Source organism: Rhinolophus sinicus, chromosome 12, assembly GCF_057876585.1.
Source record: "Rhinolophus sinicus isolate RSI-liver-muscle chromosome 12, RSI-T2T, whole genome shotgun sequence".
NCBI lineage: Eukaryota > Metazoa > Chordata > Mammalia > Chiroptera > Rhinolophidae > Rhinolophus > Rhinolophus sinicus.
This window is the reverse complement of record NC_142512.1, coordinates 54,297,531-54,413,032: the sequence shown is the minus strand read 5'-3', so window position 1 is coordinate 54,413,032 and position 115,502 is coordinate 54,297,531. Positions and strand designations below refer to the sequence as shown.

The window sequence follows — 115,502 nt, the reverse complement described above, 5'->3', positions numbered from 1 at the left end:
GAGAGAGAGTGTCTGTGTGCACGTGTCCCTGGTACGTTATTTCACACATATGTCTTTTGCCAGGTGGCTTTATTGCACCCCTCACTAGGGTAGGTGAAAAATTTCCCCGTACCCCACTGGGTGTGGCTATACATGGAATGTCTGTGGATGTGACACAGGCAGAGCCTTTAAATGTGCTTGCATGGTTAGCTCTGGCATTTCCACCATTTACCATGAGCAGAACGGGCCCCCTGTGGCTGCTGGTCCTAAAAGGAGACACCTGATCCTGCCATTAGGCCTGCTGACCTTACCCATGAATAAGAAAAAAGTCAATGTTTATTATTGTAAGTCATCGAGATTTGGGGGGGTTGCCTGTTACACAGCATTATTGTAGCGACAGCTGACTAGTTTGCTGGTCACTCACTCTACAGACGTCAAGTGGCTGCTATGGGTTAGGAATGTGGCTAGAAGCGGGAGATGGAAAGATGCTGTTCCTAGATAGCCCTTGGCCTCAAGGGGCCTCCTGTATAACAGAGCCATGGCTTTCAGGCTGTGGGGAGACAAGAGAAAGTCTGTCCCTCGTAGTCTGGGGTTCTGCAGAGTTTGGCGTGGACAGGATGAGAATGGGTACCTGTGCAGGCAGGAAGCTCCACTGCTCACCTGAAACTACACTCCTTATACTCTGTGTTATGTATTGGGGTCCAGATGATTCTCCTGCCCTTGAAACTCAGGCCTCACAGGGAAGGAGGGGTGAGCAGCAAGGTTTTCTCCTTTTCTTCAAACACCAGATCTGGACAACATCTTAAGACCCATCTAGTCCAACCGCCTCTTCATTTTTTCACTGTTGAAGAGAGAGAGGTGAGGGGACTGGCCCAGGACCCCTCGGCCACAGGGTGAGGCCTCAATGGACCCTGTCTCCCCTCGGTTGCATAGCCCTCCTCTGTCCTGGGAGACAAAGGCTGGATACGTGCTTTGCTGATGTGAAGACCAGTGTGTCAGCTGAGTCTCCCCCGGGTCACACACTGATGGAAACTAGGATTGTCGCTTTCCTTTGTAACTTCTCTTTGCCGGTAGGGTCTGCAAGTGCCTTGAGAGGAGTTAAAATGAAAACTTGCCAGATTGTCCACTGTTTAGGACATAAGCCAATTGCAAATGCCGCCTGTCAGTCCTGCTGAAAATCGACGTTTTCTCATCGTCAAACAGATGGGGCAGCGTCACATGAAATGATTAAAAAGACGCTGAGCTCCAAGGCCCAGACTGCCCTGGTGAACCTGCTCATGTTGCCTTTCACATGCCTGCATTACAGGCACGTCTCAGCTGCTCGTGCCTCAGTGTCCTGCTCTGTGAAATGGGGTGATCAGATCCTGCGCAGGACTCACGGTGGGATAAATAAGGCGCTTAGAAAATGCTCAGGTCTTCTAGAGTTTAGGGCATGGTTTACTTTTATTATCCTCGCCAAAAAATTACAGGGAGTCATTTCTCTAAATTTCTCTAAATTTTCTTTCACTTTTTGTTCAGTGTTTTTCAGAGCAATGACGTATAAGAAAGACTCTTTAATTCTCTCTCTATCTCCTTTTAAAGGCACTTCTTGGCATTTTTGACGTTTGTTCATGGGAGACCCATCTGGGGCGATCCCTTGGCAACCTTCCTCACTTGGTCTGTCCCGATTGCTCTGGCAACGAGGGTAGCACACCACCCTGCGTCTCTTCTGACAGATACTGGGTAATAAGTGGGGTCATGGTGAGGGCTGGTTCCTTCCTGGGGTTGAGGGTTATGGTCCTGCCTTTTGGGATGTGGACAGTTCCAGGGGAAGGGGAACAGACAGCGGAGCTGCGGGTGCCCTCCTTCTCTGTCTCTACCCCCAGAATGCCCCACCATAGAAGTGTTCAGAGAACTAGGCTCTAGAATCCAGTGGCTCTGTGATTCTGGTTCCCAGGGCCCCCAAACTCTCACCCCAGCTGGGGAGTGAGGAGAAGAAGGGAGTTTGAAAGATGGTCCCACGGTCTCTGTAGGCCTTTGCTCCAAGAAGAGCTCATTTGTTCTCTCCTTTCCTCCCTTCTTCCTAGGCATGCATGCATGCATGCATGCATGCATGCATGCATGCATGCATCCATCCATCCATCCATCCATCCATCCTTTAATGAAAGGGAACACTTCCTGTTTCCTACTATTGGAACATAGCCAAGCTTGTTCCCACTAGTAACCAAGGCCAGAACCTGGGCTGGGCTGACGTGTGGGGGAGGGAAGGTGGGTGGGCAGGAGTATTTTGCATCAGGGACCAGACCTGTCTGAGATGCAGTGCCCTGCCCAGCTCCAGGCCGGCCGTAGAGAGCTTACTTCCTTGGTGCCAGGGGCCGGATCAGTATCTCGGCATGTCCCTGCCCCCAGGTACTCAGCAGGGATGGGGACGTTTTGCTGTCCCCAGAAACAGGCACCATTTAAAGCAATAAGGAGATGGGGTGATGCCACCCACCCCACGCCAGTGAGAGGCTGTCAGGCCAGTACGATGCCACCTTAAGTCCTTTGCAAGCAGAGGCCACTGCCCTTGGCGGGTTTGCTCAGCAAGTGGCCAGTGTGGCGCACTTTGGTGGCCTCAGGCCAGACCACGTTAGTTGCCCAGTGGGCTTCCTCTTTGTCTTCAAGTGTCACAGGAAATATTTTCCTGCTAGATGGTACTGGATTCTGTCCTTCCTCCAGCCCCACCTAAACTTGGGAGGATTAAACATAAAGGGACAAAAACTCAGGAAATAGCCCCCAGAGTGCGGACCTTGAGGCCTGCACACCAAAATGACTCGGTGACGGCCCTTGCCTTCCATGGTTCATTTCATCCCTCAAAACCTGTGTGTCTCTGGAAGGTGAAGTGACTCACCCCAGGTCACACCACTGTGGGGAGGAGAGAGGCAGCTGTGCGCCAGACTTGTCTGAGTCCAGAGCCAGGCGCTTGCTTTGGCGGTTCTGTCTGTGCACAGCTGGCTGCCACCTTTGCTCTGCCCGCCTTGTGCAGCAGGAGGGTGCCGGCTGATTGCAGGCTGGTCTCCATGGCAACAGCTGATGAGTCTGCATCAGCAGGTTGCAGGGCTGCCATCCTGAGGCTGCCTTGGAGTGGGAGCTGGGCTTCGATAGACGGCAGGAAGGCAGGGACTTCCGGGGAGAGGGGTAGAGGCGTCGGGGGTGGGGGCGCGAGATGCGCTGCCCTCCCAGCAGCCACTCAGTAGATGCAAGTCCCATCTGAGCTGCATCATTGGTTCCGGATGGGTTTCTGCTCTGCAGGCTGGGAGAGCTCGTCCATGCCACACGTATTTTGTGGACATCCACTGTGTACTGGCACTGGGCATACAACTGGCTGCGGGACCCAGTCTTGTTCTCGAGGAGATTATATGCCGGGGGCAGGTGATTGGGCAATTCCAGGTCACTGTGCCTGAAGCTGACAGTGGGAGTTTGGGGCACAATGTAAGCCCCCCAGGAGAGGCAGCCCACCCAGACTTGGGGGAGGAAAAGATGCAGGAGAGAAGACTGTTTAGGTGGTGTTGTGAAGGATGAAAGAGTCAGCCGGTGAAGAGAAATCCACAGATCCACACAGAGGAGGCGGCCGGGCTGGGGCTCTGGGGTCTCAGCCTCTGCAGGCTCCGTTCCAGGCGCATGTCACAGATGGAAACACCATCCGCCCAGGGGCTGGGGGTGCAGGGGTGTGGGGGAGTGGGGGCAGGGTCTGAGGAAGCATCTCGCCTCCTTAGTCCTTTGCAGGGCCCTGTGTCTTATGTCCCAGTGATGAGAAGGCAGCACTAGTCTGCACTGATCCAGGATGCTGGGTGGGAAAAAGCCAGCTAAGTTCGTTCCCCAAGGCCCCCGCAATTAGATGAATGAAGGCCTGGAAAATTCTTTGGCTGAACACTAGAAAAACAGCTTACATCACCCCGCCTGAAGACACGGTCAGGAAATCCCCTTGTTCCTGGGTAAGGAGAATGGGCCCATATGGAGTGAAGACACTGAGCAGATACGCCCCTGGGTTCCCTCAGGGGTCAGGGCGTGGGACTGCTGGCCTGGCTGGTGGCCAGAGGCAGGGGCTGGCTGGTGAAGGTGACAGGGAGAAGTGATGTTAGGAGGGAGTGTGGGGACTGCGTCCTGCACAGCGCAGGCATCTGTGACCTGTGTGGTCTGTCGGGCAGGCAACAACTAATCACCGCGCACCCATCATGCACCTGGATCTGAGATGGGGACCAGCAGTGACAACAGTGAGTGTGACGTGTGTGCTGCCAGGGCTTTCTGTCTGCGTGGCTGCTGCGCAGTACTGACATTCACTGTGGGTCTTTCTGCTCTGCTCTGCTCTCCCTTCCTCTCTCCCCAGGACCTACACATACATGTACACGTCCATTTGTGCACACTCACATACACTTACACAGGCACACACGTGCACATTTGCACACACCTCACACATGTCCATTCGTGCGCACACTCACACAGTGTGCATTTGCACACACATGCACATTTGCACACACATTTGTGCATTTTGCACACTCAAACACTTGTGTGCACCCTTGCACACATGCTCATGTGCACACAGTCTTACACACGAGCACTTGCACACACCCCTGTATCAGCTCCCCAGCTGCTGTTCTCTCCTGTGATCCCGTACCTGCGGCCCCTCCATTGGAAGGGGCCTGGCCGTGGCCCCACCTGCCTGCCTGTCTGTGGCCACGGGCGCTGCCTGAGGTGGCCTTGGCAGAAGGAGTGTGGAAGCTGTTTCTCCCAGTTCCTTTTAAGTCTCAGGGACAACTAGGCCACGGGCTCCAGAAGGAGCTCCCTGTCCCCCCAGGCTGGGCCGGTGGCGCAGGGGTCTCCCCGGCAGTCCTCCCCCCGCACCTGCCCTCTCCCTTCTGGGCTCATCCTCCAGGCCCTTAAACAGCCGTAGTGGGGCAAACGGCCCTCAGGAGCATCCTGGGCTGCAGGGGCCACTGCATAATGGTGTCCCTGGAGCTGTGCAGATGGGGTGACCCCCAAGGAGCAGCTCCACCCCTAGTCCCGCAGTCCACTTTGGTTCCTCCGCCCAGCTCTGCCTCTGTCACAGTCTGCGGCTCCAGGGCCAGGGAGGGTCTGGGAGGGTCTGCTCCCTGAGTCTGGTTATGGAGGGAAATACACATTCTCCATCCTCGTGTCCTGCCAGTGAGGGCACCTTGCCTGGAAGGGAGGGGACAGAGCCTTAGGGCCTGGCTGACTGATAGTGCTGAGCTCAGGACATGCTGTGTGCCTCTGTCCCCATGTCTTTGCTGTGTACCGACTGTGTGTCAGGCACTGTTCTAGTATTTTCAAGTGGTAACTCATGCAACGATTCAGAGATGATGCTGTTACTGGCCCCAGGTTACGGGCAGGATGCTGGAGACCCAGTTCTGGTCACAGAGCTAATAAGTGGGAAGCTGACGCGATTTGATTTGAACCCAGGCAGGCTGGTGCCAGAGCCCACGCTCTAATCACTGGCCCATCCAAACCCTGTCCAGGCTCGAGGCTCACCTGCATCCCACCCTCCCTTGTTTCCCAGGGAAATAAGCTTCAGTAAACCCTCACCCTGTGGGCACTTTGGCTCAGACCCCAGCCTTGCACGATGGGCAGCCAGCCTCCTCTCTAGAAAGCAGAGCAGCAGGTAGGGGTTTTCTCCACCTGCTGCTTTATAGACATGGTCCTGGTGTTTTCATGTGGGTAGGGGAGAGGGCAGGAGGGTCAGTCCAGGAAGGAGTGCCCAGCTGGGGTCCTGGGGGAGCTCATGGCAGGTGTCTGACTGGCTTTTCCAGGGGGCAATGGGACACATGGCCAGGTGCCAGGCTGGAAGGAGGGGGCAGTGGTGGCCTGAGTCCTTGGAATGACCTGGTCAGTTTGGAACTCCGACACTGCTCCACAGGGATGCTATGCCCTGCATCAAGGGCCCCCTCCCCTTCCCGACCATCCCCTGATACCAGGCTCTTGGCCTTGGACAGAGAAGGACAATGCTGACTCTTCCGGGCCCCAGTGTGGCTGCAACAGATGTCAGCAGGGACCTGGCAACAGGCCCTGGCCGTCTCTGGTCCTGACCACTGCCTCCCTTGACAGGTCTCCTGCCTCTGCTCTGAGGAGGGGGGAAGGAGGCCGGTCCCCCTGCCGCTTCCCCCTTTGGCTGCAGGCAGCGCTGGACCCTCCAGCATCACGGCTTGGAGAGGAAGACTTCTCGCAGGTTAAAAACTCAGTGCACATCAGACACATTCTTTCTGAGCCTCATTTTCTCTCCTTTCATGTGAACTTTCCCACTGTTAAAGAGCATTTTTAAAAAGGAGACAAAAAAGGGAGCGAGAAAAGAAGGATAAAAGGAGAGCGCAGCACCTGGAAATCCCTTTCACTTGCCTGCTGCTGCCCTGGGTTGATCTGAATAGCAGGAAATTGGAGGACGCACAGGGGAGAGATTTCGTTTCAAACCTACCTGTCAGCTGAGCCCTGGAACCTAGGGAGAGGTGATGGGACGTCTGTCTGGACGGGAACTCTGCCCGCAAACCCGTCCCATGCCCGGCCCACGCAGGTGCTCAATAATTGTGGAATGAATAAAAGAGAAAAATATCAATGGATGGAGGTGGTTAGGCTCCTCTGGGGGACCTCCCACACCTCCTTTTCTGAGGGGGTCTAAGGTTGAGAAAGGCTCAGGGTCTGTGCAGAAATGTGACCTGTGTGTAAGACCTGACCATCCACGGCAAGGGGCCTGATCACCTTCCCCTCCAAACCCTGTGAGTATTTGGGTCCACGGGCTTTTCTAGGTCAGTTTGGTCAGGCTCAGCCCCAGAAATGCTTTCAGAGCCCCCAGGCAGGGACCCAGGTCACTGATTCTGGAGGAAAACCCTGGCACTCTCTATCTCTCTCATTCTATCATTCTCTCTCTCTCTCTCTCTCTCTCTCTCTCACACTAATGACTTTCTCCATGTCAGCATCTTTGTCACATCTGCTCCCTTTCTCCTCTGGCTTGGTGACACAAGGTGAGCAGAAGGGGAGCTGTTTGGGTGAAGATTATGAAGGGACGGGTGTCATGGAAACCACCTGGAAAGCCCCGAAAGCTACAGCCATCAGGAGAGGCTGCTCTGCCGCCATTGGTCGGCCATTTGGACCTTCTCCCGAGAACGTGATGTGTGACTTTTATTTATTTCCCTGCTTTGGTGTCTCATCCCCTCTCCCATTCTCTCCCAGGTGACGCACAGCCTCAGTGCCGAGAGCTGCCTGCAGGTCAGTAGGGTAAAGGTGCTGATGATTTGTGTTAACTTTATGTTGTTTTCAGCCTCATTTCCTGCTGCTCACTCCTCCACCCCAGGAGGCAGCATTGATTTTTAAGCTACAGATGTTGGAGGCAGAAAATGGGATTATGATAAACAGAGGTTGCCAGCTCCCCCGGCCGATACTCTAGAAACGGCTGTCATTTTTGGCTGCAGAAGCAGCTCTCAATTCACCTGCAAATCTGAGAAGCCGTCACGTGGGCCAAGGGCTAGGCAGGCTCTCAATATACAGTTTGAGCCCAGTGGGGGACTGTCTTCAGGCTGGTGGTGAGATTCAAAGCCCCGTGGGCACCCTTGACCTTCCTCAGCCTCGGCACATAGACGTGCTGTGTAGACTGACGTAGGTTGTGAGCACTTGGATGAACCCAACCTCCTCCTTCCTTGAATAGTATTAGTAATAGTATTAGTAATAGCAATAATAATTCCTTACATTGGCCTCTGCACGGAGAGCTTATATATCTTTCATTTTATTTCTTTCCAGCAGTAGCCCTGAAAACTGGGCAGGCCCAGTATCATTAACCCCACTGGAGAGGAAAGGAAACAGACCCACGAGTTTAGGTGGCAGGGCTGGGACTGGGGCTCGAGCCCCCACCCCTGTCTGCAAGGACTGTTTGATCACACAGGTCGGTATGTCTGGTTGATCCAAATGCTGGAGCTGTGGGTTGCTTTTCTCGGTGGGCTCATGGCCTGAGACCTGGTGAAGAAGAGACCTTTTAAGTAGTCAGGACAATAGACAGATCCCGTCCCTCTCTTCCTTCCATGGTCAAGTTCCTCTGTGAAGAGCTTCTAAACACTGTCTCTACTTCTGGTACACACACACACACACACACACACACACACACACACACACACACATCCCTGTTCATGCTTAATTCCTCTTGGTTAGGGGTCCATTAAACTTATTCTGGTAAAGTCTCTGATGATATATTTTTAAAGTCTCCTGATTGTGTGAATTGACTGGGCTCAGCAGGGAGGCTCTTCAGCTGGGCCGCGGTCATGTGTAAACGTAACTATATCAGAGCCCCCCAGATGTCTCACTCATGTGACTGGCATTTGATGCCGCCTCTGGGCCAATTACTCAGCCCAGGGGCTATTGATTGGAGAGGCCACACGCATCCTGGGCTGGGCTTCTCACAGCATGGTGGCTGGGTTCTTTGAGGGAGTGTCCCAAGAGAGGTCATTTCAAGAAGGAGGCAGTGGAAGCTGTCAGTCTTCTTAAAGACTAGACCAGAACTGACACAGCACCTTTGGGGGTGTCCAGTGACATCCTCAGTAACAAATCCAATGAACCATTGAGGCCTCCTCTAAACGGACTCCTGTGGCCGCGTGACTTGGCTGGCCCACCCCCCTGAGTCTCTCCCCTGAGCTCCATGGCACACACCTCTCCTGGGTCTCTTCCTCTCCATTCCCTTCTAGGCCTTTCTGATGATTTCTCTTCTTCAGGTTCCTGCGTTCTTGTTTCACACTTGGCTCTTTTCTCACCCGACCTTCCACGTTGTTCCGGAACTCATCCAGTCCTGGAGGCCGACCGAGGGCCTGAGAGCCAGCCCCGGGTAGCAAACCCTCACGCAGAAGTCCCTGCCTGGAGGTAGAATGGAGAATTTCAACGTGCGTCTTGCTCATCCCACCCAGAGAGGAACTCGTCATGCTTCCTCCAAGCTCATCTCTCCTTGAATGGCCCCCAGCTCATTGCCCAGACTGCCCACCCTCGCTGGGCCCCTGCGACATTCCTGGAGGTAGAACAGACATGACTTGGGGAATCAGAAAAAAATAGCCAGAAGTCATCTTAAAAAATAAGAGCAAGGAGGGTCCATGGCTGGAGGATTTTTTTGTTTCTTGAGAAGAAAAGCAGATCGATGGCTGTTTAAAGTCGAGCTGTGGGAGCAGCCCCAGCTTAATTGGAAAACCGCAATCCTACAGGCCACAGGAATGGCAAACAGCTTCTCCCCGCTCGAAGGAATTTTCTGGAAACCATAATGGCTTCTCCTCCTAACCACAGGCTGGTCTTTCTGGCAGAATTAGCGTGAGCGTGTGGTCAGGGTGGCCAGGCTGGAGCCAGCCCGGATGCTTCCGCAGTCTGAGCTCCCTCAGCGCCAAGGGGGGCTGGGATTCGGGGGAGCACGTGGCACCCAGGAGCTGAGGGTCACCCCGGAAGCTGCACAGTGAGATGACCAGCGGGCTGCAGTTTGGCCTGAACGAGGTATAGGGCCCTGGACCAGTCAGCAGCTGCCCGCTTCCCCAGGAGCCGAGGGGCGGAGGAAAGTGCAGGGGGAGAGAGAAAGGAGCAGGGGGATGGCCGAGTGCCAGCTCTCTGTGGGGTGTTTCCCACAGTGTGTTCCTTTTGGTTCTCGTCTTCATTCTTCGTGAGAGGAGACAGGCTCAGGGAGGTTAAAAGCACGCCCCCGATGTCACAGAGGAAGGGCAGGGAGTCTGCCAGTTTTGCTGGGGTGTGCGTGTGCCCCTCGACACCGCTTACCTGGCACAGTGGTTCCTGCCCTCTGGTGGGGAGAGGCAAGGCGGCCCAGAAGATGCCTGGGGTCTAAAATGGGACGGACTCAAAGCCAAAAGGACAGGGATGACCTCAGCCAGCATGGCTGAGCTGGGGTTCCCCATAACGTGGTGTGCCCCCTCTTCCTTACCAGTTCTCAGCGCAGTTGGAGATGTGTGTACCTGTCTACCCTTTTCCCCTCTCCCCCAGCGCCAGGCTGGCAGGAACTCAGCACTGGCTTGTGGAAGCACCTTGGGTTTTACAACCTGGTCCCTCCCAAATATCTGCCCTAGACTGCTTTTTCAAGAGTGTGTGACTTCCCCTCTCCCTCTAATAATTTAAAGATGCATTTGAACAGGGGCCCCATGTTATGACATGAACGAAGGGTTTCTGAGGGGTGTGCTCCGTGGGACCCGTGGCTGGCTGCAGGGACGAGGGGCACAGAATTCTCCAGAGGGGCTCCAGTTCCTGGTTTGAACAGAGTGGAGGAGCCACTCCCGAGAAGGGCTGCTTGGGGGCGGGGAGCCGACCGGCTGATCAGGAGAAAACGAGCTTTTCCAGGGGATCCTCTTTTCAGGGGGTCCTTAAGAAAGACTGGAACGCAGTGGGCACAGCCTTTGAGGTATTTGGCCAGGAGACAGGGCCCCTGTAAGGCGGGGTGTGGGGAGGGGGAGCTGGTCTCCTTTGCATAGTTTTTGGCTCCAACAGCCTCAGCTTCAGTTGCAGGAAGAGAACCAGTACGCATGGCAGTTCCGTGGGCATCGTCTTTCCCCTCCCTCCGCCCCTCCACTATCTGCCATCTCTTTCATCCACTTGCAAAATGATTAAGGCTTGGGGCCGTTCAAGCCAGAGCCGCCAAATCAGGTACAGACTCTCAGGGACTAAATCCTGTTTTGAAGTCTGTTTACTCCATCAAATTAATCTCTTTGCTGCCTGGAGAAGAAAGATGCCTATTAAACAAAGACCCAACTCTGAATTCTGAGTGCTTGCCTGTGGTTATCAATCTCTCCAGGTATAATGCGGGGCTCCCGGCATGCGCCCTCTGCACGGCACCTTCCCACCAGGTTTGTGGACATGCAATCGTCCCAGACACTAGTCAGATCCTTCCGGAAGTCCTGCCTGGTTGTTGGACAGAGAGGGGAATTCCTTGGGGATCTATGATGGTGAGGGGAGCTGGGGCCAACGTGACTGTTGAGACAAGATCTGTGTGTGGTGACTTCACTCCCAGGTTCAGGGACGTCAGTGGTGCCATGTGTGGTCATCCACACCACTTGATGTGGCGGGCATAGGGGGCTCACCACCTGGGTTCTTGGCATGCTCGGCTCCCCCCACCACCCACCCCCAGAGCTCTGTGACTTGAGCTGATTTCTCCTCAGTTAACTGGGACACTGCTATGGGTTGAATTGTGTCCCATAAAGCCTGTATGTCGAAGCCCTAATCCCCAATACCTTAGAATGTGACCGCATTTGGAGATAGGGACTTTCAAGAGGCGATGAAGCTAAAATCAGGCCCTCACAACAGGCCGTAATCCAATCTGAATGGTGTCCTTACAAGAAGAAGACATTTGGACCCACCAAGAGGCACCAGGGATGGGGGTGCACAGATGAAGGGATGTGTGAGGACACAGCAGGAAGCGGCCCCCTGCAAGCCAAGGGGAGAGGCCTCCGGAGATGCCAAACTTGCCGACACCCGACACCCGGATCTCAGACTTCCAGACTCCAGAGCTGTGAGAAAATAAATATCTGTTGTTTAAGCCGCCCAGTCTGTGGTGCTTTGTTATGGCAGCAGACCCCATCACCTTGCTGTCTATTGCCCAAGGTCATGGTGAGGACCCAATGAGATACTGCAGGCAAAAGAGCATGGAGATTAGTGGGCAAAATGCAATCTCTTTCCTTTTTTTTCCGTTAAGGAGAAAATCTCATTTGGCGAAGATATGGCTTTCCTGCCTTGTTAACACTTGGAAATCTCCCTTTAAAAAAAAAAAGGGGGTAAAAGTTCCATAATGTAATATTAACCATGAACTGTTTTGGTGTATGTTTCCGTGGCATGTAGTACCTCCATCGTGATGTACCATACCACCTCTGTCCAGGTCTAAGACACTTTTATCTCCCCCAAAGGAAAGTCTGTGCTCCCATCGCCCCTCCCCAACTGCCCCTGTCCCCCATCCCTGGAACCACTAGTTTGCTTTCTGTCTCTGTGGACTTACCATTTCTGGATATTTCCTAGAAAAGCAATTATATTGTAATTGACTTTTTGTGCGTGGCTTCTTTCATCGAGCGTGAGGTTTTCAAAGTCCACCTGTGTTGTGGCATGCAGTACCTCATTCCTTTTTGTGGCTGAAAATATCCCATTGCAGGGACAGGCCACATGTTTAGCCATTCTTCTGTTGATGGACATTTGGGCTGTTGTCACGACTGCCGTTATCAACATTTGTGTGCAAGTATTTGTCTGGAAATCTGTTTTCAGTTCTTTTGGGGCATATACCTAGGAGTGGAATTCCTGGGTCATATTCATTCTATGTTTACCTTTTTGAAGACCAGAAATCATCCTGTTCAAGCCAACAAAAGAAGGATCCAAACCTTCAGCTGGTGAGAGCACTCAGCTAACCTCTGACGACCTTGATTGGTACGGTTTTTATGTTTACGGGATCAGAAAATCCAAGACTGGGTTTTGCATCTACAGTAGCGACATAAACTTTTCTTCCAAAACCAACTTTTCTTTGAAAAGTGGTTAAAAACCACTAAGGATATAGATACCAGATTAGAAGGTAAACCCAACACAGGTAAGTATTTTTGTCTGTTTTGTTCATGCTCTGTCTCTGGTGCCTGGCATATATTAGGTCCTCAATAAAAATGTGCCAAATGAATGACTGTACATAATCTACTTACGTGAACGATCATATATAACAGTACAGGAGGGACATACATCTGGCAAAACTCAGGAAGGTGGAGGGCAAATGCCCATGAAACCTGGCACAGCAGCCACCAGACAGATCTGAGGTAGAGACTCACCCTCACCGACTTTGGACGATTTCTTATCTTCTCTAAGCCTCAGTTTCCTTATCTGAAAAATGGGCTTGCTGGAGAGCGAAACGTTCTGGTGCAGGCAACGTGCTCAAGGAAGGTCAGCTACTGTCATTATTACCATGATTGGCTGCTGCGACAAGGACCACAGAGCTGGATAAATGCAAGCAAGAGGCTGGGGATACTCGAGCAATGCAGACTTGGGAGGCAGGCTGGGAAGCCCGGCACTGCGGGTGGGCAGGGCTGGCCAGAGGCTGACACGGGTGTGGCCGTGTGTTCACAGCACAGGGGAAGTGACATAATAACAATAGCATCTTGTATTTGTTCAGTGCTGGATGGTTTATAGAAGTGCTTTCACATCCCATTTTCTCACCTGATCTGCCTACAGCCCGGCAGGCTGGCAGAGCCGAAACTGTGATTCCCGTGTTATATGGGGGGGAAGGGGACCTGAGACGGAACAGTTAAGGGGCTCACCCAAGTTCACATAGCAGGTCAATGTCAGAGCAGGGATTAGTGAGTTGGGAGTTCTGCTGGCTTTGTGGTCCCAATGCAAACATTTCCTCTGCCTCTTTTGTGGTTTCTGAACCTGCTTGCCCAGTAGCCTTGCCTGGGCAGGGCCTGGGAAATCTGTATTTTAGGTGCCATTGTGGCAGGTCATGCTGCTTAATTCTGGATTTCTTGCTCCAAATTCTGAAACATCTGCAAAGTAGACACATCCATCTGGATCTTGAGAAGGTGGAATTGACCACCCCAAGTTGGGAACCAGTCAGGGGAAAGGTCCCGGGGGCACATGATGCCCACCAGGGCATATGGAGGCTGGACTAGAGTTTGCATATGCCCCCCACACCCAACATACACACAGAGTTTCCCCTGTTATCAACATCTTACATTAATGTGGCACATTTGTTACAATTGAATCAATGTGGATACATTATTATCACCCAGGGTCCACAGTTTACATGAGGGTTCATTTTGGTATTGTACTTTCTATGGGTTTGGACAAATGTATCATGACATGTATCCACAGTTAGAGTGTCATACAGAGTAGTTTCATTGCTCTAAAAATCCAATGTGTTCCGGCTATTCATCCCACCCTCCCTTCTCCCTCAACCCCTGGCAGCCCCCGATCCTTTCATTGTCTCCTTGGTTCTGCCTTTTCCAGAATGTCAGATACTTGGAATCACACAGTTGCAGCCTTTTCACATTGGCGTCTTTCACTTAAGAATATGCATTTAAAGTTCCTCCCTGTCTTTTCCTTGCTTGACAGCTCTTTTCTTTTTGGCGCTGAATAATATTCCCTTGTCTGTATGGACCACAATTTAAATATGATGTTTATGCATTGTTACCATTCTTTAAAGAAAAGCAGTGGTCTTCGCTGGAAGGCTTGCAGGTGTGTTGACAGCCCCAGGTGGGGGCCCAGTGAGCCAATGATCTCGGTGCTCTGGGCTGAGGGCTGGCGATGGAGGCACGAGGGCACTTCTGGGCTCGCACCACTTGGTGATTGTTTTCGTTCTGCTCTTCAGGGGACTCGCACAGAGAGCTAGCTGCCTGACTCTGGCTCTTTCTCAGGGAAGCCTTCTATGTGGTGGTGTCACCCTCCTCCATGGGGCAAGTGGGTTTCTAGGTTGACCAGCCCAGCCGCTTTGAGATTCAACACAGTCTGAGGACCTGGTAAACAGTAAACAGCTCTGAGAAGCTAAACATGCAAGAGAAAGACGCTGCTGGGCCAGGAGGAAGCTCCCGGTCTCCCCAAGGCCCTCTCCATGGAACATAGCCTCCCTGGCAGCTGGGGCCAGGACCGCTGAGCTTCTGGCCCATATGATGAGCTGTGGGCTGTGGGAGCTGCTGTGGGAGCTGCCGTGGGCCCCCTGCCCTGCGGCCACTGCCTTCTCCTGCCCTCCTGGAATCCCTTTTCTTTGCAGGCCTAAATGAGGTCCACCCAGCGTCTGGAATAGCGTTTGCGGAGCTCATGCAGGCTCCTGGCCGATTGACTCCTAGACAGGGTGTCTGCCCTCCCCTTTCTCCTCAGCCAAGGCACTGTGCTGGCAGGCCAGTCGCACCCAGTGTGTGTGTGTGTGTGTGTGTGTGTGTGTGTGTGTGTGTGTGTGTGTAAAGGCTAGTGGTGCTGTGTACAGCCTCTGCTCCGCAGAACGATGGGTCTGATCCAGAGGTCCATGGGAAAATCCACACTCCTGGCAAGGACTAACAGAGGGGGGTGCCCAGCCTGGGACACCCCTGATTTCCTGCCATGTCCAGCTTACAGCAGGCAGGGGGGCTGCTCCACCTACTTATAGCCTCTGATGTGTCCCCAGCTCCTGGAGTCTCAAAACTACTCAGGGCAACAGGAAGGTGTGGGGGCGGAGCCCCAGAGAGTAGTTTCCAGGCTCTCGGCCTCACATAGACAGGTGCTGGCTCAGGTAGTAAATGGCCAACTGTGATTGCATGGCCATCAGCTGTGGCTAGTTGGCCGTCAGCTGTAACCAGTGAGCCATTGGCCACAATATAACTGCTGTGGCTACGGAGAGAAGGAAGAGAAGAGGAAGAGAAGGAGAAAAAAGAATGGGGCTAGCAAGAAGACGGCGGCTGGGCTGGCAAGCGTGGATGGCGGTTTGCGGACAGTGTGTATCCAGCCTCCAGTGAGAGTATAGTGCCGCCAGAGAGAATAAAGTGGTATGACTCCCCTACCTATGGCTCCGTGGGTGTTCCTTTTTGGCCTCACCATATCCTGCGTTCTTGTATGGGGAGCGGGAGCAGAGACCCTGCAGGCCTCCCAGCACGACAAATGGCGCAGCGAGCAGGGTCCCCCGCATGACACATGGCGTAGTCGGCAGGGTATGGTGCCGGCCAAAGCTCCCCGAAGGACGGTGGAGCAGTTTGTGTGTATGAACACTCAGTCTCAGGAAGACCAGGAGGAGCAGCTGCCGGAGAGCTGGACCCCCGTGGAGGGGTGGGAGGACGTGGACGGTTCTCCCACCAGCACAGGAAAAGCCATGCAGCTGCTGGAGAGATGGAGCCCCGTGGAGAGGTGGAAAGATGTGGACGGTTCCCCAACCAGCACAGGCCGGAGAAAGCAAAGGTCGTTGCAGCCCTGTGGGCCGGGGAAGTTCCTGCTCAGGCAGCTCGGATGCAGGACTTATAGTCCCAGGAGGTAACGCTTGCTGAGTCCTCTGTGGGAGATGAGGGTGAGGTCAAGGTCGTCCCTCACCCCCAGGACAGCCCTGGCGAATGACTATGGACTATGGGGAATTGCCTTCCATCCCTAATTTAATGGACCGCTTGACTGTTTGTTTGGGAACTGTTGTTAGTGGAACTGGGGGATATTTGCTTTTGTCTCTTGACTGGCCGCCATTGAGAATATGTAAGCACCTTGATTGTGAGTCGCTGTTGTTCCAGCAGGGTACCCTGAGAGGCACAGAGAGAGTGGCAGTGCGCTGAGAGGTCTGGCTGAGCCCTGAAGATACCCTGGCTGTGCCCAGGAAGTCGGGCTGTTCCCAGAGAGAGTAGTAGAGCCCTGAAGGTACCCTGGCTGTGCCCAGGAAGTCGGGCTGTTCCCAGAGAGAGTAGTAGAGCCCTGAAGGTACCCTGGCTGTGCCCAGGAAGTCGGGCTGTTCCCAGAGAGAGTAGTAGAGCCCTGAAGGTACCCTGGCTGTGCCCAGGAAGTCGGGCTGTTCCCAGAGAGAGTAGTAGAGCCCTGAAGGTACCCTGGCTGTGCCCAGGAAGTCGGGCTGTTCCCAGAGAGAGTAGTAGAGCCCTGAAGGTACCCTGGCTGTGCCCAGGAAGTCGGGCTGTTCCCAGAGAGAGTGGCAGTGCCCTGAGAGCCCTGGCTGTGTCCAGGAAGTGTGGCTGTGCCCACAGAGAGTGGTGGTGCCCTGAGAAGCCCTGGCTGTGTCCAGGAAGTGTGGCTGTGCCCACAGAGAGTGGTGGTGCCCTGAGAAGCCCTGGCTGTGTCCAGGAAGTGTGGCTGTTCCCAGAGAAAGTGGCAGTGCCCTGAGAAATCCTAGCTGTGCCCGGGGAAACTAGTGGTACCCTAAGAAGTCCAGGAAGTCTGGCAGTGCCCAGGAGTACTGGTGGTGCCCTGAGAAACCCTGGCTGTGTCCGGGAAGACAGGTGGTACCCTAAGAAGTCCAGGAAGTCTGGCTGTGCCCAGGAGTACTGGTGGTGCCCTGAGAAACCCTGGCTGTGTCTGGGAAGACAGGTGGTACCCTAAGAAGTCCAGGAAGTCTGGCAGTGCCCAGGAGTACTGGTGGTGCCCTGAGAAACCCTGGCTGTGTCCGGGAAGACAGGTGGTACCCTAAGAAGTCCAGGAAGTCTGGTAGTGCCCAGGAGTACTGGTGGTGCCCTGAGAAACCCTGGCTGTGTCCGGGAGGACAGGTGGTACCCTAAGAAGTCCAGGAAGTCTGGCCGTGCCCAGAAGCACTGGTGGTGCCCTGAAAAACCCTGGCTGTGCCCAGAGAGCCTGGCTGTGTCCAGGATATTGCATTCACCCCCAGGCTCCTCGCACAGGTCCCCTCGCGGAAGACGCTTGTCGCGTAGATTGTGAGGCGAGAGCCTGTAGGGGTGGAGTGTGGGGGCGGAGCCCCAGAGAGTAGTTTCCAGGCTCTCGGCCTCACATAGACAGGTGCTGGCTCAGGTAGTAAATGGCCAACTGTGATTGCATGGCCATCAGCTGTGGCTAGTTGGCCGTCAGCTGTAACCAGTGAGCCATTGGCCACAATATAACTGCTGTGGCTACGGAGAGAAGGAAGAGAAGAGGAAGAGAAGGAGAAAAAAGAATGGGGCTAGCAAGAAGACGGCGGCTGGGCTGGCAAGCGTGGATGGCGGTTTGCGGACAGTGTGTATCCAGCCTCCAGTGAGAGTATAGTGCCGCCAGAGAGAATAAAGTGGTATGACTCCCCTACCTATGGCTCCGTGGGTGTTCCTTTTTGGCCTCACCATATCCTGCGTTCTTGTATGGGGAGCGGGAGCAGAGACCCTGCAGGCCTCCCCGCACGACAGAAGGTCACAGTGGAAAAGTGGCAATGAGTCAATGAAAAAGACAGCTCATTTCATCTAACCCATGACACTCAGATACACCACAGAAATCAACCAAAGCACAGTTTCTAGCCCCAGCCTGGGCTGCATTTGACATCAACTCTTGCAGGTCACGGCCATGGGAACAACATCCAGAAGGTGGTTGCCCTGCTAACCAAGCACGCGGGCGGGACTGTGGACATGCTTTAACAGGTTAGTCCTAGTGCCTTTCTTCCCAAACCCGGTTCACAGTCCTCCTCTTCCAGGAAGACAGCCCTGATTCCATGCAAACCTGATTCCACGCAAACCTGACACTTTTACCTAACCCTTCAGCTGGTAAGAGGGCCTCTGCCTGTTCCTATATGCTCCCTACCTGTTCTTCCATCACATGCCTGCCCAGGTGCTCTGTTGGCTGACCTTGTCCTCGAGGAAGGAGGGAGAAGAGGGCATCAATGCTGCTGACACTTGCCTCAGCAGGCTGTTTCCTCAGCCCCCGGTGTGTCCAGGACAGGGTGCTGTAAGCAGCACGCAAGTCATCGCTTCATTTGACAGGTGGGATGGGAACGCCCACCCTTGCCTCCCCCATGGGCTATTGTGGGCTGAATGAGAGTAGGCTCCTGAAAGCGCTTCTGGCTAATGAGCTCCTGTTTTCTCACTGGTCGAAAGAGAGAAGAAACCAGGGGACTGGATTAGCCGCATCACCTGAGTTTCTTCTGCGGGTTTGGAACCACAGGGGGTGCCAGGGAAGGGCTGAGTAGAAGTATCCACTCTGTTGTTTTTATTTGCTGAGGCTGTGCAGGCAGGAGGCTGCCTGCTAAGCAGAGAGAAGCTCAGGCCTCGGAAGCTTCTTGAAGCAGTGCAGGTTAGATCTGAGCCCCCACCCGCTGTGGGGGGAGAGGCAGGCTTGCTGAAGACGCTTGCCTGCAGAGGGCCCCAGGCCTGGCTGGGTGCCGCCTGACCTTCACATCCGGGCTACGATGCTTCTTGCTTTCACAGCTGCTCGGGGAGGTTTGCAGCCTCCTGACCTCCCCTCTCCCCGACGTGGTTTAATGTCTTCTCCAGCAGTCGCTTCTCTTCCTGCAAGGTGAAGAGAGATCAGCCTTTGACCACAGTGTGAAGATAGCAGGAAGTGTGTAAGCAGTTCCCAGGAGGCTTCAGGAGGGAGGAGGGGGCCTTTAATATTTACTGACGGCTCATTTTACCCTCTCCAGGTCTTTGGGACATGACACAGTTTAGTTGTAAGCTAGTCTGGTGGAGGAGACTAAAAGGTGGAATGCAGAACCCTGAGAATCTTCTGCCACTGCCTTGCTGTGTGTTTTGGGGCAAGTTGCTTACCCTCTCTGGACTAATCAGTAAATGGAGACAGAAGGACTAGAGGGCTGACAAGTGTTTCCTTTGTTCTTTCCATGGAGAGTGTGGGGACAGAGCCAGTATCCAGGCTCTTGGCCTGGAAAGAGCAGTGTCCAGGCTGTCGGCCTTACGTAGAAAGGTGCTGGCTCGGGTAGTAGATGGCCATCAACTGTGACTAGTTGGTCATCAACTGTAACCAGTTAGCCACTGGCCACTAATATAACTGCCGTGGTTAAGCTAGCAAGTGCGGATTGCAGTTAGCAAGGGAGTTGCTTGGTTGGCAGAGAAGCAGATGGCAGGTTGCAGATCTGCTTCCTGTGTCTCCAACCCAGCTGCCAGCGAGAATATAGTGGTATGAACCCCCTATCTATGGCTCCATGGGTGTTCATTTTTGGCCTCACCATGTCCTGCGTTCTTATGCAGGGAGCAGGAGCTGAGACCCCGCATGACATCCTGCATGACAGAGAGACAACCTATTCCAGGGGCATGTGGGCAGACCCAGGGCACTTATCAACTTAAGTTCAGCACATGTCCTGAGGAATACGTGCCTGAGCCCGGGGAACTCCGGGTAGAGGTGGAGCGGGGAGCGTGCCCAGCCTACCGTGGCATGCGGTAGCTGCTGAGGTTGTGGAGGAAGAAGGTGAGGGGCGGACCCGGCCAGAACAGAGGCCTTGCCTCCCCTTAGCCCTACTTCAAGGCAGGCTAACTGCAGCTTAGTGAACGGGGCTGGAAGCTGGCATTGGGCCCACGTCATCTGTTCGTTACAGTTTGCAGTGAATAGAATCATATTGTTTGCTATTTAGTAAACTGTAAATAAAAATGGCAATCACATCTTCACTATTGGGCTGTGTGTTAGTGGCTTTATGTGTGTTCTCCCATTTGTTCTGCACAAGAACCCAAGGAGCTGGCACTGGCAGTATCGTCAGTCTATAGACCAAAGACAGCAGTGCCCAGAGAGGTTAAGTAACTTGCCCAGCATCACACAGCTCACAAGTGGCAGAACAGAATTTGAACCCAGGCCTATCAGAGCCAAAGTCCTGGCTCTTAGCCTTTAAGTGACGCTGTCTTTTAATCAACAGTAAAAGGCCTGGAGGGACTTGCACTGAATAGCTCTCCTTCAGGGCCCCTTGGGAGGAGGCTGAGCTGGGGAGCCCAGCAAGCGGGCTATAGCTGGTTTATCCGTAAAGATTCCACTTCGAGCTTCAATCTGCCCCTGTAGTGCCTCTCCAGGGTCCGGCCTGGGCCCGGCTGTCAGGCTGGCACAGCCCGCCACCAAGAGGGTGGGGAGGGGGCCCCTGGGGACTTAGGTGGGTGGTGGGTGGGGGGCACTCATCTCCAGGTGTTCCGTTGTTTTAGTGGGAGCTCTGGCCAGAGGGGCTAAGCTTGGGTGGTCATTTATCTTGGTATTTTTCTTCTCTTTAGAGGACAAGATGATCAAAAACAGTGTAGAACACACACATACACACACGCATACACGCACACACACGTGCACATACATGCACATACGCACGCACACACGTGCACACGTACAGTGCTCTGGATCGTAATAAGAGAACCTAAGGAAAAATGAGCCTGGTTACCACATAATGGCTTAAATGCTGCCCTGTGGCCACCACTCCCAGGGCCACTGCCCACTGCTGGGTGGCAGATTCCCTTCTTCCTCCTTTTATTTCCCACAAAGGAGTGACAGCTCCGGGCAGGTGGGGACCAGGTCCTGCCCAGGTCCCTGAAGGTGGAGCCTGGCTGGATCAGTTAAATCTCCTCTGAGGGAGAGAAATGGGGACTGGCTCCCAGGTGCCCCAGTGAGCCCAAATACAAACCCCCAAAACTGACCCCTCTGGGCCGGTGGTAAAAACTCAAGGTTCCCAAACTCTTCACTCACAAAACAGTTTCTGTGAGGTGATGACGGAACTCTGATGTCTCCATCATGGGTTCTCTACAGGTTCTGACTCCAGTTCTTTGCTCATAGAAAGGTTGTAACTTTCCCCCAGGACCTGCTCCAAGGCTTCCTTTGCAGAAGGAAAGGGGTTTGATTTCCACAGTCAGGCGTCAAGTGTAGGCATTTCAGAGACAAGTTTTTGTGTAAAGTAAGAGATGTGTCTGTCAGCAGAGGTGAGCGATGTGTTAGGGGCTGCAAATGATGGGGTGGAGGGACAGGAGGCCCCTGACTATTGAGTGTGTGTGTGTGAGTGTGTGTGCATGTTTGTGTGTGTGTGTGTGTGTGTGTGTCTGTATGTGTGGCTTCCTGTAGTCACCACACAGGTGGGGGTCCTCGGCAGTGACAGCTTCCAAGGCTGTGCAGCCATGTTCCTTTCAGCAGAACAAGGCACATGGGATCTTGAGACGCAGCAGCAAAAAAGAAACAAAAACCCACAAGTAAATAAAACAAGCAGCTTGGCTATAAATAGACGCAGGCTTGAGGAGCTCGCAGGCAGCCACCCACTCCCTCCCCAAGTGGGAGCAGCTGCAAAGGGCCAGTTCTGCAGCCCTAGATGGCTGCCCTTGGCCCTGGGCTGGGGGAACGAGGGGTCCACCCCCGACCTTCATGCAGAGCCAGGGCCAGGGCCTGGAGGTCCTTCTCAGAGGAAACCCTTCCTCCCACTGCTGCCTGCTGCCTTCATTCAGCCACTAGTAAAGTCCCCTCCCCCTTCCTCGGCCAAGCAGGCCTGGCCTCTCTGCGTGTGCTTCTGTGCTCAGGAATTAGGACGGAAGGTGATTTGCTCCTCTGGCTGGGTTGAGGTTTTCGGGGTTTTTTCTATTCCCCACTCAGCTCCCAATCCTCATCTCGGCAGGGGTGGCAGAGATGCTAGGATTCTGGGCAGCTGATTGATGTTAAACTCTCTGCAAATGTCATCTAGAGTCTCTATGAAGCATTGCACCTGGTGTCTCCACTATCTTGCTTTTCTCCCATCCCAAGAAATGGTCCATCCATCCATCCATCCACCCACCCACCCACCCTCCCATCCTTCCACCCTTCCACCATCTATCCATCAATCACTGTTAAACGCTGGTGCTAAACAGTGAACTGTTCATCTGACTTGCGATCACACTTTGCTTGCTTTTTGATGCTTTTTGATGTGAGACCCAGACCTTTACCCAGGCAAAGACAATGCAGAAAGAGCCAAGCCGTGGGAGAAAAAGTACTGCTTGTTACGGGAGCTCACAGCATGGGCTCTGAGCTGACGGATGTGTATTTCTTAACTGTCAGTTGTAGGCAGGAATGGAGTAGCACAAAGTGGCTGTGCTATCTGACTATGGTGCCTCCCCAACTCTGATGTGTGTGTATAGCCCCGTAATCCACAGGGCCGGAGTGGCTTAGATGCAAACGGAGAATGCACAAGACCACAGGCTGCAATAGCAATAATGACAATGGTAATCTCTCTATCTTTATCACTTAATGAGTGCCTACTATGTGCCAGGCACTGTGTCTGCCCCAGTGCCTGGATGCTTTCATTGACTCCTCTCAGCAATCCCATTTTACAGAGTGGAATGGAGATTCAAAGCAATGAAAGTTCCCGCCCTGGCCTGAGGTCAGAGACGGGGCTGGTCCAGGCGCCCTGACCAAGCTTTTAATCTCCCCAGAGTGCATGTTCTTCAACTGAAAAGATGGATTTGCCGTGGTATTGAGGCTCCCCATCTTTTCAAGTCTGTGAACCGCATTTTAATGTCAGACTTGCTGAGGATCTCTTCACGTGCTGGTGCTTTTATTTTTAGGATTCATTGGTTGAGAAAGCTCACAATGACAAAAGGCTACTTTGAATTCAGTAGTGGTTTAAAATCAATTTGTATTTGATTATTTGCAACTGCATGTGTCTGCCTCTGCAAAATAACCCCGATCTGGGCATTACTTATTCAGCCTGCACCTGCATGTTCGATGTGTGGCCCTTGGTCTGGGCAGGAAGACTCTGCGGCCCTCCAGGGGTCAGGACACATGGGTCCCTTCCAGTTCTACATTCTATATTCCACAAAGCTATCAACTTCTGCTCCCCCACCTCCCTTGGATGGCAGTAGGAAAAGACAGAACAGACAGGACTGTGAGCAGAAACCCTGGATGGAAGTTGTTGACTGCAAACAAGACAGAAACGGGAGGGGCGAGCGGTCTGTGAGCTCCCCGGGAGGAGACCCACAGGGTGGCCAGTGCCTTCCAGGTCCATCACTCCGTGGGCACAGGAGCAGAGGGGTGGAGGGGTTCCCACCACAGAGCCGGAACCATTTCTCAAGTGCCCAGCTTCCTCGTAGATCCCCAAACAGAAAATGCAAAAGGCTGGAAACAGGTTAGACCTTTCCTTTTCCTCATTGTTCCTCTGGGAGATTAGATTTGGGTTGACTGCGTACAGCAGCGTTCTGGCCTCGCTGGAGAGTGAGAAGCAGAGCGCTGCACTGCCTCCCTCCCTCTGTTCGTCTCCCCCTCCCTGCTGGCTCAGGGGCTCAGCCCATGACGCAGCTGCCGGCAAAGGGGGCCGGGAAGGGCGGCTGTCTGCTCCTCGCCTCCAGCCACCTCTGGCCAGCTGCGTGACCCTTTGCCGGGAGCTAGGCAGGGCCTGCCTGGTGCTTTAATGTGAGATGGAGTTTGACTTGGGGTCTTGTAGACCATGTATGGAATGATTTCAGGATTGTTTTGATAAGGGAGGATTGAAAATACAGGTTTGATTTTGCTGGATGCTGTGTTCATACCAGATGCTCTGAGGAGCCGACGTCCCTCCTACCCAGACTGGATGACTCCCCACGGGGTTTCCCTCGCAGCTCCTGCTTCTTTTCTTTCCAGCACACCTCACAGTTTGCAGTTAGTTGCACCTGAGGTAGGTTCGGTGTGAGGAGGGACAGAACGGTCTCCATGCCTAGCAGGGAGGCTCCCTGGAAGCAGGAGCTTTGGTGAGAAGAGAGAAGGATGCACAGGAGAGAGGCACAGGTACCCAGCCCGGAAAGGGAGAGAATGTGGCTCTGAGGGACACTGGGCGGCGTCTGGAAGGAGGACGCCCCCAAGGAAGCTGGAGTGATAAGCAGGAGCCTGGTCACACACGGCCTGAATGAAGGACACGAGTTTGCCGTGAGGTGGCCCTTAGAGGCTGTGATGGTTGATGGTATGTGTCAACCTGACTGGGTCACAGGATGCCCAGATAGCTGGTTAAATGCTATTTCTGGGTGTCTATGAGGGTATTTCTAGAAAAGACTAGCGTGTGAGTCGGTGGACTGAGTAAAGCAAATTGCTCCCGCACTCCCCGAGTGTGGGGGGGCACCATGCAGTGTGTTGAGGGCCTGGGTAGAAAAACAAGGTGGAGGGAGGGGAACTCTTTGTGTATCTCTTTCTCTCCATGCTTGACCCTGCTGTGCACTGTCCCCGGCAGGTGGGCAGGAGTCCAGCCGGTGTTCTCAGGGATGCAGACTGTCTCCTTGATGAGGCAGCCCTTCTGTGAGTCAGCTCACCTAGTCATTAGAAGGCTCCTGACACCAGGCCACAGCCTGTTTCCTTCAGGGCCACCTCCCCTCTCTGCCCCTCCAAGGGTCCTGGGGCCACAGAACTCATGTCCCCATTTTTGCCCTTCCACTGTCCCCTGCCAGTCTCCCCTTTGCTTCTCGTGCCTGACTCCTACCACACCTCACAGGATTTGATCTGTGGCACAGTTTTGGGGGGAATGGCCCAGCCTGTAATGGGGGGCACCCTTTAACCACTTGCCTATGCCATGTTGATTTTGTACCTTCCCCCCGGCCACAGGCGCCCAGGTGAGGGATGAACTGGACCGAGGTTGAGCCCATCAGCTTTTCTCTCTTGGGCATTTGGCACTGCTGTTAGGAAATTGCCCCTGGGTCGGACTGAGCTTTGGGGAAGAGCTGCTGAGGGCAGCCCTACCTCCTGCCAGGAGGACTGGGTAGGAGGGAGCAAGACACAGCCACCAGGCAGAAGGAGGCAGGGAGGAGAGGTGGAGAGGGCACCCCGGCATGTCTGACACTGGCTAGCCCTGCTTCGTACCCTCCCTGAGGCCCTGTGCTCCTCTGCCCGTGGGTTCTGTGGGGCACCCCAAACCAACCCATGCCCCTGTGTAAGCTGTTTCCTTCCTTGAAACCAACGCTTCACCAGTATCTTCTCTCCCTCCGTGTCCTGACCTCCTTCCCTCTCTCCACCTCCAAATGGGGCAAACTCTAGTCTGTTAGTATCTCTTTTGAAATCAGGTGCCGAAGAAAGAGGCTGGTAAGAGGTGTGCTCTTGGGGGTGCAGGGGATAAACTGGTCTTGGGGATCCGGAGACACATGTTATTTCTATCGATGAGAACATGGGCCAGGGCAGGTCCTGCTTCCTGGGCCCAGACTGGAAGCCTCGGGCAGGAAGTAATCCTGTCTACTGGTGCCCTCACCACAGCCTCCCTGCACAGGTGCCCACCCACAGCCACTGCTTACAGCCCAGGTGGCAAGGTTTGCTTCTTCCCCGTCGCTTCCCCAACGGCCAGGAGGCTGGGGGATTCCTCTAGTTTCTAAGAATATTCCTCTCCTCTGTGGTCATAATTCCCTTCAGGCAGCTACCAGCCCACTGGGCTAGGCTGTGATTAGGGTGATTGCTATTATTCTCGATATGGAGACTACGTAATGGGGACGACGCGTGCAACTTCTGCTGAGAGCCCACAAAGCCCCTGGCTTGGGGGAGGCCCACAGATACCCTTCTCTAGAATGGAAGGGTCCCTAGCGCCCAAGGTCAACATCCCACCATGCCCTGTGTCCCTGGGGGGCTCCAGTGCTGTAAGCCTCATTCACCTCTCCCAGACCCCATGGTGCTGTGGGCTACTGGGGTCGGGAAGGCCGGTCCAGGTCTCCAGGGGCAATTCTGTCCCTTCACAGAAGAAGCCATGGGGTCTAGGAAGGGAAGGGATGGGCCTAAAATCATCACATGAGTTAGCTGCAGTGCCTGGGCTGGCTGAGCTTCCTCCCATGGCCCCCACTCAGGGCAGGGGGCTCCAATCAGGGGCAGGGCACGCTCATCCTCCCCAGCCTCTGCCTGGGGTCTTGCGGAGGCTTCAGGAGCCTCCAGGGCTGTGGGTTCAGCTCCCAGGCAGGGCCAGTGGGAGCAGGGCTGAGGCCCTGAGGCCAGAGCTCGGTTGAAAATGTTTGGCTGGATGAGGATGGAGGGGGAGAGGCAGGAGGACCGTTCCATCAGGCTGTCAGTTGTCAGCACAGCTCACTGAATTCAATATGGAAGGTTCTGGAACGCGTGCCCTTTTCTAGGCTCCTTGTTCCTGGAGGAGTCACCCACCCACTCGCCTCGCCTCCTGCCCTCAGCACATCCTTGAGACAGCAGAGCTGCATTTTTATCAGACACACGCAGGCGTTCGGGAGACTGTACACACCAGCTCGCTAACCTTTACGTGGCATTAAGGAGCAACTCCCTCCACCCCGCCAAGAGGCAGTGGGCTGCCCGGGCAACCCCCATCCAGGACAGCCAGGCAGCTCCTGGCCAGGACTGTGCGTGCTTTAGGTCTTGTGTCTGTGCTAATGGAACACTAGCCTGATTTTCAGCGACTGGGTGCCCCTCCCCCTCCTCTCTTGGTGACAATGTGCTGACTTGGAGGGCACCGCAGTGAGGCACCCCTCCTCTGTGGCCAGGACTGGTGCCAGGCTGCCCATCCCAGCCCCCTGCCCACCACCAGGGCTTGCCCTGCAGCCAGCCTTTACCCAGTCAGCACAGCTTCACATCGGCCCTCATGAATCTTTCATGGCACTCCAGAAGAATGTGCAAGCACACGCCACGGGACCACTGCAGGCTGCTGGCTCCAGCAGCAGAGCCAGCAAATGGCGGAGGCGCAGGCAGCAGCAATGGGGGTGGGGTGGGGGGCGGGAGGGGCACGAAGGAGGCTCAAGCGGGAGTCCAGGCCACAGCAGGTGAGTGACTGTGACCAAGTAGCTTCCAGGATCTCCCAGCAGCGGGCATGCCGCTGGCCACATGCACATGCGGGGACACACACACACGCACACACACACACATGCGTGTGCAGGATTGGGGAGGAGTTTGTGGGCAGTCCTGCCAGGCAGAGAGAGAGAGAGAGAGAGAGAGAGAGAGAGAGAGAGAGAGAGAGAGAGAAGCTGAGAAGGAATAAGGAGGAGAAGAAAGAGCAAAGCCCCAGGAGGGGCCCTGGGTGCAGCTCCTACCTCCTGCTCAAGCCCTTCAGGGGCGTTTGTCAGGTGAGACCCCACGTCCCCCTCCCGCGTGCTCAGAAGGCAGATGAGGCCACACACACAGGACCCCAGACACAGGCCCCAGGCCCAGCAAAGATGAGCTGAGTGGGTCTTTCCTCAGATGAACCCCGAGAGTGCCCTGGAACCAACCTTCCACTAACTCTCACAGGATAGACAGAGAGGGACACTTCCCGGCTCTGCGTCTAATCTTGATGCCCAAACCTCACAGGAATACAGAATCCCAGGAATACAGAATCGGTTTAACAACTCAAATTCTATCAGTGTAACTCATTGAATTAACAGAATAGAGGATAAAAATCACCGGCATAGAGTCAGAGGGACATTTGCAATCGATATTTATCTCTGTCTCTGTCTCTTTCTCTATTCTCACCCATATCTATGTTGAATCCATATCTATATCTATGTTTAGCGCCCAGACTATATGAAGAACATCAGCAAATCAATGTTAAAAAGACATGATGAGCATATACAAAGGTGCTCAATTTCATTAAGCATCATGGGAATACAAATTAAAATCACAAGATGCCATTACATGGGGAACAGAGTGGCTACAACAAGAAAGATTGACCTCCCACGTGTTGGTGAGGCTGGCGGGGGCGGGGGCGCTGCCTGGAGCTTCTCACACTGGTGGTGGGGGTGTAGATTGGCACAACCACTTTGAAAATGGGCAATACCTATTCAAACCGAATGTACGCCTGCCATATGACCCAGCGGTTCCATCCCCAGGTATACGCCTCAAACAAATGTGTACAAATGGTCACCACAGCCCATTCCCATCAGCACTTTTCATAATAGCCCCCCTGACACTGACCCCACCTGCAGCCTCAGAGGACTGGCGGGGGATGGGGTTGGTGGTGAATTGTGATTTGTTCCCAAGAAAGACGAGCAACGAGAGGCAATGAAGTACTCCACGCCCAGATGGCGAGGCCCACAGATAAGGTGCGGGAGGCAGAAGCAGATACAAAGTGTACATGTTGTGGGATTCCATTTATATGAAGGTAAAGAAAGGGGCAAGATGACTGATGTACACGTTAGGATGTGGCTGTCCAGGTGGGGGTTAGTGATGGGAAGAGGCGGGAGGGGACTCTGGGTGTTGGCAATGTCCTCTTCTTGAGCTGGGTTTTGATGACATGGGTGTGCTCATTTGTGAAAATTCCTGAAGTTGGATACATAGTATTAGGCCTTTCTTTATGCATATAATACTTTAATAAAACATTTCTTTGAAAAAGGTGTTGTGTCCAACAGAAGCCTCCCCAGGGCCTGCTGAGAAGGAGGTGTGGGGCCCAGCTGAGGGTTTCCACTCTGGGTTTGCATTTACATGTTGGGAAGCCCACCCCCAAGGGGACAGAGGCCATAGGTGGCCACAGCCACGGAACGTCACAGCCACAAAGGACCTCAGAGGGAGCCATTTCCAAAGCCTCACTCTGTAGAGGAGGAAGTGGAGCCCCATGGGAAATCCACAGGCCTCATCCAGGTCGCTTGAGACCCCTGCCCCGTGCTCGTTTTGGGAGCCCATCATCTGGTGGCTCTCCCTGGGGGTAGTGACTGTCCCCTGCTGGTGCACTTTGACGTCTCCATCCCCGCTGGCTGAGTGATCCTGTGCATGCACTAGGGTCCAACTGACTCGTGCCCCGGCCGGCTACCCTCCGCTGGCCGTTGGTGCTGTCAGTGCATGCAGGGCAGGCAGAGGGCTGGCCCTGAGGAAGGCCACCGGAGCCCTGGGCGGGGGTGGGTTCCTTATGAGCAACGGTGGGCAAGAAGGGTGAGTGAGGAGCAATGTGTGGAGGCCTGGCCACCTCAGAGACCAGCGAGAGAGGGACTCAGCCCTCCGGGCAGCGTCCTGGGCCCATCCCCAGAAGGTCTCCTGTTCAGGTAGGTCAGGGGCCTGCCCGGGACTCTGCATTTTTCCAAACTCCACTGGTGATTCTCGGGCAGGTGGGCTCCATCCACAATCCCAGTCACCTGTGTGTTTTCCTCCCCGTCGCTCCATCCTACTCATCCTTGAAGCCCCACGGGTGTGTGGACAGGACCTATTTCCCCTGCCGGTTTCTGCTCACTGCTTTCTGGACACTCTGGATGGAGGTGAGGAGAGTGAACCAGGGGACCCTGGGTCCCGCAGCCGAAAGGCAGGTTGTGTGTCCCTGGTGGGCCCCCGGGGTCCCCCAGGAAGCAGGCTGCCAGAGGCCCTGTCCTCCACCTGTTCTCCACGTTCTGCCTGAGAGGGACAGCCTCCTTCCCACAGGTTTGTGACTTCTCTCCCACCGCCTATTTCTTGGTGACATATTTACAAACAGAAGGCAGGAGGCTCCCTTGCAAGATCAGCCTCACCATTCTCCTCAGGGCTGGGCTGAGGAGGCCATGGCGTGAAATCCATCAGAATCTCTTCCACAGGCCTTCTGGGGATAGCAACGTTGTTTCCGACCGCAGACTCACGTTGCAGGGCAGAGCACAGGCAGGGAATGACAATGGTTCTCCAGCCCCAGGACGACGGCCCCATGAAACATAAGGGAAGCAAAGGGAAGGAGAGGACAGTGCCAAGCAGGGTCGCGGGGCTGACTGGGGGTAAAGAGAGAGGAACCGGAATATGGACCCGGGTGATGGGCTCAGAGGTTCATGTGAGTGACCTACAGAGGCCGTCTGGGTGGGTTCTGCCCTCCCCGGGGGCAGCCAGCGGGGCTTTACTCAGCAATTTTATGAAAACTTTTATGCAACTATTGTACTAGTTGGAAAAAATGGCAAATACCCCCAAATGGTGTTCATTGGGGACGGCCCAGTGGCAGGCCACGGGAGAACCACGCAGCGCGGCGGGAAGGAAGCCTGGCCGTGGCGATGAGCGCGTGGAGTAGGTTCTGGAGAAGTGTGTCTGGAAGGGAAGGTGAGAGGGGGCAGCTGGTCGGCCGGCCGTGGCCAGGGGAGCTGGGGCACGGGCACGGGCTCACAGGGCTGGCAGACCACACTCAATGCCACGCTCATGTCCATCGGCTGCGTGGCCTGAGGCACAGGTTTGGTTTTTCTTTTTTTAAGGTGAGATTCATGTGACTTAAAATGAATCATTTCAACGTGAACAATTCAGGGGCATTTGTGCAGTCATCACCTCTGTTAGTTCCAAACATTTTCATTGCCTGGTGCCCAATCCCCTCCTCCTAGCCTCTGGCAACCACTTTCCATCTGCAGAGACTCCCCCATTCTGGATATTTCATACGAATAGAACTTTCTAGCATGTGGTCTTCCCTGACTGACTTCCTTCCATGAGGCCACGTCTGAGGGCCGTCCGTGCTGCAGCATGTGTGTCAGTGCTGCATTCCCTTTGAAGGGCTGAAAAATGGTCCGTGGTGTGCCTGGACCACTGTGTGTGTGTGTCTCTCTGCTCCTTGCTGGTGGACACTTGGGTCGTTTCCACCTTAGGGCTATTGTGGACAGTGCTGCTCTGGACGTGTGTGCACAAGGCTTTGTTTGAGTCTCTGCTTTCAATTCTTTTGGGTCTACACCTAGGAGTGGCATCCTGGCTCATGTGGTCATTTTATGGTTCACTTTTTGAAGAGCTGCAAAACTGTTTCCCGCAGTGGCAGAGACATTGCACATTTCCACCAGTCATGTGTGAGGGTTCCCATTTCTATACATCCTCACCAACACTTATTTTCCATTTTTTAAAAAATTCCAGCCATCCCTATGGCTGTGGAGTGGTAGCTCCTTGTGTTTTTGATTTGCATTTCCCTGATGACGATGACGGTGACTGTCTATCTCTTCAGGTGTTTTTTGGCCATTAACATATTTTCTCTGAAGAAATGTTGATTTAAGTCCTTTGCTCAGTTTTGGAAAAAGTTCTGAGGTGGAGTTTTAGGCCTCTTTAAACCTCAATTTCCTCATCGGTAGAATGGGGAACATACTAGAGTCTCCCGCATGGAACGGAGACCAACCGTTTCTGTATACCAGAGACTGCCCTGTTCTTTGCCGTCCCAGGAAGTCCCTCGGTGTGGGAAAACTGGGACAGTTGTCACCCTGCATGGAGCTGCTGGGGGCAGGGATGAACTAAAACCGGCTTGGAAAGCTTGGCACCGGGTCCCTGCTCAGGGAATGTCAGCTGTTATCAATTTTAATCATTTTTAATATGCACTCATGATAGAGAAGACTGAAGTGTAAAAATTCAAAGGCATAAATACAAGTCACCTCTGGCCTACCACGTGAAATGATTTTGAAGGTTTTATGTTTCTTTTAGATGACAGAACCTTGAGCATGTTAATACATGGAGGGGAAAGGAGCAGTTAGAACCACAATCACTTAATTAGGACTATTTATTGAGCACGTGTTATGTACTAGCTGCAGAGGGAGAAGTTGAAGGCACATGACAGGGAGGAAGGAGCCCACCTGAGGGGAGGCAGGAGAGCCTTCAGAGTCAGGAGAGCAGAGCAGAGAGGGCTAGGAGTAACGGGGTGACCGGGACATTTCCAAGGAAGGAAACAGGCTTGCGGGTCCTGCTTCTCCTCGTGACATCTCCGTTTCCAGAACAGTTTAGGTGCAGCCTTAGCTCGAGGCTCGGAGGTCCCGGCCACAGCAGGAGTCTCCTGGGGTCGCTCTCTGCCTGTCCTCTCGTGGGTGGGGCGGCTGCGCGTCCCAGCTGAGATTCCCAGCCAGGCTTTTGAGCCCCTCCTGCTCAATCATCCAGTCAACACTTGCGAGCACCCCCCACAGCTCACAGCCTGTGCTGAGAGGTGTGGGGCAGGGAGGAAGCACCTGGGACCCCCTTGAGAAGCTGCAGAGCAGATGGAGCCTGGAGGCCTGGGAGACCGTGCTGGGTGAGGTTCTCAGTGTCAGGACGGCCCCAGCCCCCCAGGAAACTCACTGGGTTGTGGTCGTTCCTGGGGGAGAGGCCACGTTCTGGAATGCAGAGCAGGTGCGTCAGTCCTCAGATCCCTGTCCAGCCCGCAGAGGCCCTCTGCTAACCTGCTGTCGCCTGGGAGGATGTGATAGGCCACATCTGGTTTGCCTGGCCAGGGATCAAGACAGTTCATAGAAAGGGGAGAAATCGCCTTGGGTGCAGACTCCCAGGATGCAATGTGCAGGCCTGTGTGGTGTCCTGGGCCCCGGTTGGTCACGTGCAAAGATAGAGGCAGAGAGATGCTGGGAGACAAGAGGCCACTCCCGCTATTGGCTCTGCCACTTACCAGCCGTGTGACCTGAGTGTGTCGTGTTTTTTCTAGTGGTACGATTGAACTGGATTGTCTTCAAGTGTCAGGTTTCTGGGTCCGCGGGAAGACTGTGAAGGTCTGTCCTCCAAGCCCTGTGGCTGAGCGAGCTCCCACGCACAGCTGCCTTTGCATCAGACACCAGCCAGCAAGCCACTGGGACAACCCCACTGAACTGCCCTGTGTCCTCTAGTTACTACATATTTACTAAATACCTTTTGTGTGCCTGGGACTCTCTGGCAACGCTGCTCTCTGAAGAGACAGCAAATCCCTGCCCTCTTGGAGGTCAACTTCTGCCAGATTGGGCTTTTTCTGTGTTGTTCCACATGGCAGGGCCGTGACCAATGAGTAAAAGTTACAGGGAAGTGGGTTTAGGTTTGATCCTAGGAAGGACTTTCGAGTGACATCAGAATGGAAAGGGCTTCCTTGTGAGCTGGTAAGCAACCTGTCTCTGGAGATGTTCAGAAAAAGGTAGAAGACATAGGAGTTCTGGGGGACAGACTACACTGGTCCCCATGGTCCTGGCCTTAAGTGTGGGCGGGACCTTTGACTTGCTTCTGACCAATAGAATGCAGCAAAGGGGATGAGATGTCACTTCTGTGGTTATGTTGTGTAAAATGTGACGTTTCTCTTACCAAGAAACTCTGTCTTGCTGGTTTTGATGGAGCAAGTGGCCATATTGGGGTGGTCCACATAGCAAGGAGCTGAAGGCAACCTCTGCCCAGCTATCAGCTAGGACTTGAAGGGGATCCCTGGCCAACAGCAGCAGGAAACTGAGGCCCTCCATCGAACAGGCCACAAACAACTGAGTCCTGCCAATGACACTGGGAATTCGGAAGCGGACTCTTCCCCAGTTGAGCCTCAGATGAGACTACAGCCTTGACCTCGACTGCAGCTTTCAGATGAGACTGAAGGCGAGGACCGAGCTAAGCCATGCTGGACCCTTGACCCACAGAGACGTGAAATCATCAGTGAGTGCTGTTTTAAGCAGCTAAGCCGTGGTGATAGAGTTACGCAGCAATAATTCATAACCAATACATGACGTAGTGAGAAGATGTTTGCGTCGCCCAGAAGGCTGATGGTTCTCCTGTAAGGTCCCTTCCACCCTGGAGATTTCATAGTCAGGTCTTATTCTCCTGCATCGTGCTTAGTTCCGCTTCTTGCATGAAATACGGACCCGACGCACATTTGTTAAGAGATATGTTGCCTTAGTACTGGTTTATGCATCAGAGAAACAGGAGGCCTGGCCTTTGAGGAGGAAGTGCCTGAGCAGTACTGGGCGGAAGCCAGAAGCCTGGATTCTCTGCTCACTCCAGCGGCTCTATCTCAGTGTTACCTCAGGCAACGCTGCCTGGGCTTTGTGCACCTTGTCGATAGAATATCGGACCTGGCCTCTCAGATTTGTGTAGGTCCCATGAGCTAATATGACAGCCTATTAAAAGGCCACAGAGGTAAGGAACTGTTATTATTTGTTATGAAATGTCACAAGCATTCCTGCTGGGTGACTCATGAGGCTCAGAGATGTGGAGAGTTTCTCTTCCAAATAAGGCTCGGACGGAGCTTCTAGTTTGAATCTGAACCCTTGGGAGCCGCTAAAGGCCTTGCTAATCCCACCTGTCCCCCCTCTCCTCGTGTCAGAGAAACCCACCCAAAGAGATGGATTATGGGCTCGAGTCTTTGTTGAAAACAGTAGACAATCTCCCTGATGATGATGGACTTCTCGGCACTCGGCAGGGGGAAGGGTATCACACACCTGCCTTCAGAAATACAGGTGACAACCGTGCGCTGGTTCCTGGGTAAAGAGACAGAGAGGAAGATGGGAGAAGAGTAACCAGTAAACAAACAATTTTCGTGCCAGGATTTTGGAGGGCAATATCTTCTCACATTTATTCACCACCCTGTATAAGCACATCATCTTTAATATCAAAACTTCTGTTCCCACTCTCAGTGGCAAGGTTGCTTTGAAAGCCGCCAGCACTCTTTCCTGTTTCTGAGCTGAAGTTCTCATGACTTTCCAGGGGCTTCCGGCAGAGTCAGAAGACCCCAGGGAGCAATCAGATACTGAGTGCTGGCAGCCCCAGTGGTCCAGGGTTGAGGGGTGAAGACTGCTTTGTTTCCTGGGTAAGTGGGGGAGAGAAGTACCTGAGTACCTGTGTCATTCATTGGCGCTGGCCGCCGAGAGGGCCGGGCTGGAGATCCCAGCAGAGTGCAGACTCACAGGGGAGTGTTGTCATCAAGTAGGGTCACCCTAGTCTGCCGCCTGAGATGGGCAAGTGATGCATGGGTGCCTGTGTGCGTATCCCGATCCATTCCGACCCCTTCATTTCACGGGAATGCGGTCGAGACAGGTTCTGGAACTGGGTTTGTGTGGCTCTGCCACTCCTAGCCCTGTGACCTTGAACAAGTTACTGAACCCCTTCTTGGCTGTTTCCTTATCGGCTTGACATATAAGCCTGGCGTATAAGTGTGACACACACACACACACACACACACACACATACAATATACATAATACGTATATAATATATAGAATTCACATAATATACCAGAGATGCCAGAAAAGTGTACACAAGTGGACACTTTGGTCTATGTTGCTCAAGCAGTAGTTCACCATAATCTGGACGCTTATGAAGTGTCTGGACGCTTGAGCACCGCTTCTCATTGCAGAGGTCAAACGTGGCTTGTATTCATCTTCTGTTGTCGGTATATACTGAGTATCACAGGTTTAATACACTTTTCCTTTCTTAAAATGTGTACACATGTTTTTGGCACCCTCTCTATATATATTCATTTAGGAGTACATATCAATATATTTATATATGTTAGTTATAATTTTCTGTTGCTTTCATTGCATTTTTAACAGTTTGTAACCCTTTTATTTATCTGTTTTTAATACATTGAGTACCTATATGTGCCAGGCATTGTTTTAGGATTTGGAGACACATCAATGAGTAAAAGAGTCCTGTGCTCGTGGTACTGGCATTCCACGGGGCAGGCAGATGACAAGGAAGTAGACAGATATACGTGTCGTCCCACGGTGGCGAGTGCTACCAAGCAGAATCAGGCAGGGGACAGACTAGAGACTAGATCAGCCAACCCCGCTCACTGTCGCCTGTATTTATAAATAAAGTTTTATTGGAACACAGCCATGCTTTTCCCCTTCTGTGCTGTCTATGGCTGCCTTTCAAGCGGAATAGTTTCTGCAGAGACTGTCTGGCTCGCAAAGCTGAAAATTATGGACCATCTGGCCCTTTATAGAAAAGGTTTGCTGATCCTTGTGGAGGTGGCATGCTCGGGGAAGACTCTCGGGCAAGGGGAGGAGGAGCTGAGCAGTGTGTGTGGGAAGAGGGGTCAAGGCCCGGGAAAGGCAGGTGCCATGGCCCTGACAGCAGATGTGCCAGGTGTGGCTAAGGACAGCAAGGAGGCCAGTGGGAGTGAGTGAAGTGGGGGGTTTTGAGGATTTGGGCTCTTATTCTGGCAGGAATGGGAGCCAAGGAGAGGCTGCTGTGCTGACACTACAGTGTGTGTGTGTGTGTGTGTGTGTGTGTGTGTGTGCACGCGCACGCACACGCAGGGGAAAGCATGGGCGTTGTTGGGATAGTCCTGCAGTAACCTAGTTGGCTTGGAGCACAGTGACAGGTTGGAGAAGGTAAGAAGTGGCTGACTCTGGAAAAGTCGAGCTGCCAGGATGTGCTGATGAGATGAGAATCTGCTTTTAATGCCTTGGAAAATGGACTGAGTGAATGAATGAATGTGGTGACTTTGAAGAAGAGATGCCAAGTGGATCAGTAGTGCAGCAGGGCCTAGAAGCAGCCTCCTGGCTCCCATGACCTGCCCTGCCCCACAGCTGTCTTCCTAAGGCCCCAAGGACGAGGGTCCTCCCTGGTGCCAGATGAGCGCTGACCTGTGGACACTCCTCGAGTCGTAGGTTCCCTGGGCACCCAGTGGCCGTCACAAACTGGTCCATATCTCTCGCTTCCAATAGTCCAGGCCCAGATTTCCTCTTGACCAGCCATTACCATAGAGTCCACTGCAGGGGACAGAAAACTGCTTTTTCTTCCCACTCCACATTCACCGGACTCTCACCTCATTATACCTCTCTTGGCCCTGACACCAGACTTGCATGGAATAAGTTGGAGCCAAGCCCAGGAGGGGCGCTCAGGGAAGGTTTTCACCACCTCTAATGACCCAATGCCAACAGCAGCCAGCTAATCGGCAATCTCCCTGTTCTTGGATTTACATTAATTGGTTAATATCCACGGAGGCTTTGGAGGTGCCGAGATTCCTCATAAAATAAGAGCCGGCCCAAATCTGAGGCCATCACCCTTTTTGCACGTCACTGGGGGACTGCAGGCTCTGCCGGGCAGCCTGGTGGGTGGCACCTCTGTGGAGAGGGAGCTGAGCCCTCTGGGGGCTTGTGTCAGTCACCAGTGCGTTCATCTCTGTGGAGCCATCAGCGCCTGGGTATGCGGGGAGGGGAGGGGACCATGGAGCTCCGCCCCCAGCTGAAGCGGCTTCCTCACGCTCACCGTCCAGCCTGTGGGGGGCGGTGCCACAGGGCAGAGCTGCCTGAGTTGGGCCGCGTGTTCACTTGCTGACCACTGCTTCTCCTGCTACTCCCCCCTGCAGAGCTCAGGAGATGTCTATGGGCCTCATTAGATGTTCTGGAGGATGTGTAGAGGGACAGCTGTCCCTCCTGGACATGCGTCAGCCCCATCGAGTCCCCCTGCCCAGCTGGGTTGAAGCCAGGTGTGTTAGATTCCAAACTGTCACACCCTCCTGTGGCCTGGTCTGCCCATTGTGTTTCAGCATCCAGAGAAGTAAGGGAGGAAGTTCCATTGTGGCTCCTTTGTGGAGGAAAATCAGGCCCCCTTCTTTGGCAAAAGCTGTGGGGACCCTTCACTCTTCTGTTTAAACAGCTTTAAGGAGATGTAATTCACATACCATGTGTAAGGGGCTGAAGTGTGTCTCCCCCTAAATTCATATGTTGAAGCCTTGGCCCCCAGTACCTAGACTGTGACTTCCTTGGAAAGAGGGTCTTTGAAGGGGTGATAAAATTAAAACGAGGCCCTCAGGCTGGGCCCTCATGCAATCTGACTCACTTACAAGAAGAGGACGTTTGGACCCTCTGAGGATGTGCACACAGAGGAAAGACCCTGTGACATGAGGACAGGGATTAGTGGGGAACCAGGTGGCTGACAGGGCTTGTGGGCTCCGGTAGATTTCTCCCAGGAAAGAGGGATGCCAGCAGGACCTTGGGGGGTCACAGAAACGCACTGCTGGGTTTTCAAAATTGGAACCCTCACTCATGTGTCCAGAGTGGTGGTGGCCTTGTGGCGGGGGTGGCTGGGGTCTGGAGTGGTCTGGCCTCTCCCTCTCTCTCTGGTGCTGTGTCCCACTGGGGACCCTCCTGGCTGGCCCGCCTCTTTTCTTGCTTTTGACCCAAAGAGGGAGGGGGCGGAGCCTTCCTCAGCCTAGGAAGAGAAAAAGCCCGCCAGGCCCAGGATCCATGGCCAGGCCAGGCCAGGCCAGACCAGAAGATTTAATGAAGAGAATTACAATTCCCGGTGGGGGTTGGGGGTGGGGAAAGGCTGTTCTCATTTTAATTTTTTCCTTTTGGCAGAAACTAACTTTTCTGCAAAAACAATGAAAAATCAGGGTGGAGTTTCCTCTCTTGAGTCACTGAGCGCCCCTGGGAGGAGAGGTTTGTGGCCTGGGAGGGAGAGAGGGGCCTTGCTCCTGAGGGAGGTGCCCCACTGGGGCTGGGAGGCAGGGTGGGCCCTCTGGACCAGTTCTTCCAGAAACTTCCTGGCCCTGCTGCCCGTCTGCATTTTCTGCTGACCGGAGGCCTGCCAGGCGCGTGGATGGACATATTGCGGCCTCCGCCATGGTTCCATTCTGTGAAGCTCAAGTTCCCTCCCAGGGACTGGCCATAGTGGCAAAGGTTCTGGTGACCTTGGGGAGGGGCAGGCTGGGCCCATGCAGAGGAGGCAGGGAACCAGGGTAATAGAGACAGCCACCCTTTGTGTCAGGAAGGAAATGTTTCTCCAAGCAGGCACACCTCACCGAACTCTAGGACCCCAAACCTGAGGCTGGGAGACACGTCATGTGTATCTTAGGGCTCGCTCTTGCCCACGTCCCTGGGACCCAGCTTGCAGCTGCCTCTTCCACAGACCACCGGCCTCCCTGTGAGTTTCCTGGGCATTTACCTCACACCTTGGCACAGCAGCTCGCCCATTCGCCCATTCGAAAGAACCAGTTAAATGTCTGGTCCCTGGAGGTGGGGACCGGGCCTCCCTCCCTCCCAGGAGGCCCCTACATGGGTCTGAATGAAGATCTCTGTGCTCACCTGGGTTCCTGTGCTTGCAGAGAGAGAGAGAGAGAGAGAGAGAGAGAGAGAGAGAGAGAGAGAGAGAGAGAGAGAGAGAAAGAGACCTGAACAGCCATCAGGGAAGGCTCAGGGTAAAATCCATTGAATGAAAGATGCCTGCAAGAATTGGGGGCCCATGAGCAGCTGTGGGTGGGGATAGAAACCTGGGGACCGGGGCCTTGAGTGACACGACTTAGCAGTGTGGACGCTGGTTAGGAACATGTGAGAGGAGAACTGGGCTGAACTGAGCCAGAATTAAGTGGCCAAAGTGCCCAGAGCTGCCTGGAAGAGGTCACTTACCAGAGGAGAGTCTCCGGCACAAAGCCAGATGGGTGGGGCCGTCTGAGGGCCCAGAACTCCTGGCTGCACAGGCTGGGGTGGGGGGTCCACGTCTTCCTGCTGCCCACTAGCGTTTGCCTGGCACCCTGTGCTACTCCTTGGAGTCCTGAAGTTAACTGCCCAGAGGGCAGGTCACGCCAGCATCCTCCTCTTTGTGTGCCATGTGCGGTAGAAGCTTCTAGAAAGCGGATTTGGAGGATGGGGACACAGGATGTGCTCCCCCTTTGACACATCGAGTACACCCCCCCACAACCGTAGTGGAGTCGCTGAGAACGGGGTGGGGGACTCATGGCTAGACTGAGCTGAGGTCTGAGAGGCCACATGCAACCTCAGCATTTTATGGGAAACTGAGGCACAGAGAGGGAAAGGCGCCAAAGGTCACTCTCCTGGTCAATGGTAGAGAATTGGAATAAAAATCCAGATCTCTTGGTCCGTATTTTCCCCCGTGCACAGTGCTGTCCTGCTGGAGCAGGGGAGTAAATGAACGAAGAGAAATACAAGACGCACATACGTGCACACACAGCCCCCCCCACTCATGCTGCTGGAAGGCGGGCAGAGCCACCGGAGACTGAGGGGCCCGGGGACCTGGAGGCTGACCCGGGAAAGGGGGCACTGCCAGGATCCATGTTACCCCAAGGAGCAGGCCCTCCCGCAGCCATTGTTCTTTGTTTTCATTAGGGAAGATCTCAATTAAAATAATTACAGTTACAACAAAAAATTACAGAAGAGAGAAAAAAAAGAGTTCAGTGAAATGCAAATATATTCAGAATAGTGTTATGAACTCGGCTCACCCCCTCTAAAATCATCATTAGCGGTTACATGCTAATTATCCACTTTTTTATTGTTTCAGAAAGGAAGAGATTCATTCTCGTTGGAGCTGAATATCTGCAAAATGGTGCTACTTCGCGGGGGACAAAATAGACCAAGTTTTTGATAAAATCACAAGGAAGCTGGGATGGTTCCACAGAACTGAAAGCTTTGCCCTAAAAAACAAACAAATGAACCATGATTTTTCATTATGAAGATTTCTCTCCTTTTAAAAAACAGTGTAATTTGTAACCAAACCCCAAGACCTGGGGGGTATTACCCTCTGTTGGCTGTACCCCGAGGGTTTGCCCTTCTCATTTTGTTTCTGGGGTGGGGATGGGGCTTTGATCTTTTCAGGGGCTGCTGTTGGCACCGGCTCAACGCTGAGCCACCCACGTTCAGGTCAGTGGATGTCGCTGTGTCAAGGATGGGTGGTGGCCCAGGTAACAGGTGAGGCAGGAGGGTGGGCACCTGGGGTCAGGGAGGCATTGACTCAGGTGTCTGTCCAGGGAACTCAGTCTGGATTCCCAGGACAGCGCTGCTTTCAGCACCTGCTTTCCCTGCAGAATTTGAGTTTCCCTTTGCTTTGACATTCAAACCCAATCCTTCAGGCTCCCCTGTATGTCTAAGCAAGAACACAAAAATCCTTTAATCAAAGTACCTGTTCCGTTTTTGGATTCAGAAGCTTTGCTCAGTAGACCCACAGAGCAAGGGGCTTAGGTATCAGCCCCTCCAATGAACAGACGAGGAAATCTCGCCTAGGAGGCTGACTTGTCCGCTTAGCTATAGTCACTTAGCTATAAGTGGTAGCTTTCAAATAGAGGTCTGCAAAGCCCCGAAGTTCACGATTTTCCTCCCCACCAGGATGGCTCTCAGGAAGACCACCACTGTGGATGGAAACCCGGGGGCATCCCTAGCAGGTGCCAACAACGAAAGGTCCCAAGAGGTCAGCAGTGAGATCCTGTCCTGGTTGCAGGGAGGAACAGATAAAGGTGATCCCAGCCCTTCTGGGCATTTAGGAATTCTTGCATTGGAGAAGTCAGTGTTTGCTCCCTGGGTGGTCCCAGACGTGTGGGGGTGGGGTGGGGATGACCCCATGGAGTCCAGTGTAATGCCCCCTAGAGCACTGACCACTCACCCTACAGGGGTGACCCTGGGCTGTCTGTTCCCACAGGAGGGTCCTGCTGCCTCAGCCGCTCCTCTGCGTCTTGTGGTCAAGGCCATGGTGAGCCTGTCTGCCTAGGCTTCCCCCAGGCTCCTCCGGTGCCTCCAGCTGCCCCACCTGCGTGCTCCTGAGGCTGGGCTCGCCCTGCCTCCTCCTGCACTTTGCCCAGGTATTCCACTTTGCCCTGCCACAGCCAGATGGCCCTCCCAGGTCTTAGCTGGGGTCTTGCAGCCCAGACACCCACCAGCTTCCTTGCTACTGTGCAGATGAGCGCTGGCCACCAGGGTTCACCACCTTGGAGATGGGATTTTACACTTAGTTTTTACCGTGCATTTACCGAGACGTGTGGCACTGGGCTAGGCACAGGAGGAGCACTTGGAAGCAGCCAGCGAGCCGGGCAGCGCCCTTGAGGAGCTCGGAGCCTGCTGGGAAGCTCCCGACACCAGAGTCCCCTGAGTGTTGCTTCGCTGGTGGGAGTTGGCCCTGTATCTGGCTGAGAGGTGCGGAGTGGTCAAGGTCAGTGAGGGGAAGTCATTTCCTTGGACTTCTGCAAGACACGAGAAGCGGGTACAGAGACTGAACTGTTCCATCCCAGGTCCTCAGGGGAAGTGGCCACATGAGATCATGCAATATCTACAAAGTGGGACAGCTGGGGAGATGCTTCTGTCTCCAAGAAGTCATGTCACCCTGGTGAGGCAGGACACCTATCCCAGGGTGAATGCCGAGTCAACGTGCCCAAAGTGACATGGCAGGGCCCAATGTCTAGGAGTATGCAGGACAGTGAGCTTCCCATGCAGGGCCCAGGAGGACACAATCCAGGGGGGACAGGTGCTCATGTGTATAAATCTAAAATGTCAGAAAGAACCCAGGGACGCGCATATGGGCGTGTTGTCGTGTGTGCAGGTACCAACGGGTTTGCATTTAGTTGGAGAGCGCTAACTAGAGTTCAGGTTCAGTCTGTGACGCCCCTTTCCCCCCTCGCCTGTCACCTGGTGCTCCTGAGGGATGTGTGTACCGTGGGGAACTGGAGGGAGCCTGGGATTCCCACAGGCAGTGTGTTTTCCAGGCGGTTTGTCATTTCACGTTTCTCTTTGTAACTTTGGCTGCTTCCGTGGGAAGCTGCATCTTAACTCTGCCGTGCCTTGGTTATGTCGAGGAGGGACAGGGGAGAAGGTGGCCTTTTCCCTGAAGGGACCCACATGGTCTCATTGGTCTGGCCAAAGGGAATCCTAAACTCAGCTCCATTTCCTGGGCTGTGTGACCAGGAACGCTGGCCATCATGAGCTCACATCAGCTAGAATCCCGGGTACTTTCATACTCACCTCAGTGAATCCTCGTAAGGACCCAGTGAAGTGGGCGTCATTTTACAGAGGACGACACTGACTCTCTGAGATGGTTAGGGATTCGCTGAGGCCACACAGATAACCAAGAAGCAGCAGCCTCAGGATTCGAACTCGGGCCGTCTGGCTCCAGAGCCCTTGACCTTCTCCCTGCCTCCCCGTGTTCCGTGTGGCCCTTCCTCTCAGCGTGACCCCATCTGGCCTTGTTCCTCCCTCCAGACCTGCCCCTCCTCTGTTCACCATTTTGGTGAAGGGTGTTTCTAAACTTTGTCTCTTGGAGCTGAGGACTGGGTGGAGTTCTGGTCCCACCGTCCACCTCCGTGACCCAAACCTGCAATTGGCTGTCTATTCCTTTTGCCGTTGACACCAATTCAGGCCTCCTCACCTCTCCCCTGGGCTGTGGCCACTGCCTCCTGGGTGGTCTTCCAGATTTCCATCCATCCTGCATTTGCCAAATGCCAGTCTTAACTGAGTTCTTCCCATTGTACACAGGCCAAAGGCCACACTCCTTGCAGGGCATATGTGACTCCCAGTCTCATAATCCAGCCCCCCATCGGTGCTCCCCACAGGGTCAGAGCTCACAACCTTTTGTTCCCATAATACACTTTGTTGTTCCAAGACTCTGCTCCTTAATCATATTTCCTCTGCCCAGAGCACCTGCCCTCACCCTTGTCTGGCAGGCTCCTATTCATACCTCAAAACCCAGCCTCGCAGTTATCTTCCCCCATTCTTTCTTCTCCTTTGAGCTACTTCTTACCACCCTGAACATACCCTATCATCGTCCTTATCACTTATCGTTAATGACCTGCTCACCGGTCTCCACCCCCCTCTTGACTCCAAGCCCCCCATCAACGGTGTAAGGAGGTGTTGGGAGCACCTCTGCGTGCCCAGTACCTAGCAGAACCTGGCTCAGAGCAGGCGCTCAGTGATGCTGGCGGAGTGGAATCGAATGGCCTCAGTCCTTCCCCACCCTGCTACCCCGTAGCGCCTCCCGGAGGCTCCGACTTGTCCATTAACTCGTAGACACCGGGGAGCCCGTTCATGGTCTATTAAAGGGCTCTCCGGCCCAGAGACTCCCTCTCTCGTGGCCTGAGTCCCCGGCCTGCTTCTCCACCTCTTCACGTGAAGATCTGGTCAGGGAGGAGGCAAAAAACCAAGAGGCAGTTTTTGCTTTGTGGAAGGGATGTGTTCCAGCCAAGTTGGCTGATAAGTGATTTTCTGCAAGTAGAATAATTGGACATGTGTTCCCATGGCAACCAATGCCTTTCCTGGAAACCATTTGGAGGCGAAGGCACGAGGAGAGGGACCGGCTCCGGCTCTGCGGGGCCAGGCGGAAATTGCGGGGCCGCCCGATAACCTGCTCTCCTTTTCGCCACCACCCTGCCTCGGGGCCTCCCTCCCGTGGTTCTCTCCCTGCTTCCTTAGACCACAGAAATCACTTCCACGCCGTGCTTGAAGATCTCAGCTTACACTCCTGGTTCCCTGAATCTGTCATCTCTCCCTCTCCATCAACAGAAAATAGTTTTTTAATGACACACCATTTTACAACGCGTACATTGACAATTGGCAAAATGCTTTCATAAGCACTGCTGTGGACTTCTCTCAAAATAACCTTTGAAGGTTTCTGACATTAAAATTCCCATTTTACAGATGTGGGAACCAAGGCTTGCAGTAAGTGACTGGTAGCACAGAGAGGTCAGAAGTGTGGCCAGGACCCAGGCAGGTGTGATCCCAACTCCCCAGAGCAGGACACTCTCCTTCCCCCATCAGGAGGGAGGGAGGGAGGGGTGACCTTCCCTGAACTCCCTCTCCAAATGGGAAACCCTGGTGACACACCATCCCACAGAAGGGGGCAGAGGGGCTGCTCCTACAGGCGGGAAATTCCTGGCTGGGTCTTCCACTAGCTTCACTGTGAGATTTCATCAGCCTCCCGCCCTCTCCTCTGCAGGGAGCATCCTGGGCCCAGCAGGGGTGGTAACTGGATGAAGAAGGCCCCATCCTGTGCTTTTTGTTGCTTGTCCTTTGATCTGGGAAAAGCTTCCAAGTCTATTGAGCAAGAGGTCATGCCTGTGTGGAAGAGTGTGTGTGTGTGTGTGTGTGTGTGTGTGTGTGTGTGTGTGTGTGTACAGGTGAGGGCAGAGGGCAGCAGGGACTGGGGTCTCTCCAGAGGGCAGTGGGGCCTGTGCCTACGGGCTCCGGAGCACCCCAAGTCTGTCCTTACTTGGGATGGAGGGGGTGGGGTCCACAGAGAGGCACGAGCCCCCAGGAGCAGGCATGGCATTCTGCTTTCCTTACAACAGTTCCGTGGGGGTCACACCATCTTAGTGCCAGAGCTGGAACTGGGAGCCCCCCTGTAAACTCAGTTCAGGGCTCTTTGCCTTTCAGTGAGGGCTTCCTTCGCCATCCTCCTCCCATCTCCTGACTATGACTTAAATGACAGTCTATGGGAACAAGAGTCAAAGCGGCCAGCACCTTAAACTTCCAGAAGGCCTCTCTATACTGCTTCCCAAATGGGTGGGGCAGAGCCCGCCCGTAACCCGCTCACAGGACTCGCCGGTGACCAGGAAACATGGCGCACTCTGGCTTCCCACTGTGCGGGCGCCCGGTCTCCCTAGGGCTTCTCTCCCTCTGCCCTGCAGGCCCTTCTTCTCATGCTACACGTCGATTCCATGGTCCCAGATACCGCCATGTGCTGATGGCTCCCGGGCCAACGTCGGCCACGTGCACGTCTCCCACTCCTCCCCACGGGCGCTTCTGCCTCGTGACCTGCCACTCCCCTGGCAAGAGCGGGGATCCACTTCCCCTCCCCGTGAGTCGGGGCTGGCCTTAGTGACTCCCTGTCATCAATAGAGTGTATGGAAGTGACAGCACATGACTTCTGAGACGAGTCAGAGAAGGCCAGGCAGCTGCCGTCTGGTCCCCTGGAGTGTTTGCTTCTGAGTGTTTACTCCCTCTTGGCACCCGGTCACCACCTGTGAGAGACCTAAGGTTTAGGGGCCAGGCTAGCAGACGGCTGCCTCGGGAGGGAAAGAAGTGTAGGGTCCACGGTAACCTCAGTTTCCCTGCTCTTTGGGTGTGTGGCCTGTCTACTCAAGGGCGGCTGCCTTGTCAGCACTCCACGTCTTGAAAAACCAGTAAGCAGCCTTTTCGGCTGTTCTCAGTGGGAGGACTGGTCATCTGTAAACGAGTCTGTCCCCTAGACCTTCAGGGAAGTGTACTGCCACTACTCTAGCACACCTCGACTAACACAGCAGGGGTCCCTGGGGGCAGGTGGGCTCGTTAGAAGGGGGTGTCACTGGATCTAGTTACAGTCCCAGGGGCCCCTGCAAGAGCGTCTAAGCCCTGAAGTTTGCATGTCCTCGTGGAACAGTTCAGGAGCTTGTGATGGAAACATTTGTTTCCAAGAGTGATAACCAGGGCCTTCAATGTCTGCTTTAAGATGCCATTTCCCGGGAGAGTCTACTTCTGATTTTGGAGCTGCACTGGATTTCCTGTCGGTTCATGAAGTGGGCATTGTCGACACAGCTGAATTTTTTTATGTAGCCACAACTATTAAGCATGATGGAATCTATCCCATAAACCCGATTAACCCCTTATGCCTGGTGATTTGGGGATTGGCACAACATATTTCTTTATTTTCAATCTTCAGTTATTTTTCTGATTATAAAAGGAACACACACTCATTTATTAAAAATGTCGGCAGAAATGTATAAAGGAAAAGTGAACACGGTGGCAATCCTACTTGCCTAGAGAGTAACTGTTAATAACATGACCTGTTTTAATTTACATCATTGTATGCAATTACTAACCTATAAATGTATTTAAAAATAGGATCATACTGTACATATTATTCCACAGTTTGCTCTTTTCATTCAGAAATATATTGCAGATGTCGTTCTGTGTTGAAGATCTGTTTCGTTCTTTTTAAAGGTTATACAGTCTTTCATCGTAGGGAGGTGCCATGGCCGATTAAGGCAACCCCTTATCGATAGACATTTATTGTATATGATTTCATATAAGGCAAGATCTAAAAATAATTCCCTCAGAAAATAGGAATTATTTTATATTTGTTCTATTAGACTTTAATCAATGCTGTTGCAAGCAACATTTTAAATATCAATTTAAAATGCAACACCATGAGTGGCTACCTTGTACAAACTATAAATGGGCCTCTACAAGACAGACAAATAAAACCAAACAAAATGAAACACTGGATTCACATTTAGTGAATGGGACCCTGTGGCCTGGAATAAAATTTCCAATGACGCTTTATGAAAATTGTGCAACAAACCAACACAGAATGTAGGTGTGAATGGGAAGAGATGGTTTCACAAAATCATGGGTGGGGGGAAAAAAGCCCTATTTCTAAATTACTATTTCATAGAACACGTTTTCAAATATCTAACAAAACCAGTAAAATAAATATAATAGGTAAGATTTGAGTATTTTATTCTAACCCTGAAAAGTATGTACTCTCACCGGTACCCCTCTCCCCCGCCCCAAGCCCTCCAGCACTTTTGTGCCTTGATCTTTGGGTTTACCTTGTATGGGGTGTGACGGTCTGTTGCTCACAATTTCTTTTGCTCTTACAGACAATTCTAAAATAAACATTCTTAAACTTTGTATACTTGAGGATAAACTTGGAGAAGTGCTTTGTTGACGGGTATAGCCACTTAAAAATTTTAAATATGTTGCTAAATTGCCCCCATAAAGCTTGTAGCAATTTGCACTCCTCAAATGGCAATGACAGTAGCCATGGGCAACACTTTATTAAGCTGGCTGGTTTCTGAGCACTTCTCACGGAATTGGGTAGGGCCTTTGGGGCTGAGAGGAAGTGGAGTAACTCTAGGTCCCAGGTGCTCCCAGGGCAGGAGGGAGGCTGCCACATGACCAGCCACCAGGCCTAAGTGGCAGGGGGAAGTGAGTGGTGTGGAGGGGGTTGGAGGTAAGGCCCCAAACCTGGGTGATCCCAGAGCCTGGACCCCGGCAGGCTCTGTCAAACTAGCCTGTGTGTGCTGAGCAGCCTTGAACGCTGGCCTGCTTTGGAAAGAAAACCTGACCTCGAACCCCATAAACTCTGTGATGCTCTCAAGACTATCATTTATATGTAGAGGCAGGTGAGGTGGGAGCCCTGTTGACATGGGGGGGTGGAGGGGGCTGCTATTTGTCAGGCTCAGACCACAACACAGGTTGTGAAGAAAGTCTCTCACATGTGAGAAATTCCAGTCACACCTAAGTTCATTCCATACACTCATGGTACTGAGTGTCTCCACTAAACTGTTCCAGGCACGGAAATACACATTCACATGAAACAGTCTTTTACTCCAGTGACTCATGGTGGGGGTTGAGGGGGTACCAGTAATAAACCATCCCCAAATGCAGTGCCTTAAAACCATATCTATTATTTCTCGGTTTGCTGTGGGTCAGCTGGGCAATTCTTTTCTGGCAGGTTTGGCTGGTCTACATGGTCAGCTGGTGGCTCAGCTGGGGCTGGAGACTCCGGGACGGCCTCACTTACATTCTGGCAGGTGGCCGGCTGGTTGGTCCAGGGATCCCATCTCCGCTCCATGTGGCCTCTCATCCTCCAGGAGGTGAGATCTGACTTCTTCACATGGTGTCTCAGAGTTCCAACGTGCACAATACTTTCCAATCCTCTGCTGTGTCACATTTGCTATTCTTTCATTGACAAAACTGGTCACATGGCCAAGTTCAGAATCAGCATTAGAGGGGGTACTCACTGGCATGGATGCAGGCAGGCATGAGCTGGGGCCATTTCTAGAACAAGCTACCTTAGAGCGGCAAGAAGGTGGAAACTACTTTGGCAATATAATAAAAATAAAATGCCAACAGTCCACCACAGGCCACCATCTTCATTTAAAAAAATGTCCTTCTTAATTCCCAAGTTAGCCAGGGGTGGTCAATTTGGGAATAGACCTTTTGAGAGGACCCTCTTTCTGGTTCACTCAGGCTCCCATGTAGAAAGAACCTTTTGCACTCAAAGGTTTAATTACGGGTTTTTCTTCCCACTCTCCACCTTCCCCCACCCCCACCCCAGCTTGGCTGCGGCATAATAGCTGCCTACAGATCAGTGTGGCTGGGACCTGCACTCATAAAGGGGGTGCATGTGGTGGTGTTGGGGGCACAGAGCACACACACCCAGATCTCCTGCTGGATCCTTTTGCTGTTTAATGTGGTTCACTGCTAACTGCCACCTTTAAGCTTTTCCCGTGCATTTGGAGGCACCAGGAAATAGTTGGTCATTAAGTCCCTGCTATGATGGAGACTCCTGGGGAACAGGCATCCCTGTGTGTAGAGGGGACCCCTTCCCAGCTGTCCTGCTCTCTGAATACGGAGAACAAAGAGGAGGTAGGCGTGGGTATAGCCCCAGCCGCCAGCTCTAACCTGACACCTGATGGCTTTCACTGCTGCCCATTCAGGGCTGGAGGGTCCTAGGGTGCTGGCAGGGGAGGTGTGCCCTAACACTGCCCCTGGCCCACGGCGGAGAGAGCAGTCGCAGGCCATCTGCCTCAAACTTTCAGTCACATTCTCATTTTAGAGTTGATTAGGGCCCCACTCCACCCCAAAGCTCTTTCCGAATCCCTCGCCCCACACTGCCCACAGCCGAGTAGATGATTTTCAGGAAGGGGACACCTCAGGGGGAAGGAGGTGGTGGCCACTGCAGGGGACTTTATGCACAGGAAGCAATGTCCACGCTCTGGGCTCCAGCCACAGCAGGGCGATTTTGGGGTGGGGGTGCTGAGAGGGATTTGTCAGCACCTTATTTCTGAGCACAGATCCACCTCTGCCCCCCATCCCCGCCCCGCATGCCCGGTCCTGCCCACTCTGCACCCAGAAGGGGAGTGGAGATGACCCAGCAGGTCACCTGGAATAAAGTAAGTAATCGGAAAAGAACCCTGATTCATCGGAGGGGCTTTGGCTGCCAAGAAAATTCTTTTGACGGCTTTCCTTTCTTCAGCTGCAGCTTCCCAGGGGCGGGTGGGGACCCACAGTGTTTGCTTTTCGGCCAACTGTCCGTGACTCAGAGGCTGAGACGCCCAGGAAGGAGAGGGGCTGAAGACTGAGATGTGGGGTGAGGATGGGGTCAGCGGGGGTCCCACGTTTGTGAGAGCAGAGAGGGAGCGTGAACACAGAAACTAACAATATGTGTTAATCGGTGATGACATGCATTGAAGCTTTCTCTGGGCCAGGCATTGGCTGAGGATTTTGCATGCGTGCCCTCCCTCACTCCTTACATCACCCACTGAGGGGTGTCTGCTAACACCCCCATCTGGATGAGGAGGAAGCAGAGGTTGCCTGAGCCCGAGTCTCCGATTCCAGAATCCCCTCTTGTCAAGGTCACAAGATGCTGCCTCTTGGCCCCAAGGTCTGTCCTTGAAGCAAATGAAGGTGGATTTCACAGAGCTTGGGAGGACTGCACAAGGCATTCCCAGAGCAGGACTGCTGGGGCATCAGAGGGAAGGGGTGGGAATGGGTCGTCTGGCTCATTTGGGTTAGGTTGGTGCCCTGTGAATCTACGCAGCCGCCTGCCCTTCACGGGGCAAGGTTGTGGACGGCCCAGGGACAGTGAACACATCAGGGCATATGAGGGAGACTCTCACTGCTTCCCCAGGCTTGGTGTGAGCAGCAGTGAGCTGCAATACAGATCAGAAACGAGACCCGAGATCTCAGCCTTTCAAAGATACTGCCCCAAACAGCAGGGCAGAGGAAGCGCTCACAGAAATGGTGCAAAAGGTTTCTGAACGACTGTGGTGTCATGTGATGTGATGAGACACGGCCAGCAGCTGGGAGCCCTCTGCTCTCTCTGGAACCTCTCTCTGGCCTTCTGCAGCCGGGTGCAAGCTCGGGGCTCCTTCTCAGCCCCTCAGCCCGCTGGCACCCTGGCCCAGCTCCAAGAAGCAGAAAGGCCACGCTGGGTTCCCTCGTTTAGGTCCTCAGAAGCTGTGAGTCATGCATTTTTATTTTTAGCAACGCAAGGATCTGCCTCTTGAAAAAGAATCGCAGTGAACACTTGCATGATTAACGCAACAAAGGCAATTAATTTAGATCCAAGCAACAGGGCTGGAGGCGCCCAGGGCTTTCTCTGGGCAGCAAAGTGGAGCTGCCTCTCCAGGTGGGCAGCTGGCCAGGTCCCGGAGCCCTGGGCGTTGTGGATGCTGGCCTGGCTCAGGCCAGGCTTGCTCCTCCTGGAAAGGTCAGTGTGGGCTCTTCATTCCTGTGAAGTCTTCAGGCTCCAAACATGCCGCCCAGCTGCCTAGGAGCCCTGCCCACTTACACACTATCACGACCACCACCATCGTCATCCATGGAGAGCCTGACGCGTCTGTTGAACACATCACATGTGTTCTCTTATTGGATTTATCTTTGCAACCACCCTGGGAAGGAGCCATGAAAACAATCCCATTTTTCAGATGAGTAAACTGAAGACTGGAGAGATTAGGGTTTGACTCCAAAGAGGGCAATCCTGAGAATGGGAGTCAAGCCCAAGGGTTCCCTGGTCCCCGGTTTCAGTCATGGCCTCTGAGGGGCGACCAACAAGCCTGGCTAGAGAATAGGAGGGGCATTCTCAGCGTCTAGAGACTGCCTCCCAGCTCACCCTCTGATTTATTTTGGAAGTAAACTCTTTGAACAAAGGCAGAGATTTTTTTTGAGTCTTACCTAATTGATGCAAATCAGGTGAAAATATCTTTCACCTGAGGAGTGGGGTCTGTGTAGGGAACAAACAGGGGCTGTGTGGGGGGTGGGGACACAGTCTTCAGTTATCTGGGATCTGAGGGAGACCCTGGGATGGGGCAGGACACTCAGGACCTGGTCCTGCCTCCGTGCTCGCCAACCAGGGGTCCTCAGGCGAGGGTGCCTGCTCTTCAGTCTAGATGACGGGCCAGGCCTGAGCCCCCTGTGGAGGGAGCAGCAAGTGAGACAGAGCCTGTGCCCCTGGCACTGCACTGCTCACCCGGCATCAGCCTGCTGTGGCTGCTGTAACAAATAAGTGCAACCCTGCCGGCTCTAATCTCCTCTGCCTCCCTCTTAGAAGGACGCTTGTGGTTGGATTTAGGTCCCACCCAGATAATCCAGAATGATCTCCTCATCATGACATCCTCCACTGAATCACATCTGCAAAGACGCTTTTTCCAAGTAAATTCACATTTACAGATTCCTGGGATTAGGACGGGACAGATCTTTCGGGGGCAACCATTCAACCCACCACACACACCGCCTGGAAACATGCTGAATAGCTGCTGCTCCTGGAGAAAGTTGAAACTTTTGACCTTGGCAACCAAGATCCTCTTCAGTCTGGTTCTGATCCCCTCTCAAACTTTATCATCTACTGTGAACTGATAAGACATGAATCCGATACATGTCACTAGCGTCATCTTTGCCACCATCATTATTAAGGACCATTTCTGGGAGGCACTGTTGTCCAAGAGGAGTCCTGACTCAGAAGCTACAAACCACTCTTTCTGAGTCTCCTCTGACCCCTTGGGCGGCTGATCTAACGTTTCTGGGCCTCAGTTTCCCTATATCATCATTTGATAATCCATGGGACGAACTGGCCAACCATTATACATATAAAGGAAGGTTAAGTCTGTGTCTTTCCCATTTATCTTACAGGGTTGTGGAGAGGACAAAATGAAATGAAGATGGGGAAGCACTCTGGGAAATTAAAAAGCATGATGCAAATGAGGTGCATGATAATTCTCATTGTCTAGGATATGGCCCCCTGGACACTGGGTGGGCCTGAACTTCTGGAGATGAACTTGCCGTTCATAACAGATCAGTTCCCTTTGCTCCAGTTCCCTTTGCTCCTGGAAAGAAAAGCAGATTTCTTAGCGTCGGTGTCATGCAGACAGGTGGCTCCTTCTATCCCCTGTTTTTCTCAGCTCAGAGCTGTTCCACACTCTCTCTGGCTGCCTGGTACTCTGGGGGAGGGGGTGGGGTGGGGGCACAGGACAACACACAGAAGGGGAGCAAGCCTTGTGGGGAGACATCCCCTCACAGACATCAACAGCACCTGAGCTGGGAGCTGCTCCAGGTCCAAGCTGGCCCCCTGCAGCCAGCCTTTGTCCAAGGAGCAGGCCCCCTGGAGAGGATAGCTATGTCCCCAGAGACCCTCCCAGTTACCCCAAGCCACCAACCCAAAGTTCATTCAGTCTGTTACTCAACAGTATTGGGCATGGCACAGCCGGAGCAGCTGCTAATTGCCCACCCCTTGGCCAGGCATGACCTGCGTTCCCAGAGGAGAGAAGGAGGCAGGAGCTAAGGGCTGGTCACTGAAGACCACACCATGGTCAAGCGGGAGGGGTGTATGGAGACCAGGCTATTCCAGCTCCAGTCCCTCTGATGTGACACAGAAGCCTTAGCACTCAGATCTTCCTGACCTGTCTCCCGACGGTGAGTCCCCCCTCCCCGCTTGTGCCTGTCTTCTTCCAGACCCAGTCAGCTTGCTGTTCCAGGACACTCCTTCCTCTGGGCCCCCCTCTGCCTTCCTCTCATGGTGCAGTCCAGCCTGTGCAGCCCGGCCCCATGCACCCTCCTCTGTGGTGCTTCCCAAACAACCCCAGTTCATTTCCTCGACCTTGAGAGACTGACCATCTCTTAACACGTGCTGGGAGTTAGGCTTTTAAAAGGAATGTGCTCAGCTTGTAAGAGTTTTTAAAAATGTCAAAGAGTTATCTGGGCTGTGAGATTATGAACAACTTTTTATTTTCTTCTTTATACTTTTTGATTATTAAAGACAGTTCACTCCATTTTTTATCCTTTTTATCCTTTCTGGTTTCTCCGACATTTCATGGTGAAGATTTTCAATGAACCCATTTAAAGGAAGTTCTTCCTCTCAACCTGCCGGTTCCTCCCAGCAGGCAGGGATGTTATCCTACCGGCCACCAGGTGTGTCTGCTGTGCAGGTGTGGTTCAGGATGGCCACCACTGTGTGTTACCACAGGCCCTATCTATTGCAAGGAGACCTGTCTTTCCCCTCACGGAGCCCACCATGAGGACAAAGAAATAACATTTGTTGAGCACCTGTTGTATGCAATGGACCATGCCAAGTGCAGACAAATTCTCCAGAGTCCTCAGACCTGCGAGGGCAACAGTCCTGTAACCAAACCCAAGGTGGGTGCTGAACAGAAGAGGTGAGAGTAAAATGGAGGGGGGACCAATTTGGCCAGGGAGGGCAGGCAGGGTTCTGCCCGGAGGTGACATTTCAACTGGATCATGGGTGGGCATTTGTTAACTGAGCAGGGATAAGAAAGAAGAACCTTCCAGGTTGGAGAACTGGGGTGTGGAAGTACAAGTACACTGCAGGACTCCAGTGGCTTGCAATGGGCAGATGTGAGAAGGAGCTGGAAAACTAAGTCAGCCAGAGGTCAGGTGGTGCTAGGGGTGTTGGGCTCGAGGGTAAGCACTTTGTAGCAGGTGCTCTCAAGTGGAAGTCACGGGGGTTCCACAGTCGGTCAGGCTTGTGTAAGGAAAGGTCACTGCTGGCAGCAGCCTAGGATGGGAAAGGGGTGGGGGGGGCGGGACTGATTGGGAGGCAATTGCACAGCTCAGGGAAAATGGTGGAGCCCACCTTGGCAACGGGGAGGAGAGGGAGAGGGCTGTCAGGATGCGCAAAGGCAGAATCCAGAGTTCTACTGACAGACCTGGGGTGGGTGTGCGCGGGTGAGAGGAGAGGCCGGCTGCTCCCTGTCACTTCAGGGAGAACACCCTTTTACCTGAGGTGGCTTCTATCTTAACAGCCCCCTGCAGCTCAGTGGGGCTAAAGTCCCCAGGGGGTGCTAAGACTTGCCTGCAGAGCCTGCTGTCTCTGCAGACCTTAGGAGTTGGCTGAGGGCTGGGGCTAGGTGTCTGCTTTTTTTCACATCAGGGAGAGAATCATTTTTTTTTTTTCAGAAAGGTGCCTGGTTTTGCCCAGTGTGGGGCTTCCTGGCTCTGCCTTTCTTCCTTCTCTTTGCCATTAACCCGGTGGGGGGGCTCTTCCCCTGACTTTTTTCCCCCACTCTAGCCTCGTCTTCTGTATTGTATTGTTTTGTGTTTTTTTTTAAACCCTCTATGCCCGGCTCCCATTATGGAAAGTGCTGTTTATGTCCAAGGCACCTTAAAAAGGCAGCTGACGACTCTCTGGCTGCGGTCCTCTCCGTGTGTTTCCCTGGCAACCGGAGGCAGGAAAACAGAACCTGTCAGATGGAAAATGTCAGTTACAGCAGATCTGGGGGAAGAGGAAAGAAGGGGTGGGGTGGAGGGAAGGGGAGAGGAAGGGGGAGGTGGGGGGACGGCAGGGCTCACCTCACCGCCCACCCCAGGTTGGTGCCGTGGCCCAGGGCAGCTAGTGGGCAGGGAGGCTATCTTCTTGAATGAGGGGGCTGCGCCCAGAGCAGGGCCGTGAGCAGTGGGGAGGGGAGGGCCGGGGAAGGGCGGGGAGGAGACTGGCACACAGGATGAGCAGGACCCTGCTGGTGCCCAGGCGCCATCCTCTGCCCAGCTGATTATCACATTGTTTCAGAGGTAATTTAGTTGGTTTTGGACACAGAGGGTGAGCCCTAGCAGCCCCTCCAGCTGTGTCTGAAGCTCAGTCTGGGTGGCAGGAAGAGGTCAGGGGAGGAAAAAGATACAAATCTTGGCCTTTCGGGAATGGAGTCTGCTCCCTCCACTCTCTGTATTGATCCCAGTGCTTTGCTTTGTATCAAAATTGATCAATGTCGTTGCCCAAGAGGAGGTGCCCTTTAAAACGGTTGGGAAAGAGGATCAGACAGAGAGTTAATATTAATCAAAACGGGTCCCTCTCAAAAGGAAACAAAAGGAGGTTTGCTGAACAGCCTAGACTATTATGAGGATGGGGAGAAGCTATCAGTTAATGACACTGGTTGCCAATGAGGTGTGGGGGGGCCTCCTGAAAGTTGGGAGGGCACGTGAGTCTGTGAGCGTGTGAGTGTGAGCAGGGAGTCTGTGAGAGTGTGAGCATGGGAATGTGTGTGTGAGTGTGTGTGAGAGAGTGGTGGGCATGCGCTCTCTGCTGCTCTCCTCAGAAACTCCAGGAGCCTCCCCAACCTCCTGGTTTCCCCAGAGAAACTCCAGCCTCCTGGGCCCAGGGGACCCAAGAAAGAGTGGTGGTAGGTGGTGGTGGGGGGGAGACAGGCTGCTGTCCCCACTAAGTGCTTGCATTGCTAATCAGATGCTGTTGATTTAACATGAAAAACAGCAGCCTGGGCGGGTGATGGCAGCTCAAAAGAAGGAGGGCCCAGGATTGGGTCTCCTCTTCCGGAGAAGGCAGGGTTTAAGCCCCAGCTGAGGGGTCCAGGAAAGGGCAAAGGAGAGTTGTTAAATCTCGTGCTGGGTACTGGGGGGGGGGGGCACCAGTGGGGGTTATGTCTGCAAGGCTAGACTTCAGAGGTTCCGGGGATGGCCCTGCTTCAAGGATCTCTCCAAGCCCAGGCACTTGTGATTGAAACGACACTGGCCTTGGGCAATAGGAGGGCACTGCCTCCTCAAGGGCAGGGAGGGTACAGGAGCCTCCTTATCCACATATGGCCCTTTACTGTGCTCCCCGCCCGCGTCCCACAGAAGCATTCTTGCGAAGGACATAAAACCTCCAAATAGAAGACAAAAACAAAACAAAAACCCTGCAACAACACAACAGCAAAACCATTGACTCCAGACTTTTAGACTTTATTATTTGCTCTAAAGACGTAAGTTTTAGGCAGCAGCAGGAGGGGAAAATGGGACTCAACTACTTTCTGTCCCCTCTCACTGCCGGCTCTCTTCCCAGGGTCACCTGGGCGGGGGCCCTGCCCCTTTCCTCCATCTTTCTTCCAGGGCTCGGGGGACTGACCAAGGACCCCACAGTGGTGGTGTCATCTGGTCAGAACACTCTCAGCACCTGAGAGCGGAGTGTGACCTGGTGGCCACTGAAAGTGATGGTCCAGGAAGTCCCTGAATGTCACAAAAAGCTGCTAGAGACACTGTAAATCACTGCTTCACATACTTCACTTAAAGACCATATGGACCTTCTCAGGCTGGGACAGACTGAAATTATGACATGTTTCATCTTGATTGACAATTACCTTTCCCTGGAAGTTGGGGAACAGCCCGGTTACAATTACATCTTGTACAATAAAACGAGGGAAATAAAAAAGGGAGTCATTATTTTATGACTATGGTCTCTGGCAGTTGGCTGAGGAGGTAATCTTTATTCTCACTGCTCCTGTGTTTTATCATTTTATTAAGAGTTAACTCTCGATTATCCACATGTGAGCCAAAGAGAGGATTTTTATTCTCACAGCTGTTAGGGCTTATTACTTTATTATTCTTGGTTTAGGTTTGTCCCCAGGCTCCATTTGGGGCATGAAAAAGTCATGATTTCTTATGTTTTACAAGTGCACCCTTTGAATTATGTGCAGTAAACGTTTATAATCTCCATATCACTTCTTCCTTCTTCTAGGGTGGGCGGCTATTTTTTTTTCATTGTGGTAAAATACGCAGACCATAAAATTGACCATTTTCACTATTTTAAATACAATTCAGTGCCATTTAGTATACTCACAAAGTTGTACAGCTGCTTCACTATCTAGTTCCAAAACAATGCCATCATCCCAAAAGGAGTCCCCGCAGTAAGCAGTTACGCCCCATTCCTCCTCTCCCCCAGCCCCTGGCAACCAGCAGCCTGCTTTCTGTCGCTACACGTTTGCCTGTTCTGGACACTTCATCGAAATGCAATCATGCAATATGTGGCCTCTTGTGTCTGGCTTGTTACTTATCATAATGTTTTCAAGGTTCATCCATGCGGTAGCCTGTGCGAGAACTTCATTCCTTCTTATGGCTGAGTAATACTCCATTGTGCGTGCACACCGTGTTTTGTTTCCCTGTGCATCCGTAGATGGACAGTTGGGCTGTTTTCGCCTTTGGGCCATTGCCAATAGTGTTGCTGTGAACATCTGTGTTCAAGTGTTTGTTTGGACACCTGCCTTTAATTCCCAGGGTCTATTTCTAGGAGTGGAATTGCTGGGTTACATGGTGTCATGCGGGGAGGCCTGCGGGGTCTCTGCTCCCGCTCCCCACATAAGAACGCAGGACATGGTGAGGCCAAAAAGGAACACCCACGGAGCCATAGGTAGGGGAGTCATACCACTATATTCTCTCTGGCGGCACTATAGTCTCACTGGAGGCTGGATCCACACTGTCCGCAAACCACCATCCACGCTTGCCAGCCCAGCCACCATCTTCTTGCTAGCCCCCATTCTCTTTTTTTCCTCTCTCTTCTAGCGTAGCCACAGCAGTTATATTAGTGGCCAATGGCTCACTGGTTACAGCTGACGGCCAACTAGCCACAGCTGATGGCCATGCAATCACAGTTGATGGCCATTTACTACCTGAGCCAGCACCTGTCTATGTGAGGCCGAGAGCCTGGAAACTACTTTCTGGGGCTCAGCCCCCACACATGGCAATTCTGTTTCATTGACGGAGGAGCTGAACCACTTTATGTGCCCACCAGCAGTGGGTGAGGATTCTGACTTCTCCCCTCCAACTCTTGTCAGCTGGATGTTTTGCCCAGTTAACTCTCCTTTGTGTCAGTGGAGAAAAGAGGATTTTCAAGGTCATGCTCCTACCACTTCCCTAGCCTTTGGCCTTGGTGCCACGGTCAGAGTTTCATTCTGTGGTGCTGTTCTAGTGGGAGTGTCATGCAGGGTGTCATGCGGGGTCTCTGCTCCCGCTCCCCACACAAGAACGCAGGATATGGCGAGGCCGAAAGGGAACACCCACGGAGCCATAGATAGGGGAGTCACACCACTATATTCTTGCTGGCGGCTGGGTTGGAGACACAGGAAGCAGGAGCCACACTATCCGCAACCTGCCGTCCACTTCTCTGCAATCCGCCCTGCTAGCCCAGCCGCCATCTTCTTGCTAGCCCCCCCCCTGCCCTGCCCATTTTGCTGCTGGCGTAGCCACGGCAGTTATATTAGTGGCCAATGGCTCACTGGTTACAGCTGACGGCCAACTAGCCACAGCTGAGGGCCGTCTAATCACAGTTGATGGCCATTTACTACCCAAGTGAGCACCTTTCCACGTGAGGCCGAGAGCCTGGAAACTGCACTCCTGGCTCTGTCCCCACAGAGAGGTAATGGGGGGGCAGTAAAAGGGGGGCTGCGATGTCCTCTGACCTGGTAGCCGGGTGCTTTGGGGAGCCCAGGGGCAGGCTCACCAAGGCCCCTTTGGCAGAGTCATGGAGGATTTGGGCTTTGGGGAGCACCCCTTTCTGCCATTAGCTGTATGGCCTTGGGCAAGTCACCTTGTTGAGCTTTCCTTTCCTGTCTTAAAATGGTGTCGCCGAACCTGTTGATGCCACACCCATGGCTCCTGGACATTCCCGCTGTTCACCCTGACACCTGGACTCACTTCCTGTGCGGGGTCCGTCCCCCGGGGTAGAAGTGCCGGACACGTGCTGACGCGCTGTGCCCCCAGGAGGAGCCCTAACCAAACAGTGGACAAGGAGGGAGTTGGTGGACAGCTGCCCAGCTCTGGGGCGGGTCTCTGTCTCCCAGAGTCCCCACAGGGAGGGAGTGCCATTTGCCCACGGAAATAATTACATGAATGAGGCGCTTTTATTGGCTGTCTCCTGTCCCTACCTCACTTCCCACACCCTGACTGGAGCTTGCTGCATTTCCTTCCCGATTAAAGCATTAATTGTACTCTGATCCTGGCCTCCGAGTCCACTTCCTGGGGACCCAGCCATGACCTGTGGGGAGGGGATCTGTCATGCAGGGAGGCCTGCGGGTTCTCTGCTCCTGCTCCCCACATAAGAACTCAGGACATGGTGAGGCCAAAAAGGAACACCCACGGAACCATAAGTAGGGGAGTCATAGTAGTATATTCTCTCTGGCGGCACTATAGTCTCACTGGAGGCTGGATCCACACTGTCCGCAACCCGCCATCCTAACTGTAATCTGCGCTTGCCAGCCCAGCCACCATCTTCTTGCTAGCCCCCATTTCTTTCTGCTAGCGTAGCCACAGCAGTTATATTAGTGGCCAATGGCTCACTGGTTACAGCTGATGGCCAACTAGCCACAGCTGACGGCCATCCAGTCACAGTTGATGACCATTTACTACTTGAGCCAACACCTTTCTATATGAGGCTGAGAGCCTGGAAACTGCTTTCTGGGGCTCTGTCCCCACAGGATCCACCTGACCTGACTTGGTGCGGGGCATGGGGTGAGCCCTCAGTGGAGATCAGTGGTTCTTGTCACTGTTAGAATGGTTAATAGCTGTTTGTAATTATCAGTCTGTTTTGGGGAGCTCGTCTCCCTACGGGGAGAAGTGAACTGGAAACAAACATGGAGGCTTCTTGATTTCAGCATAGTTTTCTTATTCTATTAACAAGGCGCATGATACAAAATCTTGGGCCTTTATCTTATGAGGCTAGCACCCCGCTTTGATAGCGGTTTGTTTTCCTCTCAGGCTTGTGTTTTTCCGAGGCCGAATCTCAAATGAGCAGGCTTCTCCACTCAGGTGGGGTGGGGAGAGCCGTTGAAGGTGATAATGCTGGGCTGGATGCAAAAAATGGCTGTAGATAATCCACAAAGTGGATAATCAGCTGTGCAAAGGTGGGAGGTGGTCATGCTTATTTATACCCAAGCTGATACGGGGCGGGGGAAAGCTTGGGGGGGGGGGGCTGACGCTTGATGATGGAATGAGCCAGAACCTTGACAGAGCACGAAGCCCTCAGCTCAGCAGGGTCCTCAGCAGCACCTCTTCAGAATGAGGGGGCTGCCGGCCACAGATGCCTGCTGGAAGGGATGTGTTGCTTTCACTCACAGACTGCATCCTCCCTTCACGAGCCCTGATCCACCATCATATGTTAAGTGCAGAATCCTTAGGACCTGAATTAAAATGTCTCCACCTGTTAAAGATGGACTATTCTTTAACAGGGCTCCCCAAATGCCATTTTCCATCAGATTTTCTCACCATTAGCCCAGGATAGAAGTCATACAATCAAAGCGGAGTGATAAATGGTTCTCTCTGTACCCAGTTTTCAATACTGGATTCCCCCCCTCCCCGGGACTGGGGGAGGTGGGACAGAGGACAAAGAGACAGCAATGAGCAAGGAACTGACCAAGGACACAGGTCGGCCTGCAGCCCCTGCCCGCTCTCTCCTTACCACCAGTTGGCAAGTGCTCACAGGTACTTTCCAATTATCTTAGGCAAAAATAAAGAGGATCAGGTTTCTATGACAACCAGCTCTGTCCTCCCACCTGCATCCATTACGTGTGGAAGAGCCTCAGCCCCTGGCTGCCAGACCTCCACCTTCTCATTGCTACATGTTTGCACCGTCCATGGTGAGACAGAAACTGGGTCCCATGTGGCCCTTCATCCTGGTCCTCCGGCTGACCTCTGCCCCGGTGACCTGTACCTGGTCATCTCCACTCATCCCTGCCCACTGTCCCCCACCCCAATGTCACTAGCTGCCCCCAGCAGGCATGGGGTGGAGAGTGTATGTATATTTAGGACTGGGTCAGAAAGTAGGTGGTGGATGAAATGCCAAAATATCTAGATTTGTGCCCATTTAGAGTGTTCCCAGTTCTTCCCAATTTCTGCGTGCCACGTTGACTCAGTGCACTTTAGAACCAAGGAGGAGGGATTTAGGGATTTAGGAGGGAATGAAGGCTCCTGCTCCCTGACCCTCCAGAGCGCCCAAGGTTGGAGCTGTCCTGGCTGTTTGATTAGGTCTCTTCCGGGTCAGACCATGTGTCGTTGCTCTGTGGCGGCCACCAGTCTGCTCTTGCTGGCCAGGAATACAATGTTCTGGGCTGCATTTTTCTCCACACTTTCCCTGAGCGCTTTATATAAATACCTCCTTCACGGCCATCACCTACTCCATCATGGAGACCCATCAAAGGAAACAGCCAAGTCCATAAATTATTGCGCAGACCATTCCAAACAATAAGGCAGTTTTACTTACTGAACCATTAAATTTACATACTTAAATTCGACCCAACCAGACGTCGCGTGGGGATGTCTGAGAGCCAGGCAAACAATGAGTTTCGGGAAGTGCTATCGTGTTTTCCCACCTCTCACATGAAACTAATGAGGTGCTTCAATTAAATCATCATTACAATCACATCTTTATTTAGTTACTTAGCTGTGTTTGACCTGCTGCCTTGGGCAGCTGGGGCGTCCCCCCTGTGGCCTCCACTGTCCTGACCACTGCCAGAGGTCAGCAGGAAACCGGTGGGTGGCTGCGAGGCTGCTTGGGCCCATGGGTGCAGTGTTGATGGATATTGTTACCGCCTCCAGAATCTATTTGAGGCCGGCCTGTGGTTTTGTCATATCTGGAGATCAGAGCCAGCATGTGGGAGACACACACTTGACCCCAAGGGGTCTGCCTGGACCCCTACATTGAATCTGACACCAAGTCTGGCCAATTATGTCTTTGAAATATTTCTTGGATCTTTGCCTCTTTTCCATTCTTAACACCAGTGTCTGAGCCCAGGCCCCAGACCTTGTCCATTTGGTGTGACTCCAGCTTCATGCCCTGGCTGCCAGAACAACTTAAGGAAAAACTAAACCTGGCCTCGTGTGGCCCAGCTGAGGGCCCTTCAGAGCCCCACTGTCTGTGGGGGTGTGTGGGGGGAAGATCCATTCCTGGGCGTGGCATTCATTCCCGCCCACCCCCATCGACTCTTCCAGCTTTGTTGCCTGTCACTCTTCGCCTTGACCTTTACAGTTCATGAGAACAAACAGTCTGGGGTCCCCCAGGCCCCTGCCTGCGCAGTTCCCACCTTCGTCCTGCCACATTCCACGGAGACTTGCTTACGTAACGTCCTGGCCTAGCATGTCCTTCCTGCCTCTATTTTCTGGTGTAGCTGTAATTTGTCCTTCAAAGCACAGGCATCAGTCCCTCCACTCCTCCCTGTGACTTTCCAAATCCTCAGGTGGGGCTAAGCGCCCCCAGGAATCCTGTGGACTCACTCACGATGTATTTAGGAGGATGGGTTTAAGTGCCTGTTGAGGGGTGACTCACATCTATCTCTAAGCCCACAGCACCCAGCAGAGTCTGGCATACAGGGACGCCCCCAAAAGTCCGACAGGCAGATCCCACAGGGTCTGCTTCCTGGCCCTCTGTGTGTGTCCTCACTCTGCTGCCCTTGGCCCTAGGACACTCTTACTCTTCATTGGTACAGGAGTTAGACTCACGAGGGCCCTGATGGGGACATATTCCAGTCACAGGGCAGGTACCCACACTTTCCAGGTGCTTCTTTGGACAGTGGTGGAAATTAGGTTACAGTTGCATGTGTCCTGGAAACCACCCAGAATGCTTTGGGAACTGCCTTCTGGGGGCACCTCCTTGGAGTGTGTCACCCAATCGTTTTAAGAACTGGCCCAGGACAGATCCAGGCATCAGACCACAGGGGAGGGGACACTGCTGGTTCAGGTGGATGACCTCTGAGGTCACCCCAGTTCCATTCCAAGGAGGGACGCAGGAGGCCCCGGCTGCCTCTGCCCATTTATGCCCAAGTATACCAGGAAGTATCTATTCATAAAGTGGAGTGTGTTGCAACCCATCCCTGCCCAAGCATCAGGTTTGAAAAGCACAAACAGCCCCCAAAGGGTGCTGGTTTGCACAGATTGTGTGGCAACTGTCCTCCATCCCCCATAAGGTCAGGAGGGCACCCCGAAGGCAGAGACCCACCTTTCTATACTGTCCTCCCACTGCTTTGCTCACATCTAGGTGTGGTGTGGGGCCAGGGGTGGGGCCGACGTTTGGCTCAAGAGCAGTATAATACAAGCCACATCTGAAATGTTAAATTTTCTAGTAACCACGTTAAATGAGTAAAGAAGAAACAGGGGAAATGAAATGTAACAATACATTTTATGTAACCTAATATATCCAAAACATTATCATTGCAACATGTAATCAGTATAAAAATTGTTAAAACGATATGTTGCATGTGTTTCTGTCCCCAGCTTTTGAAATCCAGTGTGTATTTTACACCCACAGCCCCTCTCAATTTGAACTCACCTCGTTTCAAGTGCTCACAAACCACGTGGTGGGGGGGGTGTGGCTACCTGACTGGACAGTGCAGGTGTTCACCAGCTGCAGATGGAAAGGAATATCCTGAATTCTATCACTTGCCATTCCTCAGGCGTGCAGGTGGAGGCGGGGGCAGACAGCATCAGCCATGCCCCACCGAACAGTACCAAGGCCGAAGCAGAGAGGGGGGTGAGGGGGTATGGAGGCGCCAGTGTCTAAGTATACAGTGGACACTAAATATCCAACCTCAGCAGAAGCATCGAGAATGAGTTATTTATCAGGTCTGGGACGCAAAGACGCTTGCCATCAGGACCCCATGGACAGGACGGCCGCGGGTGCTGATGAGGCAGACCCTTTCCGGAGCCCTGCAGGAGAGCCTGGCCCAGGATGTCATCGGGGTCATGCCCATTGTGACGAAGTAACGCTCGCACACCGCCAGCAGCTGCCCAGGATCTAACCCGGGATTCCAGGATTTCCCAGGCAGCGACAACAGTCTTCCCAAGCCTCATGATTAATGGCTGGATACCCTGGTGTGAAAACCATTTAAAAAATGGCACTTTTATCACGGACAGTGTTCCACACATAGTAAAGGTCATATGTGATAAGAGCATTATCCATATTTCTTGGGCAAACACGCCTAACCTTGTAGAGCAGGATTCCTCGGTGGGTCAGCCATCCATCTCCTGTGCCTCAGAGGGGCCGAGGGCGCCGATTCTTTGCCAGAAGGGACAAGAGACCGCGGCCGTGGCACCACGCAGGGGCTTCAGACAATACAGTGACTTGTCTGCCGGCCTCTCGCTGTGTGTGGGGCACAGGGCATGAGGCCCCACAGCCTGTGAAAAGCAGCCGAGAAAAGAAAGTTTTCTGACTATCGGCAGCTGCTCCTGCCAGCTTTGACATCCTCTGGATGGTTTTGGAGGGGCCGCCCCCTCAGGTTGGGGTCAGGAGGGAGCCATGCTCATCTCGGGGCTCTGCTGCCCAGTCTGCTGCTTGGCTCTGTCACAGTGGTCTCCGCAGGGTTTCGGGAGTGGCCCTGTCTTCTCCATAAGTGCGGGCTGAGTGAGAAAATGCCTGAGAGTATGGAAGGCAGATGACTGGACAACTGGTCTACCTGCACAGGGGGGAGGCCATGTTCGGGGGCTATGGGAGAACCCTTGGTCTCAGTAACTCATGGCACAAGGCTGATCGGCCGTGATCGGGGGGATGGCTCACATTCCCCGAGCCCTGTGTGAGGGGACACCGGGTGCAGTGCTGGTGATTGGTCATAGCCTGGTAACCTAGGATAAAATCCACATGCTGAAATGTGGCTTTTGGGCAGTGGTGTGCTGCTAAATGTTTGACAGCCAGCTCTCTGAAAAACAAATGTGTGTATTTATCATAAATTTTACTGATATAAAGAATGTGTAGCACATGTTTACAAATAATATGCTCGTTTACAAATAATAAAATACGGTATTCCTTATTATAAATTCCATACAGCCAATTGATAAACACAAGGTGTTTTTGTTGATTTTTGCTGAACTCATATCTGTAGCCAACCTGTGGTTGCAGTTCAACCCTAATTTGACAATCTTGTGTGTGTGTGTGACATTCAGTGTAATGACAATGAGCCCGTTTTAATTTGAATCTATATTATTAACAGTCTATCACTTTCTTAAGTCTAGACAATCAACAAAACTATACAAATAAAGTCTTGATTTGTAGTTCACCGATTTCTGTGGTGTAAATCCTCCTGTTATGGGCACTTTCAAACCACAAAGTTGGAAAGAGATGTGTGGTAGCCACCCGTATAGAATATTTCCACCAAGAAATAGAAATAATCTCACGCGTGTAGCTTATAATAAAATACAGTGAACTAATTGGGAAATGTAGAGTCCTGAGTTTTTATTACCACTGTTTTTAATAAAATTTAATTGTGAGTTTATATAACGTGTTTTTTTTTTTTTTTAAACGGTGGGGTTTAACAACCAGTTCACAAGACTCCTGAAGATCTACTAATTGGATCTCGCAAGCAGGTAGAAGTTAGTTCCAGCATACCCCTGCCCCGGCCTGTGCAAGCTGCCTTGGCTGCTTCTCATGTTCACTCAGGATATCACCCTCTCCTCGGGTCTCACTGGGTTCCTTTGAGTTGTCCCTGCCCCCTGAGGTTTACACACACTGTTTCCTCTGTCTGGAACGCTCCTCTTCTTGTCCCTTTGCTGGGACACCTCTGCCTCCCCTCCTCTTTCCCTCCGTTCCCATCCTTCCCTTTTTCACTGCCTGTAGATTCCAACCTGGAGCCCGGGGTTTAAATTCCTCACATTATTATCTTACCTCCACCTGCAGCAAATAACATCACTGCCTATTATCTGTAGTTGTTGCTGAGACCTGTCTACATGTACCCCTGGATTCCTACTGCCCTCGCTGAGCAGCCAAGCGGGCAGTGTGCAGACAAAGAGAATCAGCCGAGTTGGCCAGGCGTGTGCCCTGCCTCTGCCCCTCCAGCCACCCTGTGCAGCAGGGGCTGGGTTGCAGGCCAAACACAAAAACGGCATTTGAATGGCTTCCTGGTTCCCTTTCCCACTCAACAAACGTGTTATCAGAAGGTCACGTCAAAAACGTAAATCTTGGAAGAGAGTAACAGAAGTGCCCGATGGATTACTAAGAAGTCTAAGGAAACTAGGGTTTTCTATATCTCCATTCTAGATGATTGCCAGTGGTGACGGAACCGAAACGCTTATTACTGAGCACGTGCAGAACAGGCTTCATTACTGGGATGAGAGGAGGTAGGGGACTAGTTGGTCTAGTTGGTTTGTTAGTTCATTCATTCGTTCACTCACTCGTTCATTCATTCAACACACTTGGGAGCCACGTGTTAGGCTCTGAGAAGGACCCCAGGATGAACTGTCTGCTTCTTTCCACTGAAGGACCATGGGTCTGCCCTCCCATCTCTCCAGGGAACAGAGCTAGGAGAAAGCAGCCTAGAATACGAAGGACACAGGGAAACCTCATTTTAAGTTCTAACCTTCACTTTGGAAGTTAATTATGTAAATTATCCCATTAACTCCATCTTCCCTGATTGGAAGGCTGGGCATGAGATGGAGGCTCTCGGACAGCCCCGAGACAAAGCCTGTGGGAACCGGGAGGGCGCGTCCAGGAAAGGTGCTGTGCCGTGTGGACAAAGGGACGGAACAGCAGGGAGACTCACTCACGGTTCAAGGCTCTTAGGGGGCAGTAGAGTCCAGCTGTGTCCACTGGGCACTGGCTAGGACCCGCTTCAGCACAAGGTGATGGATTTGGGCCAGACAGGAGAGGTCCACAGCAGAGCCTCGGAGCGGGTGGTCTGGGGGTGCTGTGGAGACTCCTCGGACTCCCTTTTGGCAGAAGGACTGTTTGCACCAAGGCCGCATGCTGGCTCCGCCCCATCTCCTGCTGTGTGTCCTTGCTTTTTTGGTGCCACTGCGATGCGCGCATGTCCCCCTGCTATTTCTTGCTTTGGGGGCTTTATCTCATGGTGCCTCCACCAGTGTTCTTTCTGCTCTTCCTACCTGTGCCCACCTGGCCAACTCCTTTGTATCCTTTCACCCAGCTGTATCGTCGCCTGGTTCAGGAGGTTTGCCCTAATACCTTGACCACCCAGAAGAGACAAGCACCCCCTCTCTGCACCCTCACTTTTCAGGTCACCTAGGATGTGTCCCATGCCATATTTGATGTGACAGGACTGTCTCGTTCTTGTCCTTGCTGCGTCATCACTTAGTGCACGCACACACAAGGCCAGCGCTGATGCACCTTGAATAAACTGAACAAGACTTTTTGGGGACAGGGCACACAGCAGAAGGCCTTCTCCCCGGAGGGCACCTCCTGGCATTTGCTGAATGAATGGGTGGCTGGGTGGGTGAGTGAGTGGGCGAGGCGTGTGTGGGCAGGCGTGTCCGTGTGGACGCGTGTGGGAGTGAGGAATGGGCCGCCTGGGTGTAGGGGCGGCGTACAGGCAGGTGTGTGCTTCTTGCTTGCAAGCATACACGTCGGGCGTGGGGCAAGTGTCCCTCGTAGCAGCCTTATTTTGGCTTTTCTAAATCAACTCAACTCCCCATGGTCTCAGGTGGGGCCCTGGCATCTTTGGGGCTAGAAATTCCTGATGCTGCAGTAATTGTTCTTGTTAATTACCAAGAAGCATCAAACGAGATTTTTTTTTCTACCCTTTAACTGTTATGCTAATTAGAATTGTAGAAGCTGTTGCTCTTGAACCTGGAGAGTTAGAGAAACATTTGCACGAATACCTGGGAAGCTGCCGTCCAAGCCAGTTATTCTATTAATGAGGTTCTTTCTGGTCATGGAAGAGCTGCTCCGGTGTGTGTGCACATTTGCCTGCGTGCTGTTGGAAGGGCCTGCCTTGTGTTTTGACACTTGCAGGCTTGGTGAGGCGGCAAGTCCCACTGCCTCTCCAGCACAAATCTGCGTCACTCACCAACTCCTGGGTGGCCAGGGGCTACGGCATGGAGGCAGGAGAAGTCATGAGCTCTTGGATTCTGGTCTTCACTTTTCAGGTCTACCGTGTTTCCCCCAAAATAAGACCAGATCTTGTATTCATGTTTGCTCCAAAAGACGCATTAGGGGCTTATGATCAGGGGATGTCATCCTGAAAAATCCTGCTAGGGCTTATTTTCCAGTCAGGTCTTATTTTCAGGGAAACACAGTAGTATCAACATTAATTAAACTTCACCCCCCGCCCCATTTTCCAGATTGGAAAGGGAAAGAGCCCCCAGGAAGGGGATTAATGAAGGGGACAGGGCCTTGTCAGCCACCTGGCTCAGCCCTTATCCTTTCCCTCCTCAAAACCGCAGGCCTGGGCCGGCCCAGTGGCTCAGGCATTTAGAGCTCCGTGCTCCTAACTCCGAAGGCTGCCGGTTCGATTCCCACATGGGCCAGTGGGCTCTCAACCACAAGGTTGCCAGTTCGACTCCTTGACTCCCACAAGGTATGGTGGGCAGCGTCTCCTGCAACTAAAGATTGAACACAGCACCTTGAGCTGAGCTGCCGCTGAGCTCCCGGATGGCTCAGTTGGTTGGAGTGCATCCTCTCAACCACAGGGTTGCTGGTTCGACTCCCACAAGGGATGGTGGGCTGTGCCCCCTTCAACTAGCAACGGCAACTGGACCTGGAGCTGAGCTGCGCCCTGCACAACTAAGACTGAAAGGACAACTTGAAGCTGAACGGCACCCTCCACAACTAAGATTGAAAGGACAACAACTTGGAAAAAGTCCTGGAAGTACACAGTGTTCCCCAATAAAGTCCTGTTCCCCTTCCCCAATAAAATCTTTAAAAAAAAAAACAAAAACAAAAAACTGCAGGCCCGTCCCACAACCACTTCGTGGCTGTGTGGGCCCAGCGTCTCCCTGTATGAAGGAACCCTGGGTGCAAACACACCTTAAAAGCCACCAGGTAGAGGGTGGGTCTCTGCTGAGGAGAGGAGCACAGTGAGCAGCAAGGACAGCTTTGCAGGCAGGGCCCTGGTGTCATTTGCATGGACCTCATGGGAGCCACAGCCGCCTGGCCTGCTCTGCCCTCACCTGGCGGGCTTTTGGTGGATGAGGATGGCCTACAAGGGCAGAAGCGAGGCTCTCGCTGCCAAGGAGCCTTCCTCAGCCTTACTCCTCTTCCCCATGGGCCCCTCCCAGGGATGGCTCCCCACGCAGTGACTCTCACTTCCCGTCTGAATATGCCCCCTTGTCCCTTCTCCTTCCCCACCATCCCCTTCCGTGCACCCAACACATAGCCACAGGTTCAGTTTCACAGATCCGGCCCAGGGAGCTTGGAGTCTGAAAACCTAAGGAAAGCTGGATGTCAACTTTGTCTGGTTTTCTAATTTCATCTCTTACAAGCTTTCAGGAAACTAACATGATTAAGCTGTTCACACGATTCATTAGCATCATGTTGGAAATCCAGTAGTATATTATACTGTCCGAGTAATCCAATTAGCACAATGTATCTATTTAATGGGAATATTAGCCAGTGGCCACTCCACACCAAGTTGTGTCCGCCTTCCCCACTCTTGAAGCATTTCCCCGTGGGAAGGGACTTGCGTGAGCACAGGAAACATCAAAGGAGAGTGAGGCAGCCCACGTCAAGGGTGGGGAGGGGGTGCAGGGGTGGCTATGATGGGGTGAGTCCTGCAGTCACAGATGTTTGGTGCTGAGACAGGATGGCCCAGTGGGAACAGAGTGAAATCAGATGGCACGGGGTTCCAACTGCAGCTCTGCCACTCACTTCGAGCTCTGTATCCTGGGCAAGTTCTTGACCTTAGTTGCCTCCCAGTTTCCTTATTTTCTGTGAAATGGAGATAAGAAACCCCTCCTCGCAGGGTGACCATTCGACAAGACGGTGAGGGAAACCTGGCTGGTGCTGGCTACACGGCGGGCAGCGTGCGACCTTCTCTCTGACCACCCAATTCTGTTGTCTTCAAAGACCAGGGCCCACTCCCAGCTACCTCAAGGACAGATGCTGCCACATGGCACTGCCATCGACATCCGTTGTCATGGTTACCGGCATCCCATGGGGCTTCCAGGAGGCACCTGGTGAAGGGGGTGTGGTGGGTCCTGGGGAGGACGGGCCTGTACAGGAATGTTTGCACCAAGACTCACCACCTCACTCCCAACTCCCTCCACCCTGGTGCTGGGTGTTCCCATCCCTGATTACACGCATGGCAGCCGGCCTTGCAAAGTGGGCAAACTCAGTGGTTCCCCTTGGACCATCACTGTCAAGGCAGCAGGAACCTGCGCTGACTCAGGGTCCTGGAGTCCCCTCCCCAACTTCTAGCCATTCCCAGCCACCATCCTGGGGAAGCACTCAGCAACTTTCCCAATTCACTGATTCTTTCCCTCACTCATCCACACAGCATGGGCTCAGGGGCAAAAGGAAGCTTCTCCACCTCGACAGCGAGCGGCCTCTGGTGGCCTTGCCCTCGACCCAGGACCCTTGCTTCGAAGGGCTCTGCACTCAGCTTCTTGCTCTTGAAATACTTAGTGATACTGATCGCCGTCCTGAAGTCCTTCCCACGTTTTGACTGCGGGTCCCCTTTGTCACCTGCACTGGGCCAGCAGATTGGGTAGCTGGCCCTGCATTCAGCCTCTGACAACCCCACATGCACATATCAGCACCCCATCTTACAGACAACAAAACAGGCAGCTGCCCAACAACATCGGGTAATGAGGGTCCAAACCTCTGAGTTTTTGCCATATCAGCTGCTTTGCCCGATGGCGGGGAACACACTCTCTCTGATTTGTTTCACTCTCTGGGGAGGTGGCAGGTGCCAACACTATATTACACCAGCCCATCACATCAACTGTATGTTGTAAAGGGACTCTGGCAAAGTGACAAGGACGGGAGCTACCCCAATCTCTGCCAGACCAATGCTGGGGACTCATATACCCCCACCCCCATTTGCCTTCCTCTTTGGGGGAGTATGGAAGCCTGTGCAGCTTGGGGAGCAACGTGTTGAGGCCTGTGGAAGGCGGTGCCATGCCCAGGTGCTGGCTACCTGCCAGCCAGAATAACAGAAAAACAAAGGGATCCCCCACCTGGCCACTGGGCATCTTCTGTCCAACCTGTGTCCATCCAGGCTCCCCTCAGCCCGCAAGGCTCAGCCGTGTGCTTGGCACTGAAGTGGACTCTCTCCCTTCAGACACCCCAGGACACCCACAAGTACCCCCAGAGGCCTCCAGATTCACCCCTGACCCTGGCGCTCCCCCTTCGCCCCCAGCCCTGGAGAGCGCCTTTGGAAGGCTCCCCGTGGAGCTCTCCGGTGCCCCTCCTGTGACTGAGACGTCCCCACCGTGTGCCCCCAGACTAATCACTGCGCTGTTCCACCTTCCACACTAATGACAGGTGTGCGGTGGAAGAAGGCTGCCTGCTGCCAGTGCTTTCGCTGACATCACACCGCTCTGTGCCCAGCAACACACCCTCAGGCAACTGAAATCCTAATAGGTTCCTCTAACTGCCTCCTGCATCAATTTTGACACCAGGCGCTTTCTTCTTCCTCCCCACGGCTTGCTTTATAACTGTCATTGTCATTGATTTTGACTAAAAGAGAAAGAAAAACCCGCTCTGTGCTATTACCATTGTAAGTCAGCAAGGCAGAGCGCTCTGGGGAGAGCAGGCGAGGAACCGGGAGCCAGGGGTTTGGGGCAGGCGTGCACGCAGGAGGCTCCCCACGGACCCTGTGGGGGGACAGGGGTCAGTGAGGGGAAGCGAGGGAGGCTGGGGTGCTGATGGCAGGTGAGGTCCCTGGGGGACCCTCGCCACCTCCTCCCTTCTACCTGCATTTGGGGGAGCTGGCTGAGGGTCCCATTTCAAACCGCTTTCTGGAGCAGAGTCAGAGCCAACCTGAGTGCGAACAATAGAGGAGGGGCCTGTGTGTCTGGTGACAAAGGCAGACGGGGGAGGGGCTACATAGTGTCCAGGGAGAGAAGCCTCCGTCAGGGGCTCTATCCCTTGTGGTCCCATCGATCCTGGACCATCTAAACTGTGTGCGGGGTCCCCTCTGTGGGCTCCTAGGGTACCCCAGAAGCAGGCTTCCAGTGCACACTGCTCTCACGTAACTGCATTGTTTTCAGTGAATGTTTTCCTCAACTGCATAGCCTTTCTAGTGCTTTTCACCTCAGATCAAGCCCCATGAGGACCGATGCACCCCAATTTCTGATTTGAAAAGCATGTTGATGGGGGGGGGGGGCGTGAAGGTCCCTCCAGGTAACAAAACTGATGACAACATCCCTCATGCTTCCGTGTGCTGACTGACCCTGGCTCCCCCTGTGGTCTTCTGCGCTGGATGCATTTCCAGAGAAGGGATATGCTGAGTGGCACAAGGCATGCTCTAGATTGTTCTGTGGGCCCCGGGGGAAGGAATGAATGGGTTTCTTGTTTCTAAACCCGTCACTTGCTGGCCCTGTGCATCCCTAGTTCAATGATAAATCAGGTTCTGGAATGTATGACTGAGTCAGCTCCCCACCCCATTGCCCAGCGCAAGCCCGCGGTGCCCGCCGTGCCCACCTGGCACGGGGTGGAGAGGAGGGCTTTTTACTGGTCTGCTGCCCCAGACACCGTGTCATGGGGTGCTGGGTCCCTGCTCTTGGCCCTCTGGTCTCCTTGGAGAGTTTTATCTGTGTCCTCAGGCCCTGCAAGGGCGAGAGGAGGGTTCCTTTAGGTGGGGAACATGTGCTAGGAAACATCTTCGGGGTTTGGAGGAAGGCAATTGGGACAGACCCCGCCCTGGGGTCCCTGGGCAGCGCCCTGCCTGCAGAGGGAGTCTTTCCTGGGGAGGGTCTTGAGGAGAGCCCGTGGGTGGGCTTCTGCTGCTGTGGCTTGGCGAGAGTGACGCCACTGCCTGTCTTCCGGGATGCCAGGCAGTCCTACTTTCCCACCCTCCACCCCATGGGACTGGTAAGTGGGCATCTCCCAGCTGGACTCAGGATGCCACTGCCAGCAGGACAGCCCTGTGCTCCAGCTCTCCCATGGCGATCCAAGGCCCGGAGCTGGCTCTTTCTGAGGGATCTGCTGAGCCTCCCCTGGCGCTGGTGGTTTCCTGCATTTGCAAAGTCAGGGCACTGAGAGGATGTGGGAGGGGCAGCTTCCGTCTCGGCAGCTGTTGCTGGGCAAGAATCCACCCCCAAGTCTGCCATTGGTCCTACTCCCTCTTCTGGGCAGAGTGGGGAGTGCTGCCCGCTCCCAGGGCCCTGGTCCACTCCATCACCCAGGCTGCCCGGTGGAGGCCATGACCACCAGCTTAGGTGCTCCCCCAACTCCGAGGCCAGCGCCATCCTGGCGAGCCCTGCACAGAGAGACCGAAGCAGAGGGACCAGCCACATCACTGTATGGCAGCTGCAGCATCACGTATCCTGCCTGCTGCCTGCGTGGCTCGCCCTCCTCTTCACCCACCCAGGGCCTCACCCCTTCCCAGGACTCTGTTTTTGATGGAAGAGCAGGTGGGCACCCTGGCCCTAGCTCTCCCACCATCCTGTCTCCTGGAGTGCTGTGCCCGGCACCACAGACAGCCAGGGTCTCTCTCAGGCTGTGCACCCTTATGGAATGCCAGCTCCCTGAGGGCAGGCCCCGCTGACTTCTTCTCGGCTGTACATTCAGCACCCAGACAGCACCTGGCATAGAGCAGGGGCTTAGGACACACTGACGAATAGAGAATTATACGAGCGGTAACAATACCACATCGCTTTCCCAGCCAGAATTGGCCAGTGTGTGCCCTTCCCCTGGGAACAGAACTTGATTTCTGGGAGGCCTCGGGGCCCCAGGAGAGAAGGAGCAGATACGGGGTGAAGTGGCTGTGTGGTGGCAGGAAAACTGAGCTGGCGTGGTGGGATAAATGGCAGAGGCTGAGGGGCCGGAGAGACAGGGCAGTGAGGACAGACCCTGGAGAACTCCAGGAAGACTGGGTCAGCAGTGCCCTCCACTCATCAGGTCTCCTGCCTCCAGCCAGAGTAGCTGGACGGGCCAGCCTGTGGCCACGAGGGTAGTTAGGGTAGGAGACAGTGTGTCTAGTGGGTAGAGCACAGGCTTTGCAGGGACACAGACCTGGGTCCATATTTCTGGGTGACCTTGGGGACATCTCTCAACCTCTCTGTGCCTGTTTCCCCATCTGTTAAATAGGAACGACAGCAATAATAATGAGCTTCACAGGGTTGTTATGAGGAGACAATGTGCTGATGTATGAGAAGGGCTTAAAACAGTGCCTGGCACATGATACATTTTAAATAAATGTTAGTGAAAAGTTGCCAGCAATAATAATAGCCAAAGCAGGGATGTTGACGAAAGTCTTAGAAAACAAGAGGCCTGGGTTTCACACCACACAACCACAACTGGAAACACTGGTCTCAGGACCACGCCCCTGTCAGTTAGGGAGGGCGGGCGGCCACCGGGCTCCTGACTTTGTCTGGGGACCTTTCTGTGTCAGGTGATAAGAGGACTTAGGCTTGTGGGACACCTCTCCAAGGGCAATCACCTGCCACCTTCGTTCCTTCTCTGGGCTGTAAATGGGCCAGTGACCATGAGCATCGCATTTTGGGTGAGGAAAACCAGAGGCGCAGGTAGTTAGTAACTTGGCCAGAATCACACCTTCCCAGTCAAGGAGGGCCAGAGCCCACGTCTCTGAGCTCTGCTCAGAGTTCCTGTGTCCTCATGCTAGGCTGGGCCTCTGAGGCCTGTTTATTTGTTTGTTTGTTTACACATAGCCATCGACAGTGCTGGCAGCCCAGATAATCCCAGGGAGGGGGTGGACCTGAAGCTTACATAGGAATGTTCTAGATTGGGCTATTATGATCACATTATGGCCATGCACCACGGTTCTGGTGCCTGAGAGGTTACAAAGGACTTGCTCACTTTATTTCTGTTCTTCCCAATAACCTATGAGGTTTTCATCCCACTTTACAGATGCAAATGAGGCTCAAGACACAGGGGTTTACCCAAACTCCCAGGACCAGTAAGTATTGTAAAGGCCAGACTTGCACCGAGATCTCTGGGCTCTAAGCCGAAAGGTGCCCTCTCTGAGATCTAGCATCCTACGACCTGGCCAGGACCCGAAGGTGATCGAAACTTTGCTCCTCTGGGAAGAAATCTCAGGCAGAAGCTAAGTCCTGTTCTCCAAAAGAACCGTGTCCCATCATTGACCCATCACAGCCCAGGTGATGCTGGAAAAATCGTGCTCAGGTGCAAAGACCCCTCCCCCACCCCATGCTTGTTCTAAAAAGGGAGCCATCTACCCAGGGAACATTCCCCAGGAATAATTGCTAAAAGGCCTAATTTTGGAGATAACCACCGTTATAAACGTCTCATTACTTTAATTAAAGTCTCATCCATCACTGACGTGCTGTTCCCCGAAGCAAGGGGCTAATGTGGCAGCAGCCAGTGTGCGTTCCACCAAGAGGCAGAGCGTGTGTTACATAGCAACCCGCCCAGCCTCCTGATTCGGATGCTGATGGCCCCACCACATCTCACAAATGTCCCGTTTCCTCCTTCAAGATCCCTGAAAACACCCTGACTGGCCCCAGTGCATGAGAGGGAAAGCTGGTGAGGCTGAAATGGCATTGGATGAACAAGACCGATTGCACAGACAAAGAGGTGGCCCCAGGGGCAGTGCGCCTCAGGAGAGAGCTGGTGCAACCCCCAACGAGCATTTTTGTGTTGGGGTATCGGGGAGGTATCTGCCCAACAGGGTCATAATTACATCAGTTCATTGAAACCCTACTCGGCACGAGGCCCTTAGTAACAGCTCCAGTTTCTAATTCCCGTTTCACACGTTTGGAAGCAGAAGCTCGGAAGAGGCAGGACTGACTGACATGAGGCCACTTAGCTCATAGGTGACCCAGGCAGGCTTTGAGGTCTGTCTGTCTGTCTGTCTGACTCCAGAACCTTCCACACAAGCCTTGATGACAGAGAAGCACCACTCACCGAGTTGAGGGGCAGGATCCAGGACCGCCGGCCAGAGGAGGCCTGAAGGGCAAGGCTAAGAGAACACGAGAAGGACGGAGCTGGTCTTGCTGGAGCAGAGTGAGGGGAGTGAGAGCTGACAGGCGGCAGGACTGGCTACCCTTCAAGGACTAGGAAAGGTCTGAATGCCAAGGGCAGGGGGCTAGAGGGCCATTCTGAAACGAACTCTCATCTCTCATGCTGGTTGCTGCCTTCTAGCGGGAGAGGCTAGGCTGCAGCTGGTGGGGTGAGGGGAGACTAGTGTGGAGGGGGCTCTTCCACAGGGTCTGGGAGTAGGAGGATGGGGGCGGGTAGCTCCAACTAGAAGGATAACCCCTGGGGCCTTCTGGTGGAACCAAGCCCAAGGGACCTTGGACAGACTGGGATGGGCTTGGATGTCAGCCGGGGTCATCCTGGGCCTCGAGATCTGGATAAGGGACCCCACTGGCCCTTTCCTATCCCCAGGAAGTTCACCCTGGCAACACTGCTCTGCTATGTCTCATTAGCCTTTGGGGATTTTCTGTAAATGGAATCATATAGGATGTACCGTTTGAGTCCGGTTTCCTTCGCTCAGTGCAGCGGTTGGGACACCCATGGTGTGGCACGACGACACTTCACGCCTTCGTATTGCTGAACAGATTCCCGTTTCTTCATCGTTCCCCTGTTGATGGACAGCCAGGTTGGTTCCAATTTGGGGCTATTATGAATAAAGCTGCTATGAATATTTACATACAAATCTCTGTAGGGACATTTGGGTAACTATCGAGAAATGGGGTCGCTGGGTCGTGCAGTAAATGTGTGGGAAACTGTGTAAGAAACGACCAGATTGGTTTCCCCAGCAGCTGACCCTCTTTGCATTCCCACAGACACTGTGCTCCCATTTGCTCCCTCCCCACTCCCTCACCAGGCAGCCAGAAGGAGCGCTTTCCAAATAATCTTTTCTCATTATTAAAAAAGTAATTTTAACACATGGGAAGACATCCGTGTCACATACATGTGAGGGAAGAGCAAGGTAATGACACGAATGCCTGCAAAGCCCCAGACCTGGACCATCACCACCCTACTGGTCTCCCTCGTGCCCTCTGGCCCCCTGCCCGCCCCCCACCCCCACCCGCCACAGCCCGGAATTCTGTGTTCATCATTCCCAGCCTTTTCAAAAAGAATTTTATCCTTATAGGTGCAATCGTCAACACTGTGATATTCATTTTGCTTGTTTTTAACCTTCCTTAGAAAGGTAAGCTGCACGTTCTGTTTTTGTTTTTGTTTTAACCCAATATTCCCTTTCAAAGGAATCACTCAGGCCTTTGCAGGTGGCAGGAATCCATGCCTTGTTAAATCCACATAATAGCACACCGGTGAATACAGCAAGCTATTCACCCATTCTCCTGTTGATGGACATTTGGACCCTCCTCCCTGATGTTCAGCTCTTATATAGCACTAGCTAGAAACATTCTTGTGTATGTCCCTGGATCTGCGGGTGCAAGACGGCCCCTCAACATATGTTCTGGAAGGGGGTGCCGGGGTCATAGGTCGTAAGAACATCCAGAATGATTTCTCTTCCTCGTCCTTATTCACTAGCATCTTTCCCGTCTCCCGAGCCCCAGCTGTCCACCAGCTTCTGTGCTGGCCTTACACATCACTTGTATCTCATTCAATTCTCAAAATCACACTGTAAGGAAGGTCATATTATTATCTCCATGTTACAGACCAGGATCCTCAGACTCAGAGAGGGTAAGTTACTTGCCCAAGGTTGCACAGCTAGTAAGTACCAGAGCCAGAGTCGACTCCAGATCCCATGGTTTGGCACAAATTCCTCGATCTCAAGGCCCCCCTGCCGTCCCCCCCAAACACCCAGCACTCTGGGGTGCATCTGTGGGACAGTAGAGGCGGCCAGATGCAGGCTGACCTGTGGATGAGGACAGAGCCGTGCACGGTGCCTCCACAGGGAGCGTAGCCGCAGCCGAGATCTGGGCTCAGCTGCAGCAGCCTGGTTCCCGCTGCGACTGGCACGCAGGATGCCCTCCTCACAGGGGAAGGTGGCCAGCCCTGCCTTGCTCACGTTTTCCTTTCTCGTAAGTGGCCACAAGAGATGCCATTTTCCTTCACAGAATCTGGTTCCATCCAACCGTCCCTGCAAATAGCCCATCAGCTCAGCCCATCCCCAGGCAGCGAGAGCGTGAATCGGGATGGGAGGGAGATGGGACGTCTTTTTTCTCTTCCTGGGGTTAAACAGCCCAGTTTGAGGTAAAACAAATTCCTTGCTGGAGATGATCACCTCCAGCTGGGCCATAGAAAGCCCCATTTAATCAGATCATTTAGCACTGAATCACGCTAACAAGATGACTGGGCGGGGCTAAGCTCCAGGGGGGTGGGGCCAGTGTCTAGGGGATGAGGAAACTGCATGCTGGTGGCTGGCTGGGCAGGCTGCAGGGGCAGAGGCGGGGCTGCAGGAAGCCCTTCCTCCCGGGGTGAGGGGCAGAGGACAGGTTGCTGTCCTCAGTCCAGTGGGGTCTGCACCGAGGGTAAGAAGGAATTCTCCCCCAGCCTCTGCTTGGGACCGACAGTGAGAGCAAGTGAGTGCCAGCTTCCTGGGTGGCCAACATGACCACATCCTTGGGTGTTACACTTGGAGGTGATCAGGAAAACTCTGCCCCAAACTGGGTCCCATCACAGAGCGTCACCCTCCCTGATATTGCCAACTTCTCGTTCCTTCTGGCAAGGCCCCTGAGAGACCCCACTTAAAGTGTAATATCTGAGAAAGGCAATACATTAATTCACTAGCATCCATTCATACTCTAGCGAGAATTAGAAGTCCCAGTAGTCCCGTCACTCCTCTGAGACTCAGAAGGGCTGGGGCGCCTGGTGGAGAGGCTGTGCCGTGCCGGAAGGCAGGCTGGTGTCAGCCATGGAACCCTTTTTGTGGGTCCCTATTGAAGACCGCTGTTTTCCAAGGAACTCAGTCTGGGAAATTCTGGTCTAGTAAGTGGTCAAGACTTTGCCCCAAGCTGTGAGGATGCGCAGTGCCTGTCACAAAGCTCCCACAGAGGACCTGTGCTGCTCTTCAGTCCCACACGTCTTTGCTGTTTTATTTGCTCTTGTAGAGAGCCACTCCCTCTGTGTATTTGCACGTCTCGGTCCTCCTGTCCTCCCATCTGTGCAAAGACTGATTTCCTCCCTGCCCTTCTTGCTGGAGATAAACTCTCCAAGCTTTGAGTGGATGCCCATGGCCTGGGACCGATGTGTCCCTGTCCCTGGCTGGGTGGTGTCTCATCCACCAGAACTGCACTTTCTAGTTAATCCTCAAACATTCAACATGTTCACTTAATTCTCATAGCACTTTGCAGGGGGTGATGTGATCACTCCATTTTACAGATAAAGAAACTGAGCTTCCACCAGCTTTGCACTCCTGCAAGAATGATCCCTGTGCCTTGGCCCACCCCCACCTGCATCTGGGGCTCTCGAGCATCCTTGACTGGGCTCTGTCCGCCACCTCCAGCCCTGTTGCCTTGGGCTGGTATTTGGGGGCGGGGGACTCCCAGCTAGTTTCATCTTTGCATTTGGCCACTGGCCAGTTCTCTTACCCTTTCATTAGCAGACAAAGGTTTCCGTTACTTGTTTATTGTCCCAAGTTTTCTATCGCTTCTGTTTGCAGCTCAGCAGAAAAGAGAAGAAAGCTCAGAGCAGCGTGCCAGGCTTTGGAGGTGTGCTGGAGCTGTCTGCACAGATTAGCGACTTCACAGCGGTAGCTTGAAATCAGCTATGGTGGGAGCATTTACACCACAGGAATTGGCAAGTGCGACAAATCAGGGATTTTTTCCCCCCCTTGTAGAGCTGGTTGTTAAACATTTATGATGGCTGCTTTGAGAGGGTGCCAGGCTGCTGTTCTGTTCTCCTGCGTCTGCAGAGAACAGACTGCCCCTCCCCTGAAAGTGGGGGTTGAACTGTCCACACAGCCTACACTGCTTTAACTGGGCTTGAGGTTACTCAACTCCCAGCCAACACCGGCACTTATTTAAAAAACAAACACATGTAAACAAACTGAGCAAAATGAGGTCCCCACATCGAGTCGCAGAACACGGTCTCTGTACACAGAGCTGGTCAGCATGGTCCGTCACAGCTTTCCTGCCTTCCTCTCCCTGGGCCAACCTTTCTGGAAGGTGGAGGTTCCCGGGGTTCCCGGAAGTGTGAGTGTGGGGGGTGGGCGTGCAGTTGCTCTCCTGTGTCCTCCTGCCCGACTGTGAGTCAATTACTGAGCAGGTCAGGCCCAGCTGTCGGAGTGGCACTGCCAACACTTCCTTGACAGAGTTGCATTAAAGATTCAGAATATAAATTTGAACAAGGATTAACCATTCCCAGAACAAACAGCGCACCGCACTCCTCCCTGCACACAAACCCCACCGCGTTATCCAAGTGCAAACAGGGAGGATGCCCAACATTTCCTCTCTTCTCGCCATCTCCCTCTTCCCCACCACTCGTCTTCCATCAGCAGAGTCCAGGGCTGGTGGGTTTTGGCCTGTTGGACAGGCAGGCCAAGTGTTGGGGGAGCAAGCGGGGCCCTTGGTCCACCTGCGGGAGTGGGTAGTGGCTGAGTGAGGCCCTTGCAGTTTCCCTTTTGTCCCTTAAACTGCAGAGGCACAACTTGTCCCCATGCAGCTCCTAACTCAGCATCAGCAGAGTCTGAAAGCTGAGAACAGGCCAGGAAGGAATCCCAGTTGCCCTCACTGGCCTCCCCTCTGTAGACAGATAAATCACAGAGATTATGGAATTGACATCTTGACCCTGGTCTGGGGTCTCCTGGAAAATTCCGATGCATGAGAAAGACAGAAGGAAGAGAAGCCATGTTGGCTCCAGCCTATGAAAGGCCAGGAAGAGTCCTCCAACGCCCGGACATTTGGGAGCTTCGGAAGTGTGTGCCTTGGGAGTGTGCGCTTCCGTGAATGTCGCACATTCATCCACCTTCAGGGGCCAGGCAGGTACGGATGAGCTGGCCTGGGATCAGCTGGAGAATGCCGCAGTGCAGAGAAGTGACCGCTCAGCTCCAGATGACGGCTGGGGAGGGGGGTGGTGCTGGTGGCGCCCAGAGCATCTGGTGTTTCTGGAGGAGTTGGACTTACAAGCTGGATTTTCACACGAAAGCATGATTTTCGATGTCGGCACTCAAATATTAAAATTAAAAACCACGGTATGGCTCAAACAAAGCCTTTCGTGGGCTGGCTTCTCCTTCACCCTGCAGTTTGTAATCCCTGCTCTAAACCTCCAGTGACGGGTGGTGGGGGTGGGAGAGGAGGGGTGGGGCCAGGCTCCAGTCTCTCAGCTTTCAGTTTCACAAGCCATATTTCTTCCAGGAGCTGCTGCCTTCCAGGGTAATTTGATTTTGTTTTTCTCTTGCTGCCTTTGATCCTCTGGGGTTGCCAGGCATAGTTACTATTTTATTTGCAGGCTCTGATGACGGGAGAAGGATTTTGAAAGCTGCAGCTTGAAGAGACAAGGTCCCTCTGGGCTGTTGTTAAGTCAGTTTCCATGGTCTTCAGGGGAATGGAGGACACTGCATGGGGACAGAGAGGCTATGGAAGGAGAGACCCCCAAATGTTTCCGGGACCTCCTTGGGATGGGATGACTTACTCTCATTTGCCAGGCAGCCAGAGCTAAGAATTAATTCTAGTGGGTTACCCATCCATTCATCTGTCCATCCATTTATCCATCTGTGCATGCCACAAATATTTACTGGGCACCGGTCTTTTTAGGGCTGTGCTGGGTGGTGGGGTGAAAATGATGGCCAAACAATGTTCCCTGTCCCCACAGAGACTGCATCCTCGCTCCCACAGCCAGCATGCAGCAAACGGGAAGACAGGGAGGCTGAAGGAGACTTCACAGAACACGACAGATGTGCTGGGTTTTGAAGTTTGTGCAGTTTGGGGCCAGACAGAGGAGGGAAAGGTATTTCCGGAGGAGGGACTAGCATGAGAGAGAGACCGACGGGGCCTGCTCCCCAGCCCGGTGCAGACTCTGGGCAAAGAAATCAGCGAAGCAGAGGGGCACAGTACTGAGAGGGCCTGGTGTGTTTTGCCTTTGGTGCAGATATGACCTTGCAGGTGGTGAGCCCAGCTGAGTAAGGAAGGTGATAGATGTCAGCAATGGATGGACCATGGGAAGATGAGCTCCCTCAGAGCAGATTATGAAAACTTTATATCATGATTCCTTCTGATAGAGGTATCCCTTTTAACTCGAACTGAAGTTTTCCATTCCTTGCAGCGAACTGCCCATGGTAACTTCTTGTGCCCACAACACTTTGAGGTAAATATATACTACAGATGAGTAAACCGATGCCCAGAGAGGCTTGGTAACTAGTCCAATGCCACACAGCTCTGTCCACAACTCTGTCCCAAGAGCGGTGCTGTTTGCTCACCCATCAGCACACCCATCCCTTCTCCTGGTCTGCCCAGGCGTCAGGGCACAAACACTGGTGGACTTTGGCAATCCACAATGTTCCTTAAAACCATGCACTACTTTTCTGGTTTTGCTGACAGGTTCCCTTTGCATGCAATTCGCCGTGCTGATGTGAATGGCGTGTCCTCTCCGCTTACTCTGATCATCTGTGTTGTTGGGCAAATGTGGTTCCTTCTTCCTCTGGTTGGTTTACTTCTCCGAAGGTCTCTCCATCATCAGCAAATCCACGCTCTGCTCATTACTTATGATGCCTGAGCCCCTGCTCACCTGTGCTTACAGGCAGGGCCCAGCAGATCCAATTTCCAAGCCCAAGAGACTGAGGCTGTTTCCATGTGAAAGAGAAAGAGGGGGATGGGGAGTGGGAGGCTGATGGTCTCCACGTCCTGCCTTATCCCTTCCTCTCTTTCCTGTGCCTTACTCGCATCCATGGAAGATGGCCCTCCTGTATAGCTAGACTCACGAGAGAGGGAACAATGGGCTGGAGTTGAACACCTGCAGACTTTTTTTCGGAAAAGATCAAAACTAGGTCTTTTTCTTGGCTGTTTCTGAAGGTGAGCTGTGAGGAGTGGAGGGGGTGGCTCTTGGAAATCTCTATGCACAGGAATTCCCTGGACTGGAGTTTTAGACCCAGCTCTCCTGTTGTCTTAACTTGAGGCCTTGAATATGTCTCTGGGGCTCAGTTGGCTCATCTATAAAATGGGAGGATTAGACTAGATCAAGGTGTCCACACTTTGTCTGTAAAAAACAAGATAATAAATATTTCAGGCTTTGGCAGCCAGAAAGCTTCTGTGTTAATTCGTAGCCTGTGCTGTTGCATAGCACAAGCCACCATAGGAAATCCGTACAAAGTGGACATGGCTGTGTTCCAGTAAAACTTTATTTACAAAGTCGGACAATGGGCCAGCTTGTTGCAGTTGATTATTTGCAGTGGTACCCTTTTATCAAATCGACTCTTGCTGGAAACTCCATACACAAAATAGACAAAACCCCCACAGCTTCTCTGATTGCAGTGAAGGAGATTGGCACCTTCCCTCACCATGACCCCTCCAGCACACCCAGCTCCCACCCCACCCAACACGCACCCTGGGCTCCTGGAACAGAGTTTGAGAACCATGGAGCTTAGATGTACACTCAGGCCACTCCAACAGTCTGTGATTCCTTCATTCACTCACTTGCCCCTTTCACCTCTGTTCTGCCGGATATAGAGCTAGAAGCCTTGAGGGGCTCACGGCCCTGGGACACTGAATGTTTTATACATTTTGATTTTTTCAAACCCTATGTGTATTACTCTAAGAAGTGTTGTTTTGAACACATCCATAGATGTCTTAGTCTGTTTGTGCTGCTGTAACAAATGACCATAGACCAGCTGGCTTATAAATACCAGAAATTTGTTTCTCACAGTTCTGGAGGCTGGGAGTCCAAGGTCAAGGTGACTCCATACTTAGTGCTCTCTTCCTGGTTCATAGACGGCATCTCCTGTGTCCTCACAGGGTAGCTGGGGCGAGGGGGCTCTCTGGGGTCTCTTTTATAAGAGCACAGATTCCATGTACGAAGGAAGGTTCCACCCTCATGGCCAAAGCGCCTCCCAAAGGCCCCACCTTCAAGTACCATCACATGTGAATTCTGGGAAGACACAGACAGTGCACGGTAACAGAGAACTCACTAAAATAGTACGAACACTCAATAATCTCAATTGTACTGTTAAAAACATCTCTCCAGGACTGGCTACAAAATTTGCAGGCCCCACGCAAGGGGAAAATGATGGGTCCCTTGTTCAAAAATGGTGGGGAATTTCAGGACGGTGACAGCAGAGCTTTCACCCAGCCCAGGCTCCCTCTGAACATGGGCCCTCAGCGACACAAGTCCTCAGCCCGTGAAGCCAGCCCAGCATCTTCTGTCATCAGCATCATACGATCCCTTTGCCTTACAGAGGGAAAGGCTGAGACCTGCGAGGTGAGGTGACCTGTCCAAGTTCGCACAGCTTGTTGTACAGACGGAACAAACTTTCCCCAAAACAAGAGGAAAGGGAGCCAGGATTGGCAGCCACGAGGTCGAAAGGAAGTGGAGGATGTCATACGTTATCTGGAACTTAGAAGTAAGGTGTGGAAAAGCAATACCTGTGCCCTGACTAAACACTGAACGTCTCATTCCAGGACCATTTTGGGGTGTCTGCTGAGTGCCTTGGGGAGAATTCCTCCTTTCTGGGAGCTTCAGGTTTGGCTGGCTCCAGGCACAGGCTTTGGTGTAAGGAAGGTGTGAGTCTGAAGACGCTTTTACACTTCTTCGCAGTGAGATTCTAGACAAGTTCTCTTTTCCCCAAAGCTTCTTTTCTCGTTGATTAAGTGGCCGCACCAGCAGAGCCTGCGTTGGGGGGGACCGAGGTCGAATGCGGCAATGCATGGAAAGCGCTTGGCGTAGGAAGCGTGATAAATGCCAGCGCTATTACCATTACACCATCACGTTGTCATTACAGGGGAAGGAAGCTGCGTCCTTCTGGTGGTGTCTGCGTCCCATTGGTGAGGGCAGCCACGTGGACGAGCCATGTACCTGCTCTGAGGTCAGCTCCTAAAGGTGCGACTTTGAAAAAGCCGTGCCAGGGTCTTCCTGTGGGAGAGGCCGGGCTGGAGGGTGTGGTGGGGGAAGGTGGGTGACAGTGGCTGCCTCCCAATCGGCATTTGTCACCATGTCCAAGAAGGAGCAGAGGAAGGCCAGGCTGGGCTTATTTGTGTCCCTGACCCCTTGGTTCATGGGGGTGGCTCCTGCAAACCACCCCCAATTACCTGCTTCTTACCACCCCTGCTCCTGACAGAAAACACTGGAATATCCGCCTTCCTCTAGAGAGATGTTTCTGTGACACTCAAGGACCCTATATACATGACAATTAGTGGTTAAAAATGTATCTGTCTGCTACATGCCTGCGAGCGGGTGTAAATCATACAGGGGCTGTAAAACCAGCCATAACCAGCTCACGCCAACTCTCTGGGAGCTCCCAGGGTGGCCGGGCTGCTCTATCTCAGGCCGACCCAGAGAGAGGCGAGCCATGCTTTCTGTTTGGAGGAACTAGAACGGCCTAATTTTATTTATTTTTAATCAACCATTGCGGTGTGTTCCCTCTAGTCAAAGGCAGAACCAGTAGGCGACACGGGACCATTATTTATACTTAGCTTTTATTTACCCGGGGAAGTCTAGGGGATCGCAGTATCGCGTTTGTGGAGACATCCCAGTGGCAACACTCCATTACTCAGAGCTCTAAATGAGCTTTGCACAGACAGTGGGGGGTGGGGAGGTGGAGGCAGGGGCCCGCCACAGTTGTAACCTGCTGCTGCCTGCCTGTGACGCAGGGGCTGGTGGAGCTCCAGCTTGAAGGAGGTGCTGGGAACCCCATGAATGCCAGCTAGCTGGCCCACCTTCCGACAGGCCAGCTTCCTCCACTCAGCCTTTCCTGGACGCACAGCTCCTGTGGCTCACGGCAGACACACACAGGTGGCCCTCCCTGGACGGCCTGGCACTGCTCCTGGCCTCTGTGCAAGGAGGCGGGCTGCCTCTTGTTGAGGTAGGCTGAGGGTGTCAGGGGCCTGCAGTGGCCCCACCACCCTTCCAGTGGGGGCCGGGGGCTTCACCTGCTCCCTCTGTCCACCTCTGTCTGCCATGCAGTGGTCAGCCTCCTGCATGGACTCTGGAAGGCCACTGTCCTCCTTGGCTAAACTTTTTGTTTCTATTTTTCTGGGGGGCCCAGGATGATGGTTTCTGGGCCAGAGGCATGAAGCTAATGGCTTTAAGGCCTGCTGGGTGGAGACAGTTTGTGATTTCTACTCAGCCATCTGCAAAGAGCCAGAAGGTCCTACAGCCAGCGTCCCCATCTGGCCCCTGTCTGTGTGGGGATGCATGCAGGCTCAGGGCGGAGCAGGGAGGGAGGAGGCAGGGGCATGTGAATTCACTCCTGTCATGCAGAAAGGGAGGGAGAAGTGGCTCATTTGAGCTCAAATGGAGACAGGCCTGTCCTTTCTATCCCTTTGCTGTGTAAAGCGAGGCCTGAGTGCCAGGCAAATGACAGGATCCAATATTCATTAGCGCCTCCTGAAAACTACAGAGACGGCTCCTTTTGGGGGGGGGGGTCACCTCTACCACCACCAATCCACAGCAGTTATTTACATAATAACCTGACCCTCAGGTTACCTTTCATTAACAAACACATGTGAAAACACAGGAGCAGCTGGCGACATCTCATAAATATATATTGTTAACCTGGGGTGGACGGCTTACTTTCACTTACTGCAAAAGAGGGTCCCCTGCTTTGCAAAGCTATTAGGGTCCTGGTGTGTGTGTGGCAGCCTCTAGACTGTGCACTTACTGCAGAGTGAGGACGGACGGGCCTTGCCTCTGAGTACCCGGCTTAACCGTCAATTAATTGGCTTGCCCGGCTTCTGGGCTTTCCCCTCTTGGCTCTCCCGGGAGCTTGGAGGTCTGGGAGCCAAGGATGGGGCATTTCAGGCCAATTTGTTAAGTGCTTGCTGGCAGGATGACCCTCCCTCCATAGCTGGGGGACTCTGAGAGAGAGAACCAGTGTGTACAATCAATTCAGGAATTGATATGCTCTGCTCTCTGAGAATCACGTGGCAGAGGGCCACACTGGTCCCATCCTGTCCTCTCATTGTAGGAGGTGTTCTTTTCTTTCCTCTAGCGTCCTAGCCCAGTGGTGCATGGAGAGGTTCTGGGCACTTTGGCTCAATCTGAGGGGTTGAGGTCCGTGACTGGTGTGGGCATAGGGCACACAGTCTCTGATTGTCCATCTGGCTGGACTCGGTGTGTCCCAGGAATCTGCAGGGAGGCCGTCTAGGTGATGGCGCCTGAGATCCAGGCTGGGACTGGTGAAAATCTGGGAGGGCGGAGCTCAGGAAGGGCTGCGGCCAAAGCTGGAGAACACCGGACCGCCCTCTGCCATTCCAACCTCATAGTTCCTCTCCTTGCAAAGTGTGAATTCAGCCACGGGCCCCAGGAAGCCTGCTGCCAGCTCTGGGCTGAAGTGTGGACACAGGGCGACAGCAGGTCCCACTGGAAAGGCCCTGTGGGGCTGGAAGGAGCCTCCCAAGGTTGGCTGGGCCCAAGGACTGGTCCTAAGCCCTGGACACACAGACGCCTGACTTGCCAGCACTCACTACTTTGCTGGCTGTTGTGTTAAGTCAGAAAACCCCACTCAGAGGCCCACACTTAAAGTGGCCACATCGACCACATTCACAGATTGACTTCTAAGGCCAGGAGGCCAAGTCCATCTTCTGTAATAAGGAGGACTATTGTGCAGAACATGCTGCTCAGGCCGGTGGAGCTGGGCTCTTTTCCTCTAGGCCAACTCTGTAGACAGTTGGCTAGAATGGCTAACGGTAATTAAGCTCTACAGTAGGCGCTGTGTATTAGTTACCTATTGCCGTGTAACAAATCTTAGTGGCTTAAAATAGAATAATAAACATTTATTATCTCACATAGTTTCAGAGGGTCAAGAATCTGCAAGCACCTTAGCTGAGTGGTTCTGGCTCCAGGTCTGTCACGAGGCTATCAAGCTGTGAGCCATGGCTGCAGCCATCTGAAGGTTTAACTGGGGCAGAAGGAGCTGCTTCTAAGATTATTCACTCACCCGGCTGTTGGCTGGAGGCCTCAGTTCCCTACCATGTGGACCCCTCCTTAAGGCTGCTTGAGTGTCCTCGTAACATGGCGGCCAACTTCCCTCCAGAGTGAGTGATCCAAGAGGAGGGCCAGGAGGAAGTCACAATGCCTTTCGTGACCTGGTTTTGTAAGTCATACGCCATCACCTCTGCCATATTCTATTCGTTAGGAGCGAGTCACTACATTCAGGCCACATTCAAGAAAAGGGAAATTAAATCCCACCTCTTAAAAGGAGGAGTGTCAAAGGCTCTGTGGGTGTGTTATTAAACCACCACACCAGGCATAATGTCAGGAGCTTAGTCTGTGTTATTTCATGGAATCCTCACAACAATTGTACCCATTTTACAGATGAGGAAACAAAGCTCAGAGGGGTCACGTGGTGCGCCCACGGTCACACGGCTGGTTAACTGCAGAGCCATGGTCTGCAAGCAGATGGTTTAGACCAGTGATGCCCAACAGAACTTTCTACAGTGATGGAGTTGTTCCACGTCTGTGCTGTCTACTAGCCACATGTGACTACTGAGCATCTGAAGGGTTGTTAGGGTCAGTGTTCTCCAGCCAAAGACCGGCAGGAATGCCTTTGTAGTTGAACCGCTTGGGTTTATACTTTGTAGTATCAGGAAGAACGAACTTTTACTAGAGTACGGTCTTTGGTTAGGTGATTTGGGGGAAGGTCTAAGGAATCATCTCATCCTCCCACATAAGGACTCACTGGAAACATTCTTCCGGTTTGACAAATGAGCAAACTGAGGCTCAGAACGATCTGCCTCGAGCCACATGGCTGACGAGCAGCTGAGGCAGGCCTCCTCCCAGTGTCTGACCTGAAGCCCATTCTTCTGCGCATGTGTGGACCCCAGCTCAAGGCGGGAGACGACAAAGAACCATGTGCTTACAGACACTCCGCTTAGGGAATACTCTGCGGGCGAAGGAAATAGCCGCCCAATGCCACTCAGAGGCAGGTGCAGGTGTGGCCTGCCAAGAGCCACGTGAGTCCCCACCCTTGCGGCTGGTCCAGCCCTTCTGGAGGAAGGGAGAGGGCCTGGCTGGAAGCTGTCTGCACAGCATCCGTAGGCCTTGCAGGCTAGTTCGGGGCTCTGAGAGTGGGACTCCCAAATCTGAGTCCTAATGATATTTCTGCAACACAGCTGAAATTCATGGGGCCTGCCACCACCTATGCCCACACGACGGCTCCCCACGCCATCAAGGGGACGCGTTATTTGACATTAATCCCCCTGAAGCCTTTTTAGCTATTCACTCGGTATTTCCAAACCAATTACGGGCTCTGAGTTTGCAAAGAAGGTTGACGCTTGGGTTTTCCGGCAGGGACCCCCTCAGCACCAATCTGAGGATGTGGTAATTCAGCAAAGAGAAAAAGCATATAATTTTTTAGCTCAGGGGAGGCTGGAGGCAATTGCAAATATCCCTTGAGCAGAGTCAGACTCTCTGGTTTAAAGAGGTAACGTGTTCCCTGCCATAATTGGACTTTAGAGTCCCTTTAACTTGGAGGGGGACAGGCAGAGGCAGTTAGAGACGTTGTCACTCTGCTGGGCTGCTCCCTCCTGGGAGCTAATCCAGAGCCTCTATTAATTGGAAGGAACCTTGGAAGTTCTCTCATCGGGCCTGGCACCAGGCTGCCAGCTGTGTCCAGGAAGTGGCTGGTGACTTGCTGCTGTGGGACAATTCCATGGTCAGTATGCCCACAGCGGGTGGAAAGCCAGACACTACCTGTTCCTTCTTGGGGCCTGGATGCCCAGTTGGCCTGGTCCAGTTTCTGAGTGTGTCCCAATCTCTGCTGAGCCTTCCTGGGCTGCCCAGGGTGGGCAAGATGAAACTGGAGCTAAATGCTGTAATCCTGCCCCTATGTCCCCAGGTGGGACCTGCAGCAACTGGCAGAGGTGCCCCATCACAGCCTCCACCTCACGCTCCAAAACCCCGAGTGCAGAGACCACGTTTTCGTGACGGACAGAGCCTGGACCAAAGCTGAGGTCAAAGGGGGAAGACAGAGGTCTCTCCAGGCCTCGCCTCTGTCCTCTGTCTCACCCCAGCGGGGGCCTCTGCATGCAGTGGGGGCTCTAATGTAGCCTCACTCAGGAGCCCCATTCACAGCAGTTGGGGTAAACAGAGAAGCCTGCTCGCCGGTCAGGAGCATTTAGGTCCCAGCTCTGTTACCTAGAAAAGCACATGCACCCACTGGCTTTTCTGGATTCCAGCTCATTTCCTGTAGTCCCTGCTGGATTGCCTGGCCCCGGGTTGGGGAGGCAGCACACACAGGAGGGGTGTGCTGGTAAACCCTGAACAACTGGCTCTCCAGAAAAATAAAAGCCCCGATGGTGGCGTTTGCCCATTTCCGTGGTACAAAGGCTCCCGCCACAGCCAGTATCAAGCTGCCAACGTTGTATCACTCAACATGGAATTGGAAAGAGATGAGCAGGATTGGCGCTTATGTGAGTGGGCTCCAGCCCACTGCACACAGAGATGGGGTATCCAGGACTGAAACCCTGCTCCAGAAGACCCACACCTTCTCCAGGCCCCCCTGCCTGCGCACAAGGGGCCTTTGTTTCACCTCCCAGTGCCTTTGCAGAGGAAGCAGAGTCGGGTCTGTCAGTCAGGGAGGCCTGAGCAGGGCTGGGGCAAAGGTGAGCCCGGGATGGGAACAGAGCCAGCATGGCGACCTACGGGGCTGTCCTGTAGCATAGCCTCCCCTCTCCCTTCCCCTGCACTGAACGCCTCTACAAAGAAAGGGCGAGATTCCTAGAAGTGTCCCTAAAATGAAAGGGGGGGCTGGCAATTATTGTCCTACCTGAGGATCAGTAAAGGCCTAATGAGAAAGTAGATTTCAAAGCAGGAGAGGATTCACAGCTAATCCTCACCCAGGCAATTAGCCAGAAAGCCACTCTTATGGGGGATCTCATTTCTTTGCTTATGCCCGAATCCCCTGGCTTTAGGGAACCTCAAAGCACAGGAGGCAAAGGAAAATGAAAATAAATCCTGTCTCTTTCAATAAAGCACAAAGGACTTGCCTCTTTTGGCAGGAGACGGGCTTGCATATCCCAGACAGCAGATGTCCGAGTGAAGCTGGGGGGCGGAAGGGCTCTGGGCCGGCTGAGAGGGCGGGGAGCCCAGCTTCATATCCCCAATGTCACAGCGGGAACAAGGACACTTGATAAACACCCTTGCCATGCTGAGTGAGCCGACCTGGAAAATGCCATCATGTATTTTTAATCCGCCTTCTCCTCGCTGAATAATGAAAGAAGACCATCATGAGGCTTGACTGGCATTTATAAGGAGGCTCTGAAGGAGGCCCAGCCGGGGAAAATGAGCTCCAGGGCTCATCACGGTTAAGGTCCTGGCGCCCGACTCCCGCCCCCTCCCAGAGAGGGGCTTTCTGCCTGGGGCCGGCAGCACCCTCCATGCCTGACACAGCCCAGCACCACCCTTCCTCCAAGGTGCTCCGGGAAAGATTGCATTTCTCTCTGAGAGACAAAAAGCTTCAGGGTACTAACCAGAAGCAGCTGGGGGAAAGGGGCGGGGAAAGGGAACTGGACAGAGGGCCAGGGGTGGACACCAGACCATTGTCAATTTCCGCAGTGTAAATACTCCCACCATCGCTGATTTCAAACTCCGTACAGTGATGTGGCTGAACTTGGAGTTGGAACGATGCACAGAAATAGCTCAGGTGAGGTCTGATCTCGAGGGTGGGGGGATGGGATGAGCAGTTCCTCAAGGTGGCAGGGCAGAAAAAGGGAAAGAGGACACAGGTTTCTGTGGGCAGAGAGCTGCCTGAACTTGAGCAGGGGCCGTAGGGACAGCTGCGTAGTGACCATGAGATGCGGGGCAAGTCATTTCACCTTTGGGAGCTGCGGTTCCCTGTCTTAACAGTGGAGGTAAGAGGCATTATCCACTTATTTCACAAACCTGTTCGGAGGTTAGGATGAGGTCAACTTTGCAAAAGGGCCGTGTTACCCTCCAAAGGTATTATTACAATAACAGCTAAAAGGTGGGGAAATTCTCAATTTCCCTGGCCACACTGTAACATAAAGAGAAAATGATTTACGTATCCACTCTGAGGTAACAATAATAAAGAACACTTTTGTATAAAGCATACAAGTGAGAAATGAAGGTGGCGTAGGCGCCAGACCTCCATGGTTCTAAGGACGACTGGTGTCTGAGTCGTGGGCAGGCCAAGTGCTGGCGTGGCCTTTTAAGGATCACTCCTTCCAAGGCACTAGCCTTGCAAATATCCCGATAGGACATCTTCCCTGACCACCTTCTTTCACTCACTTGACAAACTTTTGTTGAGTGCTGACTCTGTGCTGGGAGTGAAGACCTAGACGCACCTTCATGAGAGCCTGGAAGACTTTGCCGTCTCTGGGGAAATGGTCATGTGAACATCTGAAGTGCAGTACAGATGAAGATGCCATGATAAGGGCGTGAGCCAAGAGCTCCTGGAGGAGACGGGACCCCGAGACGTGGCCCATAGCAGCCCCTCAATGAAAGTTAGCAGATGAGGGAACGGGCCAAAGAGACCGTCCTGTGGAAAGGACCTCTGAGCTGGATTCAGGACTCTCGGCCTTGATTGGGTCCACAGACCTCCAGGGGCTTGGGGGATGAACTTTGGGGCGGTCTGAGACTCCCTAAGGTCACACGTGAAATGCTGTGCATGTGGCCCTTTTCTGGCCTCTGGTGTCCGTCAGATTCTCATGATGGTCCGTGATCCAAACAAGGTTAAGACGGAGTGGAAGTTGAGCGGGAGTTTGTCAGAGGGGTTGGCTACGGATCCACAGGCGGAGGAAGAGCACAGCCCTCTCGGGGTGCAGCATGGATGGAGTGGGGTGAGGCCGGTGCCGAGAGGCCAACGAGGTCAAAGCCAGGGCAGATTCCAGGCCTGAGAGGAAGGGAGGCTGCTTAGAAGAGGGGAGCAAGGGAGGAAGTGTTGCTGGAGGGTAGGAAGAAGACACAAAATGAGGGTGAGGCTGCGACCAAGATGGGAGACGGCCTCACTCACTCTCCCAGGGGCAGGGCAATGGCCCGTCCTGGTTTCATCAGACTGTTTTCCTCCAGCCGGTCCCTGTGCTGGGTTCAGGTATAGGTCACCCCCAAAAGCTTTGGGTCTGTTTCAGAGACTCAAAGTCCCAGAGCTTCAGAGTGAAGTGAGAAGCTCGGCTTGGTCCCCCCGTGGGCAGTTTCACTCTTCTCTGGAGCTTGAGTATCCACCCCGACCCACCCCCCTCCTGCTGGCTGCTGGTAGGCCTAGAACAAGGCCTAGAGCCTGGTGAAGGCATTTCCAGGTCCCACCCCATTCTGTGGCTCTGTGAACCCCACCCTCCTTGTGTATCTTTAAATCACCCCCCGCACCACCACCACCACCACCACCACCAGTGCCCCTGAGGTCATCTATAGCCAGAAAGGACCTTTACTATCACTATCCTGGAAGAGCCGAGGCGGGCCCACCCTAGGAGGGGAGCCCTTCCAGGCAGCGGTGGATGGTGCTCAGGAAACAAGTTCTTGGTGGATTTTGTGTCCACCAAGCGAACACACGAACGCTCTTAAGAAGCCCTCATGGGAAGGTAGCTACTCCAGGCTGAAGAATTTCCCACTAACTACAAGTTTGCCATCGTACCTCCAAAAAGCATGGTCTGCTTTCATGCCTTCTTAAATGACCAATCACACGTAACCTTTCCTTGATGTTTCAGGAATTATGCCTCTGGAGATTACTCACCATACTCCGTCATCTTACCCAGGGAGGCTGCATCGTAAGAAACTCTCTGCTCCTACACAGAATGGTCCCAGACACGTCGTGTTTGGTTTCTCAAGTAATTTTCATATATTTTTTTGACTCCCTCCTCCCTCTCATCTGCTCTCAATTCTTGCTGTTGGTGGCTGTTTCTGTCCTCTCTCCCAGCTCTCCCCTCTCCCCCTGTCATTCACGTGTTGTGGATTGTAAAACCAAACTGTTTATACCCAAACTGTCTGAGTAAGTCAATAAAGTGAGTAGACCGAGTGGCATGCGAGCTTGGGGCTCATCGGGACATGACTGTGTGACACCGATTTCGCCTGCTCAGGCGCATTTTTCTTTCCTGTTCCTTGGCATTCTGCTGCTGGAGGTGAGAACCTGTATCTTCTGTGGGGAAACTTAAGAGAACCATGTTTGATTGGTCCGGGGAAAGTCAGAGCTGGGGCTGTGCGGGGAAGTGGCCTCCGAGGGAAACACGAACCTGGACCGGAAGCAAGGGACAGTTGGAGGCATCGGGCCCAAGGGAGCCAGACAAGAGAAAGAGGAAGGTCTGACCTGGCTGGGGGCTGGCAGCAAAGGAGGCGCAACACAGCGTGAGGGTGAGGGACCATCTGGGGAGCTAGCACGTAGGCCTTCTGTGTCTGAATAGCACACAGTTACGGACTTAAAAGGATCAGAATGCGATGAAATACATTTAACACACTCAGCAGAGGCCAATTCAGTCTTGGGCGATTTGCACCGCCTTTGAAAGTCAGGCTGGGCTCCGTGGACCCAAGTGATGGGCTCTGCTCAGATCCTGGCTTCTTGGGTGCCTGGCTATCTCGAGGCTGTGAGAACAGACACTTTCTCTTCTCAGAATGGAGCTACCTGCGTAACATTAGATTTTCCAGGTACTTTGCCTGCAATTTGGGTGAGCTCGCACCTGGAGGACGGCCCTGCTTCTGCTTCCCCTGCCGTTTGAACAGCAGCATCCGTTACAGAGAAGATGAACGCACGGCCATTCAATTACGATTTTCCGTCAGAATGGATTTCTTTCTTAAACTAGAATTCTTTATTAACGAGCAAGCCCAGAGTACCATGGAATGGGACGCTTTTGAGACTTAAAAGCACACTTTTAAACAAAATTTGGCACACCGAGTGAGATTTCAGAGCTTGAGGCCACCTTAGATGTCATCTTGTCTGGTATCACATTACAGATGGGAGACAGAGGACTAAGAGGTGACTCGGCCCTGTCAAGCCCTTGTAGTCACTGAGATGCTAGGACAGGTCTTAGTGCTCAGCTCTCAATTGGCCGAAGCGGGAGAAGAAATTTGTTAAAATAATCAAATATAAGAGCTATCGTCTGTGGAGTTTTGGGTGTGGGCAAGGGGCTCGGCTGACTTTGTCCATTTATTCCTTTACTCTTTACAACAACCTCATGTGGATATTCTGTTTCCATCCCAATTGGGGGGACTTCAGCTTAGTTCTGATAGTCACCACCCCCGAGTTAGCGTCAGACCCCCACAAATGAAGGGCTGAGATCTTCACAAGGCTGTCCTCACTTCAGAGCCAGCCAGGGGTCCCCACGCCACCCTCACGTCTGACCATCTGTCTACAAATTCAGGGGTTCTTCTGACCCTCTAGGTTTGACAATTCACTATAAGGACTCGCAGAGCTCAGGGCAATGCTGTACTTTCAATTAGTTTTATCATAAAGGGTATGCATAGGGCAAGGTCTAGGAAGGTCCTGGATACAAACTTCCAGAATGTATCACCCTCCTGGCACATCCAAGTGGGAAGCTCCACTGAGCTTCAAAGCTTACTATAAAGCTACAGTAATCAAAACAGTGTGGTACCAGCATAAAGACAGACATGCAGACCAATGGAATACACTAGAGTGCCCTCCCCATATGGGCAAATGATTTTCCACAAGGGCACTAAGACCATCCAATGGGGAAATGACAGTCTTTTCAACAAATAGTGCTGGGACAACTGGCTGTCCTCATGCAAATGAATGAAGTGGGACCCTTACCTAACACCATATGCAAAAATTAACTCCCAATGGATCAGAGATCCAAATATAAGTTTTAAGACTATAACACTTTTGGAAGAAAACAGGGCAAAAGCTTCCCAACAATGGACTTGGCAATTAATTTTTGGATCTGATGCCAAAGGCACAGACCACAAAAGAAAAACTAGACAAACTAGACTTCATGAAAATTACAAGCCTTTGTGTATCAGAAGACACATCAACAGAGCAAAAAGGCATACCATGGGAGAAGCTATGTGCAAATCGCAGATCTGATAAGGGATTAACACCCAGAGTATGTAGAGAACTTGGTGTCCAGAGTATTTATTAAGCTTTCATCACTGCTCATTTGGGAGAGTTTCTCACACTCTCCTTCACACGGTGGCAATAGGACAGTTTAGGGGTAAGTTCAGAGACTTGGCGCCCAACAGGTCTGAGCTCTGGTTCTGCGTCCTTCACTGACCAGCTCCTGGACTCGGAGCCCATCCCTTACTCTCTCAGCCTCAGTCAATTCTTGGTAAAGTGACAACGCTAACCCATCTGTGGTACAATCAAGATTATATCTGGGTTTTGTCCCGTCCCTGGCACAGGGCTTCAAAAGCTCTCGGAATTTTCTGAGTGATAGGAAAGTCTGTTGTGCTAATGAGATGACTTCAGGATGGGAGCTGGTCCCCAGAGAGACCAACCACACAATTAGAGGGTTGGAACTTTGGGCCAGCACCAGGTCCATCGAGGGGAGAGGGTGCAGGAGATTGAGTTTCATCTCACAGTCAATGATTTAACAACCATACCTGTGTGCTGAAACCCCAGTAAAAACGGGGTGGGGTGGGGTGGTCAGGGCATCTGGCCAGTCTCTCTGTATATGTCACAAACTTAACAACTGGCGAACTTTGCTGGTCAGCAGAGTCCTGGAGACACCTGAGCAGACTCTTCTCAAAGCCGGTTTGGATGAATCTGGAGAAGAAATTTTTGCTGGATCCGGGTCACCCCTAGTTCCCAGAATCTGGGAAGCCCAGGGGATGGTTCTGGCCTCTGGAAAGAATAGCGTGCGATGGGGAAGGGTGTCCACCTGGGTCAGAGGCTGCTGACATCGCGGCTAAATGGATGTTCAGGGAGAGATACCGTGACAACTGAGTTATAAGAGGCTTCCCAGAACTTGTCTGACCTCGTGGAAAAATCAATGCACCTCTTGTTTTTGTCTCCTGAAATATTTCATCGGTGATGATTCTTCCCCAGGTGACAACATATTTTATGACAAAGCGCATGGCAGGCTGCTGGGCCCCTGGTGGATTCAGACACAGGCTGACATCCTTTCCTGTCGTTATTAATGAGACTCACCTGCATGAGGCTGGGAGGTGGATGGTTCACAGGAGCTTCCTGCCCCCTAGGGAGCTGGGGAGGGGCCCAGGCGCCGTAAACACCACTTCCAGAGGAGACTCAGGCAGCAAGAAGGCTGGACTCTTACAATGTCAAAGCTAATGTCAGAGCATCTGGGCCCACCCCATGCTTTACAGGCGCAGAAGCTGAGGCCTGGAGGGAGGGGTCCCCAAAAGGGTCCAGAGAGAGAGAAGCCAAAGGTTACGCTGCTGGCTGAGGACAGGGCAAAACCAAATGTGAGACCTCTCTCTTTTAGCTCAGTATTCTTTCTGGTCCTCCACCAGCTTTTTACGAAATGGCTCCTCCCTCCCGCTCTCCCTTCCCTCCTCCCCCCTTCCCTTTCCACAAATATTGGAGAACCTTCCAGATGTCAGGTACTCCATTGTGTTTATTACTCAGCCCCAGTTTGCAGACAGCCACCAGGGGCCATTTCAGGGGACAAGGGAGGAGCAGTGTGAAGAGGGGTGGGGGAAGGGAGGTCCTGCCATCCACACTAACCCTGCCTCCTGGAGAGCACCTGCCTGTTAGAGCAGGGCCTCCGGGACCCAGTCAGGGCCTGGGCCAGGAAAGGTCACCTGCAGGGTTGGGACGGGCCAAAGTCAGATGGCTGCCCTACATCATCCCTTGGGGGTGGGGGGGGCGAAGCAGGGCATCTCATCTTCTGGACATTTAAGGTCAGGGAGGGGCCACATGACTCCTCCTGGGGTGCCTCCTACCTCAGGACTCTGTCCTGGCTGTGAGAAGAAGGGGAGACCCAGGAGCCTTGTTTCTTCTCTTCATCTTCTAAGTTGTTCCCATGGGTTGTCCCTCACCTGCCTGGGTTTTGTTTACCTGTCTGTACCACAGAGCCTGGCCGAGCTGAGACAGGGGTCTCTTCCAGCCTGGTCACTCCCTGGCTGGGAGATCTAGGCTGGGGTTCCCAGAGCATGGCCCATGGACCGCCAGACTCGGGGATTGTTTAAATGTAGATTCCGAGGCTTGTTCCAGATATCAGGGTGGGACAGCTGGGCTTGGGGCCTGGAACTCTGCATGTCTACCCACCCCCTCAGGCGAGCCTAAGATGGTGAAGCCAGATGTCTCAATGGCAGGACCTTGTATGGAGGGGCAGCAGAGGTTAGCTGGGCAGAGCTGGTAGGAAACCTCTGAGGACCCCCCAGAAACCCCCCCCCCCATTAGTTGGAGAGGAGGCTCAGCTCTTCTCTGCCCATCAGAGAGTGGAGGGCAGAGTGGGAAGGAGAAGGGCGCAAGCTGGCCAGGAGCCTCTGGCCCCTCCCGCTCCCGCTCCCACTCAGCCCGTCCCCCTGGGCTGACTGCCAGGCCTTCCTGGGATGGAGACATCTCTCAGGCAGCCTGGTCCTGGGGGAGCCAGGACACAGCCAGCAGTGACTCAACTCACCACTTGACTAACGTGCAAATCCCTGAGCCCAGGGACTGTCACTCAGCCAGCTAGCAGCTCCCCAGGGACCTGAGGTGGGAGGGGGGCAGTGCAGGGATGGTGGGATCGGGAGCCCCCCCAACGAGAGAGCGATGCCAGGCCTGTGCCGGCCTGTTCCTCTCTACTCCATCGGGGCTGGCGCATGCCAGGATACTGACCTTGGCAAAGGGAAACAAAGTTGCTGCTGCTGAGTTAATTAAGGAGGGAGGAGGCAGGCGGGTGGGAGTTGGCAAGCCGAGTGGTCATCGGTGCCAAGTGTCCAATGCAGTGCCCACATGCCAGGTCCTGGGGGCGGGAGGAGGGGGGAATGGGACTCCTCATAGAGCAAAGACAGCTGTTTGGAGGTCAACTCACCCCTCTCCCTGCCTGCACCTGTCAACGCAACAGATGGGAGAAGTCTGTCCCCGTGGCCAGCACTCAGCAGGCACTTCCCGGAGGAGGAAGATCCAGGCCACACTGGTGGAAACTCACAGCGTATGAGCACAGTCAGTTGGAAGAAGACAAACACTCCCTCCCCCACACACGTGGAAAAGATTTGAGCAGACACTTCACCAAAGAAGATATATGAATGGCAAATAAGCGTGTGAAAAGATGGGAATGCAAATGAAAGCCACAATGAGACAAGAACATTAAACCAGCTATGATACAAGTACATCATGCGCATGGTAGAATGACTAAAGTTCAAAAGCGTGATAATATCAAGTTTAGGCGATAATGGGAAACAACTCTCACGCACTGCTGGGGAATGCAAAGTGGTGCTGCCATTTGGTGGTTTCTTATAAAGTTAACACACAATCACCATATAACCTGGCGGTTCCACTCCTCAGTTATTACCCAGGGGGGGAAAAACATACACTCACGCAAAGCTTTGTATGTGAATATTTATAGCAGCTTGATTTATTGTAGCACAAACTGGAAACACCTCAAACTTCCATCAACTAGTAAATGGACAAATGCTAGTATATTCATAGGATGGAATACTACTTAGCAACAAAAATAGTGAACTATTGGTTACATGCAACATGGATGAATTTCAAAAGCATAGGTGATAAACAAACCTTCAATGCACTGTGACTGTTTTGTTTTAAGTAGTCAATGATTTTTAAAAGGGATTTAAAACATAAGAAAATAGTTGTTATTATTTTATATTTTGCATCTATTTTCTATTTCTGATGTTTTTGATTCCTCCGTGTAGATCTAGATTTCCACCTGATCATTTTCCTTCTGCCTGAAGGAATTCCACTAAAATTTCTTGTAGTGCTTGTATGCTGGTAATTCATTCTCTAAGCTTTTTATGTCTGGAAAAGTCATTATTTCACCTTCATATAAAAATAAAAACATAACTATTTGCACAGGGTATAGAATTCAAGTTGACAGCATTTCTTTTTCTTTTCTGTGCTTTAAAGATGTTGTTCCACTCTCCTCTGGCTTGCATTGTGTCTGATGAGAAGTCTGCAGTCATCCTTCTGTTTAATCCTGTGTACTTCGTGTGTCTTTTTTCTCCGGCTGCTTTTAAGATTTTTTTTTTTTAATCACTCGTTTTCCACGATTTGATTATGATGTACCTTGGTGTGGTTTTCTTCATGTGTTCTGTATTTTATAGATTTCATTCAGTTTTGGAAATTTTTGGTCATTTATTTTTCTCAACTAATTTTTATGTCCTTTCCGCTCTCTCTGCTCCTTCTGGGACCCCAATTATGCATATCGCACACTGTTTGGTGTTACCCTGCAGCTTCTCACTCATGCTTTATTCATTTGTTTCTAATTACTTTTCTCTCTGAATTCCATTTTAAATAGTTTCCATTCCTATGAATTTATGTTTACTATTCTTTTCTTCTGTGACTAATCTGTTGTTAATCCCATCTAGAGTATTTCATCTCAGATATTGATATCTTCTACTTTTCTCCCCACCTTGCTCATGTTTTCCTTTACTCTCTTAAACATATAAATTCCATTTATAGTAGCTGCTTTAATATCCTTGCCTTCTAAATACATTAAGTGTGTAATTGCTGGGTCTATTTCTATGAACTGCATTTTTCCTAGCTATGGGCCTGTTTCCTGCTTCTTTGCATGTCTCATAATTTTTGATCGGATGTCAGACATTGTTAATTGTGTCTTCCTTTAAGTACCTTTGGACTCTTTTTCTGGTTCATATTAAGTTACTTGGAAAAGAGCTTGATTTTTTTTCAAGGATTATTTTTAAGCTTTGTTTCCCAAGTTTAGAACAGCCTTTAGTCTAGGGTTAATTTAGCACCCTCTTCTGAAGCAAAACCTTTCTGAGAATGCTGTTTGATATTCCCTGTATTAGGAAGTCTTTCGACTGGCTATTGGACTCACAAGATATTCCTGGGTCCCTGTGAGTTCCTGAGATTGTTCCATTTGCACTTTTCCTTTTCTCTGGCCTCATAATCTTTTCACAGGCAGGCACTGATCAGTATTCAGCCAAAGGCTTCAGGTGGATTCTCTACAGATCCCTGGAGTTCTTTGTGTGTGTGTGTGCAACTCTCCCCATTCCAGTGCTCTACTCACAAATTGTAGCTGCCTTGTCCTTCCCGAACTCTCAACACTATTTCCGTAACTCAATGAGCTCGCTGGATGCTATGTGTTTCCCCCTTTCTTGTACTGTGGCCTGGAAACTCTCCAGGTCATGAGCTGAGGCCCTTGGAGGTCTCACCTCATTCGCTTTTCCTCTCTCAGAGATCACTGTGCTACGATGCCTGTTGTCCACAGTCTGAAAACTGTTGTTTTATATATTTGGTCATTCTTAGTTAAGGCAGGAGAGTAAATGATTACTCCATCATGGCCAAAGTCTCGGAAGCTACGGTTTAATGGAGAGAGATAGCAGGTACATACATATTGAAATGCAAAGTGCCATAATATATTTAAGGTAAGTGCTAAGATTGCTCAAAGGAAGAGACTGCTTCTACCTGTTAGTTAAAGGCTTTTATCACTGAGAAAGCAGCACTCTCTACTGCACCAACCTCTCACTACTGATCCCCAATCTACATCATCATCCTAGACTTTCTCTCCTGAATTCTGGACCCTCATACATGCAATGATGTTGGGTTCATATCCACTTGGATATATCACCAGCACCTCAAGCTCCAAAACTGAATGCACCCGGGTGTCTTTCCGAGTCCTGTATCTTCAGACTCTCCTCTGTTGCTAGCTAGTGGTCCTTTGAGGTTGAACTCCTTATCACCTCCATCAGGAAGCTTTTCCCAGCTTCTCCCAGCCTTTCCTGACCTTCACCGCCACAGCCACAGCCTGCACTGGGCTACCAGCCACCTTCTCTATTCCACCCTGTGCTGTGTCTTTGGTAACAGTCTCTTAGGATCCTGTGAGTCCGGTGAGGACAAGACAACGTTTGCCTTCTAGGTATATCCTGGCTTATTCTAGAACCTCTGCACATAGCAGAGGTTCAATAAACATTCCTTAAATAAGTAAGTGGTTCTCCCCAGATAGGATTGACAGATAGTGATTGGACAACCAGAGGACCCAGTTGTACAGGAATGAAAACAATGAACCTGAGAACATTCCTGTGACGAATCCGCTAAAGCAGGGGTCACAAAGCTGTTCTTTGCAAGCCACACAGTCTCTGCTGCAACCCATCAGCCACGGCACACTCCACACAAACGAATGGGCATGCAGTGTCCCAATAATTATTTACAAAACAGGCAGAGGGCTGGATTTGGCGTGCAGGCCACAGTTTGCCTTCCCCTGCCCTGAAGTAAGCCTGCCTGGCTTGGCTTGGCCCATTGCATGTCCCTGCTTCATAATCAACTCTGCTTGGGCCCCGAAAATCTGACCCCCCAACCCCCACCCCTCACATGGTTACTTCTTTTAACTACCAGACTGAGTGTGATAAGCCTGATAATTCCTCTTGGTTGGGGGTGGGGCGGGAGTGATCCCCGAGCCTGGAGACAGCGAGGGGAGAGCCAAGGGCCCTGGGGAAGTAGTAGGAAGATTTCATCAGGTGGGGCCTGTCCTTTAGTGATATCTGGTCCCAACAGAAACACTCTGTGTATGTGTTTTGTGTGCATGTGTGTTTGTGTGCTTGTGCTTATGTGTCTGTGTGTGTGCAGACGTGTTTGTGTGTGTATGTGAGTGTGCACACATATGCTCCACAAACTGGCTTAACCTCCCAGGGCCTTGTTTTTTGCAATCTGTTAAGGGAATGCTCAGCGTGTGGGTTTATTCCCGCTCCCCAAGCGATGCATTTTATTTTGGCCTTTTGTTTTTTATGGCTGGTTCTTTCCCCTCCACCACACTCTCACCACATCCCCCAGGCGCCAGGGCCAAAGGTCAAGTCCCGAAGAGTTTGAGGGGGTGGCAGGAGCCCTGTCCAGGGTAGGTCTCCTTAACTCACAGAGCTGTGGGAATAGGAAGTGAGAAATTATCTGGAAATATGCTCTGAAAATAAATAAAACCGGGTAAGTCTAGTCCAACTCAAATGTAAAGTGTTCAAAATAGGAAATGAATTTCCAGTTCAGTGTGGAAAGACGCACACGGCTAGGGGTGGCCGGGTCTTTCCCCCCACCCGCGCCGCCCGTCTCTTCCCCCTGCCCCCCTCAGCCCCGAGCTCAGTGTGCTCGTCTTTAAGTGGGGACAACACCCAGTCCTGGCCCTCCAGCCTCACCAGGCTTGAGGTTTGTGGCTATGAAGGCATTTTGTAAACAGCTCCGAGCCGGACACATGTAAGGAATTAGAAAATTATTTCTCCAGATTGTGGACCCAGAAGCTAGGCCCTGAGACATGAAGTAACGCTTCGTCTTTTTTGCAGAAAGGAGCCTGGGAAGGGTGGAAGGAAATGGAGAGATGAGAGGCAAAGACGGGCAATGGAAACAAGACCAGTTTGGCCTGAGATTTTTACCCTAAGGTGGAGCGGCTCCCTGCGGGCTCTGGGTTCTGGGTGCCCCTGGTGGGCCCTCCCGGCCCCTCCCGGCCTCCTCTGCTTCCCTCAGTTCTTTCCATTGTTCTGGAGCCACGCATGCTGCTCCTTTCCAGAGGCTGCCTCCCTCCCCCGGGAAGGTAGGGACCAGGCCCCTGGGTGGGGGCCGCTAGGAGGCCGCAGTGACCAGGAGGCTGTGGGGGAACTGCCAGCCTGTGCCAAGCGTGCCGTGGAACCACCGTGTTTATTGTTAACAGTCAAAACCCCTCTTTGGGTTCCCCCCACCGCCCCTGGAGCCCCTCGATTATCTTTAGGCCATTTGGTAGTTGTTGCTATGGAGACCACAAGCAAAATGGCATGCAAATCAACACAAGCAATAACAAGGGGGCGGGCGGCAGAGCAGTGGGGAAGGGCAGGCACCCTCCACCTGCCCCCCCATAAGAGCCCAGGGGAAGAAAGGGCTGGGGAGGGTGCAGGCACAGGTCAAGGGGGTTCCAATCTGGACTCTGTGGGAGGAGGACACTCAGGAGGCAAAGGCCCTGTCCCAGGTGGCAGGCAGGTCAATGCAAAGGGGCCGGTTACCGCGACCCAGCCTCAAGCACTAACCGGAGCTGAGGAGGGGCAGAGGGCTTGCACATGGGGAGCTGGATCTTGGGGAAGTCTCCCTTGGTCAGGAGACGGGGAGCCATTAATGATTAGCCCTGCAAGCGCAGGTCCCTGGGGTTCAGCAGGTCCCCTCCATCCTTCCACCCCCTCCCCTTGGAAAACGGTCTTCGATGCAGAGAGACAATCTGGCAGCTTAATTTTTAAGAGGAAAAACCAGAGCTCTCCTTTCCCCCGCCCTGAATATAAATACATGAAACTGAGGCTTCTTGATTGAAATAAGGACTGACTCCGTGGAACGGAGATTTTTGGGGGCTTTTGCTTTTTCCTAGAGGTTTCCCAGTCAAGGCTGATCAAAGCCACAGCAAATGGGTTCTGACTGGCTCCATGAACGCAGAGCCTCAGGACGCCGGCACAGACGCCCTGCTGACTCCCTTTCACATTCTGAGCACAATGTTACTGGAGCAATTTTGTGGGACGTGGGGCCACTGTCTGAAGTTCAACCCAAGCAACCAGGTTTTCTCAATCGAACACGTGGACTGCAGAAGTCACTGGAACTCTGGGCTGGGAAGGACCTGTCCCATCCATTCTGCCTGGGGCTCAGCAGTGCCCCCGACTACCTGCCCCACACGGAATTCTGCTACTCCCCAGGTTCTGCATTCACACGTCTGTGTGCCCAAGCCTTTCATTTGATGCTAAATTGGATGTGGAGTTCCTGTCGCTGGCCTCCCTTTCATGCTGCAAAGCAGACCCCACTTACCTCTGGGGGCTTCACCTTGACCTGGACCACCCAGGACCTGCCCCATTCAACTCAGGGTTCTCCTCCCCACCCCACCCCATCCCCACCCCCACCCCCAGGAGTCTCAGCTTCCGCGCTGATTGCACTTTTTGTGCTGATTTCCCTACAGCTCACCTACATGCACACCTGCCTGCAAGGGGGAACCCAGGAGCAGGTGGAAAGGGTGGAGCTGGGCTGCAGGCAGGCGGTGGAGTAGTCACTGAGATGGTGGGGCGAGAAGTTCCCATGAGGACAGGGAATGTGGAGAGAAAATCAGGGGGGCTTTCCTTCCTCTGCCAATAAGGGTCTTAGAGAGCACCTCTGCTCCGAGAGGCTTCTAAAACCAGTGATGGGCAGTCTGTTCGTCCCTTTGCAAAGCTCGGCTTCTCTGTGTGTTCCCCACGCTGCCAGCCCCTCCCAGGCACTCCCCCATCAGCCCGTCTGTCATTGGTCTTGGTTATGCTCCTTCCTGCTTCTCTCTCTCCACCGTGCTCTTTCTACAAATGTGCATGTCTCCACCCTCCCATGAAGAGACCCTGGACCCATCCTGGACCTCAGCCATGATCCCCTTTCTCTTTTCTTTCCCAGGCTAATAAAATAGAGACTATCCTTGCATTGAGCTCTAGATGCATCACTCAGAGAAGCGAAGGCCCATCACACTCTGGAGTCTAGGACTTTGACTGTCCAGCTCCAGGGCAGTAAATGCGTAGCAGAGGCCATGAGTGGGCAAGGCTGCTTCTGCCAGCTGAGGGGTGAAGGCTCCAGGAAGCCCTGGGAACACAGCTGTTTTCCCAGGCCAACCAGTGAGGACTATAACTAGGATAGAAAAGGTTGTGGTAGGACCGACCCTTTAGTGTCATAGTGTCCCTGCAGCTCTGTGCCATGACCCGTGCCTGCTGGACACTGAGCCGTGCACCCCAGTCTGGTTGGGACGGCCCCTGGGCTTGATAGGTTCCCTTTCTCTGGGACCCTTGGGCATTGTATCTGTCACGGTTCAGTTTGCTGTAATAAAGAAGGGGAGGGAGGGACGGCCGGATAGTTCAGTTGGTTAGAGCGTGAGCTCTGAACAACAGAGTTGCCGGTTCGATTCCCACATGGGCCAGTGAGCTGCGCCCTCCACAACTAGTTTGATTGAGGACAACGAGCTGCCGCTGAGCTTCCAGAGGGCCGGCCAGATGACTCAGTTGGTTAGAGCGTGAGCTCTCAACAACAAGGTTGCTGGTTCAATTCCCGCATGGGATGGTGGGCTGTGCCCCCTGCAGCTACAGATTGAAAACGGCGACTGGACTTTGAGCCGAGCTGCACCCTCCACAACTAGATTGAAGGAAAACGACTTGGAGCTGATGGGCCCTGGAAAAACACACTGTTCCCCAATGTTCTCCAATAAAATTTTAAAAAAAGGAGAAGAAGGGAGGGAAGACGACCATGGAAACAACTGGCTCTCGTTGGAAGAGGAATTTTAACAGGTGGGACGAGGAGGCTGGGCAGGCTGGTGGTTAAAGCGCAGCCTGGGCCGCAGACCGCGGGGGTCAGACCCCTCCTCTGTGCTGTCCTGGCTGTACGACTCAGGACAAGCCACTCAAGTTCCCAGAACCTCAGGATCGCCAGCCTGGCTGTCCACAAGCAGGGGTGGGGGCTTAGTCTGCTGCCAGCTTCTTGGGCATGCTGGGCACCCTCTCCCAGTGGAACCAGGGCTCCCCAACACCGAAAGGTGTTCAGCAGCCCTGTGGGCAACTGACTCAGAGAATCCTGGCAGGGCAGCAGGATTCATGGCAGACACTGGAGCTGGAGAGCCGAGCCAAGCGCTGTGTCAGCAGCTGTAGAGGGCTCCTTGTTGATAAAGACGGCAGGGCCGCTCAGGGGGTGCGTTGTGTACTTTTCCGACGGGAGAAAGGCTCACCCCACTCACTCGCTGCTCAGTTCTCAGGAGACAGGAGCACAAAGACGCCTTCTGACGAGGGCATTGCGTACTTGGCAGGAGACTCGCAGCTTGGGCCGCGTGTGCCAAAAGCAGCAAGAGCTGCGGTGTTTGACAAGTCGGAACAGTGCTATTTCCAAATGAAATCACCCAGGCTGGCCGCTGACGAGCCCTCGTCGGGGATGGAGGTGACCAGTCCTGACACTTGAAAATTTTGAACAACATGTAGAGCTCCAGGCAACGCTGCCAGGTGACAGCGGCGAGACCCAAGGTGACAGGCCACACTCTCCTCAGAGGACCAGTGGCGTTGGCCAGTTTTATTTCTCAAAGGAGGATGGAGATGAGGATTCCAGGACACCGCTGTGAGCCTGGTCCCCAACCACCATTGCAGGCATTGCATCTTTGCCCGACAGACAAGGAAATGAAGGCCCAGCAGTGGCCATTTGCCCAAAGGCACGGAGCTGTCAAGTGGTGGGGCAGGATCTGAACTCAGGTCTGGTTAGCTCGAGGTCCCTGTGCCTTGCCCTCTTTCTTGCTTCCTCGTTTTGTGAGAAGAGGGACTTCCGTGTACGTCCAATTGGCATTCTTAGCACTGCGTTTGTAACTGAGGACATCCATCGAGGCTCGGGGGGAAGCATTTCACTCACACACCTTTACTGGGCCCCCTGCACTGTTGTGGCCCCACAACCTCCGTGTGTTACCTGCCCCATGCCCATCGCAGCGCCTGGCGTGGCCGAGTGTTTGCATCATTATTAGTCTACCCTGCCCAGGGCTACAAGGTTCATTAAAGGAGAGTTTGTTTGGCTTCAAATGCAGCGCGATCCGTAGTCTTTCCTTGATATTGTTTTTTCGCTGCTGACTAACATGTAGTGACTTTACAGTTTTCTGTAAAGTTGACACCTTGTGGCACCGATTAGCTCCTTGAATCCTTACAAGGCCTCTGTAGGTGCCGAGGGCAGGGCTGTCATCCCTGTTTACAGACAAGGAAGTGAGGAGGGACGGAACCTATGGAAGGCCTTCCAGCTAGCAAGTGGGGCCCCAGGACGGGCCTCAAAGCCAGGGCTGGCTGCTGTCCTGCTCCCGAGCTAGTGGTCCCAACTATTATTGTCCTCACTCCCACTGCCCGCCCCCCTGCAATGTTTGAAATACGTTGCCAATAAAACTGAATATGTTAAGTAACTGTGAATGTGTTTGCCCAGGTTTATTAATCAAAGGCATAGGGACCTGCATAGATTCCAGCCCCCAAGCAGAATCCGGGACGTAAGAGCTTTGACTTAGAGGCGTGGTTACCTCTGGTCACTTAAGGATTTTGTGCACCTCCTAAGTGCCAGGCACTGTGTGAGGGGTTTGAGTATGTTAGGGGACAAAACCAAGGTACCAGAGGGGGTGGGGGGGCGGAGAGAATGAACAATAAATATAATAAATATGCATACTGTCGACAGTGTGTTAGAAGATTATAAATGCTATGGAGGCAGATTGAGCAAAGTAAGGGAGATTGGAGTCGGGGGGCAGGTTTAAAGTAGAGGTTCAGGACAGACCCACAAGACTATGATTGTCAATTGGCATTTTCAAACATTGAAAAGAACTCAGACTTCTTCAGGTTTCAGGGTCACCCCTGGAAGCAGACGTAACACCAAGAGAGACTGTGTCTCTGAAAGGACCACTGTGCCAGGCTTTGGGGAGGGAGAGCTCGTGCACCCACTTTGTTCAGGGCTCTCTCAGGTAGGGACGCCCCAATCATGGCAGCACACCAAGGCACAGGCTGAACTGGACCAAACATTCACCCAGGATGACCAAAAGCAGCAAAGCCAGACGGGAAGGCTAGAACCAGGACGGAACACAAATTCCATCCCTTGTGCCAATTCTGAATGAGCACCAGAAACTTCCTGAGTCCTTTACTGAGAAAGACCAGAAGGCTTGGGAGGGTTCAGGAGGCCAGAGTGCTGTGATCACTTGACTGGTGCCACCGTCAGGTGCATAGTAGCCACAGGAAACTCAGGGTATGCTGACCCTGGTTTACATTATCGTCTAGGAGAGGAACAAAAAGTCTTAGCCAGAACAGCAGGTGGAGGGATGGGGAGAAGTTGGATGTGAGGCCTGAAACAAGAGGTTTTAGAATGAGTGGGAAAGAGTACCTGCTGGATTAAGGTCTACAGAACGAGGCCAGGTGCCCAAGGCCCCGTTTTGCGTGGAGCAAGCAGCTCCCTTTGCAGTGGTTTAATGGGACAGACCTGGGCACTCCTGCTGGACTCTGGTCCATGCCCGTTTCCCTCTGCTGCTCTCCCCACACTGTCTGCGTTATTCTGCCCTGTGCACATGTGAATTGCTACTATGATGCTTGGAACTGGAATGGTCAGTAGAGTCACACAGCCTGGGTTCAGGTCCTTCTTTCTATGTGACGCTGGGCAAGGTGTTGCACAGAATCACGAGGAATAGAAAACATAGTGCACATCCAACTCTCCGTAATGCCAGGCACACAAGTGCCCATCAGTTAGCTATTCACAATGATGACGGTGATGACAATACATGACCACTGCCTCCTGTTAGAGCGATGGCATGTGGGCTCACATAAGCAAGGGAGTCCTGGCCACGTCCAGCTTAAATCAGGTCTCCAAGGTCCGTGGACTCACTCAGGCCATCTCTCTGGTCCTCAAATGTGTAATGGAATGGACACTCTTGATGGCTGATGGGACCTTCAAGCTGTTTCTAGGCCTGTGGTGTAAGAGCGATTGTAGAGGGGACAGACCCAGTGAAAGCCCCTGAACTCCACCCGTCCCCATCCCCTCCTAGCCACTGCCATAAAGCAAGAAAAATAAAAGAAAGGACTGACATATAGATTAGAAAAGAAAAATGGAAACTTCATTTTTTTTTTTTTTTACAGATGACATAATTGCCTATGAAGACAATCCTAGACATGTACAAAAAAGCTACTAAGCCAAATAAATGAGTTTAGCAAGGTCACATCATACAAAAATATACAAAAATTAATTATATGTCTACATACTTGCAGTGAAAAACTGAATATTAAAATTAAGAAATAAGTTACAAAAACTTTTAAAAACAAAATACTGAGGAATACATTGAACAAACAAGGAGCAATACCTAATTCACTGAAAACAACAGAATTTTGTTGTGAGAAATTAAAGAAGCCTAACTAAACAGACAGACCTAACATATTCCTGGATCAGAAGGCCCCCTATCACAAAACTCCCCAATTCTGCCCAAATTGGTCTATAGATTCAAAGAAATCCCAATAAAACTTCAGCAGGCCTTAAAAAAAAAAGTAAGTGAAAAGCTGATTCTAAAATTTACATGGAAGTGATACATAGCTAGCATAACAAAAATTTTTTTTTTGGAAAAGAACAAAATTGAGGACATACACTCCCTATGTGAGACTTATTCCAAAGCTGCCACAATGAGGACAGGGTGGGATGGACGTGAGATAACTATAGGGGTCATGTGATAGAGACGAGCCCAGGAGCGGACCCCGTACGTAGGGGCAATGGTTTTTAGTAAAGGTACCAGACATCCAACAGGGGAAAGGATAATCTTTTCAACAAATGGTGCTGGAACAATTCGCCAAGAGAAAATACACACCCACAGAAAACTTGTATGTGAATATTCATAAAAGGCCCCAAACTGGAACTAACCCAAGTGTCTATCAACTGGCCAATGAGTAAAAAAGTCTCATATATTCAGACACTGCTACACTGCTCAGCGATAAGAGAAAATGAACAGCTACACGCAGCCACACGGATGCATCTCCAAGGCATTGCACGAAGTGAAAAAAGATAGACACAAAGGACTGCACATTGTATGATCCCCTCTCTGTGAATTTCAGAAAAGGCAAAGCTGCAGTGACAGAAAGCAGATCAGTCATCGCCTGGGGCTGGTGGGGTGGGGGGAGGGGAGGAATTGACTGCAAAGGGGAGGAGAGGACTTTTCAAGGTGATGGAAATGCTGCCTCTCATGACTCCGGTGCTGACTACACTGCTGTTTGCACTGATCAAAACTCATCAAATATACACTGAAAATTGGTGCATTTTATTGTATATAAACTACACCTCAATAAAGCTGACTTTAAAAAAATATATTGCATCTTGGGGGAAATGGAAGCAGTGGGGGTCCATATACCCCCTATATTAGCTGGCTTGGGTGCCATCGCAGAATACCACTGACGGACTGGCTTAAAGAGCAGTCACGTCTCACAGTTCTGGAGGCTGGAAGTCCAAGACCGAGGTGCTAGCAGGGATGCTTCCTGGGGAGGGCTTTCTTCCTAGCTTGTGGACGGCTGCTTTTTCGCTGTGTCCTCACATGGCTTTCTTCTGTATGGGTGTCCTGTTGGATCAGCGCCCCACCCTTATGACCTCATTTTACCTTAATGACTTCTTAAAGCCCTGTCTCCAAATATGGTCACACAGGGGGTTAGGGCTTCAACGTGTGGATTGGGGGCGGGGCACAATTCAGCCCATAACACCCCCCTTTAACTCACTGGTCAACACCTGTGACTCTAGATGGTCCAGGCATCCAGGGATTCTGATGTGACCGCATCAGCCTTCTGTTTCTTTGGGTCCTGCTGCCTCCACTCCCCAGTGTTGATCTCAGGCCAGCCGCTCCGCCACAGGCTCCCACACAAATCTCTGAAAACCCAACCTAAGACTAACGAATTTCCCAGACACCTCGCTGGTCATTGAAAATCAGCCTCAGGATGTGGCTCCAGAGCGCTCACTCCTATTTTTCAATAGCAGGACAATTTTTTCCCCCTGAAATACAAATACCCACTGCGCACTGTGGGGGCTCTCCTGCCCAGGTGGGGAGCACACCTTACTTCAGAGCTTTTGGGGAGCAGGTTACTACAAACAAAATCCACGATGGCCTTCCGCTAATGATCTGAAACGGAGTGAGTTTTCATCAGGCCATTATCCGTTAATCATTATGTGCTGTACTCTGTTGCCACCTTAATTATACGGTTTCCAGTGGCGTGAACCCCGTCTCACTGAGAAGATATAGCAACAACAAACACACACCCATCTCTATCCCAGGTAGGGTGAGAGGGCAAGGGAGACAGCCATGTGAGTGTGGCTGGGACTGTGTCTGAGTGACTCCTGGACCCAGAGACGGGAAGGAGATGGGACAGAGCTCCGATTGGCAAGCAACTCTCCAGAGGTGTGGCTTATTAATGCAGTGTGGACAGAGCACGGGTTAATAAAGACCTGGGTTTGAACCCCAGCTCTGCCAATCGCTAGCTGTGCTACTCAGGGCAAATCCCCTAACCTCACTGTCTGTTGCCCCATCTGTAAAATGGACTTGCAATCTTTCCCACTCAGGACTTCAGTGAAACGTGCATTAAAGGTAGAGTGAGCACGGCAGTGCCCCCTTCCCTGTCTCCTCTTTTTCCTGTTAAATCAATCCCTGTCTTGATGCTGCCTGGTTTCCTAAACTCGCCGCCTTAGAGCTGAAATGGTGGCATTGATCAGGCCCGCTCTTGGGAGGAGGTGAGAGAAACTCACTCAGGATGGGACGCACAGCCCTGACAGAAACCTGGGCTGGGCGTGGGTCTGCGTTTCTTCACCATAAAGGAGCATGGGGAATAGACCACCCCCTCCATTCAGACTCCAGGCTTTGGAACATGTTGGTAAATTATTCATTAGTTTGCATTTTTACACCAAAGTTACCATGAGACACTGAGTGGTCATGTGGTCCCCCTGCCTGCCATCCGTCACCAGCTCCTCACCGTCCCCAGGACAAACTCATCACAGCGCGTACAAGACGCTTCCTGCCCCTCCCTCCATCAGCCCAGGTCCACCCTCCCCCCAGCTCATGGCCCTTCGTCTGCTCTTTACGAAAGGGCCACGGGACCCAGTGGCTGTTACTTGTGTGCATGCCTGTCGCTCGCCCCTCTTGTCACTGAGGCCCTTCAAGGCAGGGGCCATGTGTGGGCCTCATCCACGTGACTTTGTGACAGGGCAGCACTTGAAGCATAAGAAAGTGGCTTAAGAAAGGCTGGACAGTCCACAGAGGCGAGTCGTCGGACCATGGTATGGTCCAAAGCAAGAAACTGACAGCTCATTGAACATGTGCAGGCTGATCAAAGGTAATTTCCAGCTTTCAAAAATATGTCATTATTTTATATCCATGTTGTTATGGGATGGATTATGACACCCCCCTCCCCCAACTTTGTATTAGGGCTTTAGGTGTGGAGCCCTAACCCTCAGGATGAGAGAGGGTCTTCAAAGAGGTGATTAAGTTACAATAAGGTTATTGGGTCCTAATCCAATCTGACTGGGGTCCTTTTGAGAAGAGATCAGGCCACGGACGTGCACAGTGGGAAGATGGTGTCAAGACAGGGAGAAGACGCCATCTACAAGCTGAGGAGAGAGGCCTCAGAGAAACCGACCCTGCCGACACCTTGGTCTGGGACTTCTGGCCTCGGGACTGTGAGGAAATAAATATCTGTGTTTAAATCCCCCATCTGTGGTGCTCTGTTACAAACAGCCACAGGACACTGATACATATGGCCACGTACAGAATGAATATATGCCCATTGCCACCTTTGCCAACCCCAGGCATCTCAGGTCAAAACCTTGTGGGTGGCACTTGCTTGCAGATACCCTCCCCTTAAATGGGGGTTCACAGGCCCTCCAGGAGTGAGCAGTTAGGCTTCCCTCTGTCTGTCACCATGGCACTGTCCTGTGGTAGGTGGGCAGGAAGCCTGGCCACTGAAGGGGATCCACGATGTTAGCCTGGCACCACAGAGCAAACCATCCTAATGCTGGAAAGGGAGGGGTCCCTTGTACCCAGCCTGGGGAAGTCCCCAGAGAGGTCAGGCCTGGGCCAAGACCGCCGCTGGCCTTGGCAGAATTGTCCTGGCCCAGTGGTCGAAGGGAGGCCTCCTAAGTTCCCCCTAGACCAGGCTTTGCCCCTCTCCCAGGGTGCTGCCAGGTTGTGGAAGTGGGGACCCCTTCTCCCTCTGCTAAGCATTCACTTTCTCCCTTTCCCCCTAAGACTTCTCCGCCACACCTGGCCTGGGCTCACTTTACGTTCCTGAGGGTGGTAAACTCCCCAGAGGTAAGCACCCACCTTCTACGCGAGGGGAGGAAGGCTGGACACGAATGGGGGGCCGTGTCGTTAGGTAGAAGCCCCTGTGCTTCCTTCTTGTGGGCAAAACCTCCTGGGCAGCCTCAGCAGGTCCCACCTTGAGCACCTCCCCCCACCCAGGGATTTCTGGGACACCCACATGGCTCCGTAAGGGCAGTGACGATTCAAGCCCCCTTCTTTCGGCCTCTTCCACGAACTTCTGGCTGCCCAGCTGGCCCTGGATCACCTCTGCTCTGGGTGACGCGCCTTTATCCCTCACTACGCCCTGTCCTCTCCAAGCCTTTGGGGATCAGCAGCCTGGAACCAGGTGGAGGTCCCTGGGCTTGTGCACCACAGAAGCGGGAGCAGGGGAGGTTTCAAACATCAGGGGCAAAAAGAGCTCCACTCACCCTCCTCCCCCACCTCCACCCCTGCCCTCTGCTTCTTGACATACATGTGTATACACACACACATACACACACACACACACATACACCCCATACAGCCAAAAGCCAACCTCCGTCACTCTGTTGCATCACGTGTGTCCCCACCCTCAGCCACCAGTGCTCATGGGCTCCTGCCAGAAGAGGTGCCTGTGGCTTGGACAGTCCCCAGTCCCTGGGGATCTGACCTCCTACTTCCCTAGGAGTGGTCTGGAAGGAATCACGAGGCCTGCGGACAGCACTCATGCATTTGTTCATTCAGTAAATGCGCACAGGGTGCCAGCCACTGGCCGAATCCTGTGACAGGCCCGGGGGACACAGAGTGACAGGCGCAGCCCCCGGGACATCCCAGCAGCGGAGCCAGGATGTCCAAGGCCCTTGCTGTGGACCCGCCTGGGGAAGGGCACATATGAATCTGGGTCCCTGACAGCTGCAGGCCCCAGGGTGGGGCATTTCACTAAACTGGTCTCGTCATTCGAATCCCCAGGGGCTCTCACCCCAAATCTCACAGGCCCGGTAGTCGGGGTCTCCTGGAGCACTGGAGGGCAGGGCCTAAATGATGGCATGAGAAACGAGACCCCGGTTGTCCTACTAACCTCAGACGGGTGAGGGGCCAGACACAGCCTCTCTCTGGAACCCTTGACCCGCCAAGAAGGTCAAGCCTCAAACTGTCCCCAAACTGCCTCCTGCAGCTGCAGGAAAATGAACTGTGCCCTCTGCACTTCCAGGTTCTGAATCTCTCAGCTGTTCTGTCTCTGGCTGTTCCATGGATGGGTAACCTCAAGTCTAACAAAGAAAAAGCAAACAACAAAACTAAAACGAACCCAGTGAGGGACTTCACTGTGTCACTTCTCACACATGCACTGCAGCCCGGGGCCTCCTGGATGGCAAGCTGCCTGCCCCAGTCTGCCCTCGCCCCTGGGCTGGAAGAAATTGCTTCACATACCAGCGGCCCTCCCTGTCACCCACAGATCCCCAGACACCCCATCCCAAAGCCACAAAAGTCACACAGGACATCCTGCTTCTCTCTTGGGCCCTTGGCTTGACTTACACTCAGCCCCATGTTGGCTTCTGTGTACAAGGTGTGTGAAACGCACGTGCCCACTGCCGTGGCACTGAGAATGGCTGCCAGGGA

At 52.8% G+C, this 115,502-nt stretch overlaps 1 protein-coding gene and 3 long non-coding RNA genes across 18 annotated transcripts; 3 read left to right on the top strand and 1 right to left on the bottom strand.

The window, feature by feature from the left end:
* The first annotated feature begins 7,721 nt into the window (after nt 1-7,721).
* On the top strand, nt 7,722-10,720 carry LOC141568841 (uncharacterized). Its single transcript, XR_012492065.2, has 2 exons — nt 7,722-7,879; nt 8,700-10,720. It is a non-coding gene; the product is annotated as an uncharacterized LOC141568841 (long non-coding RNA).
* Nucleotides 10,721-23,248: 12,528 nt separating this feature from the next.
* Nucleotides 23,249-47,096, top strand: LOC141568906 (uncharacterized). 2 transcript variants are annotated; one of them, XR_016023052.1, is made up of 3 exons: nt 23,249-23,401; nt 40,051-40,999; nt 41,182-47,096. It is a non-coding gene; the product is annotated as an uncharacterized LOC141568906 (long non-coding RNA). The 2 variants fall into 2 exon arrangements; XR_016023051.1 differs by lacking the exon at nt 23,249-23,401 and adding an exon at nt 30,998-34,612.
* Nucleotides 47,097-49,115: 2,019 nt separating this feature from the next.
* Nucleotides 49,116-78,279, bottom strand: LOC141568886 (uncharacterized). 11 transcript variants are annotated; one of them, XR_012492150.2, is made up of 6 exons: nt 77,906-78,279; nt 76,547-76,696; nt 75,982-76,036; nt 72,577-72,701; nt 64,195-64,385; nt 52,712-54,706 (listed from the first exon to the last, which is right to left on the bottom strand). XR_012492150.2 is itself a non-coding variant. In XM_074319992.2 (6 exons), the coding sequence occupies exons 1-6, from the start codon at nt 78,143-78,145 to the stop codon at nt 69,852-69,854; spliced, it is 747 nt and encodes a 248-aa protein (XP_074176093.2). In that variant the 5' UTR covers nt 78,146-78,279; the 3' UTR covers nt 64,408-69,851. The 11 variants fall into 11 exon arrangements, 2 of the variants coding, with proteins under 2 accessions (XP_074176093.2, XP_074176094.2); XR_012492152.2 differs by lacking the exon at nt 52,712-54,706 and adding an exon at nt 60,201-64,079; XM_074319992.2 differs by lacking the exons at nt 52,712-54,706; nt 64,195-64,385; nt 75,982-76,036 and adding exons at nt 64,408-69,858; nt 70,019-70,142; nt 71,647-71,747.
* Nucleotides 78,280-81,291: 3,012 nt separating this feature from the next.
* Nucleotides 81,292-94,115, top strand: LOC109449337 (uncharacterized). 4 transcript variants are annotated; one of them, XR_016023047.1, is made up of 5 exons: nt 81,292-81,362; nt 81,439-81,509; nt 81,802-84,546; nt 84,920-85,003; nt 93,798-94,115. It is a non-coding gene; the product is annotated as an uncharacterized LOC109449337 (long non-coding RNA). The 4 variants fall into 4 exon arrangements; XR_016023045.1 differs by having other exon boundaries at nt 84,920-85,017; XR_016023046.1 differs by lacking the exons at nt 84,920-85,003; nt 93,798-94,115 and having other exon boundaries at nt 81,802-81,936; nt 82,078-84,906.
* The last annotated feature ends 21,387 nt before the right edge of the window (nt 94,116-115,502 follow it).

What these genes read in the sequence shown, in the direction of transcription:
- LOC141568886 (XM_074319992.2), bottom strand. Translation starts at nt 78,145, where the DNA reads ATGGGCTATTTGCAGGGACGGTTGGATGGAACCAGATTCTGTGAAGGA. An exon ending in AAGGAAACCGGACTCAAACG is followed by an intron (nt 72,702 to 76,546) that starts GTACATCCTATA and finishes TCGCCCTTGCAG; the next exon opens with GGCCTGAGGACACAGATAAA. An exon ending in TGCCTTGCTGACTTACAATG is followed by an intron (nt 70,143 to 71,646) that starts GTAATAGCACAG and finishes ATTCCTGTACAG; the next exon opens with GCCCGTCCTCCCCAGGACCC.